Source organism: Kogia breviceps, chromosome 11, assembly GCF_026419965.1.
Source record: "Kogia breviceps isolate mKogBre1 chromosome 11, mKogBre1 haplotype 1, whole genome shotgun sequence".
NCBI classification, from domain to species: Eukaryota; Metazoa; Chordata; class Mammalia; order Artiodactyla; family Physeteridae; genus Kogia; species Kogia breviceps.
Window position 1 is genome coordinate 96,298,549 of NC_081320.1, and position 143,108 is coordinate 96,441,656.

General features: G+C 53.2%; 1 protein-coding gene across 3 annotated transcripts; it reads right to left on the reverse strand.

Annotated features, from left to right (window-relative positions):
* Positions 1 to 4,877: 4,877 nt before the first annotated feature.
* On the reverse strand, positions 4,878 to 117,069 carry HPCAL1 (hippocalcin like 1). Of its 3 annotated transcripts, none has more exons than XM_059078422.2 (5): positions 116,688 to 117,068; positions 37,619 to 37,705; positions 10,629 to 11,024; positions 8,156 to 8,261; positions 4,878 to 5,738 (listed from the first exon to the last, which is right to left on the reverse strand). In XM_059078422.2, exons 3-5 carry the CDS (start codon positions 11,004 to 11,006, stop codon positions 5,641 to 5,643), a joined length of 582 nt encoding a protein of 193 aa, XP_058934405.1. In that variant the 5' UTR covers positions 11,007 to 11,024; positions 37,619 to 37,705; positions 116,688 to 117,068; the 3' UTR covers positions 4,878 to 5,640. The 3 variants fall into 3 exon arrangements, with proteins under 3 accessions (XP_058934405.1, XP_066864256.1, XP_058934406.1); XM_067008155.1 differs by lacking the exon at positions 116,688 to 117,068 and adding an exon at positions 47,313 to 47,486; XM_059078423.2 differs by lacking the exon at positions 37,619 to 37,705 and having other exon boundaries at positions 116,688 to 117,069.
* Between the last annotated feature and the right edge of the window lie 26,039 nt (positions 117,070 to 143,108).

The following is a 143,108-nucleotide window of genomic DNA, read 5'->3' on the forward strand; positions in this document are numbered from 1 at the left end:
GGAGCACCGTGCAGTGAGCTATTCCCTGTGTAAAAGGCAAGCCAGACTTGGTGTGCGCGCGCGCGGGAGGGGTGGAGACTGACTTCATACGCACTTTTACACGTGTCTATTGCTGATCTTAAAGGAATCAAATGAAATATGCCTCCTGGGTGAGGAAAGAGGCCCAGAGAAAAAGTCCTCAGTCTAACTCCCGTGCGCACGAGCGGCTGAACCAGGGCCAGCGGGCTGGTCCGGGGCCAGGGCGGCGTTGGCCAGGGCTGCTCTGCAGGGCTGGCTCGCACCCACCCGTCTGCTGAGGCTGCCAGAGGCGGCCGAGTGATCGGGGCTGACTACTCACCCCCCACCTCTGCCCCACAGCCCCGTCACTGCCCGGGCGGGGCCGTCTGCCCTGTCAGGGCGCAGTCACCCGGGGACGGGGTCAGAGCCTGAGCCTGCACCTGGACCCGTCCGCACCCAGGGCCACGCCACCGTCCACGCCTTCCACAGCCCTCTCTAGCCTGGCTGACCAGCCTTCGTGCTGCCTCGCAGGCGGCCCACTGGCCCACGCAGGCCTCTCTCAGCCTGTCTTCTGTAGCCCTGTGCTCCCCACGGCCCACCGTGACCCCTACGATGGTCACCTTGCATCTCTGTGCAGACTCTCCTGTTTGTCAGGTTTTCCCAGGTTACTCTACCTGATGGCTGGTCAGGCCGTATTTTATGTGGCAACCCTATCAACCAGGCTTCCGAGTCCCGGGTACCAGGAGCCCGGCCTCAGCTTCTGTGTGGCCCACGGAAAATCGTGCTCCCCCGGGCCTCAGGCTCCTCATCTGTCAAATGGGACAGAGACAGAAATCTCTGAAGCTGGCCGGAGAGGCTCCGAAACCAGGCTGGGGGATCCGCGCTCCCAGGCCCGGACGGCCTCCCGGCTGAGGCCACCAGGGGGCAGCAGCACCTCGCGCTTGAGACTCCTCGGCCCGTCGGGCGCTGCGACCGAGTGGGCGGGTCCTTCAGTCCCTCAGCCAACGATGGCAGAGGCCTGACTGTGACAGGAGGGCTGTGGGGACTGGAGCGTGGCCTGGCTCAAGGGGAGAGCCAAGGGCAGCCACACCTGGGCAGCTAGGCTTTGAGGCTCCAGACAGCTCGTCCTGCACCAGGCTGCTCCCCCCGAAAATCTTCCCGAGCCCCACAGGCGAAGACTCGCCCAGCCCAGCCCTCACCCCCTGCCTCACCCGCAGGGAACAGCTGGGGGTCCCCACGGACGGCCTGCGTTCTCTGCCCCCTGCCTGTCCGGAGTGGGTGATACCCCCAGCCTGGGCTCCTGAAGTACCCACACCACACTTGGTGACCTGGCCGGCCACCCCTCGGGCGCCCCCGGGACACACCGCTCGTGCCCGTGCCCCGGCCGGGCCGTGCGGCCAGGCTCACCCTCCCCCGCCCCCCGCTGAAGCGTGGGTGGCGTGGGAAGCAGGGGGCACTGCCCTGGCACCCCACCCACTGACCAGCCCTTGAGACCCAAGTCCGGGTCCTGCTTATCCCCACACGTCGGTACCCGGGCACCTAAGGCTGCTGGTGGTGCCCCTCCCCATCTTCGCCTGGCCCGGGGCCATACTCTTCCCACAGCGGGGCCGCCGCACCCTGGGCGCCTGGTCCCAGCCCCGGCTCTGGCGCCCCCTCCTGGAGGAGCCAGGAATCATCTGCAGCCCTGGCTCTGAGCTGGAGGGGCAGAGGAGCAGATCCTGGCCCACGGGCATCCTTGCCCTCCCCAAAGGCTCTGCAGCCTGCCCCTCTGCCAGCTGACCTGCGAGATTAAGGTCAGCACCCTTGGCTCTCTGGGCCCCTGCCTTATGTGCCCAGGGTCACGTGGCTTGTCAGTGGCCAGGCTGAGACTTGTACCTCTGCCTCTGTGTCTGAGGCCCACTGGGTGCAGTTCCAGGCTATGGGGTGGACCCCACGCTGACTCCTCGTTCACTCCCTCATTCTGAGCCTCTAATTCTGCCCCCCACCCCTTGTTTTTGGCCATGCCATGCAGCTTGTGGGATTCTCAGTTCCCGGGCCAGGGATCGAACCCAGGCCGTGGCAGTGAAAGCCTGGAATCCTAACCACCAGACCACCAGGGAACTCCCTAATTCTAAGCCCGGCCTGTACTGGCTCTGGGTAGGGGAAGGGGGAGGGCGACCAGAGGAAGTGAATTACGAGGTCAATACGAGGGAAGCAACGCTGTGGGTGAGGGGAGTATGGGGGCTGTAGGCAGTATCTGGGGAGGGGTGGGGACGGCTTTCTGGAGGAAGGGCCATTTGCATGGCGTCTTGGGAAACGCAGGTGTGTGGGCGTGCATGAAGTTCATGGAGGCCATTTCAGCCCAAGCTGGGGACAGGAGTAGGGTGGGTGCCCTACTGTGAAAGCCGACTGGGCCAGCTGACAGCCAGGGCCAGGGGCTCGGGTCCCGCTCCCACCCACCTGTAAGGAGCTGCAGGGCTGCCACCCAACACAGCCTCGCACACATCCCCAGAAGCCACTCACCTGCTGATACGGGGCCAGGCCAGATGCGCCGGGAGTCTGGTGCCAAGTCTCTGCACGGGTGGTGCCTGGGTATGTGTCTATGACACTGCCTTGTAGGGCAGACACATCCCCCAAACTAGACGCCCGAGTCCCACCAAGCCCTGTCTGCAGAGACCACACCACCGCCCCTCTACGCACACGCACACGCGCACGCACGCACGCACACACGCGCGCACGCACGCACACACGCGCGCACGCACGCACACACACACACAGTGAAAGGGGCACTGTCTGGGGGGTAAGATAATCTGACTAGTTCTGATTCTGCCACTGAGTTCCTGGGACCTGAGGGGCATGGCCGGTTGCTAGCGGAGTCCCCCCGGAGTGAGTGACGGGCCTGTGGGTTGGCCCTGCCCTTCCCTGGGCCGCTTTCCTCATCGCCTAAGACTCCCTAAAGCACCACCCTGACCCCCAGATCCACATCTTCCACATTCGGGTGGAAGCACTTGGGATGGTTATTTTAGGCCAACTTGCCTGGGTCGTGGGTGTCCTGACAGTTGGTTAAACATTATTCTGGGTGTGTCTGCGAGGGCGTTTCTGGGGGAGAAGAACATTTGGCTTAGTAGACTGAGTAAAGCAGAATGCCCGCCTCCGCCCCCGGCAACATGAGCAGCCTCAACCAGAGGGTTGACTAGACAAAAGGCTGAACTGAGCAGGGAGATTCGTCCTCTGCCTGCCGGTCTTGGGCTGGGATGTCGGTCTCCTGCCTTCAGATCCAGACTGGAACTAAAGCCATCGGCTCTCCTGGGTCTCCAGCTGGTAGATCTTGGTGTTCACTCAGCCCCCATAATCTTGTGAGCCAATTCCTTGCAATGAACCTTTCTCCCTTCCTGCCCCCGCCCCACCCCAGTATACATGTGTGCATACAGAGGGAGACACCCCCTTAGCTCTGTTTCGGGGGCGAACCCCGCTACAGTGGTCATTCCCATCTGTGCCTGATTCCTGGGCAGTGTCCCCTGTTCGTAGTACTGCAGCGCTCCCCGCCTCCCCTCAACAGGCAGCAAGCACTATTGATTTAGCCTCGGCCAGTTCTCCTTACATTTTGTAAAATACAAGCCCCTCTCTGGGAGGGGAGATTCCTCCAGGCCAGGCGGAGCTGACAAGGCACCATCCTGCTTCTCTGTAGCAAGCTGGGTCCACCCCCAGGTCACCTGGCCGCCCCCTCCCACCGCCCCCTCCCCCCCGGCGCTGCCCACGAAGGTCCAGCCTCAGGCAGTGCCACTGGCTGGAAAGTCACTTGCAGAAGGGCTCACCGTTTCTATTCAGAGGCTCCGAGTGGTAAAAGGTATTAAGATTACTAAAATCAGCAAAACAGCCAGGGTCCCTGACAGCCTGCTGTGGGTCAGGCTCCGAGCTACACGCTCGGCCCACTTACCTTGATCACCTACCTGTCTGCCCGCCGCACTGCTTCCACAGGTGAGACTCAGCGAGGTCGCGTGGCCCATGGGTGGATGTGCCAGACACTGGAACCAGAGCCCCAATCCTGTTCACCCTTCCCGGCGCCATGCCCCCTGGGGGGAGGGGGCCCTCATCAGCTGGGTGCATCCTGACTGGCCAGTCATCTTCAGCTCACACTCGTGGCCAAGGCACTGAGAAGTGGTGGGCAGGGAGCACAGGAGAGTTTTGGAAAGTTCTCCTCCCCTTTAAGGAAGAACAGAGGACAGGCTGCTTCTCGTCCTGCCTGCAGAAGGCTCCCGTGTCAGCTGCACTGCCCTGCACGGTGACAGCCCTGCGGGGACCCCGAGGATTCAAGTGCGAGGACAGAAGCTGCCTGTGAGGCCGGGGGCAGGGCTGTGCGGAAGCGGAAGGAACCTGGACATCCTTAGCCACGCCCCCCGGCTGCCGCATTAGTCTCGGCACATGGTGGAAACATCCTTGTGGTGGAAGCTCCCCTCTGCTGGGTTTTCTGCTTCTGAGACCAGAAGCGTCCTGATGGCCACAGGCTGAGAAACCTGGCCCGCCCTCACGGCCCCGTGCTGACACCCCTGATCTCCGCTCTGTCCTCGCTGGGGATGTGCGGTCCTGCGACCTTGCTGATTAAACCATGGGGCTGGCGGGGGAGCCGGGGGAGGGGGCGTGGATGCAGGCAGAAGCCTGACAGTCAAACCTGCCAAGAACTGTCGTCTTTCATTTCCACAAATATTTCTTGGCATTAGGCAGATATTGAAGAACAGGCTGCACAAGATTTATAGACACAGTAACGGCTACATGGATCCCGAAGGGGCCAAGTTTACAAATAGCAGCAGGACCTGCCGAATCCACCTGTTCGGGAGAGCGCGGAGGCCACGGCAGCAGAACGCGGGGGTCTCCCGATCCCGCACAAAACTCAGACAATGTCGTTTATTTGATCATTTTAATACAGGAAATGCCAGACCAATCAACAGGGAGGACAAACCTTACAGAGATGCTGCGTTCACTGCGCGGACGGGAGGGTCTCCACGGCCCTGGGCACGCATGCATGTCCTTTTGAAAAGGGCAAGTTGAGGGCATAAATACCACAAAATAACCAGGCTCGGAGGGATCACAGGCCACGAGGGAACCACGCTTCAAAGGCAATCAAGGCATTAAATACGGGACCTACACATTACATTTCACTTCACCATACGTATAACTTATATATTAAAAGGAGACCACAGTATATATACGTGCAAGCGGCTTTGGTCAGAGAAAACGAACGAGCTGGGTGGAGCCATGCACGGGGAGGGCTTGCCCGTCTACTCTCCCTCTGTTCTTGTCCCCATTTTCCCCAGAGTCACCTGCGATCACAAAAATCAATCAGCTGGCCTTGGTGCGATCTTAGAAAGTCCCACCGGGATCCCTGGGGTGTCCTCTGGGCTCCCTGCGGGCGGGGAGGTGCCCCAGAAGCGAGGACACCGTGAGCCCTGGGAGTAACCACATGCCAGGGAGTTCGCCCTGGAGGGACTGGGGAGGGGGCGGGAGGAGGCCAGGTGAGGAGGGAGGCGTGGCCACCAAGCCGGCAGGTGCGTGTCACCTGGCCGCCCCGGGAGAGCAGGAATGATTGAAGAGGCATCCACTTTTGCAAGCAAAGCTTAAACGCCAAGACAAGCCTGTGTTTCTCTGCACTGTCCAGACGCCGACCCCTTAGAACTGACTGGCGCTGCTGGGGTCACACTGTAACAACCGGACGATGGATGGGTCGCTCTTGGCACCTTTAATGAATTCTTCCAGGGACAATTTGCCTGCAGGAGGGAGAAATGGGAGTTAGGCAGCGCTCACCGTGGATCGCCCTTAGGAGAGCACAGGGACAGCTTCTGTGTCAGCGACGTCTCCTCTGGTCTGAGTCTGGAGCCCTCCTGAAGCTCGCCGCAGCCAGGCTCCACACACTTCCAGGGCATTTCTGGAAAAAACCTCTTTTGCTTTCAGTGCTCATTGCAAAGCACAGGGCACCTCCAAGGACGTACCCAGTACGGCAGCAGGCCGTGCCCGGTGGGGCAATTCAAACCCTTTTAGAAATAGCCCCACGCCTTATTTTACAAAGATGTGCCTTGTCCAGAAAGAACATGACATCTGCCTCTAAACCATAACTAACCCAGGGTCGAGAGGGCCAGGCCTGGGTGGGGACATACTTCTTGCCTCTGCGTTTGAGGCTCTGCAGCTGTAAAATGAAATAGAGCCATTTACCCCGGAGGACAGCAGTAAAGGGAATGTAGGAGCTGGAGGCCTGGCCCGGCACGCAAAGGGCCCACGGCTCTGCCGCCATGGGCCAGCTACCAGCCTCTCCGTGTCCCAGGGCCTTCCTCTGTGTGGTGGGATTGTGGGAACGCCCATCTCAAAGGGCCACCGGGAGGGTTAACTGGGAGGATGTGTTTGAGGGGTTCAGCCCACGCCTGGCCTGCAGGATGCACGCAGTTAGCGAGCTGCTGCCAGGAAGCCAGGCAGGGACCCCCTGCTTGCCCACTGCCGAGAGGGCCACCTCCTCCTGTGGGCCCCCAGCAGCGGGGGCAGCCAGGCTGGCCCCGAGGGAGACTAAACAGCCCCAGGCTAAGGGATGGATTGGGAAGGGAGGGGGCAGCCATCCCCTCGGCAGAAGAGAAGATCTCCGGGCCCCTCTGATGACGGAGAGGGGTTACTGGGTTCTGTTACTATTCATACGGTCGGTGGGGACTTTGCTCCGACGGCTCAGGATAAGAAGCTTCCGAAAGCGCCAGCCTCTCCTCCGGGCAGAAAGCAGGGCTGGCAAGGGGCTGGGGATCCCTGAGCACAGTCTGTCCTGCAGCCATCAGGGTGTTCCTGGTGCTTAGCCAGGCTCAGGTCACAGGAGGGGGTGCTTCAATGACATCTCTGCTTTCCTAGGGGGGCAGGGAAGGTGTGGGGCAGTGCCCGGAGGACGAGGGCCTAGCTCTGGCCCACCCCTGCTTCACCCTTCTCTCCTGCAACATCGCCTCTTCCACCCCTCCCCGAGCTCCGGGGACGCACGGACCCCGGGGTTCACAGGAGAAGCTCTGTCCCGGTGGGCACAGGCCCAAGTTCACAAACACCCTGGGAAGGTGCCCAGAGCGGGCCCTGAGGGGTCGGGGCAGAGGTGGACGGAGGGAGAGCCGGACGCTGTGCTAAGAGCTCTACTGGCTCCATCTCACTGAACCGTCAAAACCACAAGAGACTGAATTATTATCCCCATTTCACAGAGGAGTAAACCGAGGTTCAGAAAAGCCAAGATTGGTTGGAGCAGGTCTGTCGAACCCAAAGCCTGTGCTGCTACAGTGGAAGGCAGAAGACATGTTTTAAATTGGCCCAAAGGCAATGCCAGGCACGAGGCCGTCTTGTTTTACATTTGATGGATCATGTTTTGAAAACTGTTTCCTTGCAGATGGTGTACCTGCAGCCACGTCGCCCCTCCCCCTGCTGGCTCAGTCCTTGGCGCCATCTGCAAACCACACTTTAGGGTTTAGGAGCACTTTTCTGTGCATTCGCTTATTTTTAATCTCCAGCACAGCCCGGGGGTATTTTCTCCTTTTCTTTTCTAAACGCTGCACTTCTTTATCCTTCCAAAGCAAATCAAACCTGACTCTGGGACTGCACTTAACGCTGGCAAGAGGTGCGGATCCATCCAGTTTCATAGCTACCCTCCCCGGCAGGGACCCTGCCGAAGCTCACGGCCAGTGCGGAGAAGAAAACACAGGGCACGTCCTCACTGTATGGTCACCACCGCCCCTCCTGGACACGCCCCTCCTGCTGCGGTGTGGGCCCAGAGACCCTGGCGGAGCTGCTGCGGGCCAGCACATCCCGACAGAGTCCCTGGGGCCACTGAGGCTTGGGGGAGGGTTGACGGGGAGCAAAGGGACCCCCACCACCTGGGAGGCTTGACCCCAACCCCTCCAGGGCCCGGGTGCCAAGGGCACAGCTGCCTCTTCTCCCCGGGACGCACCCACAGGCCTACAGTCTCCCCGTTCTAGAAGCAAGGAGACTATGGTCACGGGGCAGGCTGCCGGCCCAGTGCCCTGACTCCGAACTCTGGCTCTCCCCTCAGCGCAGCTGCACTGGCCGGGCGGGGCCAGGAGTGGGCCAGGTGAGGCCTGAGAAGGTGCAGAGAAGGAGGAGAGGGTCCCAAACACATCTCTGCTCCCAGCAGTGGGGCACAGACACACAGGGGTCCTACCGTCATTGTTGGTGTCCATCTGCCTGAAGATCTTGTCCGTCCGTTTCTCCGGCGTGGACTCATCCTCGGGCATCCTCATCACGGAGGACACCATCTTGTAAATAGCCTGCAAAGGGGGACACAGACACATGTGCTCAGGGCTTCCGGGGTGGCCCCGGGTGGATGGGGCACAGGCGTGAGCTTCCGCCCAGCCCACGGCAGGACCAGGGGTCAGGATGCTCACAGCTTCAGGACCCTTCCCCAGCTGGCATGTTCCCTGCTACGCCCAGTACCGTGGATGCATGTCACAGACAGCATGTGAGCAAAAGGAAGCCAGACTCACTTACGTGAAGTTCAAGAACAGGCAAAACAACCCACTTTGACAGCTATAAGCCGGGGGGGGGGGTCTCCGGGGGCGGGAGGTGGGGCAGCTCTGGGAATGCTACCTCACAGAGCGCGGTGGTGACACAGGTGCACACGTGCACAGCCCATCACTCGGCACACGTAGCCACAAACATTTGACTATGGGATTGCTGTACCTGAGTTAAGAGCAAAAAAGACAGCCTACAGGGAAAGCCACATAACTAGCCCCAGAAAGGCCAGCGCCAGGGCAGATGGGTCTCTCCAGCAGGACCAACAACCCCAGGACACTGCCGTCCAAGGGCTCAGCACCCTTGCCAGCCGTTTCTGTGTGTCTGTCCAAGGGGCCCGGCCCAGTGTTTTTTTTGTTGTTGTTGTTGGTGGTGGTGGTTGTGTGTGTGTGTGTGTGTGTGTGTGTGTGTGTGTGTGTCCAGGGGGCGTGATGAGGCCAGTGACCAGCAGCTTATCAGAGTAACTCGTGAGGGGGAGGGGCTGTGCCACTGTGGGTTTCTGTGCGGAGATGGCTTCACTGAGAGTCTCATTCCTGAAACAACACACCAAGGACAGCAGAGGTCTGAGAGCTGTAGCATCTTAAAAAGCAGGTTTACAAAAAACAAAACCAAAAAGGAATGATCCCAAGTGAGACTTCTGGTATCTGTTATACTCTCTCCTCCTTGGCCCCTCTCCATTTGCCGAGGAGGGTGGAGGTGGCCAGGCCTCACAACACGGCCAGTGTGTCTTTCAGGGCCTCTTGGGACAGGACCCCCTCAGCTGAGAGAGGCAGGCACTTGTGTGGAGGAGGCAGAGCCAGGACCCTTCCGGGCCTCTGGTGGGCTCTGAAGTACTTAGAACCCAGCCTGTTTTGATGAAGGTATAGCGGCCGGGCTTCCCGCTCAGCAGGCCAAGGAGCCACCTGCAGGTGCCACGGGAAGGGTCTCAGAGTTTGGGAACTTGGTCTGGGGGCCTAGCAGCCAGATCCCGTTTGGACAGGCATGGGGACCCCCGCTGTCCTGCTGTGTCTCTAAGTCTTGGCCCGGCCAGTCTGCTCGGCCAGGGACAGGGGCGCGTTCGGGCCAGCTTGTGGGCCGGGACAGATGGCTCCTGAGAAGATTTCTTCCTTCTGCCACAGCGCTTGTCACCAAGAGCCAGGAGCGACAGCTGAAGCACAGTCCCCTGAACCTGTGCTGATTTATTCTCACTGTGCGAAAACCACCCATTTAGGAAATAGGTTGGTCACTCCTCAGGCCACTTGCTGCTGGTCTAGGAGTTCGTGAGTTTGGTACCCTCTGTTTGTGGCTTAGCCCGGAAGCTCCTGCCATGCGGAGGGCATCTCCTCTGAGGAATTCTAGAGCTGAGCCTCCCAGGCTCCAGGAGTGGGAGTGCAGGGAGGCACCCCGGGGGCGGCAGCTCTGCGCCTCTCTACCCACGCACCTAGGAAGCTGGGGAGGTGAACGAAACACTGTGTCTTTCTGGAAAGCAGCTTCCCCTGCCAGAGCTGTTGGCTGGAGTCGAGGAGAAGAGGTCTCTGAAGTGCTTTCTGACCTGGAGCTTATTCTGTGACCACTAATGTTTCAGGTTTGCTTTACAACTGCACGTTCCTGGGGACATGACAAACTGTTTGTTCTCTTATTCAAAGACACGGGGACTCGAACAGGTCTTGGCAGGTGGCTTCTGCAAGTGTCAAGGGTCCTCTCAATTACTGTAATTCTCTCTGAATTACTATAGTTCAGCTCTGTTAACTCTCTGGAAATCACGGTCCCCCACCCAGCCTCAGATTTTGTGAAATGCAGAGAATGACACCTCCATCCCCCGCTCCGCCCACCCCACCCCCGCCCCACCAGGGTCGGGAAGGCCACAAGTCATCAAAGGGCTTAGGCCAGGCCTGATGGATGGCCAGTGGTCCGTAAACAATGGCTCTTTTCATCACTTTCTGCAAGGACCCGCCAGTCCAGTGACAACTGGTCACTTTCAAAAGTGCACGAGGAAGGGGCTGGCAGCCACCCAGCTGCGAAGCGCTGAAGGCGCGGGGAGAACAGGAGCGCCGTCCGAGTGGGCGGGGCCTCGGGGACCCCGCCCCCACCCCCCCCCCACCCCCCGCGGCTGCGCTCCGCCAGCCCCTCCCTCCGGGGCGCACCTGCACGATCTCCAGCATCTCGCTGCGGCTGATGTAGCCGTTGCCGTCCAGGTCGTACATGCTGAAGGCCCACTTGAGCTTCTGCTCCAGCTTGCCCCGCGAGGTCACGCTCAGCGCGATGATGAACTCCCGGAAGTCGATGGTGCCGTCGCCGTTGGTGTCGAAGGTGCGGAAGACGTGCTCTGCGAACTTGGAAGCGTCGCCGTAGGGGAAGAAGTTGGCGTAGATCTTCTTGAACTCGTCCACGGTCAGGTGGCCGGTGGGGCAGTCCTTGAGGAAGCCCTTGTACCACTCCTGCAGCTCGTGGTCCGTGAACTCCGTGTTCTCCCGCAGGTCCTGCAGCACCTCGGGCCGCAGCTTGCTGTTCTGCTTGCCCATGGCGGCCGGCGGCGACACCTGCAAGACAGGGGCCCGGGCGGGGGCCATCAGGGCCGGGGAGGGCTCCCCACAGCCTCCAACCACCGAGCGGGGCGGAGAAACGTCCCCCGCGTGTCCCTCACCAAGGGCTGGAGAGGCCCGCCCCCGGCCCTCCCCGCGATGCAATGCCTCAGCCCTCCTAGGACCCCTGCGGGGAGGCGGGCCCTGCGTCTATGTCCCACTAGGAAGGCCAGGATGCTCCCGTGGAGTCAGGACAGGCCACCTCGCGCTGCAAGGCATATCCTGACTTGCAGAATGTGGAAAGGTGGAAAAAACTGCCACTCGAAATCAATGGAATGAGGCGTCTATCAAGTGCCCAGCAGGGGCTGTACAAGACTGGAGGATGAAACCCTTACTCTCATCACCCTCAGCAGCTTCAGGCAAAACTGTCACGCTGACTGCACCCCACACCCTGTGTTCTGAGCAGTTCTTTTCTTGTTCGGGCACCATGTTCTGATTTCAGCCTTAGAACAGGCATCCAGAAGCCCTTAAGGAGTCCCTCTTGCTTGTTTTTGCCTCGGAGAAGCCCTCTGGTTGGGAGTGGGGGGCAGGGCTGGATCTAGAACTAGCACCAAGAGTACATGAATGCCTCTAAGGTTGGTAGTGACGTCTCAGGCACCTGCGGGCATGCAGAAGCGTGCCCCCCAACGAGGTTTTCCACAAGACCCATCCGCAAGACTGACCCTGGGGTGATACTCTTACTAGACATTAATACAGCTTTCACCTCGCCACCTCATTTTATCTTCTGATTTTTCACAGTAACACTAGTACATGGCTTACTCATTTTCGAAGCATATAGAATAGAAAATAAAAACAAAAGGTTTTCCACCCTCGTCCCAGAGGTAACCACCTTGAACTGCTTCTTAACATTTATGAATGCTAAACATGAAGTACTGAACCCCCATTACTAAATATCATCAATATAGTTCACATACTTTCCCTGGCACTTCCTTCTTCTTCTTTGTCTCCTCCCAGGTTTTATTAGTTTCATACATATATGTCATTGTTTTTACTTGTTATCTTTACGACTTGAAATTGTATGAAATTTAAATTGATATAAATTTAAATTATAGAGAAGTTCCTTTTCTAACCCCCAGGGAGGGGGATTTGGGAATACCTTTCAAAATTACAAACACGTTCCCTTCGACGCAGCAACCCCACTTCTAGGAACAAATCTAAAGATGCTCCCACCCATGCAAATAGCCTGTGTACACGGCCAATTCCTGCACGTTGTCTGTAATAATAAACAACCCAGGCGTCTGTCGTTACTAACTGATGTGAAATAATCATCAAGATCTATTTTTAAGTGAAAAGAAAATGTGCAGAACAGCACATAGAGTTTGCTACCGTTTGTGGAAGAAAAAAAAAAAGAAAATATATGTGCGTGTTTGTATGTTTGAAATGACTTCTTGGGAAATGATAACACTGGCTACAGAAAGAGAGACGACTGATAGACAAGGGTCGGTCAAACGGAGACTTTTTTTTTAGTTTAGTTTTCACTGAAGTATAGTTGATTTTCTTTCTTTCTTTTTTTTAAATGTTTTTTGGATCATTTATTCTTTTACAACAAACATATTCTCTTTTAATAAATATCCCTGTACCATTACTTTCTGTTTTTATTATTATATATATTTTTTATACAAACGGAGACTTTTTGGTGTAAATCTTTTTGTAATTTCAAATGTTGAACTCTTGTGTATATTTTTAATTCAAAAAAATAAACACGCAAGAATCCTCTATTTCTTGCTTGAGCAACTGGACCCGGATCTCTCTCTCCCTGTACGATCAAGCTACTGACCCCCTCTCCGCCCCTAACCTCTCCACCTCCCTTCCACATCAGCTCCTGTCGTGCGTGGGAACCACTATTTGTACATCGTCACGGTTTACAATCTCTACTTTCTGCTTCACCTACAGGTTGATCTAACGAGTGGAAACCAGCAAATCTCTAGTAACTAGGGTGTCAGTTTCCACTGGCCCCCAGCAGCCCCACTCCCCCGCCCCAGGGCTCCCAGACTTGACTTAAGACACCCCGCAGACCGCACACTTCCACCTCCGCGGTTCCTGCACTAAAAAGGCTAACCTTCAGTCGTTTACTCAGTTCAGCTGCTCTCAAGGCTTTGTATCTTCCACACGCCTCTTAATTGTGACAGTCTCCTAGCCAGTGTCTGGAGGGTGTGGAGAGGAGTGGTTTGTCTTAGGTGTCTCTCCCTCAGCTTCCCATGCTGCTTCAAAGGCAGCATCCACGGGCAGAAAGGGCTGCAACGCGCATCTGTCCCTCCCCGCTCCTCACTCCTTCAGCTGAGACCTGAGGCCCTTCTTCCAGCACCGTGTGCCCACGTGTCCGTAGGGGTGGGCGGAGCAGGCCGGCTGCTGTCATGGACCGAACTGCCCCCGCCCCAAGTTCACCCGCTGAAGTCCTAACCCTGGGACCTCAGAATGTGGCTGTATTTGGCGACAGGGCCCCCTTAAAGAGGTAATTAAGATAAATGAGGTCATACGGGTGAGGCCTAATCCAATCTGACTGGTACCCTTGAAAGAGAAGCTTGGGACGCAGACACACAGAGGGAAGGCCATGTGCGGACACGGGGAGGAGGTGGCCGTCTTCAGGCCAAGGAGAGAGGCCTCGGAAGGGGCCAAACCAGCCGACACCTTGATCTTGGACTTGCAGCCTCCAGAAGCGAGAGAGAGTAAGTTTCTGTTTTTGAAGCTGTCCAGTCTGTGGTGCTTTGATGCAGCAGCTCTGGGGCCCTAAGACAGCTGCTCCGAGAACTGACCTGATACCGTGCGGCATCGCCGTCCGTGAGGCAGAACCCCGTGCCAGGCACCGTGAGGTTCCCAAAGCTTTGACTCCTCATCTGCCAGCATCGGGGACGATCGGAAGAAGGTCCACGGACTGTGGGACACTTGTTTTCATCAGACACCTTTGCCTGTATTCGTCCCACTTCACCAGGGAGGAAACAGACCCGGAGGCTCTGGCGGCAAAGCCAGCCCTCGGACCGGGTCGTCTGGCCCCCTGTCCCACATCTTGCTGGGGGCAGCCAGGGGAGGCGGGGCCAGGGGAGGGCACCCTGGTCATGAGCGTGGCCTTCCCGGCCGCCTTCAGTAGTTAGTGATACATCCTTTTCCCGATTAGCATTCCTGCACTTTTCATTGTGGAAACAACCCGCTTTCTGTGAAGCTCTGGGCTCTGGGAGCTCAGGGCTGGTCCTTCGACATCTTCTTCATTTTTTTTTTTTTTTTTTTTTGCTGTGCCGCATGGCTTGCAGGATTTTAGTTCCCTGAGCAGGGACGGAACCCAGGCCCGGGTAGTGAAAGTGCTGAGTCCTAACCACTGGACCACCAGGGAATTCCCACGGTCGGGCCTTTTAGAATCCGTTCACCTCAGTGAAGACCAAACCACTGCTCGGAACGACGGTATCAACCGGCCTCAGAATGTGTCTGTGATCTGTGTTCTTTCTGATCCCACACAAATGCCAACTCCTAACACCTCCTCCACCCAACGTAACGAATGTTTATGGAAAGGAAGGGACCATATCAGGGAGCATGGCAAGTACGGCCAACACAACCGCTAGAAGGTGACAGCCGAGGGCTCCGAGGTCTGCCCGGGGCGCTTCGGCTTCGCCAGCCCTCCTCACGTGTCCCCGCAGGCAGGCGCGTGGGGCTGCAGGATCCCAGCGGCCCCCTGGGCCCGGCGCAGAACAGATGTCTGTGTTGGTTGAGTGGGCCTTCCCGCTGCAGTGCTCGCGCTGGCTGTGTACACACACAGGCAAAACCTGCTGACTCTGAGGCAGGGTGGTTTCTGGCAAAGCTGGCATTCCAGCAGAGCCTGGGTGTGCTCCCCTTTGGGGGATGCAATGCAAGGGGTCCTTCCTGAGAGTTCTGGGGGCTCACGGGATGGGGAGAGGGGAGAAGGTAGGACTCTGGGACAGACATATCAGGCCTGGGCCCTGCCTCTGAAGAGCTCATCAAGGCCAGAGCATGTAGGATGCGGGTGAGTCACTCACACTGGTCCATTTTAGCATCAAAACCCCCCACTGCAGCCACAATTCACCAAGCTGGGCCAGGCACTGTGCAGACCATTTCACAAATGGTGAAACTGGGGCCCGGGGGTGTCAAGTAACTTTCCCAGGGTCCCACAGCTGCTGGAGCTGGGATGTGACCAGGAGTCCATTTGAGCTTGACCACGGGGCTCTACGATTGACCCTGAACCCTGGGAGATGGGCAGGGCCGGTCTGGCATTCCCAGCTGTACAGAGAGGGAAAGGAAGGCTGGGAGAAATTGAGGGATGGGTCCAGGAAGCAGAAAAGATAAGTTTTACTTTGGGGGAAAACTATCAAGAAATCGTGGGTGGAAAAACATGTTTTCCGGCCACTGTCTTGAGGGTTGAGCTAGTAAAATCTGGGGCTGTCAAAATCAGGGCTGATGGAAGACCACATTTTTGAGAATGATGTCGCAGGAATCCATCACTGGTTTTCCAGTGTCCTTTAGGGAGACCCCACGGCTTTCAAGTAGGGTACCCACCTCTGTTGATTTCTTGACCATGCCCAGTCAGCTGAATTAAAGGACTGACTTATAGCATTGCCGTTTTAAAAGTCAGTAACATTAATTTTGCTACAGAAAGTTCAAGACAACTCCAAGGATGTTGAAGCCATCCTGGGGTACCAGGCAAGAATCCAGAGTTGGGGAGAGGGCTTATGTGTGTAGAAATTCCCTAAGAGCCCAAGCTGAATTTAGAGGAAGAGAGTTCTGGAGATTACTGGTCACACAACAGTGTGAATGTACTTAACACAACTGAACTGAACACTTACAAATGGCTAAGTTGGTCAATTTTATGTTATGTATATTTTACCACAAATTTTAAAACCGGGGGTGGGGTGGCAGGTGGTATAAGGAGCACAGTGTTCTTTGGGCCCCTCTGTGGTCTGATGGTCTAGGACCCCTGGGTCTGGAGGTCCCAGGTCGAAGAATCCTGTGTCCCTATTGAGATCCAGAAGCCTCTCATGACAAGGGCTGACTCCCCACCCCCCCCAAGAAAGGCAATGGAATCAGGGAAGGTGATACAGCGTCCTCTGAAAGAGTCCGGAAACTCGCTGCCTACAAATCCTGTGCGCCTCATCACATCCTGGCACCTGAGTAATTGTGCAAATGCTTGTGGCGCACACGTGTCCACCAGCCGGTGCTCTGCCCGCAAAACCCTCAGCCCAGGAGTGCAGGCCGCCCTCGCCCTCGGCGTGTCCTCTGGGTCTGGCTCCAGGCTGGGTGCACAGGCTGTGCGCAGTATACTCCGGTCCACGGGGTCCTCTGAATGCCTGGGGACATAGGTCCTGGTTCTCACTCCAGGCTGCTTATGGCATACGGATGGGGCATAATAAGTGACACGAAGGAGGGGGCGGGGGAAGGTCCAAGCTCCGAGGAGGAATCCTTCATTCCCACGTGGAGCGGAGGCAGTCTGCCTATAGGAAGGTGGCACGAATGACAAGGACTTTAAGAGCCACTGGAGGCTCGACTCCCACAGGCCACCTCTAGGGCGCACACGGCGGGTTCCAGGCCCTGCAGGCGGGGGTCACGACTGACCGGACCAGGAGCAGGCAAGGGCATCTCCGTCACCTGCGACTTAGAGACAAAGAACTGAGGCTTCTGCGAGGCGCGAGCTTGTCTGTGACAGGCGGGGCTTCCAGCTGGCGACCACCTCCTCTGCCTCCTCGCCATTAAACTTCTCGGCAGACAGTTTCACCCGATGGCCTTCCCACTGTGGCTCTCATGAAGCCATGAAGTGGGGCCCATGAATGGCATAAAAAGCCCCCCGGCACTCCCCATCGCCTCCCGGATCAGCCTGCGTGTGCTTTCCAAAGGCCCGGGTGAAATATTTCTAAAGAACCTCATTTCAGCACTCTGTCTCGGAGGCTCTTGGACCGAAGCAGGCAGCCTCAGGGGAACGTGGGGGACGGTGGAACGCTGCACCCCAGTGACCCCTCTGTTACTAATGAAGCCAATGGACCAATCTTATTGACGGCCAGCTGGCCGGGAAGACGGCTGACAAAACGCAAGCCTTCCTGCAAAGACAAAGCCACCACTCCCATTTCCCAGCAGAAATGGCCCCCTGGCCCTGTCGTCAGGCAAACCCCCCTGCTTTCATTTACCAGAAAATCTTACTTTCGTCTACAGTGAAAGATGGGGTGAAGAACGGATGTGCCAGGGGAGGACAACTGATTCAAGGTCAGAGCCACCTCTTACTGGGCTTAAAAAGCTTCACGACCAAGCAGGGGTTGGATCCGACAAACAACACCCTTCTGAGGGCATCGAAGACGACATTTTAATTCACAGTAATGGAAAAATGGGGGAGGGAGTTAATGTAGCGCTAACAGCCATCTCTGTGGTTCTCAGTTACTCTGTTACTGTTCTTAATGTGTTAAATTGTAAAGAACAAAAAAAGTAAACATGTAACTGGGGGCCCTATGAAAATATTTAACGCAAAGTCTGTATTGCCTGCAAATGAAAGCCTTTCTAATGGCGTCGTTCCTATCAGCTGCCCCGCGAGGCTCCTGGAGCCGAGGGCGCGGTTGTCCCATTAATCACAGCTCAACGCCTGCTGCCGGCGTGGGTAGACGTTTCATCCCATTGCTCTCCAACGCTTTCATCACCTCAGATCTCCAAAGCTTGCTGTGCCAACCAGACTCAGAAACACTTGCGGGAAGAGGATGGGAGAGGTGGGAGGAACCAACTCCCCATAAAAGGCCAAAGGCTGGAGGGGCGGCTGCAGTGAATTTGCACTTCAAGGGAGTGGAGGGCTCATTTGAGACAGTGCTTGTTCTGTCTGGCAGAACAGGACACGGTGGGTGGGGTGGGGTACGGGCGGGGGGCGGGGCGGGAGGGGCAGGAGAAAAACGGCCGGTTTGTGTTGTTTCTCATGCAGCACCAGCCCTGGGTCTTTCTCCTGATGACTCATGGACAAACGCTCCTCCTGTGGCTGAGCCCGGGGCCTAGGGGGAAAAGAGGCTGACTGCATTTGTGTCCTTCTTTCCTCCCAGTATGCAGCTGGGAAGCAAGCCGCCTGCTGCCTGGGCTTCTAGGGCAGCTTCTCTGAGGAGGGGCCAGTCCTGTCCCAAGAGCTCTGCGACAACTGCCGGGACGCGGTGCAGGGGTAGCTCCGGCTGCAGTGCGGTTGGGTGGACGCTAGAGGGCGCAGTCGGGCAGGCTCCCCAGGACCTGAGCTGGAGACCCCGCCTCCCAGCTTTCCGACCCCGCCCCTGCCACGCCCCCTCCACCTCGCGGGTGCCTCAGTTTTTCCATCTGTAAGCTGCATTTGTCCAATATAGTAACCACAGTGGCTACTGAGCACTTCAAATGTGGCCAATCTGAATTCATATAAGTGCCCTAGGCGTAAAATTCTCACTGGATTTTGAAGACTTAATACAGGGGAAAAATATTTCATTAATAATTTTTCGGGACTTCCCTGGTGGCGCAGTGGTTAAGAATGCGTCTGCCAAGGCAGGGTACACGGGTTCAAGCCCTGGTCCGGGAAGATCCCACATGCCGTGGAGAAACTAAGCCCGTGAGCCACAACTACTGAGCCTGCGTACTAGAGCCCACAAGCCACAACTACTGAACAAGCCCGCACGCCTAGAGCCCGTGCTCCACAACAAGAGAAGCCACGGCAATGAGAAGACCACACACCACAACAAAGAGTAGCCCCCGCTCGCCGCAACTAGAGAAAGCCCATGAGCAGCAACAAAGACCCAACGCAGCCAAAAATCAACTAATTAATTAATTAAAAAATAATTCTTCTATCCTGATTACATGTGAAATGATAACATTTGAGATATAGTAGATTAATCATTTTGGTAACATTAATCTCACCTGTTTCTTTTTACTTTTTTAAGGTGGTTACCAGAAAAGTTAAAATTACATATGTAGGTGACTTGCGTTGTCTATCTAGTGGTTGCTCAGCACTGGGTAGATCCTTGGGGCGCGGTTTACGGGGCTACCAAGTTCCTTAGCATCCTGTTTACAGACCCACTGCTAACTGCGACCCAGCTGGGAGAGGTGGCCTGTGTTTATTTCACTCCTTGGTGCCCTTGAAAGATAAGGGTGTTTGCATTTCATAATTACATGTGAGTCCCACAAGTTTCTATTTTCGGCAGCTTCAAGAACTTTGCCGGAGGCCAGCTGCAAGGAAGACCCAGGTCTGGCCCTGGCTAAGGTGTAAGGCCAGGGGGAGGGGCTGCAGAAAGGGGGTGCCCTTCCTCCTCTTCTGAGGGAGAACACAAAAGCCCCAGGTGAGATCTAGGGCAAGAGGGGGTTAGTAACACCTCTGGAGCCGGTGGCTACAGGGTGTACCTAGATCCAAATTCAGCCCACGGACCTCGGGGAGCCCTTTTCCAGAGGCTTCCTGAAAAACTGTTGCATCACAGCTTCCCATGCTGGATGGGCTCCAGGCAATGACCATGGTTGAGAAATCCAACTGAAAGTCCTCCTGACTTCTGTACCCACCCCAGCAGTTTAAAATCCCACAACTCCCCAAAGCTTTAAAAATATGTAAAAGAGGGGCTTCCTTGGTGGTGCAGTGGTGGAGAGTCTGCCTGCTAATGCGGGGGACACGGGTTCGGGCCCTGGTCTGGGGGGATCCCACATGCCACGGAGCGACTGGGCCCGTGAACCACAACTACTGAGCCCGCGCGTCTGGACCCTGTGCTCTGCAACAAGAGAGGCTGCAATAGTGAGAGGCCCGCGCACGGCGATGAAGAGTGGCCCCCGCTCACCGCAACTAGAGAGAGCCCTCACACAGAAACGAAGACCCAACACAGCCAAAAATAAAAACAAAGGCCTTAAAAAAAAAAAAATATATATATATATATATATATATATATATATATATATATACACACATATATAAAAGAAAGGATGGAAGGAGGGAGAGAGGGAGGAGAGGAAAAGAGAGAGGAAGGAAGAAGGAAGGAAAAGAGGCAGGCCGGCCAAGCAAGGCAGAGAAATCTCCTCCTTATCTTGAGCCATCCTCTCCTTCCACTTTCCTGAGGTTGACATGCCCTAAATGAGGCAGGGGAAAAGGAAGAGGTGGAGAAAAGGAAAGGAAAGTCCCCAAGAGGAGAGGATGTCCTTTCCCTTGCAGAAACCGCTAACACAACAGGAATAGAAACTGTGGGTAGCTTTCCCTGAATACACTGTGCCTGAAATCACCAGGTCAACCATGTGTCTGCTCCTCTCAGCCACCCAGCAAACTCCTACTCATCCACCAAAGCCCAGGTCAAATGTCACTTACTCACGGATGCATTTCCCAACCCCTCTACAGCTGCTCTTCCTTTTGCATTCCAATACCATTTTTAAACCTATTTCTATTATGACCTCAACTTTTAGTACATCGTTTACTAATGGTTTTCCCTCATTAGACTGTGAGCTCCTTTAGAAAAGAGGCTACCTCACTCATGCTAGTAGGAAAACCTGTTAGCATGTTCTAGCGCCAAGGCCTTTGCATTTGCAGTTCCCTCCACCTGGTCTGCCCTCTCCCTCAGTATGTGCAAAGTGCACTCCCTCGATGTTCACATCTTTGCTCGAGTCTTCTTGGGGGCACATCCTCCAAAGAGCCCATCTCAAGCAGCGGATGCTGCTTACCCACCCTTACCCCGCCCCCTTTTCGTGGCCACTCCTACTACCTGGCACTGTACTGACACTCGGTTGACTCCCTGCTTGTGCTCACCATTACATCCCCACACTGTGCAGAACAGGGCCTGGCACACAACTAGGCTCAGTAACAATATCTGAATAATGGTTGCGTGTCCAAGGGCTTAGCGCGGCGTCCGAGTGAACGAACAGATGAACGAGTGAATGGGTTTCTTCTAGGAGCCTCTTGTTCTGACAGTGTGTGACTCTTCCAGTAACAGGCAAGTGGGAAGCAACATCAGGGATTAGGATGACAAAGTGCTCTCTTGCTCAGGTTTGAAGCTCCATGAGGGGACATTCTGTAATCCAGACTTGGTGTTCTGGAAAGTTCCATTTATCGGCACAGGACCAGCTGCAGCAGAGTAGAGGTCCATTCACCAAACTGGTGCCATCTCCTCCCTCCAGCAGTGAACACACCCCCAATTATGTGGTCCTCCGCCACGGGGGCTTACTCTGCCCTCCAGCTGAGATCTCTCAATTGAGTGGTGCAGCCTCACCCTGGAGCCAAGGTCACTGCTACTTGAATCTTCAGGGGACGAGCGCTTTGAACTGCTTCCCCAGTGGAGGAAGGCAGGTTAGTGGATCAGACGTAAATGAGCCTCTGGGGAAAGAACAAGACAGGGAAGGGAAGGGGAAATGCCCGAGGGGATGAGCCTCCCTCGACAGACTCTGACGATGCAACAGGAAAAGGACTAGAGGCAATGCCGAAACTGCCACGCGTGTCCGGCCACAGGTGAGTCCCATGTTTCTACAGAGGGTGCCGGATGCCAGGCCAGGAGCAGGGCCCGCAGCACCTGGTGAGAGGGGGGCCTGAGCGAGCCAGGTGGGAATACAGGTGTGCAGTCCTGGCCACAGAGCCCGGGGCTTCCTCTGCCCCACCTGGAGCCTTAGTGCCTTGCTTTGAAGGCAAATTTGACGCTTACGGTGGCACAGCCCCAAATGCCAGGCTGGAGCGGGGAGGGAAATTTGTCCCCTTTGGCCCACAAATGTTCCCGAGGCCCACTCTGTGCCGGGCATGGGGATGAGCAAGACACAGAGACCCTTCCCAGGTGCCCCCAGCTCACCCACGATACGGGTAACGTGTAGAACGAGGCTGACTTACGAGGGTCCGGGAGTGCCGGAGCCGAGCCAGCCCGTCCCCCGTGAGACGGCGGGGAGGTCTGACAGCGCAGGTCTGAGCCAGGCTTAAAGGCTCAAGAGTTCTCCGGGTGGGCGGACGAAGGCGACAGCGTGTGCCAGGGCAAGGAGGCCCAGAGAGGACCCACCCAGTGCCACCGAGGCTGGGACGTGAGCACCGAGCATGACTGCGGAAGAAGGCCAAAAACGCAATGCCGATTGCAGAGGAGATGGTCAAGGGGGCAACCGGAAGGGCTGGAACCGGGGGGTGTGGGTGCCCCCCAACCCTCCCCAGAAAGAGCCCATGCCCCAGGAGAAGGCTCAGAATGAACCTGGTCCAGGACTCGAGACGCTGTCACTGCTCTACGGAACGATCAAAGCTCCCAGGTTGAAACGAACAAACCTATGAGTCACAGAGCATCACCTCAGGGACCCAGAGCCGGCCGCAGGCTGAGTGCCCTTTCGCAGGAAACCTAAGAGGCCACGGCAGGCTGGACACCGTCGGCTGAAGACAGGAAGCCGTGTGAGATTTCAGAAGCCACTCCCTCCACTCCCAGCCCCGCCATAGATCTGCTCCCCCCTCGGTCAGCCCTGGCGGGGGACAGAGCTGGCACAGGGGCCGCCCCCTCGGCCGGCTTATTGTGCACGGGGCTGTGGGACGCCGGCCCCCGCACACCTTGGAGTAAACTCCTCCCGGCCGCTCGGGGTGGCCTGTGCAGACGGAGCCCGCGTGGGAAAGGCCCTCAGAGTGAGCCTGCAATTCCGCCCTGATGCTCCCGGCCGCCCGCGAGCCGCAGTCCTTCCCCGAGGCCACGTGCCCCCAGCAGGAGAGGAACCGAGGCCCGGCCGCTGAGCCAGCGCCCAGCACGCAGCGGCTGGACAGGCGGCTCTCGGGGGGCAAGGGGCTACTCGCTGGGCTCTCGTCAGGCAGTCCCCCGTCTCAGGGCTCCAGACTAAGCCTCTGATGCTCCTCTGTAAAGGGGACCGAGTGCCAGCCTCGGGGGCTGCAGTCAGGATGCGGACTGTGTACAGGAGGGACCCCCACGGGATGCTAAACGGCCAGCCTGAGTCTCCTCCCAGGACCCGCTTCTCCACCTCTTGGTCTTGGCTGTCTGTCTCTGAGCTCCTCTGGGCCTCAGTTTCTTTGGCGGTAAAAACGGGAATAATGGTCCCAACCTGTTGGAGTCACAGTGTCATCGTGAGGAGAAAGGGAAACGCAGGCCGTGAAAGGGCTTGGACAAATTTAAGCATCAGACAAACATACGGAGGTTGCATCACAGCTTTTACGATAAAAGACATGCTTGATGCGCTCGATCACAGCACCAAACAGAGGCGGGCTGGGCGGCCGGCGGCTGCGGGCGGCCCCACGCCTTCCGGCTGACCCTCTCCCTTGCATGCCGACACAGTGGCATTAGACCCTGGGCCACACGCGGGGTGAGCAGCGGGCCTGGGATCCCAGCGGCCCAATACACCCAGCGGGGGCAGGGCCAGTGAAAAGCCGACTCCTGTTCTTCAGAGAGAAAAGGAGGGGGGAAACCCAGTCCCTCCACAGCCGCGGAGCCTTGGGCTCACATTGCCCAAGGCAGGTCCGGCTCCAGCCCGAGGCCCCGGGGATCAGCGCGACGCAGACACCACGAACCCCCACCCCGAGGAGGTGAAGGGCCCCCTCCAACAGCGAGGCGTCTCCTGTGGCTTCTAACTGGTTCAGGTCCACTTGAACGGGCAGGAGGATCCCGTTTACCGCGGGACAGGCTCCCCGAAGGACAGGGAGCTTCGCAGATACTGAAGGAGAAGGAGCCCAGAGCAGCCCCTGCGCTCCCGGGAGGCCGGCCGCTCAGATCTGTGCTGGACGGAGCGGCCCTCGGTGGACCTGTGACACACCACACACACACACACACACACACACACACACCCTACTGCACGCACCACACGCACCTCACACACACACACACCTCACACACACACGCACCTCACACGCACACACACCTCACACCCACACGCACACACACACCTCTCACACACACACCTCACACGCACACGCACACACACCTCACACGCACACGCACACGCACCACACGCACACACACACCTCTCTCTCACACACACACACCTCACACGCAATACCCACAGACACGCACATACATGTACACCACACCCATCACACACACACCACAGCAGACCACGTATCACGCCCTACGCACACACCCCACACACCGTACCCATCGCACGCACAGCACGCCCCTTTCCTCCACACTGGTGTGGCCCCCACCACTGACTGTCTGAAAGCCTTGGTCTGCGCTCTGGCTCCTGGTACTGGGACGGAAATCAGACGCAGGCCTGGCGGTGCAGCGGGCGGTGCTCTCGGGGTGAAGGCCCTTCCTGCACACCGGCGTACGCGATGAGCAGCATTTCACTCCTGGGAATTCAGTTATCGCAGAGAAAATAGTATGGGCCGTGCTTATCATTCCTGCCCTCGTGCCGCCTGTATTTTATACACCTGCTAAACTCGCAGATATTTTAGGCACCAGCAGGACCTGAAGACGGGACATGGGAGCCGTGCCGGAGCCAGGCTCTGCGGGGGCGGAGGGCCGAGTGGGCCTCCAAGCTGCCATCCGGGGAACGTCCACCCAGTGGAGAAGGGTCGGAGCAGCGTTCCAGGAGAGAAGTCAGCGTTCCGGGCAGCGTGAGGGTGTGAACGTGTGTGGTGTGGCTGGAAGAACAGGGCCGGGCGGGTGGGCGGGGAGCCCAGGCGGCACCTCCACTTCAAACACTCACAGGCCCGAGCTTCTGGGGAGACCACCGCCAGCAAGTGCCCGTCCGGGCCGCACAGCTGGGCCTGCTACCTCTCCAGGCACCTTCCTGGGCAATGACTGGCCTAGCAATGCAACAGTAGTGAACAGCGTAGAACAGCGTGGAACAGTACAGAGTAGTAGAGGGCACGGAGGAACAAAAGGGCAAATGCAGGGTGGGGGCTCCCCTGGTGGCGCAGTGGTTGAGAGTCCGCCTGCCGATGCAGGGGACACTGGTTCGTGCCCCGGTCCGGGAGGATCCCATATGCGGTGGAGCGGCTGGGCCCGTGAGCTATGGCCGCTGAGCCTGCGTGTCCAGAGCCTGTGCTCCGCCACGGGAGAGGCCACAACAGTGAGAGGCCCGCGTACCAAAAAAAAAAAAAAAAAAAAAAAATGCAGGGTGGGGAGGGGAGAGGCAGCTGGGGAAAGAAGGAAAAAACACCATCAAAGGCTAGGAATTCAGGCTAATTACAAATTTGAACTGCCCTTCGGGTAGTCTGAGTCCAAAAATACCTGAAAAAATGCCTCTGAGTTCTTTTTCAGGCAAAGGGTAAAGACTGGAACGTCAGAGAGCTGTGAGGTAGATGACAGGCGTCTGCAGTGAGCGGAAAGGAATCCGTTGTTATTAGCACAGCCGCCCCGACGAGAGGCCTGGGCGAGCTTGGGTAAGTCACGGGTCTCACGGCTTCACTTTCCTCACCTAAAGAATAAGAGTTTGGCCAATGCGGTCCCCGGGCACGTGCCACTCTAAAAGCCGTCCTGCAGTCTGTCCCCAGTGGAGGAGGCCTCCGCAGCACCGGAGAAGCTTGCCCACTTGGCTGGAGTGTGTGTGTCCGTCTTCCCGGGATCCCTGGGAAAAGACCCGGTCCCTTTTTTCCCAGCAGGTGGTAGAAAGCTAATTTCTGCCAGGTTCCTGCCTGAGTGATGACTCAATGCTCAATCCACGGGCCCTGAACGAACCCTTTGCAAATGTTGAATTCCTGTGCCCCAGACGACTGAGGTTTGGTCACATTCTATGATGTCTTGGGTAGAAACAGAAGAAATGTCATTATGAACATTAGACTTGAGGTGTCTTCGAGAACCACGGGGCCCCCCTGGGGTTTTGTGCCGGTTGACACAGGGCTCCGACCTCAGGGCAGGGTCCACTCTGCGAGGTGCTGCCCACGGCTGAGCCCCTGGAGGGCTGGCTTCCGCCGAACGCCGCCTGGCTTCACTTAAGTGCGGTTCAGCACACCAATCCTCATCTTTTGTGTGTGTTTTTTGAAACTTGGAAGAAAACTTCCAGGGAATCATCTCATCTGCTATTTGATTCATGTTTAATGTCTTTGGAGAGAAATAAAAACAGTTAAGTCCTTCTTCCTAAAAGTGGCATCAGCCCGGCCAAGACACGCAAATGGTGAGGTGCCAGCTGCCCCTTGGTGGGCCCAGGGCTACGGTCTTGAGCTGTCATCGGAGACGGTATTTATAATCAGAGTGAAGGCAGCTCATGAACGTTGCCCTTTGCCATTTTTAGTCTTTAAATCACAGCACCAGAAGCACAAACTCACACGGAAAGTGCCAATCAACACAGATGAACTGAGCACCTACTGAGTGGGAACCACTGGGATACACAAAAGTGCAAGGTGCCCCCAAAGCTCCTCCGGTCTAGCTGGGAAGGAAGGAAGGCGTGGAAGGCGTGAATTCCTCCTTCCTTTTCTACTCCGAGTTAGTTCCTACTCTAGCTTAACTCAGAGACAGCACGGTGCTGGAGGTGTGTGGGGAGGGAGGGAGGCCGCGGAAGGGGTGCAGAAGGGGAAGGAAGGAAGGTGTCATTCCAGGCCAGGGCCCAGGGGTCCTTCCCCGACCCTCTTCCCCAAAGACATAGAGCTGAGTTCCAGTTACTCAGGGCGCGGCTAGGAATAATCCACAGCCAGTTAGCACAGCACCTCGCGCGCACACACACACACACACCACGGACGCATAATTGGTGAGAGGAAGCAAGGAAGAGGAAGAGAGGCCGGCGACGAGGGCGCCCCTGGCGGGCAGCCCCAGCTCCCCCGCGGGCCCAGCAGTTCAGTGCACCTGTAGCTGCGGAGCGCCGTCCAGCTTGCCCGAGAGCCCGCCTTCCTGGCTCTCCGGGTATCCAAATTGTCCGTCAGAGGCCTTCTCACCCAGATGTTCTGCGACATCAGTGGAAGAGCCAGTTTCCTGGAGACCCTCTGAGGTCCTAGGAACAGCCACCAGAGCTATGGTAAGCATGCCCCAGGGGTATTTCTAATCTAAAAGTGTGCACCTGGGGTCTGACAAACCCAAGAAAATTTGAGGGGTCCACAGGAGAGAAAAATGTGAAATCTGGGCTGTCTCAGAAATCACGGCCATGGGCCTGGGACCGTGCCGGGTGCCTTGGGAGGTGAAGTGAGGAGGAGGGCATGGGCTCGACGGGAGAGGTGGGCGACTGGGGGGGAAGAGCCGAGTGGGCTCAGACCTGGCTCAGGGGCCCCACCAGGGGCCAACAGGCAGCGAGACCTCGGCGACACTGCTTGATCCTTCATTTGTTCCTTATGAAGCCTCCCTCTCTGTCCCACGCCTTGGGCGCTGAGCAAAGACTGGCCAGCAGGTGCCCTTCCTTTTGCCCCGCCTTTCTTCTCATGCAGAAACCTACCCAGGGCAGAAGCTCAGGGAGGCCGAAGACGGCGATTCCCTTGCCTGGGGCTGGCCGTCCTGCAGACAGGCCAGGACAACGGCCCCCACCCCTCCACTGACTGCGCGGCGGGTGAGAATGCTGAGCCAAGTGGTACGTACCACCGTGTGTGCGTGTGGGCGCGCACGTGTGAGCACGCGTTAGCCCACGACGCTCGTCTTGCAGGACCTGCCCCTGCGGTTGAGGATGGAAGGAGATGCCCACAGGAAGTGATACTGCCAAGTCATGGCTAGTTACTCTACAAATAACCCTCAATTCCTTTCGTGGTGCCCCGCCTCAAAACCACAGCAGTTTCCATTCTGCAGGCCACTTCGGGGCGGGCAGGGGGACAGCACCCAGAGGAGAGGTTAGCCTGGGGTCATGTCTCTCCTGGCCCCCGCAGAAGCCCTGGTCTCCATGTCCCTGTTCATCTACCATCTTACACAGCCATGGTTAAATCTCTATGAGCAACAAGTATCTCTGAAGTGTGGGCAGAGGTCCACCATGCAGTGCGATTTCGGCTGCACTGAGATGCTTCTCCTTGTTGGATTACGGTTGTGAGTGTCCCACCCCTCAGGCATGATCTACACCCTCCCGCCTGGCCCCCCACCTGTGCATCCCCTCCAGTGACACTGATCTCCTTGCCGCTCCTGAACACCTCAGACATGCTACTGCCACAGGCCCTTTGCACCGGCTCTTCCTCTGATATCACATTGCTCCCTCACCTCCATCAGGTCTTGGCTCAGGCCACTTCTCAGTGAAGCCCTCTCTAAGTCCTGTGTCCAAAACCGAAGCCCCAACAAACATTCTTATCCCCTTGCCTACTTTATTTTTTCTCTTTATTTTACTGAATTGTCTCTCTCCCCCGTACTAGAATACAGGGTCCCTGGGGCCAGGTTTTATTCGAGTCGGTTCTCCATGGGAAGTCCAGAGCCTGGAAGCTCTAGTGTGTGTGATCGGTACACGTTTGTCGAGGGAATGAATGCATGTTTACTGGAGGGTCGGGGGGGGTGGTGCTGGGACCCGCAGCCATAGCATGCAGGTGCCTCTTCTCCAGTGCCTGGAGCAGCTGGGCCGAGATGGAGGATGCAGGGGACACACTGGCTTGTCCATCACCAAGGCAGAGGGACAGAGAGAAGGGGTCCTCTCATTTCCCATCACTGGCCCAGCACATCCTGACCAAGGGTGTCCCTGCGCCAGAGGTGCCATCTGCCCCCCAGAGCTTCTGATCTCTTGGTGGTAGGGGTGGAGGAGTTACTGAATATTTGCTGTGTGTGCACTGAAATACCCGGGGCCCCGGGATGGGAAGAGACACCAGGGACCAGCTCCTCTGCCCCCTTTGGACCCCTGCGCCTGCTCCAGTTCCTGACGCCTCGCTAGTAGCCTCAGCAGGACTCAACCTGGCCAGGAACCACCCTCACCCCGTGCACCTGTGCCCACCCGCCAGCCTCCAGCTGGGCATCTGTATGCAGGTGATGTCCAGGTAAGGAGACCCAGACCCAGCTCCAACAGGGCTGGTGAAAGGAGATTGGACTAATGAAAGCAGCACCTTCCACATGAAGCTGTGTCTGTTTTCTTTGGGGAGAAAAGCCCAGAGACCCTCTCACTAATCTGTCTCCTGAGGCAGAGGGCCCCGCCTGGGTCTCTTGTTCCACCCCAGTGAATGCTTCCACTGGGTGAACAGGGAAGATGAGAGAAGGAAGGATGGGGCAGTGGGCGTTAACACCCCTCCGTCAGGAAGTCCACACCCCAGTGTCCAAACAAGAGAGGCAGGAAAGCCCCACCCACGGGATGCGGGAAGGAGAGAGAGTGCCCGGCTGGTGCCGCGGCATCTGTGCCGCCCGGCGTGAAAGCAGCTACACCCGGGGTCTGCGGGGGCCTGTGGGTCTGAGCTGCCAGCTCACATCTGGTGGGAGCCCCCAGAGGGAACCGGCAACCTGGCATCTGCCCTCAGACACGCCGGTCGCCATGCCGGGCACCCAGCGACCTCGGAAATTAGGGTGGTGACACTTCAGCAGGTTTGGGGTCCAGATCTTAGCCTGATAGTCGAGTGCTAAAGGCGATGCCTTCTGGGTGGGAAGATGAGAATTACAAAGCAGCATCCTCTGCTTCTGAGGGCGAGAAAATTCCAGACGTCCTGGGAGGGCTCTGAGGCTGGCTCTCTGGGGCTGGGCATGGCCAGGCAGGGCTGAGCCTCCAACAGCCGCTGCCCCAAGCCCTCCCCCCACTTCGGGAACGGAGCCCACATCCCTGGCCTCAGCAGACGCTCACAGCACCGGGGACGGGCAGGCCAGGGCTGAGGACGAAGAGCAGTCACTGTACCAACTACTGGACCGCTGGGCGGGAAGGCGGAGGAGCTAAGGGGCCCCTGAGCCTCCTTCTTACCCCCACGGCACCCGGACCCAGCACCGCCCGGGACGCTACTCTTAGCTCTAATCTTGTAACCACCCCCAGGGAGGCAGGTGTGATTAACCACCTGATGGGTGAGACTGGGGGAGGCTAAGTGGCCTAGAGGGATCCGAGTGCACAGATCCAAGGTCAGAGGCCTTTGTCCCACCCACTGGCTGGTCCCTTCCTTTGGGACAGGACTGAACACTCAGCTCGAGAGGAGCAACACAGCAGAGCGGCTGGCTTCTCAGCGCCGCAGCCGGCGGGCTCAGTGCAGCCCGTAGGGCAATAGGGATCCCAAGGGAGCCGTACAGAGTGCCTCTGGGCACAGGTGACAGGCAGCAGCTCTGCCCAGGGTCAGGAAGGCCTGGGAAGGGATGGGATGTGTGAAACGGATACAAGGGGAAAGGTGGTGCAGGCAGAGGGCAAGGCTGAGCAAAGGCCCGGGGGCTGGATGCCACCTTCAGACGGTGCAGGTGCCCCGCTTTCACGGAGCCTCCCTCACACCCAAAGCTTGAGATGAGGCCAAGAGGGTAGCAGATTCAAACAGACGAAGGGCTCACAGGTCATGCTAATTACCTTGCGCTTTGCCCCTTGCTGACAGGAGGGCAGGCGGGGTTCAGCGCTCCAGGTTTGGGGTTCGGACCCGGTTAGGGCCTTGCCATGCAGGAGGACAGGGGGGCTCTGGGCGAGGAAGACATTCCTGTGATCAGTCTGGGGAGATGGGAAGGGCAGCAAAGGGGTGGGGGGGCGGCTGGAGAGAGACGACTGGGAAGAGGGAGGTGGGTGGGAAAAGGGGGCGTTTGAACCCAAGCTGTCAGAGGTAAACGATGTGGCTGAGGTCCTGGTGTGGCCCTGGGAGGGAGCTGGGTTGACAGGGTGCAAAGGGAGGGGAGGGGAGGATCAGCACTGGGACCCTGTGCCTCTGGGAGGATGGGGTCCGGGTGGAGGATGACAGGAGATGTGGGTGGAGAGGGAATAGCTCAGCGGCAAGAGCCTCAGCAACCAGGGGCCTCCTCTTAGTTAGAGGAGGGAGGACTCTATACCCATTTCCCAGGGTGACAGCTGGAGCCAGCTGCAGGGTGCTGCATCCTTGCAGACCCTGGTTTGGGGATGGAGCGAAGTCTGTTGCAGACCCTGGTTTGGGGATGGAGCGAAGTCTGTTCACCTGGGAGAGGGGCACCAAGCGTCCTGTGGGACGTGGGCTGGGAGCACTGAGGGCCCTGACCACACTCACCCCTGCCCTGCTCCGGAGTGTCCTCTTCCAAGTCTGCCCCTTGCCCTCAGGGAGGAGCGGGAGAGGAGTGGAGGGCGAATCCCCTGCCCACTCAGGCACTGGGAGGCTGCTGAGCTCCCAGGGTGATCCCCCGCCCTCCAAACCCCCCCTCCAGGCCACATGGGTCCTCGGGGGCATAGGAGGGAGGCCAGGGAGATTAGGAGAGGCAGGCAGGAGGGGCCCTCCCAGACCCCAGACCAGAGGAGCAGGAGAGGAGAGGAGGGAGTTTGCCCCGCCCACTCAAGCCCAGGAAGCCTGCTGGGCCCCCAGGTGAGGTCCTCTGCCCTCTGAGACTGGGGTTGGGGGCACGCCTGGGCCCCTTCCTTCTGTTCTTTGAGCCTAAGCCCCACCCCTCACAGCCCCCAGGGCCTTTTCCAGCCCTGGGGGTCCTGAGCATTGGCCCCGCCCACCCCCAAACCTCACCCTTGCTTAGGCCCCACCCTCCACAGCCAAGGTCTTTCCATTCCCCGCCCCCTTTTTTTCCCTTTCCCCCCTCCTCTATTTTACTACTGTGGTACTGATGTACCTTCTGGTTGTTGATTCATCTATACTTTTGTTTTTACATTCTTTCTAACATACTTGTTAGTTTCCTAGTCAAATTTTATTTTTTACTTTGTTATTTTTCTTTTTTTTTGCCACCCCACGCAGCTTGAGGGATCTTGATTTGCAAGCCCAGGGTTGGGGAGAAGCTCCTGATGTGGGAGCTCCAAGTCCAAACCACTGGACGAACAGAGAACCTCAGACCCCAGGGACTATTCATTGGACTGAGCTCTCACAGAGTTCCTCATCTCAGCACCAAGACCCAGCTCTGCCCAACAGCCTACAAACTCCAGTGTTGGAAGCCTCAGGTCAAACAACCAGTAAAACAGGAACACAGTCCCCCTCATAAAAAGAAAATAAAATGAGACAGCAAAAAAAATATGTCACAGATGAAGGAGCAAAGTAAAAACCTACAAGATCAAATAAATGAAGAGGAAATAGGCAATCTACCTGAAAAAGAATTCAGAGTAACGATAGTAAAGATGATCAAGAATCTCGGAAATAGAATGGAAGCACAGATTGAGAAAATACAAGAAATGTTTAACAAAGATCTAGAATAACTAAAGAACAAACAGAGATGAACAACACAATAACTGAAATGAAAATACAATAGAAGGAATCAATAACAGAATAACTGAGGCAGAAGAACAAATAAGTGAGCTGGAAGACAGAATGGTGGAAATAACTGCCGAGGAGCAGAATAAAGAAAAAAGAATGAAAAGAATTGAAGACAATCTCGGAGACCTCTGGGGCAACACTAAACGCACCAGGATTAGAATTATAGGGATCCCAGAGGAAGAAGAGAAAAAGAAAAGGTCTGAGAAAATACTTGAAGAGATTATAGTGGAAAAATTCCCTAACATGGGAAAGGAAATAGTCACTCAAGTCCAGGAAGCACAAAGAGTTCCATACAGGATAAACCCTAGGAAAAACATACCAAGACACATATTAATCAAACTAACAAAAATAAATTCAAAGAAACAGCAAGGGAAAAACAAAAAATAACATACAAAGGAATCTCCATAAGGTTATCAGCTGATTTTTCAGTGGAAACTCTGCAGGCCAGAAGGGAGTGGCAGGATATACTTAAAGTGATGAAAGAGAAAAACCTACAACCAAGATTACTCTACCCAGCCAGGATCTCATTCAGATTCAATGGAAAAGTAAAAAGCTTTTCAGACAAACAAAAGCTAAGAGAATTCACATCACCAAACCAGCTTTACAACAAATGCTAAAGAAACTTCTCTAATCAGGAAACACAAGAGAAGAAAAAGACTCACAAAAACAAACTCAAAACAATTAAGAAAATGGTAATAGGAACATACATATTGATAATAACCTTGAATGTAAATGGATTAAATGTCCCAACCAAAAGACACAGACTGGCTGAATGGATACAAAAACAAGACCCATATATATCCTGTCTACAAGAGACCCACTTCAGACCTAGGGACACATGCAGCCTGAAAGTGAAGGGATGGAAAAAGATATTCCATGCAAATGGAAATCAAAAGAAAGCTAGAGTAACAATACTTGTATCAGATAAAATAGACTTTAAAATAGACTGTTACAAGAGATAAGGAGGGACACTACATAATGATCAAAGGATCAATCTAAGAAGATATAACAATTATAAATGTTTATGCACCCAACATAGGAGCACCCCAATACATAAGGCAAATGTTAACAACCATGAAAGGAGAAATTGACACTGCACTTACATCAATGGACAGATCATCCAAACAGAAAATAAATAAGGAAACCCAAACTTTAAATGACACAATAGACCAGGTAAATCTAATTGATATTTATAGAACATTCCACCCCAAACTGGCAGAATACACACTTTCTTCTCAAGTGCACATGGAACATTCTCCAGGATAGATCACATCTTGGGTCACAAATCAAGCCTCTGAAAATTTAAGAAAATTGAAATCATATCAAGCATCTTTTCTGACCACAATGCTATGAGATTGGAAATCAATTACAGGAAAAAAACTAAAAAACATAAATACATGGAGGCTAAACAGTGCACTGCTAAATAACCAAGAGATCACTGAAGAAATCAAAGAAGAAATTAAAAAATACATAGAAACAAATGACAACGAAATCACGACAACCCAAAACCTATGGGACTCGGCAAAAGCAGTTCTAAGAGGGAAGTTTATAGCAATTCAATCTCACCTCAAGAAACAAGAAAAATCTCAAATAAACAATCTAACCCTACACTGAAAACAACTAGAGAAAGAAGAACAAAGAAAACCCAAAGTCAGTAGAAGGAAAGAAATCATAAAGATCAGAGCAGAAATAAATGAAATAGAAATGAAGAAAACAATAGCAAAGATCAATAAAACTGAAAGCTGGTTCTTTGAGAAGACAAACAAAACTGATAAACCCTAGCCAGACTCATCAGGAAAAAAAGGGAGAGGACACAAATCAATAAAATTAGAAACGAAAAAGGAGAAATCACAACTGACACTGCAGGAATACAAAGGATTATAAGAGACTACTACAAACAACTATATGCCAATAAAATGGACAACCATGAAGAAATGGACAAATTCTTGGAAAGGCACAATTTTCCAAGACTGAATCAGGAAGAATTAGAAAATATAAACAGACCTATCACAAGAAATGAAATTGAAACCATAATTAAAAATCTTCCAACAGGGCTTCCCTGGTGGCGCAGTGGTTGAGAGTCCACCTGCCGATGCAGGGGACACAGGTTCATGCCTCGGTCCGGGAAGATCCCACGTGCCGTGGAGCGGCTAGGTCCGTGAGCCATGCCTGCTGAGCCTGTGTGTCTGGAGCCTGTGCTCCGCAACAGGAGAGGCCACAACAGTGAGAGGCCCACGTACCACAAAAAAAAAAAAAAAAAAAAAATTCCAACAAACAAAAGTCCAGGACCAGATGGCTTCACAGGTGAATTCTATCAAAACATTTAGAGAAGAGCTAACACTGATCCTTCTCAAATGCTTCCAAAAAATTGCAGAGGGAGGAAACACTCCCGTATTCATTCTATGAAGCCACCATCACCTTGATACCAAAACCAGAAAAAGATATCACAAAAAAAGGAAAATTATAGACCAGTATCACTGATGAACATAGATGCAAAAATCCTGAACAGAACCAAACAGCACATTAAAAGGATCATACACTATGATCAAGTGGGATTTATCCCAGGGATGCAAAGATTCTTCAATATATGCAAATCAATCAATGTGATACACCACATTAACAAATTAAAGAATAAAAACCATATGATCATCTCAACAGATGCAGAAAAAGCTTTTGACAAAATTCAAAACTCTCAAGAAAATGGGCATAGAGGGAAACTACCTCAACATAATAAAGGCCATATATGACAAACCCACAGCAAGCATCATACTCAATGGTGAAAAATTGAAAGCATTTCCACTAGGATCAGGAACAAAACAAGGATGTGCACTCTCGCCACTCTTATTCAACAGTTTTGGAAGTCCTAGCCACAGCAATCAGAGAAGAAAAAGAAATAAAAGGAATACAGATTGGAAAAGAAGTAAAACTGTCACTATCGGCCAATGACATGATACTATACATAGAAAATCCTAAAGATGCCACCAGAAAACTACTAGAACTAATCAATGAATTTGGTAAGGCTGCAGCATACCAAATTAATGCACAGAAATCTCTGGTATTCCTATACACCAATAACGAAAAATCAGAAAGAGAAATTAAGGAAACACTCCCATTTACCATTGCAATAAAAAGAATAAAATACCTAGGAATAACCCTGCCTGAAGAGCCGAAAGACTTGTACTCAGGAAACCATAGAACACTGATGAAAGAAATCAAAGATGACATAAACAAATGGAGAAATATATACCATGTTCTTGGATTGGAAGAATCAATATTGTGAAAATGACTATACTACCCAAAGCAATCTACAGATTGAATGCAATCCCTATCAAACTACCAATGGCATTCTTCACAGAATTAGAACAAAAAAATGTTACAATTCGTATGGAAACACAAAAGACCCCAAATAGCCAAAGCAATCTTGAGAAAGAAAAATGGAGCTGAAGGAATCAGGCTCCCTGACTTCAAACTATACCACAAAGTTTCAGTAATCAAGACAGTGTGGTACTGGCACAAAAACAGAAATATAGATCAGTGGTACAGGATAGAATGCCCAGAGATAAACCCACGTACGTATGGTCACCTAATTTATAACAAAGGATGTAAGAACGTACAATGGAGAAAAGACAGCCTCTTCAATAAATGGTGCTGGGAAAACTGGACGGCTACATGTAAAAGAATGAAATTAGAACACTACCTAACACCACACACAAAAATAAACTCCAAATGGATTAAAGACTTAAATGTAAGACCAGACACTGTAAAACCTTTAGAAGAAAACATAGGAAAAACACTATTTGACATAAACCACAGCAAGATCTTTTTTGACCCACCTCCTAGAGTAACAGAAATAAAACCAAAAATAACCAAATGGGACTTAATTAAACTTAAAAGCTTTTGCACAGCAAAGGAAACTATAAACAAGACAAAAAGACAACCCTCAGAATGGGAGTAAATATTTGCAAATGAAACAACAAAGGATTAATCTCCAAAATATGCAGATAGCTCATGGAGCTCAATATCAAAAAACCAAACAATCCAGTTAAAAAATGGGCAGAAGACCTAAATAGACATTTCACCAAGGAAGACATACAGATGGACAAGAGGCACATGAAAAGATGCTCATCATCACTAATTATTAGAGAAATGCAAATCAAAACTATAATGAGGTATCACTTCACGCCAGTCAGAATGGCCATTATCAAAAAAGCTGGAAACAATAAATGCTGGAAAGGGTGTGGTGAAAAGGGAACCCTCCTACACTGTTGGTAGGAATGTGAATTGATACAACCACTATGGAAAACAGTATGGAGGTTCCTTAAAAAACTAAAAATAGAACTACCATACGACCCAGCAATCCCACTGCTGGGCATATACCCTGAGAAAACCATAATTCAAAAAGAGTCACGTACCACAATGTTCACTGCACCTCTATTTACAGTAGCCAGGACATGGAAGCAACCTAACTGTCCATCGACAGATGAATGGATAAAGAAGATGTGGCACATATATACAATGGAATATTACTTGGCCATAAAAAGGAACTAAATTGAGTTATTTGTAGTGAGGTGGATGGACCTAGAGTGAAGTAAGTGAGAAAGAAAAACAAATACCATATGCTAATGCATATATATGGAATTTTTTTAAAAAAGTTACTGATGAACCTAGTTGTTGCAGGGCAGGAATAAAGAGGTAGACACAGAGAATGGACTTGAGGACACGGGGTGGGAGGGCGAAGCTGAGGCGAAGTGGGAGTAGCATCGACATATACACACTACCGACCCTAAAATAGTTGGCTGGTGGGAAGCAGCAGCACAGCACGGGGAGATCGGCTCGGTGCTTTGCGAGGACCCAGAGGGGTGGGGCAGGGAGGGTGGGAGGGAGGGGATACGGGGACATGTGTATCCATATGGCTGATTTGCTTTGTTGTGCAACAGAAACTAACATGGTATTGTGAAGCAATTATACTCCAGTAAAGGTCTATTAAAAATAAATAAATAAAATAAAGTTTAAAAAGAAAGTCTGCCCCTTACTTTCCTTTTTTTTTTTTTTTGGCCCTGCTGCATAGCTTGCAGGATCTTAGTTCCCTGACCAGGGATCAAACCAGGGCCCTCAGCAGTGAAAGTGACGAGTCCTAACCACTGGACCGCCAGGGAATTCCCTGCCCCTTATATTCTGATTCACTAATTCTCCTCAATGGACGCATCCCACAACCAAAGCACCCAGGCCAAATGACTTACCCACAAAAACCCGGCCAATTTAGGACAAGAGACCTAGATTACTGTAGGACCTGGGTGGTTCTTTTTGTCTCCAGGCCCCAGTTTCCTGACCCATCTCATGGGAGTGCTGGGCAGGCTGTCCCCCCAGAGCCCGATCTTCCCTGTTCGTTGCACTGAGCTGGGTCAAGTCCGTGCACACCGGCCCGTGGTCAGGAGCCCATAGAGTGGCAGAGGCCCCTCAGCTCCCCAGCCCCACCTGCCCCCAGGCCCGTCTGCTCTTCAGGAACACTTACCCAAGGCCAAGTAGAGGCGGAGAGAGAACAGGGATCAGAAGCTCGGAGGCCGGTTCCACGTCCTGGCCCGGGCTGCTAGACCATGCCCTGGAAGAGAGGACGGACCGTCATGTGGGGTGGGGACGCCCCAGCTCAGAGCAACTGACTTTCTCTCCGGTCAGTTCCATGCAATCTACGCACATTTCCCCGTTATCTTCTTGTAATACAAGGTTCTCTCCCTCCGCAGCAATGATAGTGGTTTATACGCACTGACTGGAGTGGTCCTGAGGACAGGAACAGAGGAGCTCCCCCACCTGGAAAGCCCAGTCCCCCACAGTGTAAGGGCCCCTGGGGCTCCCCTTGCTCCCGCAGAGTGAGGGGCTGCAGCTCCCCCGAACTGACTGTGAGCTCCACAAGGGCAGGGAGGAGGCGTCTTCGTTTCTGTGCAGCTGGCTCCCGGCCCAGAGCCTGCATGCAGCAGGTGCTCAATAAATAATCCATGTTTGACAAACGAGTGCCCCAAAATGCATCACACGGACGTTACTGCAGGCAGAGTGCACTCTGCTCAGAGTTGAAATTCGACCCTGCTTCACCAGTACAGAGCTTCACATGCCAGTTACATTATTTAAACTCACTGCTAGGATTCCAGATGTGGAGCAGAAAAGCCACACATCTTCCCACCAGAAATTCTCACTGGAGGTCACTTACAGATTTTATATATATACATACACACATATATGTATCTATATGTAACTTTTTGTTTGTTTGTTTGTTTTTTGCGGTACGCGGGCCTCTCACTGCTGTGGCCTCTCCCGCTGTGGAGCACAGGCTCCGGACGCGCAGGCTCAGCGGCCACGGCTCACGGGCCCAGCCGCTCCGCGGCACGTGGGATCTTCCCGGACCGGGGCACGAACCCGCGCCCCCTGCATCGGCAGGCGGACCCTCAACCACTGCGCCGCCAGGGAAGCCCTATATGTAACATTTTTAATAGACTTTATTTTTTAGGGCAGTTTTATGCTCACAGCAAAACAGAGCAGAAAACACAGAGTTCCCACAGACCTCCTGTCCCCCAGACACAACTTTCCGCGTTCAGCATCCCCTCCACACACCGGGGTATATGTGTTACCATCAGAGGACCTACACTGATACATATTATCACCCCAAATCCACAGTTCACATGAGACTTCATTCTTGGTGTTTTACATTCTGTGGGTTTGGAAAAATGTATAATGTCCTGTATCCACCATAATAGTATCACACAGAGCAGTTTCACTGCCCTAAAATTCTTCTGTGCTCGCTTCGTCTCATATTTTTAAAAGGCGCTTTCATGTCAATGATCTCAGCGAATTCATCTCGCGACTCTGTGATCCCTGCTTTGACACTCAGGGAAATCAAGGTCCAGACAGGGTCAAGGGCCCTCCACAAGGTCACCCTTGTGAAAACCAGTAACAAGAGTCGGTGGCAGAATGTGCTAGAAGCATTGTGTCTGGTGGTCCTTTTACCATCCCGCCCTCCTAACAGCCCTGGCGGGGAAGGTTCATTCTAACCCCCGGTTTACAGAGGAGCAAACAGACTTGGGGACACTTGCCAAGGTCACACGTGGCTAAGTGGGACGCTCAAAATGCAAATCCCTAAACCCACTTCTGCTCTTTCCAGATGCACTTGTTAGTTACAGGGGCTTATAGGAGGCATGAGAATGCAGGGGGCAGGCACCGACTCGGGTTAGGGGGGCTTTTGCTTTCCCGGAGCTGGAGCAGGTGGGTCCCAAGGCTGCAGTCCTCCTGGGGGGACCCCGCCCTCCAGCCACACTGCACAATTAATACCTAGGGGCCTCGCCTGGCTGCAGGTCAGTCGACATCCGGCCACAGAGGCCCCGCCATTCCCAGCCTCGTGGGGGCAGCCCTGCAGGAACATCAAGCTCAGGGATCAGCTCAGGAACGGATGAAAGCATCCCTAGTCCACATGGACACCGTCCTGTCTCACCAGACACACACCCCAGCTCTCACGGGGCAAGCTCTGTGCAGTGGGGAGAGCGGAGAGGTGCGCCTGTGCTGAGCGGCCCTGTGATCTCTGCCGTCCTCAGTTTCCCCACCTGTGACAAAGCGGAAGGGCTGGGTCCCTGGGAGGCTGGGCCAGCTCTCACACCAGGTTTCCTAGCAGGAGGGGCCATCATTCCAGAGGCTTCTGGCTCCCAGGCTGCTTGGGAACACTCCATTAACTCAAAGTGCAAATTTCCTCCTGGCTCTATCGCTAAGCCACAGGGGCTCCCCCACCCCCCAACGGCCACCAGCTTTCCTGTGACAGATAAAGATTACAGTCATTGCTCGAGATGGAATAAAGGAGCAGAAGTCATTATGCAGAAATAATTATGTTGAGTTATGTCTGGTTGCTCCTCATTTCTGTCTCACGATTGTCTTACAAATGGTCCTGCCTCTTCCCCTCCAGGACAGCAAACTACAGAAGGCGGGGTGATTCAGACAGACCTCCTGGGCCCAATTCTACAGCTCACAATTCCTCCTGCTGGGCGGGCCATCAGCATCCTAGGGCACAGTTCTCTGTGACACCCTTTCCTTTCTCTGAGCGCTCGGGAGAGAGGAGAGGTAGAGACAAAAGCCCCGGGGAGGGGGCACGCTCACTGACTCACCCACATGCCCCAGTGCATTGAACCCTCCTTCAAGGCCCTCTTCACCCATCACTTTCTCCTGGGGCCCTGCCTGACCTCTCAGCCCTTTGTTCACGTTAGGCCTAAGGCACCTCCCTCTCTTAGGTCTGGGGCCTCTGAGGAGCGTCTCAGGCAGTGACCAGGACTGACTCGCTCTTGTACTCCCAGCTCCTAGCACGGAGCAAGGCCTCGGGAGAACAGAGAGGGCTGTGTGGCTGGACTGCTTGGGCTCAAATCCTAGCTCTCCTATGCCTTAGCCGTGTGACCCTGACCCATTCTTTAACTTCTCTCTGCCTCAGTTTTCCAGGATGTAAAATGGAGATGATAATAATCCTACCTAGTTCATCAAGCTCTTATAAAGATTAAATGAGCTAACGTACACACACACAAAATACTTGCTCGTAGGAAGAACGCGCTAAATGTCAACAATGACTAAAAGAGCACAGAGAGGTCTTGAAAACATGCTTGTAAGACTCTAAGCCAACTAGAAAGACACAAACTATCGAAACTGGCTCAAGAAGAAATATGTCTGAAATACCTATAACAAGGCAAGAGATTGAATTAATAATCAAAAAATTACTCACAAAGAAAAGCCCAGATGGTTTCACTGCTGAGTTCTGTAAACACTTAAAGAATTCATAACAATTCTTCACAAACTCTTCCAAAAAATAGAAGAGGAGGGAACACTTCCCAACTGGTTCTATGAGGCTAGTACTACCCTGATACCAAAACCAGACAAAGTCTTCACAAGCGAAGAAAGCTACAGATCAATGTCCTAATGGGAGTGGATGAAAAGAAAAACAAACCAACCCTCAACAAAATACTAGCAGACCAAACCCAGCAACATAAAGAATAAAAAGAATTATACGTCACACCAAGTGGGATTTATTTCAGGAATGCAAGGTTGGTTTACCATCTGAAAATCAATGAATGTAGTATATCATACAATAAAATAAAAAGAAAAAAATCACATACTCGTCTCAATTGATGCAGAAAAAGTATTTGACAGATCCAACATCCCTTCATGAGAAAAACACTCAAACTAGGCATAGACGGAAACTTCTTTAGTCTGACAAAGGGTATTTGTGAAAAACTCACAGCCAACATCATACTTACTGGTGAAAAGACCAGACGCTTTTTCCCTAAGATCAGGAATGAGACAAGGATGCCCACTCTTGCCACTTCTATTCAACATTATACTAGAGGTTCTAACCAGGACAACTAGGTAAGAAAAAGAGTACAAGCCATCTGAATTGGAAAGAAGAAGTAAAATTATTTCTATTTGCAGATGACATGATCTTATATATAGAAAATCCTAAGGAATCCACCCAAAAAAACCCACAAAAAACCAACTTAACAGAATTAATAACATAAGTTAAGCAAGGTTGCTGGATATAAGATCAACATACAAAAATTAATTGTATTTCTGTACACTTGCAATGAAAAATCCGAACACGAAATTAAGAAAACAATTCCATTAGCAACAGCATCACATATAGTTGTAAATGTACTAAAAATCATTGCGCTTTCTAAGGGTGAATTGTATGGAACGTGGATTATATCTCAATAAAGCTGTTTAAAAAAAAAAACAGAATCCAGGTCAGTGCTCTGGTACTTCTCTACCTCAGAGGACAGAACGGCAAAGAGCAGGCTCACAGGACCAGGGAGACAAACGTCAGGGCTTCCCAGTGCTACAGCCCGGGGGGCCCAATGGGGCTCAGAGCTCGTCAACGGGGCCGACCTTGAGAACCTGGCAGACTCCAGGCTGAGCTGCAAAACTGCCTTGAAACACCCCCCTCTCCCCACAGCATGCACTCCAGAGACATGCCGAGTGCCTGCAACGCTTATTAGGTGCAGGGACACTGGCCCAACTTTTGAGGAGCCCACAGCCCAGTGGGGTCCCCGCAGCCCTGTGCCAGATGCCAGGGGTGGGCAGCCAAACCCAAGCTCTAAGGATGGCTCTGCATTCACGGAGGTGATCTGGTCCACTGGTGGGCAGGGAGCGAGGAGTCCCTCAGGGTACACCCTTGGTCCAGGCTGAAAGAGCTCAGCTCCTGAAACCACACAGGCTGCCCCGCAGGGCACACGCTATGAATCACCACCTAAGAAGCAACAGTTCTAGGGCCATTTCTGGGGCCAGCTCCTCCTCTAGTTGCCCAGGCCTGGAGGGCTCAGTGCCCATCGTCCTGGCTGGCCAGCCCTTGGGAAAGGCAGCTACACAAGCTTTTCCCTGCCAGGGCTCGACGCCTCCTCTCGCCCAGACACAGGCCTCCTGGGCTCTGCCTCTGACCTGCCCGCTCACACCGGGGTGGGATGTGCGCTGCAGAGATGACAAATTATTTTAATATATCCTGAAGTCCAACTTAATTCAGCAGCAAAGTCCCGGTGGGAGAAAAATATAGTGGGTCTGGAGTCAAAGACAGACTGATTTTGGATTATGACTATTTCCGAGGTGACAGTGGTTTTAGGATGCGTGATCCCCCCACGGTCCCCAGGTAATCAGAATACTTTCACACAGACGTTTGGCACACAACAGAGACATCTTCTTCTACTGCTCAATTCAAGAACGGAGTTAGAGGGGCTGCATGTCCTGCGGATGTCCCCGGGGGCGGGAGAGACCACAGAACAGACCCTGGAAGCCAAGACGCGCTGGTGAGACCACACAGGATGCAAGCTTCACAAAGGGGGCAGGACTGGAAAGGACATCAACGCGACAGTGAGCTAAACCCTGAGCCCTGCGTGGCCACGACCAGTACCCAGCACTAGCCCTCTGGTCACCTGAGGCCCTGGCGGCTGGCCAGCTGCATCCCCAACTTCCAGTGGGCGCTCACAACGTCTTGTCGGAGCTCCTGTGTCCACTCCCATTACTTGGGTATTTGAGCTCCCGTCACGAAACAAAAGGAACCTTACAATCTCCAGCCATTCTGAAAAACTGTCATATTTACTAAAGATGACTGAACACACTCCATGAACCAGAAATTCAACTTCTTGATGGATTCCCGACAGAAAGTTGGACCTACGTCCACCGAGAAGGCTCACAGCTGCGCGACTTGTAAATGTCCCTGGTGGAAACCGTCCCTGTGTCTACCCGCCATCAAAGAATAAGAAACTGTAATGCGTTGGTACAGCGGAGGACCACAGAGCAATCAAAATGAACCTCAGTGACACATGACACATAGATGAAGCTCTAAGCATGACGCCGAGTGAAACGGGAAGACACAGACGAGTACATGCTGTGTGAGTCCGTTTACAAAATGGACGCGTGGTGATTAGCATCAAGCTAGCGGCTGTCCTCGGTGGGGGGCAGTGACCAGAAATGGTCATGAGGGGGCTTCTGGGTGCTGGTGACACAGATCTGTTCATTTTGTGAAAACTGACCAAGCTGTCCACTTAATGCACACAAGTTAAATTTCAGTAAAAAGTTAAAGAAAGGAAGCGAGGCACCCGCTGTCATTCCTGCATCCATCCCAGCCCACCCAGCAGATCTGGGGGCTTCCCGGGAGCCCCACCCAGGCTGAGGACTGGTGGTAACTGTTCTCATAGCCCATGGACATCTCCCAAGACAGGTCCACTTATGAAATGGTGGGAAGAGAGAGTCTGAAGTCGGGCAGGCTGGGTTCAGGCCCTGACCTCCTCCAGGGGCCCCAGTTTCCCCCCACATCTGTCCAGGGAGGCTGCTAGAGATGTGAGTTTTCACAGAGTGAGACCCCTGTGGACCCAGCGCCCAGCCTGCACTTCCTGAAATGTCAGCCACCCATTTATTGGACAGAAATTTACTGACGAACTACTGTATGTGCCAGGCATCAGGGATACTGAGTACTGACCAGCACCCCACTTCTCAAAGGGCTGGCTTTCCAGTAACAAGACACCAAAAGAGAAAGTAAGCGCAGATCACAAACTGCTAGGAAACAAATAAAATGAAGTGATTTGACAAAGATTACCAGGGGGCTAGGGGTCAGGGCGATACTCTAGCTTGGATGCTCAGGGAAATCCTGAGTCAGGGACACACATGAGGAGGAAGGGACAGACTTAGGAAGACAGCTCTGAGCAGAGTGAACAGCAAGTGCAAAGGCCCTGAGGTAGGAGTGTGCTTGGCATCGTCAAGGAGCAGCAAGAAGGTGAGTGTGGCCAAAGCACAGCAAACAAGGCCAGGGGAGGGGGGTAAGAGATGGGGTCAGCAGTGAGCAGGGGCTCAGAGGAGGGGGCAGGGAGTTCACATTTTTATTTTAAGCACAATTGTTGTAGAAGAGCTCTGAAAAACCAGAGTGCTACAAAACTACCAGGCACTGGGGAATGGGATTATAAGATTCCCCGGAACTGAGGGCGGCAAAAAGTGGGACCTCCTTGCGACCCTCCAGGCCTCCCCCAGTGGTGGGGGATTGGGGGTAGGGGCAGGTTACCTCTAAAGGTGCTGCGTTTCCTTGAGACGTAAAATTCAAGTCTGCTCACTCTTGATCCTCCGTGGGCAGGAAAGAACGTAAGATGGCTCATTGCCCACTAATGAATTCCTAGAGCCTCCAGAGGCCCGGCCACGGCTCCCACACCCCCACAGGCTCCTGATGCCAAAGAGCCCAGGACCAGGGGCCATGAAAACCCTGCCTGGCGTGCTTCTCAGGCGGCGTCTGAGGCACCTCCTGTTCCCGACAGAGGAGGAAAAAGCAAACCTTTGCCAACAGAGAACAATGAGGCAGCCACAGGGGAAACACCGGTAGGCCCGGGGAAGGGGGAGCAAGAAGTCCAAACCCGATCTGGCAATTTCTATTTGGGGGGCACATTCTGCCCACAGACACACCCCCTGTCAGCTGTCAGTCTCGGCCAGAGAACGAGCCCCCACGCTTTTGCAGTTGAGGGGACCCTAGAGACCCCAGGCTGGTGCCGGGAAGTGGCCAGGCCTCCCCCACCCCCCGTGGGGCCACCTCACCTGCCGTGTACATGCACCTCCACCATGACTTCACTTGGGAGGAAGAGGCTGAGCTGCAAAGGATAACAACAAAGAAAAACCACCCACGTTGTCCCACCCTTTCTCTCACTGTGCAGTTGAGCAAACAAACATCCCCGAGAGAAGGGTCTCAGCCGGGATCACCGAGCCGGGTCCAAGCCCGACACACTCCTGCAGGGAGGCAGGCGCTTTCAATCTGCTGGGCGGAGATGCGAAGATTCAGGCCCCTTCCAGGTCCTCAGACTGACTGTCACCTGTCCCCGGCTGGTCACTTGTCCCATGAGCTGGGCCACAGGCCTCTCTCTTAAATGTTCTGAGAATTTTATGAGTAACGAAGTTGGAGAAGAGAGGGGAAGGGTTTCGCACGAGCTGTCAACATTGCTCTTTTCCTTGAAAGCCCCTGGGCAGGAGAGGACAGGAATTACGCACCCCGTGAACGGCCGCAAGGGCCACACCCGTGACCCCATTTGACTTCATGAGCGCGGGGAGACACACTGGATTGAGTCTCACGCCCACTGCATGGAGGAGGACACTGAGGCCCAGAGGTTCAGGGTCTCTCCTGGAGCCACAGGGCCAGAGAAGGGAAGAGACTGTGGGCTTCTGACTCCAACTCAGGTCACTCAGGGGAGGTGTCACCACTCGCAAGGGGGCTACTTGATGTCCAAGCAGTTCTTGCCCCTCAGAACAGCTGTCGCTTAGAGGAAGGAGGCTCTGCCGGCCCAGGATGTGCCCGGTCTGGTTCCAGGCCTGAGGTGGGGGCCGGCTCTGGCCAGTTCACATGCTTCTCTGCCCTGTGTTCCTCCATCCACCGGCCCAACGGCCCGTGAGTCGGCCGACCGTCCAGACACAGATGGCACACAGACCCAGAGCCCTGCCCTCTCGGGGCTTAAGTTCTGGTTACTTACGGTTCATGCCACACGTTACAAGTCCTGAGGGGGGAGGGGGAGGGGTGGGTAATTCTAAACAGGAGCCAAGGAAGGGGTCATCAGGTGACAGTGGCCATGCCCTGTGGACAGGCGCCCCTTGGCCTCTGTTCTCTGGCTGCGGGCCCAGGTGGGGTCCCTCACCTTGGACGTCTTGAGTAAGTAACCAGGGGGAGGGGGAGCACGGGGGCGCCCTTACTGCACCTGCCATCCCAAAGTCCCCTCCCTTCACAACCAGGGAGGCCACAGCTGGGCCGCGAAGGACAGGAAGGCTGCTCCTCGTATCCGTATACGGCTGCTGCCGTACCCGTGATGAAGGGATAAGTCCTCTGAAAACACAAATAAATTATTCATTCCCCGCAAACGAGCAGCCTCTGGGCTCCCGCGGCAGCTGAAAGGCTCTGCCAACAATATTAGCGACAGCGCTCAGCGGCCGCCGGGTGGAGGCGGCTCCAGCCGGGAGCTGCCCACGCAGCGGTCCGATCCGCGTCCGCGGGTGAAAGAAGCCCGGCGCCACGCGGAGAATCACAGCCCTGCCGGCCTGGCCCGGGCGGCACGGGGCTCCTGCGCAGAGCATGTGCACCGGAGGACCGGGTCCCAAGGAGCTGCCTTCCACCCAGAGCCTCCCCAGGCCCCCACTCCGGGGTCTGCATCGCTCTACCACCACCCATCAGGACCCAAGCCTGGGGCCGGCCCGCTTGCTCGAATGCAGAGTCCCAGGCCCTGCCCCAGACACCCTCTGCGGCTCAGCCCGCAGCACCGCATTTCCCACACACGCTGGAGCTGAGGCCACCGGGAGGAAGTGCTGGAGTCCCCGAGTCACCCCCCGATCGACTGCAGCTCGGCCGGCCTCGCAGCCCCGGGCAGCCCTAGGTCAGGTTCTGGGCCTCTCAGGGCCCCAGGTGCTCTGGGGGGCTCTTGGGAGGATGACAAGAAAGAACCTTTGCAAAGCAACTGTCACGCGCGAGCGCTCCGACTCGCAGCTGGGTGTCTGCCCTCTGCGTGTTTGTGTCTTTGATTCCAGCCTCTCAGCTCACTTCACAGCCAGGAAGAAAAGCCTCAGGGCTTTTGACTGCCAAGGCAGGCTCGGCGCCACTATTTCCTCCGCCTAGAACACGCCCTCCGTCCCCACGGCCCCTTCCTCGGCGAGGCCTCCCACCTCCCCCAACGCCCGCCTCACTTTGAACACACTTTTGCCGGGGCTGCCGTTCAGCGTCTGCAGCACAGGGGAGGGGCTGGGGACGGAACGCGGCCCGACCGCGGGGCCCACAGGCGGGCACAGCGCCGCGGGCCAGCGTGGCAGTGAAGCAGTGACCGCGTGAGAGGGGCGCCCCGCGGCCCACGGCGCTCGTTCAGCTGAGAGCCGTCTCTCTGCAGACTTGTCCCGCGTGATGCGAGCGTGCGGGCTCTGTCCCTCCATCCCTGTCCTTGCAACGAGGGGTCTTCTGCAAGAGCGATACTTCTCACCTCTCTCCTTGGCGGCGAGGAAGGAGGGGGCTTATCTGACCTGGCTAAAGAAACGACCTTCCAACCTCATTCCCCCGGCCCCGCTCCCATCTCCCCTACTCTGCCCGGAGCGGACCCTGGCAGTGGCTCTGCTGCCTGCCTACGACTGGGGAACATTTTTAAGGATGAGGGCAAGTAGCAGGAAGCCGATTCTGGCCACAGAGCAAGCTTGCCAATGCAGAACTACCAGCAAAACTAGGGTGTGTGTATGTGTAGACATTTCTGGTCATTATAACTGGGGGAGGGGGGTTGGCAGCGGGGGAGTCATCTACTGGCACCTGATGGGTAAAGGCAAGCATGCTCCTAACACCTCACAGTGCACAGGTCGCCCCACCACAAACAGTCATGCAGCCCAAGCTGTCCACAGGGCCGAGGGTGAGACCCTGACATAAACGCTGTCCCCCGTTGCTCATCACTTGGGTCCACCTCTCCACTGGTTTCAGAATCTAGTGGCCAGGGGTGTGCTGATGGAACCACACCCTCATCCCCAAATGCCAGGTCAAAGGTCCTGCAGGGCGCAGAGACACTGCTCTGCCCGCACCCACTGCTCTGGAATCGTGGCGGCCACAGCCACGTTGTACACTCACCCCACTCGGGGCCAGCGGGCAATGTTTTAGGAAGCCCGGCCCTCGGGGTAGTGTGAGCCCCCATGAAGACCTGGGGGCTGCCTCTGTCCTGCACCAGCAGTGACCCAGGCCAACGGAGAGGCCCAGGGGTTCCCACATTTGACCCTTCTCACAGGAGTGATGGGCTGGTCTCTGAGATGGAACAGAAGTCTCATTTATGCATCCTTTCACTCAATTCAAAACACATTTAACTGAACACCTACTATGTGCCAGGCACTTTCCCAGGTGTTACCGATGCAGCAGGGAACATGCGCAATTCTTGCTTTCAAGGAGCAAGTGTCCCAGGAGATTATGGGGCAAAGTGACAAGTGCCATGAGGATAGTGAGTATAGCATTCGAGGGGGGGCTGTGGTGAGACCTACAGCCCTATCTAAACATCTGGGAAGGCTTCTTGGAGGAGGTGACATCTAAATGGCAACCTGAAGGATGACTAAGAGTTAGCCATGCAGAGAGAGAGGAAATGCAGAGGGGTGGGGTCTAGGGAGAAGCTTTTCCAAGGATTCCCAAGATGCTCCCTCACCCAGGCAGGGGCAGTTGACACACCACAGGGTGGTGGGCGGCTGCAGTCAGGACCCCCAGCTCCCAGGTTAAAGGGACCTGAGAGGATCACGTGGGGAAGCCCTTGCCAGGAACCCACAGGCTTGTGTCCAGCAGGGCTGGCCCGGGTGGAAGAAGCCCAGCGGCCAGTCATATCGAAGACACAAACAGCAGACACACATCCACCCCCGCCCAGCCCACAGCAGTGCCCCTGCGTAAATACTCTCTGGCCCCCCGAGGAGGCAGGCTGACCCCTGCCGGCCTGCCCACCACCTTCTCACCATCCCCAGGGCGCAGGACCCTGGTGTCCCTAGACCAAGCCAGCCCGGTGCACTTCCTGACTGAGAGCTGGATTTTTTTTTTTTAATTATAAATTTACTTTGGCAAAGGGAAACGCAGCCCACAGTTTCACAACCAGCTCTGCCTACACCTCTTCGGTGCTGTAGACATTTGTGCAGTTAAAATCGTGCCGAGGTTTTCTGCAGTGATGACGATTCCCGTCTGGACCTCCAGGTAGACCCGGCGCAGGGAGCCCATCTTCCCTTACAAGAGGGCCCCCTGGCTCCCGGAAGCTCCGCCCAGAGGACGCACAGCCGGGCCTGCTCCGGACTCCAGCTCGGAGGCTGCAGTGCAGCCCGCGTGGACCAACCGGGAAGAGTCAGGATCCGCGTGTGCGCAGAAGCCTCCCACGTCTTTCCATTTTTTCTCAAACCTGCACGCTCATGAATGAATGAATCTGTACTAAACCAAAGTGCACAGCTTGCCTTTAACCCTGTTAAATTCAGCTTATGTTCCGCTCGTCCTTTCAACCTACCGGAGCTTCTGGAATTTCATAGCTCTCCAGTTTTGTACCCTCAGCCAATCTGATACACATGCCACATCTTAGAAAGCGGTGCCTGAAAATGCAGATGCGGTCGGCAACCAGCATCCCATCACTCAAGGCGTCTGGGGGTCGCGGGTCGTTCGGCTGTGAGGCCACCTAACCACTGATATTCAGCGCCCGTCACCAGAGGCCCAGCTGCACCCTGCTTGAAGGGCTGAGCCCACAGCTGTCCTCTGATAGCCCAGCCCATCAAAAAGCAGGCGGGGTTGCGTGTCCTCACGTACGGCCGCCTCAGACCTGCCTCCCAGAGCCATCGACACCTCCCCTTCAAATTAACTCCCGCTGGGAAGCTGGGACTTCAGGTCTCAACTCTAGAATGGCTCGTTTGCTCGGGTGGACAATCGCAGGCCTGTGGGCTGGAGACCCAAACACGCTTCCAGTGGAGGGAAGCAGAGTGGTACGGGGGGCAGGTCACAGGGTCGCATCCAGTGCCAACTCCCCACTCCGTCCTGATGCCCCCGGGAGGGTGCCAGGGCCACGAGGACCACCTTCCGTGGAATGAGAAGACTGGGCTGAACCATGTCCAAGTCCAAAACGTCGTGACTCTCCATTAAAAGTTTACAAAAACTTTTGCTGTAGTTGTTGTTGTTTCATTTTGTTTTGTTTGTGGCCGCGCCGCATGGCATGCGGGATCTTAGTTCCCTGACCAGAGATCAAACCCTCGCCCCCTGCGGTGGAAGCGTGGAGTCTCAACCACTGGACCGCCAGGGAAGTCCCTACAAAAACTTTATTTTTTTTTTTTATTTTTTATTTTTCCGATACGCGGGCCTCTGACTGCTGTGGCCTCTCCCGTTGCGGAGCACAGGCTCCGGACGCGCAGGCTCAGCGGCCACGGCTCATGGGCCCAACCTCTCCGCGGCACGTGGGATCCTCCCGGACCGGGGCACAAACCTGTGTCCCCTGCATCGCCAGGTGGGCTCTCAACCACTGCGCCACCAGGGAAGCCCCCTACAAAAACTTTTTAATGATACAGGAAAATGGGCTGAAGTGAGAGTAAATGGAAAAGGTGGGACGTGACACAAATGTTACATGACGTCAAGGACAACATACCGCTGTGTCTCTTCACCTCTCTGTAAATAAATACTGACCAGAAGAGATGGCCCCAAATGTTAGCTGTGAGTATCTCTGAACTGTTGGCCTGCGGATTATATTTGCTTTCTTCTTTTGTTCATTTCTCGCCTTTTTTACAATGAGCATTTAATATATATACCCAGAGCAAAACTATTTTGAAGGACATGCTTCTCCATGACAGATGCCCAAAGGACAGCAAGCTCGCCCTGGCCCTGCACCCTGCACCGTGCAGCACTCTCCTCTGGGGACAGGAGGTAAAGCTGACAGCTGCAACCACATGTCTCTGCCCCCCCCCGCCCCCACCCGTTGGGCCTCAGAAATGTTAATGCTTCATGCAAACGAGTGCCACACCTCCCTTCAAGGCAGCCTTTTAAAAAAACCTGGTTCAGTCTCGGCAGGTTGTGATGCATGGATAAAGAAGATGCGGCACATATATACAGTGGAATATTACTCAGCCATAAAAAGAAATGAAACTGAGTTATTTGTAGTGAGGTGGATGGACCTGGAGTCTGTCATACAGAGTGAAGTAAGTCAGAAGGAGCAAAACAAATACCGTATGCTAACACATATATATGGAATCTAAGAAAAAAAAATGTCATGAAGAGCCTAGGGGTAGGAAGGGGATAAAACACAGACCTACTAGAGCATGGACTTGAGGATACGGGGAGGGGGAAGGGTAAGCTGTGACAAAGTGAGAGTGGCAGGGACATATATACACTACCAACCGTAGGGTGGATAGCTAGTGGGAAGCAGCCGCATAGCACAGGGAGATCAGCTCGGTGCTTTGTGACCACCTAGAGGGGTGGGATAGGGAGGGTGGGAGGGAGGGAGACGCAAGAGGGAGGAGATATGGGGATATGCGTATACGTATAACTGATTCACTTGTTGTAAAGCAGAAACTAACACACCATTGTAAAGCAATCATACTCCCATAAAGATGTTAAAAAAAAAAAAAAAAACCAAGCGTGAGACTATCCCTTCCTCCATTTTGCCTTGGGCAAGGCAGCTGCAGAGTCTTGACACCAGAACATGCCAGAGAATTCAGACAGCTGAAGGCGTCCTCAAGATCCTACTATGTCAGAAATGCCATCGAGAGCCCGAATCCAAACAAGTTACCCAAAAGGGCCAGTGTCATCCGGTCCTCTAACACCCATGCTGACGGGAAGACAAAAGCCTGGAAATTACCACCTTGCCTCAACTAAGGCCTTCAGTGCAAAGGCAAGAGGCCTTCCCAGCCCCGTACCTTCTGGCTCTGGCAGCCCTCCCTTCTCTGTACCTGCTTCCACGCCCCCTCCCGTGCTGCCTTCCCTGCCCCTCGGCGGCTCGTGCCCCCGGGACGGCTCTGAATGTTCATGTATGTTTACACGTTTACTCTTCCACACGGGGCCGACAGTTCTTCAGAACAGAACTCCCTTAGAACCTCTGTGTCTCAGTGCCAAACCCAGCACTGGGGTTGAATGGAAGACAGGAGAGAAGGAGAAAGCAGGTGGTTCTGTGTTTTGGTGAATAACCTTGGCCCCGGGCACCGCCCGGGGAGTTGCTCATCTGCTGGGGAGACACTCAATGTGAGCAGGGAGGAAGGGAAGCTTCCAGAAGGGAGGACCTACGGGTGGGCTTGGAGGCAGCCCGGGAGGAGTGGAGGGAACCGCGCCCAGGTGGGAGGGGGTCCTACGGGGCCAGGCACCCGGGTGCCAGCCAGGCAGTGGGTGAGGCCACTTAACTATCCCGGAGTCCACAGACTGGGAGACAAACTTATCAGCAGGCAGTATGGCAGTGACCATCCACACACCTGTCCGGGTGACGCACCTCTACATCTAAAGCAATGGAGAGACAGAATAAGTCCAGAGCATCCAGCTACTCTGGACCCACAATGCACTTTTAGTACCTTTAGTACCAAGGGCTTTAGCCGGGGCTCAGTTCGGCCACCTCCCACTCGGCCATTCAGGGTGCACTCGGGCCCCGCTGCCCACCTTCCCTCATGCCTCTCAGCGGCGCCTTCTAGAAGGACCAGGCACTGAACAGCAGGCTGTTAGTTTAACAAATCGCAGGGCATGCCAAGGAATGAAATAGTAACAAAGCCTGCAAAGTCCAGCCACACAGGATGATTTGAATAGACAGAGTAACATTTTTCAGTAAGTTATAACGTTAGGTCACAACATAGTATGTAAAAAATAGAGTCCCATTATGGTAAACTTGAATGAAACATGCATTTTGTGACATTCACGGGAGTAGGATCTCTAAGACAGTGTGGTCCGGGGCGGCCCTGCCCGGTGAGGAGGGTTTATTTCCTCACTCAGACTTTTAAGGTTGCCCCAAATTGCTCTCCACCCTCCCCCACGGGCTCTGGCACCGGCTCGGCCTGGACCACCCTCCCCAGCAGTGCTCCCCATACTTTGCTCACCTATCACCTTCTTAATGAGGTCTGCCGTCACGGCTTTACCGAAAACTGCAAGACCCCTGCCGGCTCGTCTCCACGCCCCATCCCCCTGCTCAATCAATGCCTTCCCGGGGCGTGTGGCGCCTGACACGCGATACGATTCACTCACCACGTGTGTTACTGGTCCCCCCCAAGCAATGTGCGCCTCTTGAGGTAGGAAGCTTGTCATTTTATTTTGCAGGCGGATCCCCAGAGCCTATAACAGTACCTGGCACATAGCAGGCACTCAATAAACACCTGTTGAATGAGGAACGAACATGTACAACTTTTGTAACAAGGAAAAAAATAACAGCATATTGAAATCCTTTTTCTTCTTCATCTAGGTCAGTCATTTTTCTCCTTAATGCTAGACCTGGGTATTTTCGTATGCTTTGCTGGCATTAAGAATGGGGTCTTTTTTTTTTTTTTAAGTCAAGCCCTTTAAGGTATAATTCACATACTGTAAAATTCACTCATTTTAGGTATACGGTTCAGTGGGTTTTACAAATGTGTACGGCTGTATAACCACCGACATAATATTTTCAGCACAAGAATGGGATCTTTGAATTTTATATGATAATAAATGGTCGTGGCAGATATGAATATTTATCATCTCTCCAACTACTCTTCTGATTATTGTACTAATTGATAGTTTTCCAGTTGATTCCTTCATATTTTACCAGATACAAAAAAGGGCAGAGAGGCAGCCAGCACATGCTCAGCGCCCCGTGTGCATAAGGGGTTGTTGCAGAGACTTTGTTTAGGTTTCATTTTCTCCTCCAACCCTCAGAGGGAGGCACTGTTCCCACCGTACGTGGGGCAGCTAACTCGTCCAAGGTCACCCGGTTGCTAAGAAGACGATCTGGGGCTTAAATCCAGGTCAATTCTGATTTCAGAATTCACGTTTGTCCCAACAAGTAACGGTACAGTTAATGTAATCACCACCACCAAGGATGTAGCTGTAATTCGTGTTCTTACTTCTGCGTCTTGTCTGACAGCTTTGTCTTGAGCTTCCGAAATGATATGAAATAGGAGTGGGGGTCATTCCCATCCTCTCTGCCATTGTGCTCTACCCGGACGGCTGTGACACACATCTCTGGGCCTAAGAAAAGCCCCCAAGACCCCCTAAGACCAGCCCCAAGATGAGTAACAGGGTGTCCGGGCAGGAGAGGCTTCTTGTCGATACGGTGCTGCCTGGTGAATTCGACAGAGAACGGAACGTCGCTAAGTGAAAAAAACAGGCTTTCCAACAGTAGATGCGGGATGATCGCATGTATGAAATCATACCTGTAGGATTACGGGATCTGTGCAAGAGCATCCCGGGGCAGGATGTACACCAAAGTGTTGCCTCTGTGCTGGGATTAAGGGTAGGAATTCTCTCCCCTCCCCACACTGCTTTGTTCGTCTATGATTTTCTCATTTTTCCTCTCCAAAGACAGCTAACTAGGGAAGAGACCCCAGACCCCCTCTGGGCTCAGATCCCCCTGCAAAGACCACCCTTCGGCGACCAGCCCGTGGATTCTTCCATTGTACAGACATCAGCCTGCCATCCCTCCCCCTCCCATCCCTCCAGTCAGTACTTTAAGGCGTCTATTCTGTGTGGCGGGTAGGCCAACGAAGCCCTGTCCCTTGGACGTTCCCCCCAACCCATCCCGCCACACAAGGTAACGGCAGACTGGTCCTCACCGGGGATGACGGGGTTAGGACGCCATCTCTACGCCGCTTGGTGGTGGGGGAAGGTCTGTCTGCCTCCTCTCTGTCCCAGCTCAGCTCCCAGGCCTTTCCAAGAGGCCGTCAGAGAACCTCTCAGTCCAAAGCACTCTCTCCTTTCCACCCAACACCCCCCTCTCCAGACCCCGCTCCCGCCTCACTTGGATCCCGTCACACGTTTCATCTTCGAACTAGACGCACCCAATGTCTGTCTCCCTGCATGCTCCTAGGAGCCAGGCCACAGCCGCTCCCAGCACGGGCCTGGCGGTCACGGGGCCCTGGGAAGGCCAGCTCAGTTCAAACCGTGCCCCCGGTCTAGAGGGTCAGCCCCTCCGCGGGCAGGACAGGTCCCATCTCTGCATCCTGTGCTCTATAAGAACTTGAAGAGACAGCAGTACATGAAGAGCAAGGGTACAAATGAACTTATTTACAAAACTGAAGTAGAGTCACAGATGTAGAAAACAAACTTATGGTTACCAAGGGATAAGGGGTGGGGGGAGGGATAAACTGGGAGACTGGGATTGACATTTACACACTGCTATACATAAAATAGATAACTAATAAGAACCCACTGTATAGCACAGGGAACTCTACTCAATACTCTGTAATGGCCTATATGGGAAAAGAATCTTAAAAAAAAAAAAAAGAGTGGATATATGTATATGTATAACTGATTCACTTTGCTGTATACCTAAAACTAACACAACATTGTAAAAAAAAAAAAAATTAAAAAGGTGAAGAGAAACAGCCCCCCAGGACAATCTACAAAGACCACAAGAACTATCAGATAGGGGTCAACAGGCAACCCTGGAGGGTACGTGCTGATATTGCAATGAAAACAAAGACCAGAAAGGGGATGCACAGAGGAGAGCCTGCTTTGGGAAGCCACCATCCGTGATTTCTTTTTTTTTTTTGCCCTGTACTCTACCAACTATCTGATAGATTGTTACATAACTCTTCTAATTAAAGTAAGTGTGTTACACGGTCCTCTGTCCCCTGGGCTCTGGCGTTCTGCCCCAGTGACCTGAAGGTCGTGGCCCAGTGGCTCAGGGGAGGACCTAGGACACCCAGAAGGAAGGAAGGGAGGCGCAGGACCGTGGGGACGGGGACGGGGTGGGGGGCTGCTAGCTAAGCCAGCCACGTCACCACGAGCCCCGGGCAGGGAAGCAAGGATGCAGCCAGCTGGATTCTCCTAGAGGCCCAGGGGGAAAACAGACTAAAATGCATCAGAAAGGCAGCCATGCCGGAGCCCAGGTGAGGCAGGGTGGGAGGTCTGGATTAGGAGTCCCCAGGGCCCTCTGGTTAGGAATGGGAACATCTGAATCTACCAGGGTCGGGGCACCACTGGGCCACGCCAGGGCGCCCGGCTTCCCAAGGGCCTGTGTCTGCCCGGCCCGGGGGCCTCCCTGCTTCCAGAGGCTGGGGGCCGGGTGGGAGGAGAGTCTGCTTCCCAAGGCTGGTGGGAGATCTGAATGAGAAGGAGCCCTCAGATCCGAGGGGGTCAGCTCTGGTCCCCTGCAGGAAGGAACCAGCCCAGGACCGCAGAGGCTGCACCCAGAAACAAAGCTGTGATATGTGACTCAGCCTGAGCCCGGGACTCAGAGCGCTGAAGACGGGGGACACCCTCCAGCCGCCCCGGAATCAAGGGAACTTTCGTCCTTGCCTTAGGATTCTGAAACATTAAAAACCCGCCAAATCCAGGGGCTTTTGTGTCTGATATCATCTGTCCTGAGATCTGCTCTGCCATCCAATCTCCGGTTTCTAGGAACATTCCTGTCACTTGTCACTTTGGATCACTTTAAATTTTAATTTTTCTATTATCAGGTCAAATGATGACGATGCCACGTCGAGGTCTCCACCCACCTCGTGTCTTATTCACGGAGAAGCAGCGGTGTCTTCAGGGAGAACGTGCGTTCCGCCCCTCCCAGGACGAGCCCCGCTGCTCTGGGCCTCGGTTTCCCGCCTGCCGCCCTCCCATCCAGTCCGGGAATCTTGCCCACCCGCCTCCCCGGGCCCACAGGCCATTCTTTTTCCTGGAGCCTCCTCGGCCCTCGGACCTGCGAGAGCCTCACTGGCCTAGAACATGCCTGTGGCTCTGAGCCCCCGATGTCACACCTGTTCGCCACCGTCCCACCTGTGGGGTAAGGCCAGCGCGGGGAACAGTGAGGCAGGGGGGCCCCTGGGTGCCGATCCACTCAGTCGGGAGGGCGCTGAAGGATGAGAGGTGGGGAGAGGGGTCCAGGGAGCTTCCAGAGGCCACAGGGGGCTGGCCGCCTTCTCCAGGATCAGCCTCAGCTTCCGGGCCAGGGAGTGTGGGCCCCGCTGCCCCAGTGGCAGTGCCCGTGACACTGTGTCACATCTATGCTCCCCTGCCCGTCTCCCCAGCCAACTGGGGGCTCCCGGGCATCAAGCCTCACCCAGCGGGTACTGCCCGCATGGAACACAGTGTCTGGAACACAACAGGGGCTTAAAAATTGAAGGAGGGTGCGAAGTGGGCGCTCGACACACTCAGGTAGAACCAAACTGTACCCCGAAGAAGCACCTCTCGGGAGATCTGCTCCCTCACCTGAGCCGCGCAACCCACGGCGCCACCCGGCCCCCTTACGCGCTCATGCCACAGAAAGGCAACCTTTCAGATCTTTAGCCCCAGTTGAAGAATGATCAGAAACAGAGATGAAGCCGAAGTGAGAGCAGAACCAGCGGGTGAAACTAGACTGACCTCTGTTCACCCAACACCCAACACCCAACAGTTAAGCAACGCAGTTCTCGGGCTTTTACGTAAGAGAAGGAAGGCCCTCGAGGTGTATTCTGGCATCTTCAAACTCATCAGGCAGAGGAAACGAGGGATGTGAAGCCGCCTTCTGAGGACGAGAGAGCCGTCCAAAGTGCCGCAGACCCAGTCACGGCCCGAGGAGAGGGCGGCCAGGCCTGCGGGCCGTAGTCTCCCCGCCACCCACAATGGCTTCCTGAACAGGACCTGGGCCAGCCCGGCCCGGAGCCCCGGGACAGCTAAGTGTGCGGGACCCCGCTCGGCTCAGACGCGATCCAACCCGCCCCGAGGCTAGCACTTCCTCTTCCTGCCAGCATCCATCTAACTGTTCCTCAGAGAGACAGTCCGGTTCTGCACACAAAGGCCTAGCTAGAGCTTCCCCAGCTGGGGACAAACTCACAAAACAGCCCCAAATCCTAACCCCAAAGTCCCCTGCGCGCGCGCGCGTACACACACACACACACACACACACACACACACACACCCCAAATTCCGTGCGTGCAGCCATGGACACAACGGGGGCACACGCACACATGCTGCTTCTCGGTCCTCTACCCCGTGCCGCACTCCCTCTAGGACTGCTGGGAACTGAGCTGGAAGAAAATTAAGCTGGAGGCGCTGGGATGGGGAAGTAGTGGCTACTAAGGGAAAGGGGAGATTCAAGAGAGAAAGAAGAAAAGGGCTCCCAGATTTATTTAGCCACCTCCACTGGGGCCCCGCCAAGGACAAGCTTGCGCTGCCCTGGGCAGGATGCCAAACACAATATCTGAGTTCCCAGCAGCCCTGGGGCCTAACCCAGTCATTTCTTGAAGGTAAGTGGACCAGGTACGGCCTGCACGTAGAGATAAGGGCTGTATACAGAAGGAGAAAGTTGTTTTTTCCTGAATGTTAAGAAGAATATTTCAAGGGGTGGAAAGGGTTCAAGGACACACTGGGAGTCGCCTAGTGAGGCCAGAGCCTTTCCCTTTTTCAAAATCCTAAGCTGAACTTCTTAAAGTATAACTAATTCCGGTCTGATTGAATTCACGCTGCTTTTTAGCTCATGTGCAGCTTTCCCTGTTGGATCCAAACACAACGTATATTATTTGATTAAGAGGGAATCAAGGGGGGCTTCCCTGGTGGCGCAGTGGCTGAGAGTCCGCCTGCCGATGCAGGGGACACGGGTTCGTGCCCCGGTCCGGGAAGATCCCACATGCCGCGGAGCGGCTGGGCCCGTGAGCCGTGGCCGCTGAGCCTGCGCGTCCGGAGCCTGTGCTCCGCAGCGGGAGAGGCCACAGCAGTGAGAGGCCCGCGTAACGCAAAAAAAAAAAAAAAAAAAAAAAAAAGAGGGAATCAAGGGACTTCCCTGGCAGTCCAGTGGTTAAGATTCCACGTGCTCCCACTGCAGGGGGCACAGGTTTGATTCCCGGTCGGGGAACAAAGATCCCGCAAGCTACACAGCGCAGCCAAAACAAAAACCAAAACAACAATAACAAAAGAGGGGATGAAATAGGTGACAGTTGCCAATAAAGTTGCTGGCGTAACTGCCACCTCCTCCAGGGATCCCCTCCCAGCACTCCCATGGCACCCACTGTCATGGGAGCTGTATCAGGGCCACCGTGAGAACACCTCCCGCTGTCCAGAGAGCCCCTGGGGGCAGGAGCAGGTCCTGCAGTGCCTGAACTTGCTCCTCATCAAAAGGAGCTTATGGGCTTCCCTGGTGGCGCAGTGGTTGAGAGTCCGCCTGCCGATGCAGGGGACGCGGGTTCGTGACCCGGTCCGGGAGGATCCCACGTGCCGCGGAGCGGCTGGGCCCGTGAGCCGTGGCCGCTGAGCCTGCGCGTCCGGAGCCTGTGCTCCGCAACGGGAGAGGCCGCAGCAGTGAGAGGCCCGCGTACCAGGAAAAAAAAAAGGAGCTGAACCAGAAAGCATCAGGAGGCCCACAGGCACTGCTGGTTAAAACGACCATAACAAAACATGTTTTCTCAACCAGCTCCCTGCCTGGCGCTGGCCCTGTTCTCATTTCTTGGGCAGGGCTCGGTTACATTCCCTCGGGCCTACTCCCGGCACTGGGCCCGGGGCCCTACGTGGGAGATGAAAATCCAGCCATGGGCCTGGATCCCGTGCAGCCTGACCCTACACCCAAGATCACCCGAGCAAGAGGGCCCAGCTGACGTCCACACATCAACAGCACGGAGAGAAGGACCATGTCAGAGCAGAGGGGAAGGAGGGGACGGGAGCTGGCAGCAGGCTGAGGGCTGTCCTTTCTGGATCGGAGACTCTCTGCTCTGAAGTTCCTTAGGAAAGCTCACTTCTTCCTAGGCACACCAGGGTCTAACTCTGCCTCCTGTCTCACTGCTGGGAGGACCTCCACAGCTCCCACCTCTCTGCAGCAGCAGACACCTCTGGACTCACACCCTGGATGCGGGCCGGCCAGGGGCCCAGCTCAGCTCCACGCAGAACCCAGACAGGCGCACGGGGCAAGTGTCTGCACTCGCCCGGCCCCCAGACTCCCGGCCAGAAGGCAGGAAGGCAGATGCCCCTGCAGGGCCAAGAAGGGCACCCCGAGACCTCTACAGGGTCTCCTGATACCGTGAGGCTGGAAAACCCCAGAGAGAATTTCCCAAGGGGTGAAGGAAGGAACAGCCAGCCACAAGGGCTGCCGGGGCCCGTGGGACGTGTGACCCCGAGGAAACAACCCCAAAGAGGCAAGATGGGGCACAGAAACGAGGCCGCAGGTATTCGGTGACTCTCCAGGGCACAGGGGGACGTCTCCCTCTCCCTGATCCCACAGAGCTGGCGGGACATCCCTCTGCTGTAGCCGCCACCCTGAAGCGGCATCCGTAGCTGGTTGGGTGCTAAGCAAGTTCGGCCACGTGGGCCAGGCGGGGCAGCCGGGCGCCGGGCGGCACACAGGGAGGGTCTGGGTCCTGCCTGGAGGCGGCCTCACGCTTTCCCCAACCCCCAGAAAAGGCCACAGGCCACCACCAGCTTTGGGGAGACCTGCTTTGGGGAACATGCAGTGCTTGTGGCATTCCTCTGCTGTCTCTCCCCACTCGGGATAGATGACGGCTAAGAAAACGAAGCCAGTTGTGGCAATGACTTCCAACAGATGTAATCAAATTATCTGTTCCTGGATTCTGCAAGTACTGAAACGTCGTAATTCAATTCCTGAAGTGTCATTTGGAGCTGCCGGTGCAGGTGACGGGGAAGTTCGGGAATCACGCATCGTTCAGGCCCAAACACACCTCCGTGACCCGGAGCCCCGGTGCCCGGCGCCTGTGCTGGGGGCCGGCGGGCAGGTGGCGGTGACTGAGAGTCTGGGAGGTGTGCACCAGAGCAACGAGGGCGTGACACACCGAGCTTAAGGACAGATGCACCCGCCGCACCGGCGGAGTTGGAGGGCTCCCGAGGGAGGTCCCCGGGGGTCAGCAAAGCTCCACTGACCGCAGGATTAAATGCCAGGCCGGCACTGGGGACAGAGAGGAGAGGGACCTGCCCTGCCCTCAGGGGCCTCCCGTCCAGTGACTGCGGATGCACGCCTGTGGGCCCACACACGCTGACACCCGCGCACACACATGCACTCGCCAAGTCCCAGGGCAGGCAGTAAGGACCCCATGACAAAATGAGGACCCCAGCCAGCACAGGGGTCCAGGGCAGACCTACCCCCAGCACCAGGCTCACTGTGACAATTCCAAAGGTTTCCATGGGGGCTGTGGACTGTGGGATGGCACGAGAGTTTTTCCGGCCCTTTGACAAACTTATGCTGAGAAGCCTAAAAAATATATATCTAAACCAACATGCGGGATTATACTGATTATTATTTCACGTATTTACTGGTTTCCTTCTAAAGTTTATGAATTTTCCACAAGAGGGTATTAACATTTTAGTTTAAAAAATGCCAACAAAGTGCCCCCAGATACAACGTCACTATCTGCCCACCTCCACAGATTAAATATCTCATATATAAGTGCCAGCACGTGCAGGGACAAAGTTCTCCTCGAGGACCAGGCAGGTGACAAGAAACTGGAGAAACAACTGGAAATAGCAAGACAGAAACATCTCCTTCCACCCAACGCGACTCGGGGCCGTGCTCCTGATGGGCTCCCCTCCCAAGAGGCACGACTGCGCGTGGCTCCAGGCCCCTCTCGCCTGGTAAAAGCCCCCATCCTCACCCTGAGGGTCCAGCGTCTGCCCTGCGGCATTGTCCCCCAGGAAGGCCTGACTCCGTCCCCTGCGTGAGATCCGCTGGGGCTCCTGCAGCTCTAGCATCCTTGATCTAACAGCCAAACCACTGGGGCTTTCACCGAGTGCCGAGGGCTCCCTGTACGCCTGGCTAGAGGCTCGGAGATGCACAGGCAGAGTGTCTACACCAGGGGGTAGAAAGCAGGACAGCACACAGTTTGGTGGGCGGGCGGGGCGGGCCTCAGAGGCTTCCAGAGGTAATGGTGAGCCACTGAGGGGGGAGGCTGAGGCTACAGATGGGCCGGGGAGGCGGGAGGCGTCAGACCAGGAGGGGCCAGGTGCCATGAGCTAGGGATGCTGGTTCCCCGGGTGCCAGACAGATGTGCTCTGGGAAAAGCAGCTCTTTAACTGAACTTGAGATTTTGCTATTTATAGGAACGCAGCAGTGAGCCCCTCTGGTGCACAGAGCATCCCTCTGTGGTTGACATTCCAGTCCGCATGCAGCTCAGTGGGAGGGCCCGCAGGGGCCCTCGCATCCAGCAGGCGAGGCACTTCCTCCGAAAGACGGTGAGAGGAGAGGGTTCCAGAAAGCAGAAGACCCGGGTCTGATCCAGACCGACAGCGAGGTGTACTGCTCACCCTCCATCTTCTCAGGGCCTCGTGAGGTCAGGACAATCAACGCCTCACGCAGATGAGCGTGTGTGAGCTGCAGGCCCGGCATCTGTTAGTGGCCCTCGTGACCGTCCCACCCCCGCAGCTAAGGCAGGCAGAGGCGAGTGTGGGGTTGCAACGGGCACGTGATGACGCGGGGGGGCGGGGGGAGCCGTCCCAGACCAGGCGGGAAGGCAAGCAACGGTTCCTGGTTGCAGCCTCCAGAAACAGCCATCCCTGGGGAAGACCTGCTGTCCCTCCCAGGCCGGAGTCCAGTTCCACTCCGCCCGCTTCCAACTCCGGGCTGGCGGTCCACACGGCAGACACGCTAGCCACCCGTCTCGCCGCTGGAAGGTGCACTTGTTTCCAAGGACACGTCTGCAGTTGGGGCTCCGGCTCTGGAAAGCACCCTCAACACACACGCACGCGCGCGCGCACGCACGCGAGCCCGGAGCACGAGCACGGGGAGGGTGTCCACTGAAATAACCCAGACCTTACTGTCCTAGAACATCATTCCAGAAGAGCAAAAGCAGGGTCAGAGGATCGGAGTTCTAGCCCCAAAGGCCACTCTCCTCCAGGAGGCCCATCACGACCAGGTACCTTCCCTGCGGGGATGGCCCGCCCGCCCAGCGCCTGCACCCCCTCTGCACCCCAAATCACCCTGCCCTGCTCACCACTTAGCAGGCCCACTGAAGGCCACCACTCTCCCTGGGCGCTGAACCAGCCTTCTATGCGGCAGGCAATCGTGACCTAGAATGGCGGTGTGGTATCTCCGCCTCACAGAATAAACCCCAAGGCTCAGGAATGGGGAATAGCTGACCCAAGGCACAGCCACATCTGAACCACATCCTGGCTCCGGGCCAGGGGCGCTCACACCTTGGCTCACCTAAGAGCCACCTAAGGAGCTGGTTTAACATGTGGATTCCTGGCCCCGCCCTGGAGATTCTGATCAGTAGCTCTGGGAGGACCCAGGAGTTTCACCTTCCCCTGCCAGCTCCCAGGTGGTTCTGAGGGAAAGTGGGTCACGCCTTCCAGAAACTCAGCGGTGGCCCAGAACCTCCCATAGAACTGAAATGCCACACATAAAACTTACGGGAGTGAGTGCGTATCAACACGGGCAAGTTTGGGGGCAGCAGAACTGGAGGTGGTGGAGGGGAAGCCTCCGCCCACCCGCACTGGAGGGAGCATCTGCTCGCTTCACATCGCCAAGCTCTCTGAGTCAAATGCTCTCCCTCCTTGCCATGGTGTCGCGGCGACCTCAGAAAAATGGCTTCCTGCTGCTCTGCTCTTTACTGCATTTGTTTAAAAGCAACAAACAAACAAACCCCCTCATCTTCAAGTCCATTTCAAAAAAAAAAAAAAAGAATCAGACAGCATGGGCTAGAGAGAACAGTGCTGCAAGGCTGTGTGACTCTGGGAAAACCGCTTTCCCTCTCTGGGCTGGAGATTCCCAGCCATACAGGAATCCCTAAGATCCCTAAAGATCCGTCTCTGCTCAGGAATCCCCTGACCTCATCCCTTCTGTAATACAGGCCAGGGTTGTCCTAAAGCCACCATTCAAAGGAGCCCCTTTATAGGGTGCTGCTATCTGACAGAGGACAAGTGTAGGCGGCGTCCCCCTTCAGCATGGGCGCTGGGGAAAGGCCGGGGCAGGTGCCATGTGGGTCCCCCCCACCCCCCACCGCCCGGCATAAACAGGCACAGCCTCGGGGCCTGCAGCAGCAGAATGGGATCCCGTGTCTGCGGATACGCACAGGGCCTGCTACGTCCCCCCGACAGGCTGTCAACTAGCAGAAGCCTACAACAGCACATTGTGAAGGCCTGGGCCTCCTTCCATCTCGGCGGCTCACCTTTCTTTCCAGAGGGAATGAAGGCTCATCTAAATAAGGAAGTAGAGAGACGAGCAGCAGTGTTCCTTCCCTGTGTTCTCGCCACACTCCCCGGATGTCTCTCTGCAGAAATAAACTCCCAAGAATGCCTGCCTGACCCATCACGGGAGCAGGACCCGGAGGCATTTGGAGTTCCGCCTGCTGTTACACTAGCCTCCCACAGGTACTGTCCCCACCTGACGCCCAGGTGCCACCCGTATACACCTGTCCCGGGCTCTTCCCCCCTCCCGAGGCTGCCCCAGCCTGAGACTGTCACCCTCCCCCAAGGCCAGCGCTCAAGCTCTGACCGCTCCTGCCAGCTCCTGCCTGTGTTTCACTCTCCCCCATAATACTGCATACAGCAGGTGCTCAGTAAAGATTGGCTGGTTGAGAAACCCGTATTCAAGGGCAGCAGAGTCAAGTCGAACCAGCACCAAGGGCCCGCTCGACCACACGTTAGCTGTGTGACCTTGGGCACATCACTGAACCTCTCTGGGTCTCAGTTTCCTCATTAGGAAAGAGAGATGATACAACTCCAGTTCCTAGTACTACTGTGAGAATCAAATGAGCTGATGTATATGAAAGCACTCAGCAAGCTTTCAAGAGCCACGGAAACGTTGGTATCAAAAGACACAGGGCTTCCCTGGTGGCGCAGCGGTTGAGAGTCCACCTGCCGATGCGGGGGACGCAGGTTTGTGCCCCGGTCTGGGAGGATCCCACACACCGCGGAGCGGCTGGGCCCGTGAGCCGTGGCCGCTGAGCCCGAGCGTCCGGAGCCTGTGCTCCGCAACGGGAGAAGCCACAACAGTGAGAGAGGCCCACGTACCGCAAAAAAAAAGAAGACACAGTCACCATAACAGAGCCCAACCTTCTGATGTAAAAGAGTAACATTTACAACATAAGAAGGGCTGTAAGCATAATGTTAAACGTTACTGTTCACAGCTCAGGCCATCAGCTACAAAGTAATCGACGAATCGACCATCTCCAGTCCCTAAATGTGACTGGTTTCACAAAACCAAATGAGGAGAGAGAAGTAAGATCCATTTATAAAGTGGGACCAGAGTCACCGCAAGCAGGGCCACGTCTAGCCAGAAAGGCTCTTCCTTCTCCCAGCAATTCACAAAGGCTCCTGGGCCACGTGAAAGGAAGCAGGCTGGGAGGAACGTGACAGGCAGGTGGTCAGAGCTAGCAGCCCGCAGGGGCGGCAGCCCTGGGAGGTGGGGGCACCTGGGGGGGGGTGGCCGCCCCCCCCCAGCCCCCACTGCTCCTTATGATTTCTCTTCCCAGGTAAGAAAAGGTCCTTTCTGCCCAAAGAAGTTGCTGCGATTTCATCACAGGATGACAGTTTCCTTACTGCTGCTGTCAGGGATGGGATTGTGCGGGGGAGAGAAACATGAGTTCTTGATTTTCTTCTCCAAACTGCAAATGGGGAAAACAACCAGGAGTAAATAACATTGTTCTGAAAACACCTCGTGGGGAGGGAAGGTCGTGACGTTTAAAAGAACATTCTGGTTCGATGCTCAGTTTAGGGAAATCTAATCATGATGCAAGTGGCATTTCTGCTCTTTCTAATACACTCCCCTTGGGGGAAACGCATCACCGGCGATGCTGGGCAACCAACCAGGGTAGAATTCTGCCGGGGCCAAGCCCCACAAGGGCCCGCTCCCTCCCGCATTTCATCTGGGGTCATTCACCCGCGTCCTGCTGCCGCCTCTCTGCCCACATCAGCGCCACGGAAGGTATGAGACTTGGGCCTTGCATCACACAGCTCACGCCACCGGGTGAAGGAGTAAGATAAGGAAGCGCTGCGAATTAATAAGGAAGATGCTCACATGGGAAGGAAGGAAACCTGAGATGGGGTACGCAGGACTCCGGGCTAGGCCAGGGTGTGGGAACTTCGTCACGCGGCCGTCACCTGCGCGGCCCTCCCTCCTCCCCACCCCCGGCACCCCCCAACTGCGTGTACCTGGCGTGTACCCAGCACTCCTCCTCTATCCCACTCGGCCATCCGGACCTTTTACAAGAGGATGCAGTTGCCTGAATGGACAGTGTGGGCTCGTGGTAGGAACAGGAGGCCCACATCCCACAGGTAGAGAGCGTGGCCGTTTCAAACTGCTTTTTTGTCTGGCCGCGTCACGCAGTTTGTAGGATCTTAGTTCCCCAACCAGGGACTGAACCCAGGCCACGGCAGCGAAAGCACCAAGTCCGAACTGCTGGACCGCCGGGGAATTCCCTTAAACAGCTTCAAAGATGGGGATTTACAGCTAGGATTTGGGGGATGGGTAGCCAGTGAAGGTGTGAGCCCCCAAACACGGTCAGGCCTGAGGAGCTCACGGGAGCCCAGGGCAGGAGCTGGACCTGGGGGAGGCCGGGGGCAGGGCCCAGGACCCCACAGGAGGTGCCTGGAGAATTAAGCTGAGGGCTTCTCAGTACATCGGCCGCTCACTTAGTGCCACCAACGCTGGAATGCTAAGTAGGGTGCTCTTTCCTGCCAGCCAAGCCCTGGGTGGTGGGGTGACGGGGGCACGGGCTTGCTGTGAGGCCAGCCAGATCTGGGTCCCCATCCTGCCCAATTACTTAGCCTTTCTGCGTGGCTGCAGGACGAAGGGGACGGTGTGTGTGACACCCGCACTGGGGCGCCCAGCACCGAGCAGCCTGTCTCCACCCCCTCTCCCAGTGTCTGCACCACCTGTCCCACCTAGAGCTTCCCCCTCAGCCTGTCCTTCCAGGTCTAATTCAAAGCCACCTCCCAGAGCCTCAGGCTAGAAGGGTTCTCTGCCCTGGACTTGGGAGCTGTGTGTCCTTAAGCAGGTTACCTAACCTTGCTGGGTATCCGTTTATGGATAAAACAGAGACAATAAAAATACCTGGCTCACAGGGTTATTGCTGGAATCAGAAGACAAATGATCTGAATGAGTGAGTGAATACGCACAACAAACAAGCATGGGGAGTGGGGGGTGCGTATCCCCACCAGGCTCCTCCCACGGGAGGCTCTGTCCCCTCACAGGCACGAGGCGATCGGGGGGCACCAGGCAGCTCAGAAACCATGCTTCCCAAGGAGGCGAAAGGCCAGGGCATGAATGAACCCAACGACACCGGCCTCTCCCCACCGTCCTTCTCTGGACCTGCATCTCCACGTGTCTCTCCCCTGACGTTGTCTCTGCATGTCTTCCTCTGTGCTTATCTTTCTCTCCCTATCTCTCCATCTCTGCCCAGCATGTCTCTGCACCTCTCTCCCAGCCTGTTCCCCCTTCTTGTGTCTTTCTCCATCTCCCTGTCTCCCTGCCCCGTGTCTCTCTCCCACCGTGCACGACTCCTTCTTTCTTTCATTCCGCGTGTCTGTGTGTGTGTCTCTCTCCATCTCTCCTCTCCTCTTGCTTGGTCTCCTTGCCTCCTTCTCACTGCTGATCTGTGTGTGTGTGTGTCTGTCTGTCTGTGTCTGTCTGTCTGTCTCTCTGCACCTCACCCCCATCATCTCTCTCTCTCCACCTGTCTCCCCCCACGTGTGGAGAGCAGGGCAGGACCTCATCTGTGACCATGGACTCAGGCTTTGCACGGCATGTCTTCAGGCTGGTCTCTTGCCAGATATGAACAAGTATGTTTTCCCAAAAGGCTCACAAATCAGTACCATCCCACTCTGCACAAGTCCTGGGGCAAATTACTGTTACATGACTAATGTTCCCAGGGACAAGAACACACGTTCCAAGACAGAGCCCATTGTCTCAGCCAGGGACCCCCATGTCCAAATAAGAGAAAATAGGTACTGATTTCTGAGATTCTCATGGCAAGGTCTTATGGGCCCCCTACACAGAGCCAAAAGAAACCTTAATAAGGTCTTTCTTTATCTACCTAGAAAAAAGTGTGTGTGTCTACATGGAGTTTTTTCTTCCAATGCCTTTGTAAAACTACCTTCTCACTCTCCTTGACCCCTGGGCAGTAGCAGATAAAGGAGGTCAGTTATTTATCTTCCCAGCTATTTCTAGGGTGTCCCTGCAAAAACCAACACAGACAGTCTCCAGGAAAGGTTGTCGGGACTGAACACCACTGTTGCTCCTCACTTAACTGTTTAGCAATCAGTTGATTATGTGGCCGTCCTGGAAAACTCTTATGCACCCTTCAAAGCCCAATTCAAAAGTTCCCTCTCTTTGCCGCCACTGCTCAGCCCAGGAACGTCCCACTCATTGCTCCCAGGGAGCCTTCAGAAGGCTGGGTGCACGTGCCCCCTTTGCCTCCTCACCTTCTGCTAATCTGTGAGCTCCCAGGCACAAGGTCACCATCTCCCTCATCGTCTCCCCAGCAGCTAACACAGGGCCTGGCACCTGGAGGAAGCTCAGTGGACCTGTTAAGCGAAGGACCTATGAGGAGGTGACCATAGTTTGCAAAACAAAGTTTGCTCCACAAGTTTTCACGGTAGACCCTCCCGTGGGGCTGCATATTTAGGATCAGATGCTTTTGGAAAAGCTGGGGCACTTGTACAATAAGCCCCCATCCATATCTTCCATCCCTGGAGCTTCTGGAAGAACCCAGAAAGAAGCAAAAAGGAGTCTTAAGTAGTTAGAACCCTGGTCCCTGACTTGACGGTGTGGCACGATGGAAAGAATGTGAGATTCAAAGCCAAGAGATCTGGCCTTGAGTTCACGCCTCGGCCTTGGGCTGAGCAATGAGCCTGGGAGCCTGGGAGCCTGGTTTACGCCTCCGTACAAGGACAAGAGTGCTTGTGGGACGCCTGGGAAGCGAACGTGTAAGGTAGCTGGCCCTGACCCTGACCCTGGCCAGGCGGGCCCTGATTTCAGCGCAGAATTTCTAAGAAGAGATGGGAGGTTCTGTTTAAGTGAGCCACGGAGCAAAGTGGCCTCTTACCGTGACAGGGAAAACGAAGGCACGGCACGGGAGGACTGGGGAGTGGCTCCCAGAGGCCTTTTGGCTGCCTGACAGGCAGGAGGTCCTCAGAAACATTTGTGGAATGAAGAGAAGCGGGAGTGGACATAGGGAACCTCATAAATGGGAGGGAAGTTCCAAAGGGAAGGGATCTCTGTATGCGTATGGCTGATTCATTCCGCTGTGCAGTGGAGGCTGACACAACATTGTAAAGCAACCGTACTCCAATGACAATTAAGCAAAAAAAAAAGTGGAAGTGCCGGGCTGGAGGGCTGTGCACAGGAAGGAGGGAGCCGACCCCCGCTGGGCCCGGAGGGGCTGCAAATGAAGATCTGTGAGTCAGACAAAGACAAATATTATATGATATCACTTATATGGGGAATCTAAAAAATAATACACATGAACTTATTTACAAAACAGAAACAGACTCACAGACATAGAAAGCAAACTTAGGGTTACCAAAGGGGGAGAGGGCGGGGAGGGATAAAATAGGAACCTGGGATTAACAGATACACACTGCTATACATAAAATAAACAACAAGGTCCTACTGTATAGCACAGGGAACCATATTCAATTTATCTATCTATCTATCTATATATTATCTATATATATAATATATATATTATCTATCTATAATAACCTATAATGGAAAACAATCTGAAAATATATATATATTATGTATATGTATATATAAAACTGAATCACTTTGCTGTACACCCAAAACTAACACAGTATTGTAAATCAACAATACTTCAATAAAAATAAATAAGGAAATAAAGAATAAAATAAAATACAATGCCCCTTCTATTATCAAAGAATAATAACAGTAGTTGAGAATGTTTTATGTTCTTATTTGACAAAATTTAAAGTTAGAAACCCTACCTTGGCCTTAACTTAAAAAAAAAATTTTTTTTTTAACCAGTTCCTAGAATCCTAAAGTCTGGGAGCCACTGCCCCTTCCTTGGGTCCTAAAAACTGACTTTCCCTCAGGCTTCTCTTGACCCCCAGAGCCTCACCTCTCCAAGACCCAAGTGAAGCACCTGTGTGACGCCCTGACCCCCTGCCAGCGCTGAGGGCAAAGCTGAGGTGGCTGCAGCCTCAGGCAGACAGTGGCAGAGGCTGTACAGGGGACCCGCCTCACCGGGGATGTCGCCCTGACCTCATGGTCCCAGGTCCCACACGCCTGCATGGACCCTTTTGCTGCTTCTCAAATCAATCTTCGAGGCCAACAGGGCAGACATACTCCCCATGTGACAGATGAGGAAACTGAGGTGCAGAAAGGCCAAGTGACCTCTCCAGGTGCCCCAGCAAATGAACGGCAAGTCCTCACTGACTGACCACCAGCCCAGTGCAGTGGGGATTATCTCTGCCCTCATCTTAACCTGGCCAAGCAAACAACCTCCAACCACCCTGTCTCTGCAGAACTAACAAAGCATAATTTTCACGAAAAGTCTTCGTTTTCAGTGACCAATTCAAATGAAAAAGCATTAGGTGTCTAACCTGCTCAGAATTTTTTAATGTCAAGAATGGAACCCGCCTACAAGAAAGAGTCTTGCAGTCTTTCTGACCAACTAGTAAGCTCTTTAAAGGCGGGTTCCATTCTTGACATTAAAAAAATCCCCACGCCTCCTTCCCCACCTCTCCCTGGAGGCCTGTGCTGGATGCTATGAACTCTCCTGACCCCTTGGCAGGAGACTAGACCAGATCCCAGATGTCCCCAGAGGGCTACAGAGGAGGAGACAAGCCTGGATCTTGCCTCAGCACACATGACCTGTGCCAGTGGAACCAAGTGATGGGGGATGAAGTCAACTGCTTCCCGGATAATTAATTTAGGTCCAGACAGCCCATTAAGAGAAAAAGAGATTCAAGACTAGAGTGGAAAAGTTTCAGCTAACATGTGCGTGGGGATAAAGGTATATTCTACCTTCTAAGAAGGGGCTTAAAGGGATTACGGAGGGGAAGGAGGAGGGTCCCCATACCTCAAAAGGAACAGGATGCAGAAGAACCTCCCTCTGCTAGAAATCTGAGATGGGGAGGGGTCAGGCAGGGGTGGCTATGGCTAGGCAGCAAGTGCTCCTGGTGTTTTGTTTTGTTTTTAAAATAACAGCTTGTTGAGATATCATCTACATACCATACAACTCACAAATTTCAAGCATATAATTTAACAGCCGCACAGAGTCGTGCAACCATCACTACAATCAATTTTAGAACATTTTAAGAAATCCCTTACCTGTTAGCAGTCACGCCCCATTTCCCCCCAACCTCCCAACCCCAGCCCTAGGCAACCATGAATCTACTTTCTGTCTCCATATATTTGCCATTCTGGATATTTCACATAAATGAAATCACACGATATGCGGTCTTGCGTGACTCACCTCATTCACTCAGCAGACTGTTTTCAAACTCCGTCTGTGTTGTAGCATGAGTAGTACTTCACTCCTTTTTATTGCCAAATAATGTTCCATTGTATGGACACAACACTTTTGTTTCTCAGTTGATGGACATTTGAGTTCTTTCCACATTTATGTACAAGTTTTTGTGTGTAGATAAGTTTTCACTTCTTTGGGGTATATACCTAGGAGCAGAATTGCTGCATCCTATAGCAACTCTCTGTTTAACCTTGTGAGGAACCACCCGACTGTCTTCCAAAGCAGCTGCACCATTTTCATTCCGACCAGCAGTGTGCGAGGGGACCAATTTCTCCAAATCCTTACCAACACTTGTATTGATCTGAGTTTTTGATTCTAGAAATCTTAGTGGGTGTGAAGTGGAATCTCACTGTGGTATTTTTCTGTTGTTGTTGTTTTAAATTTATTTATTGTTGGCTGAGTTGGGTCTTCGTTGCCATGTGCGGGCTTTCTCTAGTTGCAGTGAGTGGGGGTTACTCTTCGTTGCGGCATGCAGGCTTCTCATTGCGGTGGCTTCTCTTGTTGCGGAGCACGGGCTCTAGGCTCGGGGCCTTCAGTAGTTGTGGCATGTGGCCTTCAGTAGTTGTGGTTCGCGGGCTCCAGAGTGCAGGCTCGGTAGTTGTGGCGCACGGGCTTAGTTGCTCCGCAGCATGTGGGATCTTCCTGGACCAGAGCTGGAACCTATGTCCCCTGCATTGGCAGACAGATTCTTAACCACCGCGCCACCAGGGAATTCCTCACTGTGGTTTTGATTTTGCATTTCCCTGATGACTAATGATGTTGAGCATCTTTTCACACACTTATTAGCCCCTTGCATATCTTTGGAGAAATGTCTAGTCAAAGTCTTTGCCCATTTTTAAATAGGTTTATCTTTTATTATTGAGTTGTAAGAGTTCTTTATATATTCTAGATAAAATTCTAATATATATATATGATTTGCAAATATTTTGTTTCATTTTGTGCGTTTTTTCACTTAATGGTGTCCTTTGAAGCATAAAAGTTTTTAATTTTGATGAAGTCCAATTTACCTAAAGCTTATGCTTTTGGTATCATGTTCAAGAAATAATTGCCTAGTTCAAGGTCAAGAAGGTTTAGACCTATTTTTCTTCTAAGAGTTTTATAGTTTTAGCTCTTACATTTAGCTCTTTGATCCATTTTGAGTTAATATTTATAAAGGGGTGGGGTAGAGGTCCAACTTCATTCTTTTACATGCAGCTATCCAGTTGTACCAGCACCATTTATTGAAAATACTATTCTTTCCCTATTGAATTATCTGCTATCTTGAAAATCAATTGACTGTAAATGTGAGGATTTATTTCCGGACTTTCAATTCCATTCCATTGATCTATATGTCTATCCTTGTGCCAGTACCACCCCATCTTGATTACTCTTGCTTTGTAATAAGTTTTGAAATCAGGAAGTGTAAGCCCTTCTCCTTAGTTCTTCTTTTACAAGACTGTTTTGGCTATTTTGAGTCTCTTAAGTTTCCATATGAATTTTAGAATAGACTTGTCAATTTCTGCAAAGAGTCCAGCTGGAATTTTCATAGGGGGTTGTGTTGAGTTTGTAGATTAAATTAGGAAGCAATGCCATCTTAACAATATTAAGTCTTCCAATCCATGAACATGGAATGTCTTTCCACTTAATTAGGTCTTCACTTTGTTTCAAAATATTTTCTCATTTCCAGAGTGTAAGTCTTGCACTTTTTTGGTTAAATTTATTCCTAAGCAGTCTATTCTCTTTGATGCTACTGTAAAAGAAATTATTTTCTTAATTTAACTTTCAGGTTGTTCACTGCAAGTGTATAGAAATGCAATTCATTTTTCTATATTGGTCTTATATCCCACAACTTTGCTGAACTCATTAATAAGCTCTGATAGCTTTTTAGTGGATTCCTTATACAAAATCATCTCACCTGCAAATAGTTTTACTTCTTATTTCCCTATCTAGATGTCTTTTATTTCTTTTTCTTGCCTAACTGCTGTGGCTAGAACCTCCAATACACTGTCGAATAGAAGTGGACATCCTTGTCTTGTTCCTGATCTTAGAGAGAAAGCTTTCAGTCTTTTACCACAAGCAAGATGTTACCTGTTGTGTGTTTAAGTTTAAACACTTCAGCCTGGAATTGATAACATTATGAGACTTCTCCAAGTTGAGGGGAAAGCACACAAAATGTTCCATATATAAAAATGAGCATAGGGGACTTCCCTGGCGGTGCAGTGGTTAAGAATCCACCTGCCAACGCAGGGGACACAGGTTCACTCCCTGGTCCGGGAAGATCCCACATGCAGTGGAGCAACTAAGCCCGTGCGCCACAACTACTGAGCCTGTGCTCTAGAGCCCACAAGCCACAACTACTGAGCCCGCAAGCCACAACTACCAAGCCCGTGCGCCACAGCTACTGAAGCCTGCGTGCCCTAGAGCCCGTGCTCCGCAACAAGAGAAGCCACCGCAATGAGAAGCCTGCGCACCGCAATGAAGAGTAGCCCTGCTCGCCACAACTAGAGAAAGCCCGCGCGCAACAACAAAGACCCAACGCAGCCAAAAACAAATAAATAAACTTATTATTTTTTTTAAAAAGAGCATAGATAGAAAAAAAGACCAGAAAAAAAAAAGAGCTTCGTTAACTTCGTCCCCTGAGCTGCCCCTGGATTGTGGGAAGTGCTCAGCTCCCTCTGTGAGGCACAGGGCCTGTCGGACCCTCTCAGGTGGGCTGCACTCTGAGCTCGCCAAGACTCAGCTGTGTCTGTCCTCAAACCTGCTTATTCCAGTTGTACTTATTACGTTACTTAATTAAATTTTACATAAACCATTGGAATAGGCGTTAAAAAGGAATTATTTTCATGAAATAAGAGTTGAATATTTGGGGAAGATTGCTGTTAAGTCAGGCACAGACAAAATAGCTGTATAATATTAGGGGTGTATAAAAATCTGCAAGTATTGGGCACTTAGTTCCTACTTCACTTGATAGAAACCAAGAATCACAGAAAATGTATTAAAGGATACTACAAAAACGATAATGTGGACATCATCCAGTGGTAATCCAAGAAAGGCCTGGGCCTTAAATCAGATGATGGCAGAAGGAACGCACGTTTTATGTTAAAATGAAATGTTTTACATTAAAATACAATGCTCAAGGTATGCCTGTATTTTTTTTCATTTTTATGATCGCCTCTTTAATACTCTTTTTAATTAAGCAACTTGTTGCCAGCGCTGATGGTAGCAGAAGAGGGCTTTTTCGGGACACAAATATACAATGGTTACCTGGGCAGGTGTGAGAAGATGTCATTTTTCCCTCTCTCCTTTTTGTCATCTAGTATTTTCAAGATGTTCTAATGATAATGAGTATGTATTGCTTTTGCAGTAGAGAAAAATGTGTGATGAATTTTCCTTTTCAAGATTCCGATTCTAGTACTTCCGGCTAGCAATGGGGAGAAATTCGGGACGGCCACACTCTCCGGGCCAGCATTGTCCCCGGAGGTGCCAACAAAGTGCCCCGGGGCTGCACAGGTAAAGAAGGAGGAGAAACAGAAAGGGAACAGCATGGAACCAACCAGGACTCCCTGACGGGAGCGTGCTGCTACTTTCACTGAGAGGTAATAAACACCGAAATAGATTCCTTACTTCGGTGGAAACTAAGATAGGCCCCTCCGCTAAGCATTTTGGGTCAGCGGTTGGAGAGGCAGGCTAGCTTTTGGAAATGAGACAAGGCTGCCAGATCAAACAGGTTTGAGTAACATCACGCCGTGCAAATCTGGATTTCCTGGGAGAAGGCCAGAATTCAGAGTATTTCTAAAGAAACACAAGGCTTCTGCTTTGATACATGCAAAATAAGTCAGTTAAGAGGGCCGTCTCACTGTACCTCAACTCCTCCACTGCCGATCTGGCTTCTGCGTCCCCAGCACCATGCTGGGTTTACGGCAGGCATCTAACAATGGAATGAAAGAATGCATGATGGGGCTTCCCTGGTGGCGCAGTGGTTGAGAATCCACCTGCCGATGCAGGAGACACGGGTTCGTGCCCTGGTCCGGGAAGATCCCACATGCCGCGGAGCAACTAAGCCCGTGAGCCGTGGCCGCTGAGCCTGCGCGTCCGGAGCCTGTGCTCCACAACGGGAGAGGCCACAACAGTGAGAGGCCCGCGTACCGCAAAAAAAAAAAAAAAAAAAGAATGCATGATGCAGTGAAGAGCGCCTTATCAGGACGCTGATCCTGCTGCACGGCAGGGCTTCTGAAATGGCAGGGACCATTGAAACATGTCTTCCAGCCTTCCGGTGCACAGCCACTCCTCACATCCTCATAACTACGCTTTCTGATGTTTGAAATACAGTCTGCCAAGCCAGGACCCCGACTGAATCCACGAAGACATGGAACTGAAGGCAAGCCGACTCGGCCGTGCTCTGCGCCAGGCGCAGAGTGGGTCCCAGGGGTATGAGGGAGGCCTCCGGGAATTCCCACCCCCACCCGGAGAGAGGCGATAACCCACGGGTGTTTAAATCCGAAGGGGACCAGGGGCCGGCAGAAGGTCCCAGAGTCTCCGAGCTGGACCTGAAGGAAGGGACTGACACCCCCAAATCAGATCCCGGAACCCCAGGGGAGCAAGAGGCACTTCCGAACGAGGAGTGGAAAGTGTGGCCACTTGAAACCTGTTTTCCTCCCCCCACCCCCACCCCCACCCCGTCCCCACTGCCCCCCTACAGGTCACTTCACCCGTGACTGGAGCTCAGCCGGGACGACCATTATCGGGCACCGGGAGGCACATTCTTTACCGAACATGAAACCACCGTGATCCAAGTCGGCCACCAGCTCGGGAGGACGCCTCCCCTGGATGCGCTGGATCCCGGACCCCGTGAGGTTCGGCCTGGCACCGAGGAGCTGCTCAGACGGGAAGGCTAGTGGGTCAAAGGCCAAACCAGTGACCGTGTGAGCAAGTCCTCCTAAAGATCGGGGCCCACCGCTCGGACCCCAGAGGCCACATGGTCAGACACACTCCCTCTCGTGAGGTTGGCCCGCGTGGCAGGCTGAACTCACGTGACCCGCTTCCACCACCAGCCAGCACCTGGGGCAGGTGTTCCAGAGATGACTTCTGAAAGTGAATTCCAGTCATACGACACTCGGACTCGTCTGTGAGCGCCATGTCCCTTTGAGGATAAGAATGGTTCGCAGCACCCCCTTCCCCCCGCCCCCCTCGCCCCCAGCAACTAAATACAAATCCCTCAGAAACTAGTCTGGGCAGTAGACACGGGGTGTCGAGAGGGCGAGAGAAGGGGGAGGGCGGGGGAGGGCCAGCGTCCGTGCAGGGGGATATGGGGGCTTTAACAGACACGGAAAACAAAAGGGGAGGGAGAGAGAGAGTGACGGACTGGGTCATGTTCCCATTTTTACACCGTCATCCTGCAGATACAGAGCTTCTAGTTCTGCCTGATGGTGACCATGCTGAATGCTCTCCCGGCGCCTAATCAATGTAACTAAACACCTGTCTCGGGTCTGGGGTCCTCGGTTCACTTGCCCAGTCAATGGGGGCCGGGGGGACACTCAACTGATCGTTTACACCACCTGGCTTGCGATTAAGACACAAACACCCTCAAGGGTACCTGGAGATGTGTTTTGCTTAACTGTCCCTAGAAGACAGAACTGCTTCCCTACCCAAAGAGGAAAGAAGCCTCTTGGTGGAGCAGGGTGGCAAACCAGGCAGACACAGCGAGCACGGGGGGCTCCAAAGGCCGGTCCTAAATGAGGCACGAGGGCTGGGATGGGGTCGAGGACCGGTCGGGTGGGGCACCCCGGGACCAGGATTCCTCTGCCACATCCCAGAGCTTCCCGGCCCGGCCTCTGCGGGGCCGGACCAGCTCCTCGGCAGCGCTGCTGGAAACAAACACAGAGGAGGCCAGCAGTGCCCCTTCATCCCCCGTGCCACCAGCACCCCGCCTCCTCTCGGAGAAACGCACCCATGCAACGGAGCTGGTGCCCCACCAGGGGACCTGTGTGCCCCTGCTCAGACCAAGACAGGCCCAAAGACCCCAAGGCATCGCGCACACGTGCGCACACGCTCGCACATACGCACACACATCCACTGCCCCTTGGGGGCACACTCAGACGTGCCCAGAGACTCACACTCCATTTATAAACTCAGTTACTCCCCCCGGTTTGCGTACACATCCGTGTGCTCGAGCTACTTAGAAAACCTTCCCCCAAATGGCCAAATGTTCCCACAGGCTGCCCCTTTGCAGGGAAGGGTATTACACATTATTATTTTGTTTTCTAGTTTCTTTATATTTTCTGAATATTCTACAGTGAACACGCACGTACCACATTTATATTCAGAAAAAGTTCAAGTATACAATTTTTAAAAGTCTTTCTAAGGCAAGTAGTAAGTAGCATCAAAGTAGGACACACTCAGATATCTCCTTTTGATTCACATGACAGCACTCAGCGTTTCCATGTTACAAAGGAACAAACCAAGGATGGGAAAATGGACAGAGCTGCCCAAGGTCACCCAGCTAGTAGATGGTATCTTACCGCTGGGAACAGGCTTCTCTGGTGTTTCCCAAAGACAGCTCAGTGAGCGAGCGAGACCGAGAGACAGAGACAGACAAAGAGAAAGAGAGAGAGAGAGAGAGAGAGGCAGGGAGAGACAGCGCACGGAGAGGGGAGGGTGGAGGGTGGAGGGGACCGTGGCATGCAAGAAACCCGTCTTACTCATTTGATTATAAAATATTTCTGAGCCACCAGATGGTATAATAGAGGCTGCAGATGCCCGATCGCTTTTCTTCATTTCTCTGCACCAGGCTCCATTTCAGGGACCTGCAGAGTGATATCCAAGAAGTGATTCTGGACGCCATAAAGACAATAACTGTACAATTTAAGAAACACTGTTCAATGCATCCGAGTAACAGATGTGCCTTCATTCCTGCTTCCCAGATAAACGGGCCTTTGGCTATACGCCTAAGGCACCTGGGGGCGCTCGGGCAGGGGTGGCCCCTTCGTGGCATGGCCGCCCGCCCAGGGACCTGGGCTCTGTTACATAATTAATCCTTGGCTCAGAGCAGCCCAGCCTTCACAGACAGCTCGACTCAGCAGTGAGAGCCTGGGGGAGAGCGCACATCAAAGGCCACATCTTCCTCGTCCTCCAAGATCAAAGCAGGGTTGATGCGGTCACCATAGCATTCAGTCTTCTGAGTGGCTTGTTCTGCCTTTCTTGTTTAGTTTTTCATAAGGGACCCTGCATCCCTGGTCCTTCAATAGCTCAAGAACCTAGTTTAAAAGCAACAGGTCAGGGCCCCACGCAGAGGGCTACACAGCCCTATGCGCTGCTTCGTCTGCACTTCGGAGAGCCAGTGCGCTAAGGTTCTCAATAAACCAGGAGAAGCGTGATCCTCCTGGGGCGCGGGCCTGCCCGAGGCTCGCTCCCGAACTGCTAGCCTAGGAAGAGCTCGGCCGTGGGCCGTCTGTCCAGCCTCCAGGCTGAGCCCTCCGTCTTTCTTCTCTGGTCACTCTTTACTGCGCAGCCCCACCCCGAACAAGAGGACGGCAGAAGGCCTTTATATGCCGTCGGCGGCCCATCTAAACACCCCTCTGCAGGGCTGTGCTTTGCGTCTGCCCTTCAAACTCAGTTTTAGTCGGTTCCAGCGGGGTCACTCTGAGCCGCCCTTGGCCACGCGCAATCCAAGGTCTGCAGTCAAAGGCAGCCGCGGCTTTGCAAACCCACGTACCAGAGGCCCCACCCTAAGCCCCTCCTCACCCTGAAAATGCTGCAGACTTCAAGGAGCCTCCAAATTCAGAAACGAAAAGGAAGGCTGACTCACCTGCCCGCCCCCTCAGCATGGCCCACCATCCAAACACCCCCTACACACACACACACACACACACACCCCCAGGAGTCCCGGGGGCGATATGGTGCCATCAGCCCTTCACACCCTAGTGTGAATTACCAGCAGGTTGCATTCATCCTGCCCCAGAAGGGAGCCACTGCTCAGAGCACGGACCGTCTTAGCAGAGGGGTAGGGGAAGAGGGGATCAGTAATGAGTGAGGTGTGCTTTAAGGGCATGGGACGGGCCTCTGCGGTTGCCTTAGGGGAGAACAGGGGCAGGATGGGCACAGGAGGGGAAGGGGGTGCAAAGAGGAATGGAAAGGACCGAATGTTTCCCTTGTTTTAAAACTCTGCCAACCTCAACTTGACTTTAGCTAGGAGAAGGAAACAGTCCTCCTCCTCCCTCCGGTCCCACGCAAGGCCCTGATCAGGAGCTGGCAGCCTCCAAAGCCTGTGTTTCCACCGCTCGGCTCAGCCATGCCCTGGCTGGTGCGTCGGCCTCCCCGTGAGGGGGACAGGGGACACTGCGGGGAGAGATGCAAACAGCCCCTTGCACGCCACAGCCTTGGATTCAGGCCACAGGACAGACGGACGGAGAGAATCCTCAAAGGCCAGGCTGGAACATTCTGGCCAGCCTGGAGGGCAGCCAGCCCACCCGAGGAACAGATTGTGCCTCTCTTTGCCCTGAGACAGAACCAAGCTCAACCAGAGAGAGAACTGGAGGCACAGAAAGAGCCTAAACACATCTGGCTCTTCATGGCCCAGATGACCTAGCACGCGCTGTTCCTGGTGCCTGGAATGCACTCGCCCCCAAATTCCTGCCAAGCCAAAGTCTAGCAACCCTAAAAGCCCAGGCTAGCAAATCAGGCCCCCCCTCCCACCTCTCCCAACCGCTACCCCCTGCAGGCTTAATCCGTCCGTCCTGGAGCTCTCCGGGCACTCGGTCCCCGTGGGCTGTATTATTTGTGTTCATCCTCCGCATCAGGCTGGAGGCCAGGGGACTGCAGCGCTTTATCACGGTATCCCAGGAGCCGGAGCTGCCCGGCCTTGCACTCCAGGCGCCTGCGCAGAGAAGGCGGGGTGCCCCTTGGAGCCGAGCAGTGCAGCTCCCCACCCCCAAGCTCATTCAATGACGAGTCACTGATTACTCTCCAGCGATAAAAAAAAAATCTGCCTTAAATCCTATAAAATCCCTATCCAAATGAAACAGCGCAACTCTGCAAGGAAGGACCCCTGAAACTCCAAACTCCTGGATCTTTTCAAAATATGTGAATTTTCCCCAGGGTAATCAAAAAGGCGTCGCTTTAACACAGTCACATTCTTGCGGAAGCACTGGGCCATACCAGCTTCTGCTCTGTCTGCGCTTCTCCCATGTCCCCCGTGGGGGGGGTGGGGGGGGGGCGGGTCTTACAACACAGTCTGAGCAGCCCTGGAATCACTTCCCGATTTTGTAAGGGCCAACAGCTCCCCGTTAGGTTTCCCAAGTCTATGGGCGGCTTCCATGACTCTAGGGGAGAGTTTTGCTTAAAGACCCAGCCCACACCCTGCGGTCACAGCTGAACCTGAGAGAGAAGCACCCCTGTAGTTCAGTTTCTGCCACAATTTCCATTTTACATCTAGACCCTTGGGTTCAGCCTAGGCTTTAAGAAACTTTGCCCGGGACAGCCGATTTAAAGCACAGCTCCGTGGAAAACCTCCCTCTAGATGCATTATATGGAGCATAGGTTAGTGGGCCGTCACGTATTTTATTTGGAATTTACTGCACATCCAATACAGTATCTGGAATTTATAACAGATGTTCTGAGGGGAGGGGGGGGATGGGATGATTTAGCCCAGAGAAGAGAAGTCTGAGGGTTAATTGAATGAAAACATCTTGATTCTAAGAGCTCTTTCTTACCCAGAGGAAAGTCAACAGGACAGGGACGCAGGGACAGGAGAGGAGGGGTGCTCTGGGCACTGAAGCCAGCCAGGGACAGACACCTGCAGGGCCTGTAGGCTGCAGAGTGTCTTCTCAGAGGCTCTTCAGAGATCAGACTAAGTCCCAAAGGAAACTCCCCTGGTATCCAAAGTGACAGCAGAAAAGCAAAGCTTTGGGAGTGACACGCTTGGGGCTGGAACCCAGCTCTGCCACTTACAGACCTGGTGGCCCAGCCAGTTCAGCCCCCTGTGAGCCTGCATCCCCGTGGGACACACGATGTCACCCCTCCGGGGGCATTCCCACACCCCCTTACAGGTGGCCTCGCAGAGTCACCACCTCTACTGTTGTAAGTGACATTCTGAAATTATCCAACGTTAAAGAAACATTAATAACTAGAACATTTCTCTGCCAACCCTTAGCAGGATTGTGGTGCAGTTTTTAGCAACAGGCCCTATAACATAATCGCCCCTATAACATAATCGCTGTGCCTTAAGTGGTCAAAGCAGCCTGGACACCCACAGGAGGAGCTCCAGGAATCAGTAACGGAAGCATTAACAGCCATCCTGTTCAGGTGAAGCAACTGGGCTCAGAGAGGTTAAGCCACTTCTCCAAGGCCACACAGCTGGTTGGAGGGCTACATTTCACACTCAGGTCTGTGTCTTGTTTCTGCTCTGGGGGTGGCAAGGTGGGGATGGGGCCAGAAAGCAGGACAGGCGCACACGCCCCACCCCTCACCATTTGATTCCCAAATTTCTGAGAGGTCACAGTATGAGAAACAAAGTGATGTCCGTGCCCACAGACTTTACCAGATCAACATAATCAAGAGAAACAACTTCATCCCAATGTCACGAAGCCCAGATTATCCAAGAATCCCCTGCATTTAGGGGCAGAAGGAAAATGTCTTCCTTCTTTAATCCCCAGCCTTTAATCTCCCACCTGTCAAGTATGGATGCCTCGGGACAAGGAAAGGGGAGGGTATCAGCCAGGGTTGGGCGACGCAGGAGCCCCAGGCCCTCGACAGCTCTGGCAGTAGGAAGAACTGGTGTCAAGTAACCCCGGGAGGCCCACTGGCCCAGGGGACCTGTTGGCCAGTCTGGTTGCTAAGCCCCAGCATCCAGAAGGCTGTAGTGAGCTGTCTCTGAGTCTCGCAATGCAAACTTGTACGCTCTGTACCACGATTTCCCTATCTGTACAACACAGATAATAGCGCCTGTCTCACGGTGTTATTGGTCTGTAAACGTTTTATTGTTAAAAAAAGAATTCCAGTATATACAAGACAGAGAGACTAGTGTAATGAATGGTGGGTACCCATCACCCAGCTTCAGATGCCCAACTCGCGGCACATCTTGTCCCCTCTGTGCCACCCCCCGCCCCCGGTGCTTCCTGGGAAACAACCGTGCCCATCGCTAGCTATCTCAGTAGGCCACAGGGGTGCTCTGAGAACGAAAGAGATGGTACAAGTACAGCACTCAGACACAGGGAGGGGGCTCATTGTTAAGAACTCAATAAACATTAGCTTGCACTTCTCCCCGTTATTATATCGGTGAGCCCACGTGACCGCACCGCCACTGCTGGCACACTGAGCCGGGCACAGAGAAGGTGGCCAAACAATCACAGCCACCACTCTGTGAGCACCTGCCAGTGCCAAGCGAGACAAACATCACCTTGCTGAGTCTGCCCTTCGGCCCTACGAAGTGGGAATTATCCCCACTTTACAGCTGGGGAGACTGAGGCTCAAAAAGATTAAGCCATCTGTTTTTTAAAATCACACAACTAACATCCAGGCCTGTCTGGTTCAAAAGTTCACACTCTGTTCCCTTATATTGCCTCCCAGTAATTTGTCAAAATACTGTCCATTAATATTTGCTTGATTTTGTTTTTTTGTTTTTTTTTGTTGTTGTTTTTTGTTTTTTTTTTGCGGTATGCGGGCCTCTCACTGTTGTGGCCTCTCCCGTTGCGGAGCACAGGCTCCGGACGCACAGGCCCAGCGGCCATGGCTCACGGGCTTAGCCGCTCCGCGGCATGTGGGATCCTCCCGGACCAGGGCACGAACCCGTGTCCCCTGCATCGGCAGGCGGACTCTCAACCACTGCGCCACCAGGGAAGCCCTTGATTTTGTTTTTAAAGTATACAATTCAGTGATTTCTAGCATCTTCATAAGGCTGACAGCCTTATGACAGCCATCACCACCATCTAGTTCAGCACATTTCCATCGCCCCTTAAAAGAAACCCTACACTCCGGCAGTCACTTCCTAAGCCTCCTCACTCCTAGCCCTAGCAACCACTAATCTATTTTCTGTCTCTTTAGATTTGCCTATTCTGGCCATTTCATATAAAGAGAGTCGTATAATAATTGGCCTTTTGTGTCTGGCTTCCTTCACTGAGCATAATGTTTTCACGGTTCATCCATGTTGAAGCATGTGTCAATACTTCATTCCTTTTTATGACTGAATAATATTCCACTGCATGGATATATCATGTTCTGTTTATCCATTCATCAGTTGAGGGACCTTTGAGTTGTTTCCACATCCGGGCTATTATGAATAATGCTGCTATGAACATTTGCATACACGTTTTTGTGTGAACATGTGTTTTCTGTCCTCTGAGAATGGAACTGCTATGTCATATGGTAACTCTACGTCTAATTGTTTGAGGAATGCCACATTGTTTTTCCAAAGCGCTACACCATTTTATACCCCCTACTGGCAACGTTTCTGTTTCTCCACAGCTTCACCAACACTTGTTATTGTCCAGCTTTTTGATTCGCCCCATCGCGGCAGAGGCATCCATTTATATATATGCATTTACAGTTCGTCCTAAACTTCTGTGAAATCTCACGGGCTCCTCAAGGCAACCACACAAAGTAGGCAGAGAAGCCTTTGACATCTTACAGATGAGTAAACTGTAGGCTCAGAGGAAATGAATAACCAACTGCAAGATGATAGAAGGTCACCTCCATCTCAAAGAAATATGAAGTATGATTCTGAGCTCAGTTTCTCCTCTGCTCTAGAGACCGGCCAGACACTGTCAGCTCCACGAGGAGGAAGGACTCCCGCCGTCTATTGTAACCGCACTGTGAGGTTTACATAGATTTCAGCACCTCAACATCACTCAAACCAGTCCCCTTGGTCTAAAGCGCACCACTCCTAAGAGAAAGCCACCCTCCCCAATAAAGAATCATGTCTCTTCGGTTCTGCCCACTAAAAGGATTTATAATGCTCCTTTAACTTTTTCTAAAAATAGTAAATCCCCTCCCCAAATCCAAAGATGGTCAGCGATACAGATTAAGCCAGTGCAGCAGGAGCGGCTCGTCCTCAGAGGGCAGGCTCTACAGCGTCACCAGGGACGCCACCAGGGCCTTCCTAAGCCCGAGTCTGGCCCAGGTGCTTCCTTCCCAGGGGACTGCACACCCAGCCACTGAGCGCGATTGGAAAGGGAGGTGGGGAGGTGGGGAGGTGAAGGCAGGTTGTGGGGAGGGAGGGAGCAAGGGGATGGGTGGCAAGATTCTAGTCACAGCTTCCAAAGGCCATGATGGCAGAGAAAGAGCCCAAGACGGGGCTGGAATCAGGGCCTCTCCTTATTACCAGCTGTGCAGCCCTGAGCACATTTCTCAACCTCTCTGAACCTCAGGCATCTCGTCTGTAAATAGCGATGAAACAGCTGTAACACCAAACCTCCCAAGGCGGCTGTGAGAAGTAAATAAAATATGAAAGCAATCTGACGACCATCAAGCTAGATGAGTTGTTATAGTCATGGAGGGGAGGGGTGCACTGAAGTATTTCCATGTATTGCTTTCTTCTAAAAATGGTCATCAGGGGACTTCCCTGGTGGTCCAGTGGGTAAGACTGCACTCCCAATGCAGGGGGCCCGGGTTCGATCCCTGGTCGGGGAACTAGATCCCACACGCCGCAACTAAGAGTCTGCATGCTGCAACGAAGATCCCATGGGCCACACCTAAGACCCAGTGCAGCCTAAATAAATAAATAAATATGGTGTATTTTTTTAAATAAATAAATTTCAAAAAATAAAAATGGTCATCAGAACTGATGATTACTTATAATTTCACAGCAGACATTCAGCAACAGATGAAACCTGGTAAGCATAATAAATAGCAAAATCTTTACAAATGTGCATATTTCTAACCTAGCAACTTCACTTCTGAGAATCTGTGCTCAGGCATAAACACACAAATTGGGGGAGGGGGGTACAGGAATGATCGTTATACTGTGTGGTAAATTGTAATGTTCAAAATGCTCACTGTCCCTCCCCCACAGCGAGGGGAGGGGGTTCGGTGAGGTGGCCACCCCACTGGCATCAGGCCTGGCCATATGGTTTGCTTTAGCCAATGAGGTGTGACGGGGACTGATACGTGGTACACGTCAATTCTCGATTCTGAGCAGAAGCGTAAAGAACCATCGTGTTCCACCACCTTTTCTTCTTTGCCATGAGACCAGCAATGTCTCATGTGAGGCTGCCCTGTCTGCCTGGGTCCCAGAGGGACCAGGGCATCAAGCAGAGCCATAGCCAACAGGGATAGTCATGTAACTTGAACAAGAAAGAAACCTATGATGCTGTAAACCATGGAGATTAGGCGGTGGGGGGGGGGTGTCATTTGTTACCAGAACATAACTTAGCTGACTGATACACAGCCCTGTTCCTATTAATACAGAACTGCAAACAACCTAAATGGCCAGCTAAACAAATTCTATCTATCTATCTATCTGTCTATCTATCTCCACAATGGAAGGTCAATAAAATGATGAAGACATTGGCATGGAAAAACGTTCTCAATATGTTAACTTTAAAAAAACAGAATTTTAAAAAAAGCAGAATATAAAATAACACTACTGACAAAGGATTAGTCTCTGAAATACAAAAATATCTATAAATCAATATGAAAAAGATAATTACCCCCAAAAAAAACTGAGCAAAGGAAATGAACACAGAATTCACAGCAAAGGAAACCAAAAAGGAAAATAAACATACTGAAGTGTTCAGCCTCGCTAGAACTCAAGAACATACAATTTAAAACAACCGTGTGATACTGTTTTACGCCCACCTGTCATGTTTACAGGTCTTTACAGAGCCATCAATCAAAATAAGTGAAAATACGATCTTATTTTTGCTAAAGATATACATTTCTATTACAAGTATATACAGGGCATCTATAAAGTCTGGGCACAGAAGACATTCTTTTGTTCCCTCACAGGTTGAAAATGTTCTTGACGATGCTGTGTCTACCTGCCAATGTTTCCAGACCTCAGGGACTCCTCTATGTAAACAGGAATAACTCTTGAGGGGGACACGACGGCATGCTAGCAAGAGTTGTGGGGGACTTTTTTCTTTCTTCTTTGCTTTTCTGTGTTTCCCAATCTTACCCAGGAATTTTTGTGTGAAAAAAACAATTTCTTCAAAAATCAAGTCAAGCTCAAAAGCAAAACGGCCACAGGTGAACTCTGGACGTGTCAGCTTCAGGAGCACGAAGGAATTCCAGTTTACAGGGAAGGTCTGGGGCAGAGGAAGGAATACACCCGCCTCCCTGAGAACACAAACTCTAGAAGCTCGTCCTAGGCGGTGCCCCGCCCCTGGGCGTGGCCAGGTGAAGGCGCACCAGATGTCAGGACCCTGGGGGCCTGCCTGGGAGGCTGCAGCGGCTCCCAGCCCCGGAGGGAAGGCTTCCCGTTGCCCGTGCTGAGGCCAGGAGGCTACTGAGACTATTGCGCTGGCTCCCCTGACCTCCAAGGCAGAACCCTTCCCCCAGAGGGTTCACAGAGAGTGGGGTCAGAAGGAGAAACGCCAAAGCCCCAAGCACAGGCACAAGTGTCTGCGAGTAATTATGATCACCTGATTTACGCTCCGCTCTGCTTCCCGAGCCTCAACAGTAAAAACACATTGCTTGTATCAGAGGGGAAAAAATAATCTTTAAAAAGAGAAGTAGCTTTGTCTGCATCCGCCCAAGAGGCTGATTCAAGACCAAGCCCACCACGACCCGGCTCATACCTGGACCTCGGCACCCCACCTCGCCACCCGCAATTCACACCCCACCCGGCCCCTCCTGGCTTCCCCTGCCCGGCCCAGTCAGCTTAAGGAGAATCCCCCCACCCTTGATATGGGACCCCCCCCCCCAATCCCTGATCGCGTTCCTCATCCCCCACCTTTGAGGTCCAAGTCCTCGACCTGCCTGGAGCAACAATCGTGTTAGGCCAGCTTAGCAAGACCCCCCGACACTTGATGTGACCTCTTAGTAATTTTCCACCCACTGACCCCTCGACCCTGCGCCTTGGCTATGAATTCCCACTTGTCATGGCTCTATTCTCCCCCGGGTCAACCCGTTTTCACTGGTCCTGAATACAGTCTCCCTACCGTTTAGCAAATGTCAGGATAACTTGTAACAGCCCCCGTCCTGGCAGGGAGTACAGGGCCACCCTGGGCAGAAGCTGCCCAAAGAAGGGGCGGCGGGGTCAAAAAGGGACTTGCAGAGAACCATGGGATGGTGGCAACGGGACAGTGGCTGGTGGGAAGGAGGGCTGTTCCAGAGAAAATAGAAACCTGCCGGGTACAGGGACTTAAACACACGTTAAAGAAAAAGTCCGGGGCTTCCCTGGTGGCGCAGTGGTGGAGAGTCCGCCTGCCGATGCAGGGGACGCGGGTTCGTGCCCCGGTCCGGGAGGATCCCACGTGCCGCGGAGCGGCTGGGCCCGTGAGCCGTGGCCGCTGGGCCTGCGCGTCCGGAGCCTGTGCTCCGCAACGGGAGAGGCCACAACAGTGAGAGGCCCGCGTACCGCAAAAAAAAAAAAAAAATCTAAAAAAAAGTCAGAGAACATGAAGAACATGATGAACTTCACGGTCCTGTAACGGAGTCTTTACTGGATTGAGACGGTAGATGCTTAGGAGGCCAGAGGAAATGAGAAGGGAAGGGAGGTGGGCTGGGGATGCAATGAGAGGACGCGGGCTCTGGTCCAGCACTGCCTCCAAACGGGTGACCTTGGGCAAGTCACTTCCCCCTGGAACCACCCTCTGTCAGCTTCCACAGAAGTAAGAAGGGAGGCAGATGAGATAAGCAAACGAGTGTTTAGGAACCATGTCTCTGGGAGTCCGCAAAACAAGGGATTCTGCTCTCACGTCAGGGAGGAGGGGCATCAGCCCCGGGGTGGGGGGGGGGGACGGACCCGCTCCAGTTTGATGCCAGTGGCAGGACAGGGAAAATCCTCAGACGGCAGCCCGTCCCCACGCACCGCGATGCAAACCAACACTCAGAGCTACGCGGAGTCCAACGAGGCTAAAAGCCCCGAGGCCCTTCTTTAGAGAGCCCGTTACGGCTCATCGGCGCGCTGCCACCTCTCAGGTCTTGCGACGGGGTGGCACCTGTGTCCTTCTCTCCCGCCCGGTTAGCTGGGAACCCTGCTCCCGAAAGCGGTGCTCAGCCCCCTAAAGTGCAGGCCACACCCACCAGGCTGCGGGGGCGGGGACAGCTGCGGCTCAAGGGTCGGTTAGGCGGCCGGGAGCACGGCCATGAGGTGGCCGGCGGGGGGTGCCGTGGGCGCTGAAGGCCGGGACAGACGCTCACACGCGGGGGTCCCAGCGGCCACATCCCAAGCTGCCTTTCCTCTCGGCCATCCTCACTCACCCGCAGCCACGACAGTTCACGGGAACAGTGGGGACAGGCGCCCTGAGCTCAGTGACCTCCAGTGAACGTACCTACAGTTTCTGACGGGATATGCTTTGCGAGCCGAAGCAGGTGAACACTGGGAAGGCCTTGGAGCTTGCCTAGGTTAGTGTTTTCAAACATTCTGGCTGAGGATTTAAAAATGAAATCTTACCCAGAACCTCGATCAAATGCAGGTGCGGGGTGAGTGGGGGTGGCAGGGCAGGCGGGGCGCTCACCAGGGCTCAGGCCCTCCCGTCCTGCACCCCCAGCTGCAGAGCAGGTAACTGCGACGGCTCAGGCCAACCCCCTACCTGGTGCTGCGAGCGCAGGTGTGCACCAGGTTACAGCTCAGCCAGCAGTCGCAGGGCATGACATGACAACAGGTGACACGGGGCTCCCCCCGAGATGACAACAGGCGACACGGCCTCCCAAGGGAAATGACCACAGGTGACACGAGTCCCCCCAAGGGAAATGACAACAGGTGACAAGAGCCTTCCCAGTGAAAGGACAACAGGTGGCACAGGGCTCCAGGGAAACAATGCAGATGACACAGGACTCCTAGTGAGATGATGACAGGTACACACAGCTCCCAGTGAGATGACAGCAGGTGACACAAGCCCTGCCAAGGGCACGTCACCAGCACAGGCAGTAGCTCAGCCAGGGGCCACCACGGCATGGCCAATGTGGCCGGAGCAAGTGATGGCGGCTTATTTATTTCCAAGTCCAAGAAGATCAGAAACACCACGCCAGGTGGGGAGGAAGGAGCAGACGGAGAGGGCACAGAGCCTGGAACAGCGAGGAGACGGGCAAGGCACAAAAGAGGCAAACTCACAAGGTGAACGGTCTCCCGCTCCCCGAGAACACAGCTAACGAGGAAGGACGTCCAGCCCAGCCTTGAAAAAGTTCCCGGGAGTTCACTTTCTACCCTGGAAAATCACTTCCTGCATCCATGTGGCCAACAAAGATTTCTTGAGTGTCCCTGGGTTTGGGACAGTGCTCGGTGCCCCAAAGGCCACGAAGGAGGCCTAGCCCAGTGCTCGAGGACTTGGACGGGAGGAAACGCAGGAGGAGGGTGAAGGGCGGGTTCCCCGGACCGCAAGAAGGGCACATGCAAAGCCTAGGAAGCAGGAGCGGCTGCCGGTTCCGCAGACGGCAGCCGCTCCTGAAGGCTGGGGCCAGGGGCACCTGGGGAGTTGCGGAGGGGTGGGCAGGCGCCCAGGAAGGACGAACCTGGACGCCAGGCAGTCCCCAGAGCCGGAGCTGCTCTCTGCACATGGCTGGCATGTCCCCAAAGTGCAAATCAAGAGGGCGGAGCAGTCGTGTGTGGCTTCTTCTCTGTCACTACTGCAGCTGGCAGACGAGGCGAGAGGCATGGATGGACGTGGAGGCGACCGGGGAAGTGGAACCGCCTGGCCCGCGGGAGGGACGAGGGACAGGCCAAGACAGCGGACTAGAGGGCGTGGACGGAACGTGCTAGTGAGGCAGAATCCACAGGTCTTCGAGCGGTGGCTCTCAAACTGCAGTTCCTGTATTGAAAACGCAGATTCGCAGGCCCGACGGAGCAGCTTCAGACTCCAAAAGGCTGGCGTGGGGCCCACAGATCTGCATCCTCAGGTAGAGGGTCTGGGTCCGCGCTTTGAGGAACAGGCGTGGAAAGCGGCTGCTCGGTACATCAGCAAGAGAAGAGGGTCCAGCCAGAACCTAGACCTGGCCTATAAGAGGCACTAAAGAAAGAGTCCTTTTCCTTTTCCTTAGTTAGCCCTGGCCACCACCTGCTGAGTGTGCTAAGCCCTTAAATGCATCACCCTTGAGATTAATCCCTTACCAAGGGTATTAGGTGAACACTATCATTCCCATGTGCTATGGGCTCAGTTATGTCCCCCAAATTCATACGCTGACAACGTCACCCCCAGGACCTCAGAAAGTGACTGTAGCCGGAGACAGGCTCTTTAAGGAGGTGATGAAGTTAGAAAGAGGTCATACGGGTGGACGTAATCCAATCTGACTAGTGTCCTTAGAAGAAGAGGTGATCAGGACGCAGACACGCACAGAGGGGTGACCACGTGAGGACACAGTACGGAGGTGGTTGTCCGCAAGCCAAGGAGAGACCCTCAGATGGGATCAACCCTGCTGACACCCTGATCTCAGACTTCCAGCCTCCCGAACTGTGAGACCGTCAATCTCTGTTATTTAAGCTTCCCACTCAGAGGAAATACTGAGAGGGCCGTGGTCAAGACACTGACCCAGGACTTCCCAGGCCGTCCAGAGGTTAAGACTGGCGCTTCCACCGCAGCGGGGCGTGGGCTCAATCCCTGGCCGGGGAACACTTATCATCTTCCCTCCTCAGCAGAGGATCTACACTGGGACCATCCAGTCCTCACCGAGTCCCATTACAAGGCCCTCGTCACACACTCAAAGATCACGGGACCACTTTGAACAGGAAAACACCTCTGGCTCTCCACAGAAACTGCACAGTCTTTAGTTTAAAAAGCAAAAGATGGGCTTCCCTGGTGGCGCAGTGGTTGAGAGTCCGCCTGCCGATGCAGGGGACACGGGTTCGTGCCCCGGTCCGGGAGGATCCCACATGCCACGGAGCAACTAAGCCCATGAGCCATGGCCGCTGGGCCTGCGCGTCCGGAGCCTGTGCTCCGCAACGGGAGAGGCCACAACAGTGAGAGGCCCGCATACCGCAAAAATAAAAATAAAAATAAAAATAAATAAATAAATAAATAAATAAAAATAAAAAGCAAAAGAACCGAGATTTAAATAACAGGAAATGTTCTGAGGGTGGGAGACCCTGCATGGCTCGGCTAATCCTGGAGCCAGACTCTTGGAACCGTCCACCCATCCGTGCAGCCACAGCCTGTGCCCCCATGCAGACCAGGGGGGCAGGACCTATTGCTGCTGCTTTATCAGAAAAAGCGTGGCAAATCTGAGGCCTAGCTGATGGGGCCGGCATCACCTCAAACACACTTTGTTAGAGGAATCTTCATCTCGGAGGAACTTCATGGTTCCTGCAGCTGGGAACCACGCCAGCCCAGCACCTACCCGGAGGCCAGGAATCTGGGCCTGGGTGGGTAAGGGTTGGGTGGGTAGTGGGGGGCGTGGAACCAGTGGGCCAGGATGGTGGGGCAGGGGCTATGCTGGGGGGAAAGTGTGAAGTGACGCAGGGGAGACGGGTCTCACTGAGAGGCAGGTGTCGCCGGGCCACATCCGTTCTGGAGGCTCTAAGGGAGAATCTGTTTCCTTGCCTTTTCCAGCTTCTACCAGCCACCCACATCTCTTGGCTCTTGGCCCCTTCCTCCATCTGCAAAGCCAGCAGCGGCGCTGCACTGCATCGCTGCCCATTCTTAAGTCACACTGCCGTGGGACTGAGTACAGCTGGGAAAGGCGCCTCCCCTTTAAGAGCTCGCCCCTGCTGGCACCGGGTCCACCCTGGTCACATCCAGAACCCTCTCCCCGCGTCAAGAAACTCCACCTTAACCACGTCGCAAAGCCCTTTAGCACGTAAGGTAGCATGTAAGGTGACACATTTTAATCCAGGGATTAAAATGTGGGCTCCTTTCAGGGCCTTTATCCTGCTGACCACAGGACCGCCAAGGAGCTGGATTCCACAGAGCTGGAGCCAAGGGTTTCTAACTTCTGGGTGCATGAATCCCCCAGGGCATCTCACAGGCATTCTGAGGCTCACCCCCGGTGCCCCTGATGCAGGGGAGGTGAGGTGAGGCCAGGAAGCTGCATTTAGTAATCTTCCCTGACAACCCCTCCCAGGCCAGAACATCTGTAAGCAGTCAGTATTCAGGTGGGAGAGTAACCCAGAAGGTGGTAGACAAATCTTACCGAGCACCTGCTCCAGCCTGGAGTCAGACACCCCTGAGTTCCCATGCAGAGCTGTGACCCCTCGGAGAAGTTACTTAACCTCTCTGGGCCTCTCTGTGAAATGGGAGCCTCCCCAGCACCCGCCTACTGCAGAGGGTGCCTGAGGAGACAAAGGAGGCCACGCGTGGAGGCAAGTGCGGGCGCCCCTGGGCCGTCCGGCCCATCACGCCAGGCCGGGCTGCCTCAGAACCACACGGACAAACGGCCTGAGGACAGAAACGGCCGCCACTGAAGTCTTTTTACACTTACTAAATGCAACAGGCCATTACAAATGAAGCTTCTGCTACATCAGTCAGGAGATGAAAGTTACGGGTCTGGTGTAACCATATAAATCACCCACTTGTGAATACATATATAGTAAGTCGTTAGCATTAATGCCATCTGCAGAGAACGCTACCTAGAGAACCAAGTGCCGCGCAGTTCGGCTCTGAAGAACACCGTTCTCTCCCGGAATAAGACAGAGCTCGGGGCCAAAATTAAGTCCTGGCTGAAGGTGACAGTACTCACACCCACAGATGACTCTGGTAAATTGGTTGCCGTCCAGTCCCCAAAACAAAAAAGAAATCAGAAAAAAACTACTTGAGCCCCAACACTACCAAAATGCCCGACAAGAATACAATCGCACTTTAATGAACACTAGCTCATAGAACCCTCGTGACAGCCTTCCCCGGTCAGGATAACTTACACGTGAGGAAACGGAGGCTCAGAGCAGTTAAGGGACTTGCTTGGGGCTCACGGCGCCAAGAAGCAAAGAGCCGGCATCGAACCCGTCACTGGCCGTTGCGTGGGCTCGAGAGAAGCAACTGACCCGGTCCCCCCACCACCGGTGAGCTGCTTTACACGTTTTGCGGTAACAGAACGGCTGTGCACGAAACGCACATTTGGAAATTCTGTCTCACACGATCTAGAAGAAGACCAAAGTGTTTCCCCAACTCTTAGGCATGGTTGCCAATCCCAGGAGTGGTGGGGGAGGTGAGGCCAGATTCCAGGTGCACGCAGGGGACAGGAGCCATTCCACAAGCTGCAGGGGGCTCTGGACCACAGGGAAGAATGGCCCCGGCTCACATCCCAGATGGGCTCATCTCCTTGGAGGATGCTGCGGTGGAGAGGCTCTCGCTCTCTCTGCCTCTAAGATGTGGGGTCCACACGTCGAAGCAGGGGCCAGCCCCGTGTGCTTTGGCCACCCAGCCAGAGAGCTGGCTCCAGCCTGGGGAAGGAGGGCTTCCCAGAGGAGCTGACACCTGCCGTTCAGCCAAAGGGACAGCAAAGCCAAACAGCCGGAGGCCGGGAGGGGGTGCGTCTGGGGGACTGGGATGGTCCGATGCAGCTGGACCCCAGGGTGGATCTGGGGCGAGAGGCCTCGTAGCCAGCAGCCCAGGCTGGAAGCCGGGAGCATCGGTCAGGAAGCCCCGGCCAACCTCAAGGTGCGTGGGGAGAGGGGAAGAGGGGACAAGGGCTCTGTAAAAGACAGAAGACGTCCAGTGACACCACCCCAAGTCCTCCAAAGGGAGAAACCACACGTCTCATAAATTTATCAGCGCTGCCGCTGAGAAGGAAAGTGAGTCCCTCACGCAGGGCTCCAAAGGCTTCAAGCCAGCCTCTCTCACGCTCTCCCCTCTGATTCTCACCCTGACAGCGAGCCGGCCAGGCGGGTGGCCTTACCTAACCTCACGGGTGGGGACACTGAGGCTCGGGAGGCAGGGAGGCCGCACGCACCGGGCCGCTGACTCCCGGACCAAGCGTCCCGCCAGCACGACCTGACCCCCACCTCCACCCCCAAAGAGTGGCCGGTCAAGGTTTTGTTTGTTTGTTTGTTTAAATTTATTTATTTATTTATTTATTTATTTTTGGCTGCGTTGGGTCTTCGTTGCTGCGCGCGGGCTTTCTCTAGTGGCGGCAAGCGGGGCCTACTCTTCGTTGCGGTGCGCGGGCTTCTCATTGCGGTGGCTTCTCTTGTTGTGGAGCACGGGCTCTAGGCACACGGGCTTCAGTAGTTGTGGCACGTGGACTCACTAGTTGTGGCTCATGGGCTCTAGCGCGCAGGCTCAGTAGTTGTGGCACGTGGGCTCAGTAGTTGTGGCTCATGGGCTCTAGGCACGCAGGCTTCAGTAGTTGTGGCACGTGGGCTCAGTAGTCGTGGCTCATGGGCTCTAGCGCGCAGGCTCAGTAGTTGTGGCACGTGGGCTCAGTAGTTGTGGCTCATGGGCTCTAGCGCGCAGGCTCAGTAGTTGTGGCGCGTGGGCTTAGCTGCTCCGCAGCATGGGGGATCTTCCCAGACCAGGGCTCAAACCCATGTCCCCTGCATCGTCAGGAGGATTCTTAACCACTGCACCACCAGGGAAGTCCCCAGACAAGGTTTTGAAAGCAGGACGAACCACAGGGCTCCCACCATCTGCTTTAAGAGACCAAGGATGCCAGACGGGGATGACGTGCCAGCCTCCTTCAACCCACATTGAAACTAGCACCCTCCCTTCCCACTGACGTGCTGGGGCCGGCTGGGCAGCATTCGCTCAGGCCCCACGGCCAGCAGCCCGGGAGGCAGGGAGACCCCCGCTGCACTTTGAGACCTCCAAAGCAGCCCCAAGATTACATGGCTACGTTAACGCACCCATACACCCCCCGACAGGCCCGGGAGCGAGGCTGTCCAGTGCCCCTGCTGCCTCTGTGCTTGTTCTGTCCAGGATGCATTTGGGGAGCTCCCAGCCGGCAATGGGTGCGCGCACCGAGGTGAAGTCCGGCCACCGCAGGCCCGTGGCAAAAGCCCAGTCTCACCCCCTCTGAGTTCTCTGGGTCCTCACCTCACTTTCAGGCGGCTCTGCAGCAGGTTTAAACGTTAGTGCAACAACCTGTCTCCTGCACAGAGTTTTAAAAAACCCCAACTGCAGACGTAGAGAACAAACGTATGGATACCAAGGGGGAAGCGGGGGGTGAATTGGGAAATTGGGATTGACTTATATATACGATTGATACTATGTATAAATAGGTAACTATGAGAACCTACCGTATAGCACAGGGAACTCTACCCAATGCTCTGTGGTGACCTGAACAAGAAGGAAAGCCAAAAAAGAGGGGATATATGGATACGTGTAGCTGATTCACTTTGCTGTACGGTAGAAACTAACACAACATCGTAAAGCAACTGCACTCCAATAAAAAAACAAACCCAACTGCTTCATCATTTCCCAACAACCGCCCCCCAAGAGTGGGAAAAGGCCAGTCGGATCTCATTCAACAAGGACCCGGAGTGCAGCCCCAAGAAGGCACAATTAGCCCTGATTTAGCCAGAGAGCAGGACCGCAGGGCGGGGCCCGTGAGTCGGGCCAGCGGCACCTGAGCAATGGCTCCTGGGCCCTCCTCCAGCCAGGAGAGCGGATCTTGAATGCGCACGTCCTAAAACCACGCAGCACGAGGAAGCTCCTCTGCAGGACACCCCAAAAGAAACATCACGGCAGCTCTGGGCCTGGAGCGGGGGACTGAGGCCTGGTCAGCCTGGTGCTGACGAGGGAGGCTCCTTGGGACCCACTCCGAGCCGCTCTCTGCAGAAACGGGTGCAGGGAAAGGCCGAGTAGCCAGGCCCAGCCACCTGGAGCCTGGAAGCTCGGACAAGCCACCCACCGAGTCCCGACATCCTCATCTTGAAAACAACGGTGGCCCCAGGGAAAAACCCCCGAGAAAATGTGATTATCGCAGGCGATGGGTTAAAAGTACACTGGCCACGATGAGAAAGAACTCCATTTTCACCAAAGGTCAGACAGGTGAGGCCGGAGCGGCAACGGTTTTTCACCTTCCCTCGCCTCTGTTGTTCACATTTCCCCAAAAGGGAGGCTGAAAACCAGCAGGGCCAACGAGAAATCCCAGAACTTAACGCGGTGGTTTCTGAGAAGCGCTGAATGGCTGTGTTACACTCAAAGCTGTGGAGGGGCCGTCCCTACAGCGAGGAAACTGAAGCAGAGAGATGGTGACTTTCTTCCCAAGGTCAGGAAACAGGTAGCCTGGCTGAACCCACCCAGACCTGCAGGAAGCTCCAGCCCTGCCCGGAGGCACGCAGTCACTGCCAGAGCCCGAACCTGAAAACCAGACCAGGAGAGACCGAGTGCTGTCGTCATGGCAACCAAAGTCTTAACAACTTTGGCATTTCCACAACCTTTGATTGAGCCAGCTCTCAAAATTAACATTACAATGAAACCGTATTTGCATTTATTTTAATTGGCTTTTACATAACTAAACGTCTCGGTTTCACCCTTAATGACAACTGGGTGAAGGAGTTCTTAATAGTGGGACCCTTAAAACAGCAAGATGAAAGCTCATAATTTAAAATTTTCGTGTTTGGAAAAATTCTTCACTGACATGCTGAAAGCACCTTTTTGCTTAATTCTCCTCTTTTTTTCTGAGAAGACAGCAGGACCTTTTGCATGTTGAAATTCATCAACTGAAATTCACGGACTTCCTGCATCGCACTTAAAAATTAGTAATTAGAATGCTTTTGGTGCTTTAGTTCAAGGCGTGTGACGTAGCAACAGTGGAGGTATATGTGAGTTCCGTGAGGACACAGGGGAGGTTTTTTCTTTTTGAGGGGAGCTCTTTTTTTTCCCCATTGATGTGTCCCTTGTGCCTAGAAGAATCCCTGGTAGGCCCTCGATAGCCATTTGTTGAATGAGTAAAGGTGGACCACTTCTCCTTACCTGCGATAAAGCATGTACAACACTTAGAATGGTGCCCAGTTACTCGAGCTTCTACTATTTTCATTATCATTATAAGTGAGGTGAGGCTCCTGCCTGGAGAAGGCACTTCTGGGCCTGTAAGGATATGGGTGCAGGTGAGAGGGAAGGGACCTCACCTGGGGGCCAACACCTGTAACTGCCTCAGTCACCCACCACCCCCAGCAATTCCAACATAACATCCATCTACCGCCAAGTGCCGCTCACAGGCCTGATGCAAAGCCCAACACAGGCTGGAGTCTCTAGACCACACGTGTTTGGTCTCTGTTCTCCAGGGAATTCTGTCTACTGGGAGGAAAGACGGATTTTTTTAAATGCCATTTCGCCCCCTCCAAGAGGTGCTCTAACACGGACAAGAGAGTCAGGTGCACAGGAAAAGGGATCAACTGGTATGGAAAGCCCTGCTCGATTCTTGAAGGACCTGTGGGTGCTTGTTGGCGGGGGGGGGGGGGGGGGGGGGGAGGGGGGGGGCCGTGCAGTCAGGGATTCCCAGAAGGAACAGCACGTGCAAAGGCCCAGAGGAGTGAATGGGTGATAAGGAACTGCCAGTCAATGGAATTCAAGACATCACATAGGGGATGAAGGGTTGGTCGAGAGGTCAGGCAGGGTCGAGGGTCACAAGGAGGGCTTTTCAGGCCACGCTTAGCATTTGGACTTTGCTCTGCAAGCAAGGATCTGAGAGCATGAGGCAACGCAACCTACATTAGAGAAGTCTCACGCAGGGCTGGGGCTGGGGCTGGGGCTGGGGCTGGGGCTGGGGCAGGGCTGGGGCTGTGTGTGGGCGATCGGTCTGGTGGGTGTGGGGAGAGGCGGGGTCAGGAAACCGGCTAGAAACACAATCACACAAAAAGGTGTCGTGACTGCAGCACAGGAGCGGTGAAGTTGGAGAGACTGGGATGGATCTGGGGGATCTAGATCTTGATGACTAACTTAAGAGACCAGCTTGATAGGATGAAGGGAAAGAAAAGCTGAGAAGGGGCTAGAAGGTCTCCTGGGCCTGCCTCCATATCTGAGCAGGCAGTGGTCTACCTGGGGGACTTTGGAATAGCAGGTTCTGTTTCAGACACTCCATCAAACAACCTAAAACCCAGCAAACCATGGCTTTGACAAGAAAGGGTTTTCTTTGTGTCCAGGGCTTGGGCAGCGGTTCAAGAATGCCATCAAGGACCTAGCGTCTTTTTCTGTTCTACCATCCTTAGCACATGGATCTCAGCCTCGTGATCATAGAATGGCTGCCCTATTTCCACAAATTGCATCTGCTTTCCAGGCAGGAGAAGATGGATGGGTCAAAATCTTTCTGTCTTGGGACTCTGGTTTTTTATTCAGGAAGGGAGCAGGGATAGGAGAGCATGCCAGCAGCCTTGAACTGACTTCTCACTGGCCAAAACTCACCGGGTTCTCCAGGCTGGAAGGTTGCGCCTTTAGTTGTCCAGCCTCTGAGCAGAGGGGCCCTCGCACTTGCTGTTCCCTGTGCCGCCGTCCTGCCCGGCTCCTTCATTTTTTCTAGTCTTTGCTCAAATATCACCTTCTAATGAGGCCTTCTCTGACCACTCTATTTAAAATTTAATTTCTCACTCACCCCCCTATCCAATAACTCAGGACCTTCACTAACATTTTTTTCACAGCTTCTTTTTTTTTTTTTGGCTACGCCTTGCAGCTTGGAATCTTAGTTCCCCGACCAGGGATCGAACCCAGGTCCTCAGCAGCGCAAGCCTGGAGTCCTAGCCACTGGACCACCAGGGAATTCCCTTTTTTTTCCCCCCCACATCTTCTAAGTATTACTGTATTATACTACAAATTGACAAATTTAGTTTATTGCTTGTTGCTCCCAGCTAGAAACATCAGCTCTGAGAGGGCAGGATTTCTGCTGGATATTCTCCTAGAGCAGAATCTGGCACACAGTGGAAGCTATGTGAATGAATGAATGAATGGAGGGAGGGCCGGCTCATGAGAGAGCAGCTTTCCTACCTAGGGATCCTTCCCAAGCCCGGTCTCTACTTAAAGGGAGACTACTCAGTACATGGTCCCTGCCCTTAGGAGCCCCTGGCCTGGAGGAAAGATGAGACCCACGTTTGGAGGTGACTGGCCAGGACCAGAGCCCTGCAGATGGCAGGGCCCCAGGAAGAGCAGGGCGGGCACCTGAGCAGGTGTGCCTGGACAGGCCCAGAAGGCTTCCTGGAAGAGGCAGCCCCTGAGAAGGCTGGGAGTTGTGAGAGTGATTTGGGAGGGTGCAAGAGGCGAGCAGAAGGGTGTAGCAAATGTTCCTCTCCTCAAATCATGGCGCGCTAAGAATCATTACCCAAACCCAAGGCCCTGATGGGGGGTCCCCAGGACCAGCTCCCTGAGCAAGGAGAAGGTCAGATGTGAAAGAAGTCCCTTAAAAAAATAAAAATTAAAAATAAAGAAAAAAGTCCCTGAGAGTTTCACAGCAAGTCCCCACCCCATCCTGGCCCTCTGTTCCCGCAAAAGGTGACCACACAGCTGGCTGTAATCCAGGAGCAGGTTTAAGGGGAGCTGCTTGCTCAATACATGATCTGATCTGAGCCAAGCTGACTGCCCTTATTTCAACAGATGTCTTTAATCTGAGTAGTAAATTCCCAGGCTGCCCAGCACACAAACAGCCAGTCACTCCCTGCCTGGCAGATCCGACGTTCCAGGAAGATGGAGGAACAGACACAAACCTCCACATCCTCTGTGAGGCTCAGACAGCGCACTCCCCGGACCTCTTCTGTGGGCTAACGTCTTGCAGGAGGAAAATGAAAACCACAGGCTGACTCCAGACCAGAGAAAGGAAGAGGGCGGAAGACTGGGAACTCAAATTCCACAAAGGAAACCAGAAAGACCCTGCTGTTGTAGGCAATGATGTGTCAGGGGCAGCAGGATGTGAATAAAAAGACTGGTGATGGTGATGGCCCTTACAGCCAGATAGCACTTTAGAGTGCTATTCAAGAGGTCTAATGGCTACTTTTACAACAATCCTGGGAGCTTCTATGGTTCCCATTTCACAGACGGGGAAACTGATGCTCCAGGGCGGTGCCTGGCAGACCCAAGGGACTTGCTTGGAGAAGGTGGGAGGTGTTTGAGCCTCGGGGAGGAAAGCAGGATCCGGACAAAGCGATAGAGGTGACTTTTTTTCCTTTAAAAAGAATGGTGTTAGGGTGGGGGAAGGAGCTGGGAGACTGGGATTGCCATATATATACTACCAGGTATAAAACAGATAACTAATGAGAACCTACTCAGTGCTCTGGGGTGACCTAAATGGGAAGGAAATCCAAAATGGAGGGGATATATGGATACATATAGCTGATTCACTTTGCTTTACAACAGAAACTAACACAATACTGTAAAGCAACTATACTCCTATAAAAATTATTTCAAGAAGAAAAAAAAAAAAAAAGAAAGGTCTGTTCCCTATCCATTAGACGGTAAGGAAGTCAGGGCAGCATCAGGAAGAGATATCTCCAGTGCGCAGTTACCTCCAAACTGGAATCCAACCAGGCGGGATGTCCCTAAGCCCGGGCCACTTGGGGTCTGAAGGTTGTTTTCTTGCTTAGATCGCAGCATCCTCTGCAGATACGAGACCAAGCTCTCCTCCGGTCAAATCACAGAGCACACAGAGGCCGGTGTCTGCCACTTTCTCAACATCGCTGAAAGTCAACTCAGCCCCCAACTCTGTTCCACGCCCACGCACAGCCTCTGCAGGCCGTGACGAGCCCCCTCCTCGAGGTCCCCACCAGTTAACGAGTTCGTGCAAAACGGGCCGTCCAGAGGAGGGGCCGAAGGAGGCCTTTGCTCATGGCCACCAACCCGCAGAAGAGGAAGGAAAAGAGTGGATGTGCCTTTGCTGGTGACGTGACTGCAAAGAAGCCGGGGGCGGGGCAGGGGTGCCCACCGCGGGCCTCCAGCCGCTAATGCCGCCGGTGGGGGAGGCGGTCTGTTTGCATGGGGTTGAGGAGGCTGAAGCCGAACTGGACGAAGGGAGAAAGAAAACTAACTGCCAGGTGTGCAACAAGACGCGGGCAGCGCAAAGAGCTTTCTACACGGTTAACCATCAAGGGGTTGCCTTTAGAAACTATTAGATGGAGAGGGACCCAAGCACAGGCATGAGTAGGATTGTTTCCGTGTATAACATCATAAGCAGACTGATAGAGCATACTTCTACACTCTGGAAAACGCCTGTGAGTAAGAACAGCTCAAACGAATCAGTGGCTGTGTCATCCCCCCAACAGGGCCGGGGGGCCCTCACGCCACGGGACAGTGAGAGGGGTTCAAGGCCCCCTTGCGTGGCAGTGGCCGGCAGCGTAAGGGGAGGTCAGCCCAGGGTCCCTCCTCGGCTTCCCGCTGTCTTGGGTCACAATCACAATATAAGCTCCACAAGGGCAGGTCCCCCAGCATCTTGTACATCGCTGTATCCCCGGGCCCAGAGCCAGACTTGGCATATATACCGTATAGAATTATTGAACTAATCTGTTGAACCGTACAAGGTAATCATCGTTCACGCTAGAGAGAGCATTCCTGGCTTTATTCAAAGATTTTGTTCCCGTTGTTGTTTTGGGGTAGGTGTTCCTTCGATTCATTTTAAGCATTTTGGCAGGAAAGGTAGGGTTATGTGTGTTAAAAATTAAGCAAACAGAACGGAGGGCAAAATTATGTCAGAAATCGCCGTGTAAGTCAATAAAACAGAGGACCTTTGTTTAGAAAAATTTAATTCACATACCCAGTTTCAGAAATATCACGGAAAGTGAGGTTTATTCCTTCTCCAGGACAACTGGGATACCCAGGAAACCAGTGGGACACACCCGGTCTCCATGGTAACCTACCTGTTTCCAGTGACAGGAGAGCTTAGGAGAGCTTCCTTCCCGCCTCCATGTGGAATCCCGCAAAAAGCTAAGGACCCAGCTTCAAAAATAACGATTTCTGAACACAGGGGCCATACTAATTTTTTAAAAATATGGTTTCCTCATAGTGAAGATCCTGAAATAATTAACCAGATGTGTATGTAATTTTGCTGACAGTTATATTTTCTGTCACAAGATCATAAATACAGACACTAGACTATAAAGATATGATTTTTTAAAATTTCGAATTCAAGAAACTATGAGCAGGCACTGAGCTAGTAGCAAAGGCAACCTCTGATTTATCACATTTTCTAGCAATATTATTTGCCTGCAGAGACAGCCCAACCCCCAAGCGTCCCTCTCCTTCATTCACTCTGAAATTAATCTTTCCTATTAGCCAATTTCTCTTATGGCTGGCTTTGCCTTCATAACTTTCCACTGCTGACTCAATATCCTGGACTCAGACAGATTAAACCTCTGCAAAACGACAGGAATAACAGCCTAAGAAGCCTTTGGAGGGATGCCACCAACAGTCAGGCACGGCCCTAACAAGGTCTGAGATGGCCCTGCTCGCCAGCCAGTAAATAAAGACAGGCAACCCGACATAAGCCCAAGGTCAACCCTAGGTCAACCCAAGTCAACCCAACAGCCACCCAAGTTCAAGGCAGGAGCAGCACAGGCAGCGGGGAAGGATCACCCTCAGAAGTCCTTCCACTTACAGGAGCTGAAGACCCGCAGTTCCACTCTGGGGGAGTCAGGAAGGAAGGGCTGGGATGGGATGGGAAACCAAAAAAGTTATTTTCAAAAAGGGAGCTAAAAAACGTCAGCCTGAGAGACAAACAGTAAGGAGATGATTCCTGGAAGAGGGCCACTGCGCGATCACTCAGTGATGAGAATACAGAAGGAAAAGCAGGGATAGGTGGTGCGAGGACATCAAATCACCTCATTAAAAGACCCAATGTCAACACAGCAGGAGCCGCAAAGCCTCCTTCCAGGTCAAGAAACAAAGCGAACGTCCAAATTGAAGCAAACAACACAGAAGAAGCACATCCTAGATCATAAACAAACTCTACCCCTGCCATGTTGAAATGGCGAACTTCTTGGAAGACTTGGAACATTTTTTTTTTATATTCAAGTTAATAGAGTTACTCAGTATTGAATTTAGATGAGATTAACAAATTCTAACAATGTAGTATGATGAATTTCCATTAATTCAAATCATCACAAATATGGAATTTACGGGTTCCAGCCAGTCTGACTATAAAAAGAAAGTTTGCAAAGCAAATTAAGAGGATAAACAAGGTTATCAGAGGAATGCTTTCCTGGGGTTCCTTTTTAAAACCTTCTTTTTTTCCTAATTGCAAAATTAATACATTCCCGTGGGTGAAAATTTAGAATGTAGAGCAATATAGAGAAGCAGAAAAGAGAGACCACTCATGACCCCATCAGACTCAACTGCTAACATTTCGGTATATTTCCTTCCCATCTATTTTCTCTGACCCTTTCTTCCCTCCCTATCTAGTTCTACATCTTGCTTTTCAGCCCCATATTTAAGAGACACGTTTAAATTGCTTATTTTCAACCCCTTTAGCCAATACTTACTAGCTTACTACCAGAAATATGTTCATTTCAAAGAATTCTTAGTAACTCATTAAAAAGACCAATTTGAGGTGAAAGCTGGTCAGGAGTTTGCATCCATACATATCCTTTTGTCTGAAAATAATACAATTACTTATCTTCTACAATACTCCCTAATTCTGACTTTCCTCTGGTTCACAATTAGTCAAAACAAGAAGTTCAGTCCACCAGTTTCTTAGATCCTGAGCAGCATGACCTCCCAGAAAAAACAGAAGTGCCCCATTACACAGAGGAGGGCAACATTTACATCCTCTACACTGGCTTTTCTTGCCAGATTGTCCTCTTACAGGAACTGTAAACATGGGACTTCCCTGGCAGCACAGTGGCTAAGACTCCGCGCTTCCAATGCGGGGGGCCCGGGTTCGATCCCTGGTCAGGGAACTAGATCCCACATGCATGCCGCAACTAAGCGTTCACATGCCACAACTAAGGAGCCCACGTGCTGTGACTAACGAGATGGCGAGCCGCAACTAAGGATCCCGCCTGCCGCAACTAAGACCCAGTGCAACCAAATAAATATATAAATAATTTTTTTAAAAAAGGAATCGTAAACAGCTTCTAAGTAAGGCTCTCAGATCTAGAGCCTACGATCTCAGCTCAACTGCCAACCTGCTTCCGTGCTCCCACAGCAAATACCCCAATGAAATCATACTCTTCCTTGGTACCAGGAGTCCCTGTCTTCTTAATCTCAGCTTCCTTAAGACATAGCACCATCCCTGGCACAGGAAGTTATAAGAAGGCACTGAATGGACGGATGGGTGGATAAAACACAGAAAGGTCATCTTCCTAAGTTCAGTACCCTCTGCCCTACCCCTTCCTTCTAGCCTGTGCTCCACAAATGTGTTCCTCAATATTATCACCCTCTTCTGAATTGTGATGTCAGCTCTATCAGATGGCAGTTGCATCTGTGTTTCTTAAGAGGTTCATTTTTTGGTTGCAGTCAGTTTAGCTATGAAAATTCTCTCTATGCTTTATGCTGGATGTGCTCTACAACTCAAATTTACTTTTTTTTATTTTTTTTGGCCACTCCATGCGGCATGTGGGATCTTAGTTCCCCAACCAGGGATCAAACCTGCACCCCCTGCAGTGGAGGCGCAGAGTCTTAACCACTGGACCGCCAGGGAAGCCCCTCAAGTTTACAATTTTAAGCATTTTTCCTGGCTTGTAGAGCTGACAGAGCATTTACAGGTTATCTAGCCCCGAGCTGCATTTGACAACTGAGGAAACTGAGATCTGGGGAGGAAAAGCCGCCCATGCCAAGTGAAACCAGACATTCCTAACAGGAGGGCGGCCACTCCACCAGCCCATAAGGTCGTGATGCTTTCCAGGCCGCTGTCCTGCAATTTTCATGAGCACGCAAGACACCACCAGCGACAGCACAGGAAACAGCCTTAGTGCACCGAACCGCACGGTCAGTCATACATTCAGGCCTGCAAAGCAAGCCCCTTAGCTGAGGTGCTAAGTTTTAAATAATTCAATTCACTCACCATCCCACAGCTGAGAGGAGAGGATGGTGGCTTGGCCACACGTCTGGACATCCCCTGAGTCCCAGGCTCAGTGCCGGGAATGCGGGGCCATGGAGGAGAAATCCACAGGGGCCCCGTATGCAAAGAGGCCCACTGCCCTGGGGGAGGCAGAGAAACTCAGTCCCCACCTGCTAGGTCAGGCCCTAGAGAGGCGCATCAGCAAAAGGCCTGGAGAATACGGCCAGGAGCCCAATCTGTCCTCCCGGGGGGGACAAAGGTGACAGTGGCTCCCCCCTGGGCCTGAAAGAATGGGTGGTGAATGAGCCAGGGTTCTCTAGATAAACAGACATATGCAAATACAGGATATGCATATATCTTATATCATGTGTGTGTGTCTACACACACACACACACACACACACACACACACACACACACACACACACATACAGTAGTCCCCCCTTATCTGAGAGGGATACATTCCAAGACCCCCAGTGGATGCCTAAAACCACCGACAGTACTAAACCCTATATTGCTATTTTTTTTCCTGTACATACCTACCTATGATAAAGTTTAAACTATAAATTAGGCACAGTAAGAGATTAACAACAACAATAATAAAATGGAACAATTGTAACAATTTACTGTAATAAAAGTTATGTGAATATGGTCTCTCTCTCCAAAGAGCATCCTTCTTGTGACGGCATGAGATGATAAAATGCCTACATGAGGAGATACAGTGAGGTGAAGGACGGATGCACTGCGATGTTATGTTAGGCTTCTACTGACCTTCGGATGAGACGTCGGGAGGATCGTCTGCTTCGGGGATCCTGGATCCCTTGAGCCATCGAGATGCTGATGGCTGGGTGTCAGGAGCAGGTGACGTTGACGGCTGGGGGTCCCAGGGGGGTGAAGCGGGACAGTGTGATGTTCCGTTATGCTACTCAGCACATCACAACGTTTTATTTATTTTTTAACATCTTTATTGGAGTATCATTGCTTTACAGTGGTGTGTTAGTTTCTGCCGTATAACAGAGTGAATCAGCTATACGTATACGTATGTCCCCGTATCCCCGCCATCTTGCGTCTCCCTCCCTCCCACCCTCCCTATCCCACCCCTCTAGGTGGTCACAGAGCCCGGAGCTGATCGCCCTGTGCTATGCGGCTGCTTCCCGCTAGCTATCTGTTTTACATTTGGTAGTGTACATATATATGGCCATGCCACTCTCTCCCTTCGTCCCGGCTTACCCTTCTCCCTCCCCGTGTCCTCAAGTCCATTCTCTACGTCTGCGTCTTTATTCCTGTCCTGCCCCTAGGTTCTTCAGAACCTTTTTTCTTTTTCTTAAGATTCCATATATATGTGTTAGCATTCGGTATTTGTTTTTCTCTTGCTGACTTACTTCACTCTGACAGTCTCTAGGTCCATCCACCTCACTACAAATAACTCAATTTCATTTCTTTTTACGGCTGAGGAATATTCCATTATACGTATGTGCCACATCCTCTATCCATTCATCTGTTGATGGACCCTTAGGTTGCTTCCATGTCCTGGCTATTGTAAATAGAGCTGCAGTGAACATTGTGGTACATGCTTCTTTTTGAATTATGGTTTTCTCAGGGTATATGCCCAGTAATGGGATTGCTGGGTCGTACGGTGGTTCTATTTTCAGTTTTTTGAGGAATCTCCATACTGTTCACCCATCACAAAATTTTAAGCTTAGGAATTATTTCTAGAATTTTCCATTTAACATTTTTGGACCACAGTTGAGCACAGGTAATTGAATTTCCAAGGTTTCAACCTTGGAAAGTGAAACCACTGATATGGGGGAACTACTGTATATACATATACAGATAGATTTATTACAGAAATTGGCTCAATTTGAGGCCAAGAAGTCCTACAATCTGCCATGTACGAGCTGGAGAACCAAGAAAGCCAGTGGTGTAAGTCCCAGTTCACATCCAGAGGCCCAAGAACCAGGAACACTGAAGTCCAAGGACAGGAGAAGATACATGTCTTAGCTCAAGAGAAAGAGCCAATTTCTCCTTCCTCGGCCTTTCTGTTCTACTCAGGGCCTCAGTGGATTAGATGACACCCACCCACAATGGTGATGGCAATCTTCTTTACTCTGTCTATTGAACCAAATGCTAATTTCTTTCAGAGACACCCTCACAGACATACCTATACATCCCATACATAGTGGTTTACCAGCTGCCTGGGCATCCCTTAGCCCTGTCACATAACATTAAAAAATAAAATGTAATCTGACACATAAAATTAATCATCACAGGTGAGATTTTTCCAAGAATCTTACAGATTAGTTATTCTCATGAGGCCACTTGCACCCACTCGGGTCCTCTGTGCCTACCACTATCCCCTCGTAACTCCCCTCACTACCCCCCTAACACTAGGGGGCGTCCCCCCAAAGAACAGCTAATTCAGCAGACATGGGCTATGTGATGCAGTAGCCAAAGTTTGGGAAGCAATGCTGAGACTGAATGGTGATGACACAGTGATGCCAGTGACGGTGACGGGCGACGAGGCGGACAGTGACGGGGTTCCAGTGACGGGCGACGAGGAGGAGGATGTGGCTGTACTGCGAAGCCAGCAACTGGCCCAGGACAACACCCAGGGGGACGGAGTTACAGTGCAAGGAGCACAGTGAGACCTTTACACTGCTTGAGGGTCCCTGGCCCCGAGGACGCGGAGTCCCTTACCTGTGCCCCACCTCCACCACCCACGTTGAAAATAATGCCCAAACGCACAAGCTTTCCCTTTACAGCTATAGCTCTGAGAACGATCAGCCAGGCCGTATTGTCTCGAGGTCGGGGGAAAGCACATCACCAGGAACGCAGGCTAATAAAAGCAGTAATCCTTTATCCTCCTGTCTTTAGAGAGAAAGACGAGAAAAAAAGCCATCCCCCGAGAATAAGACTGCCAAAGTTCTGGCACGAAGGAAAGCCGGGACTTAGCGTCTGTCCGAGGCCTGTTTGTACCTTTCCTCACCGGGAAGGAGAAACACACCCAAACGAGCCGCAGCGGCCAGCACGGGCGGGCTCCCAGCCCGGGACGCTGAGCCCGGCCGTCCAGGCTGCGTCACAAAGCGTGTCACTGGCAGCGCACGACTGAGGGATTTTTAATAAAGCCTCAGCCCTGCCGCCGCCGCCGCCGCCCGCTCCGGCCAGGGCTGAGAGCGAGAGAGGGGGTGAGCCCGCCACCAGGCCCGCCCCTCAGGGGACCCCCCACCGGCTCACTCAGCCACGCCCGTCAACACACGCAACGGCACGACACTGGAAACGACTGTCTTTAAACCCGGGTGATTGATTTGGAGAGGTTCTCACTTCCCTCCAAAAGTGGATTACAGCGCCGCAGAGAGAAAGGACGGCAGGGACAGGGAAGGGTGGGGAGCTGTCGTCAATTCTGTTTTCTGGAAACGTCTGTCACATGCACAGGAAGGAAGCAGAGACCTGAGCATTTTGCTGCTGGAGGGAAAACAGCTCTGTGATCCACACCTACGGCTGCTCAGAATCATAACTCTGCCAATGGCGCCAGGAGTGCCCCCCTTCAGCCCACTGGCACCCACGCATCCAAACTAATACATGCTTTCCAAGTGCCCAAGGGGGCAGGGGAGTAGGGGGTCTGGGCCTCCTAATGTCGGAGGAATAACCCACAGGTCTCTCTCTAGGCGCCGCCCTCCCCCCCAAGTTCAAGGTCACTGTGGCTGCATCAGGGACCCCGAGCGACGCTTTGCGGGAGACGCGAGCTGGGACAATCCAACATGGCAGCTCCCCAAACTCCACATCATGACCCTCCCGGCTCCCTTCCAGGACCCTTGGCGCACACATTCACAGGCTCTCATGTCATGTGCCTTTTGCTGCTACAGTCTGGGTCAAAATACGCCTAATAAACCTGAATTTGGAAAGAAACATTTATTGCTGAGGAAGCCCTGCAGCAGCCTCCATTTCCCAGACATGTGACCAGCCAGACTCAACTGGGTCTTCTACATCCAGGTTTCATGAGATTGTCTGATGGGGGCCCAGAACCCCTTTTCTCACATGAGCAAACTCAGAAAGGGTCACTCAGCCAATAAACAACAGAGCAGAGACTGACTAGAACCCCGGTCTGCCTGGTCTTTCCCCTGGGATATTCTGAAAAATAGGGTCTAACAGCCCCCATCCTTCAGGAAGAAACAAGACACTCTCAGCGTCCACGGTGAAAGGTCTCTGCATCAGTGAGTGGTAGAGACCATTTGTGACCTGGTGATCTACACACCAGACCCAGATCGACCTATATACACTGGGTACACAATTTCTGTGTCTAAGGCTGCACGTTTGTAAAATGGGATCTCCTCCCCTGCTACTTTCCTCAAAGAACAAAACTGACACAAGAGGGGGCTTCCCTGGCGGCGCAGGGGTTAGGAATCCACCTGCCAGTGCAGGAGACACAGGTTCGAGCCCTGGTCTGGGAAGATCCCACATGCCGCAGAGCAACTAAGCCCGAGCGCCACAACTACTGAACCTGTGAACCACAACTACTGAAACCCACGCCCCTAGAGCCCGTGCTCCGCAGCAAGAGAAGCCACTGCAATGAGAGGCCCGCACACCGCGACGAAGAGTAGCCCCCGCTCGCCACAAGTAGAGAAATCCTGTGCGCAGCAACGAAGACCCAACGCAGCCAAAATTAATTAATTTTTTAAAAAATGACACAGGAAGAGACTTCTGAAACGCACAATGTATGGAGGCGCATGCACCCCCTCCCTCCCTTCAGGGCCTTCTTCCACATCTATTGACCAAGAAACTTCTCTGCACGTCTACACACTTAAACTGAGTCACTCCTACCCGGCCAAGTACTGGGGCAAAGGAAGCTGCGTCCTGTACCACTCATGCCCTCGAAGGAAATTACATTGCCTGGGAGGTGATGGCAGGAAAAGCCACAGAAGGGCATCTCCTTACTACCTAATAGGCATGGAAGAGAAGGTTTAATTCTTGCTGCTTCTACCAATGGCTTCGGGCTACTTATTATGCCCTGGGCATCCTCCACATTTTCATTTTAAAAAATGGGTTTGATCCCATTTGCCTCACATGTTCCTGCTGCAACAAGATAAGGTAGCAGGGCCTCACAACACAATTGCACACCCTGTACTTGACATTCCAACACTTTGCTGGATACTCAGGAGTTCACAAAAGAAACGTGAGGGAGGCAACTTCAGTTAGTCCAGCCAACATGCTCTGGGCATCCCAGGTGCCCGGCGCTGTGCTAGGTGACAGATGAGGGGCCAAGTAAGACCTGAGGCTCCTTCAAAGAGCTCCCCGACCCACAGGGAGACAGCACTGGCTACTTCAGCAGCCTGACGGAGAAGCCAATTCTAACTGGAAGACTCCTGGAAGGCGTCCCAGAGGGGACCCTTGAGCCAAATCTATAAAAGGAACCATAGGAAGAAAAGGCAAATCTAGAGACAGAAAGCCGGAGGGTAGGTGCCCGGGGCCAGGAGTGGGAACACGGAGTGACAGCTAATGGGCACAAGGGAGCCTTCCGGGGCCGAGGGAAACGCTCTAAAACTGGATTGCGGTGACAGTTGCACAACTCTGTAAGTTTACTGAAAAGTATCGAATAATACTTTTTTTTGGGGGGGGGGGGGCCACGCTGTGCAGCATGCGGGATCCCCATCAGAGATAGAACCTTCACCCGCGGCAGTGAAAGCTCAGAGTCCTAACCACTGGACCACCAGGGAAGTCCCATCTAACAATACACTTTTTTTTTTTTTTTTTGGCTGCGTTGGGTCTTCGTTGCTGCGCGCGGGCATTCTCTAGTTGCGGCGAGCTGGGGCTACTCTTCGTTGCGGTGCGCAGGCTTCTCTTGTTGCGGAACACGGGCTCTAGGTGCACAGGCTTCAGCAGTTGTGGCACACTAGCTCAGTAGTCGTGGCTCGCGGGCTCTAGAGCGCAGGCTCAGGAGTTGTGGCACACGGGCTTAGTTGCTCCGCGGCATGTGGGATCTTCCCGGACCGGGGCGCGAACCCGCGTCCCCTGCATTGGCAGGCGGATTCTCAACCACTGAGCCAACAGGGAAGTCCTACTAATACACTTTAAATGGGTACACTCTGTGGTATATAAATTACACCTCAATAAAGCGGTTAATTGAAAAAGAAATTTTTTAAGATCGAGTAGGAGTTTAGTGGATCAAGTCTGGCTGGGAGAGAAGAAAGACGCTGTGCCCACCTGCCTGGCCTCACCCTCACTGTCCCACCTCCAGCCGCTCCACTCCCCCACCTCCCTCCAGACACCTCCTCCCGAGGCTTTTCCCCAGGCCCGGGCCAGGGCAGGAGCTGCCCTCCCAGCACCTGTCAATTCCACCAAGCTCACTAGATGTTCTCCCCACCCCCAGCCCAAGACCAAGCTCTCAGGGCCAGGGATGAAGCCCGTGCCCCGCTTTCGGAGCCCAGCTTGAAGCAAGGCCACAGTAGGTGTTCAGAAGAAGTCAGTGCGGAAGAGACTGAACCGGGGGGTTGGGGGTGGTGGTGGAAAGGGACAGGATGAAATGGAAGCCGAGCTCCAGCCTAAGGGACGAGGCTTTGCCGGGCGTGGGGATGGGGAGGAGGGCTGGGCAGCAGAGGTCTGACCCATTAGATGGGTGGGGAAATGGGGGAAGGGCAGGGGGCGGTGGGCTCCGGGCTCTGCTTTGACATGTCGTAGCACAGAGCACACACACAGCACTGGGTCAGGGCGGTGGGAGAGCTCACTGTCAGTGCACAGACGTGACCGCAGGTGCCTGACCAAGGGGACACTTCCCTTGCTGAAGGGGACACACAGCAAGGGAGGACGTCGGCTAGGGCAACAGTGTATTCAATCAGGGAAGACTTTCAAGAGGGGAACTGCATACCTCCAAAAGCTTTTTTCCTGTGTCCAGAACCATGGCTACTTTATCCAAAGAGTCAGAATTTAACAATGCTGAGTCTTTCTTAACCAAGGGTCAGAAACACATCACTAGCTCCTCAAAGAAGACTTCTCGTCTAATGAGGCCAGTGAGGCTGATGCCAGCACCCCTACTCCAGTCTTCTGGCTTCCTGCCAGCCTGGGTTGTACTAAGACTCTAAAAAGAAACAAATATCCAGAAAACGCAGCTACTGGATTAGCAAGCAGGGGTCTAGGGGCAGGGTACACTAGGCTTATAAAGGAAAATGAAAAGGTAAAAGAAGGCATCGTTGCAGCCCTGATGCGGGCAGGGGAGGGAGCCTGAGGCCTCTCCGAAAGTGTCTTTAGTTAGTCACGTGTCATGAACGCAAAGATATGAAGCATTGCCTCTGAAATTCAATTAGACTTGAAACGACATGGCCAGGCAAGGCTCTCTTAGAGGATTCACTGAGCTTTTCAGATGATTTTTTTCTTTTTAATTCTTTAGACTTGCACCTTGCTCAGTGCCTAAGAAATGTTCCACCTGTCAAACTGTATTGATTACCTGAAGTTACATTAAACCCACACCAGTAGATTCCAACGGATTTTTTTTCTTTCTGGTGGAAAGTGATTTGAAAGAAAGAGCTTTTTCTTTCCATGGGGCAAGTGGCACCGAGAGGCCCTAAAAAACCTGCTCTGCTATCTCCATATACAATTACCCTCTGTCATCCCCTGATTAGAAACTCAACCCAAAGGGAAGAGGACAGGAGCCACGTGAGGTGCACAGATGCGCAGACTTGCGTGTGGGCATGAAAACATGAAAGGAACCCAATGAGACTGTGGGATAATGGCGAGTCCTAAAGTAGAGCATGATTAAGTCTCCAAGTGCCCTCCTTTCCCAAGCACGACGACATCAGGGGCTGACAAACCAGCAAAACACACATAATCCCCCATCAAGCCTGGGCTGGCAACTCATAAATTGGAAGCATTATCCTGCAACAAACAAGCATGGTTTAGGGCTTGCTGGAATGCTAAATTCTAATACAAACCCAATCCCCAACCCAGATAAAATTTTGGCTATCAAGCAGCTTGCTATGTGATGCCAAATAAACTCTGGGGCTCCTTATTAGTACCCTGGATTATCTGACCTTGGCACTCTACCACTTCCAAGTGGCAATGCAAGGTCTTAGAGTAAGTCTGGGGGAGGCCTGTGGGAATAAGGGGAATACAGACTAACCCTGAGAGACGAACACTCACTATGGTGTTTTTTGTTTTGTTTTGTTTTTAAAGACTTTTTTTTTTTTTTTTTTTTGATGTGGACCATTTTTAAAGTCTTCATTAAATTTGTTGCAATACTGCTGCTGTTTTATGTTTTGGTTTTCTGGCCACGAGAAAACCACGGGATTACCGCGGGATCTTAGCTCCCCGACCGGGGATCAAACCCGCACCCCCTGCATTGGAAGGCGAGGTCTTAACCACTGGACCGCCAGGGAAGTCCCTCACCATGCCGTTTTATGTGAATGGTGACCTTGGAATTGTGCACACAGAGCCCTGAAAAGAGGGGTGTGCCAGCCCCAGATGATAACACACCGCCTCTTTACCAGATGAACCTCCACAGCAGCTCCAAGTAGAAATGGGGCTTGGTGAGTGCAAGGCCCAGGCTGGGGCCAACGGGGGCCCCACTCCTTGCCCTTCTGTCACTTGGATTTCTAATTCTGCACAGCCCTGAGGCCAGAAAGGGACATTAGGACAAATTGTGAAGGAATTCGTCCAAGCTTTTTACTCCTCTAGAGTCTCTCTCTAGAAGGGCTTATTGGAAATGAATGGGTCATTGGCTAGAGTCGGGGCAAATCTTTGTTCTTCTGGGGTTTTGACTTATTCTTGTTTCTCCACAAGAATATGACCTTCCGGACATCTGATTCCCAAAGCCAGGTCTCCCAAATTATTATCGCACGTTGACATCTATTTTCCAACTTACGAAAATCGGAATGCAAATGGAGCAGGCAAGGCGAGAGACCCACTGCCCACGGCAAGCAGGAGGCAGAGCCCCTGGCCCTTCCCTCTGGCACATTATCCAATAAAACCTCAAGAGCTCGGTAATTACAGGCGCTTTCAAAAGTGAAACAGAAATAGATCGAGGGCCAAAACACTGGTTTCCTTAAGGCAAAGGGCTGGTTTTAACTAAGGGGAAAAAAATCCCAGCTTTTGGTCTGTCTTCTGAGCAGAGAAAATCAGGCTGATTTTTTATTATTATTATTGAATTGGATTTTGGGGAAGAGAATAGGATTCAGATCAAGAGCCTTCTCTCCTCTAGGATATAAAATCATTTTATGAAGCACAAAAAGCAGGTTCCATTCTAAGTACGCTCCTGACACCAAATCAGGATAACAAATTAGCTTATTCGTTCCCCTGACCTGCAATCACTGTTGAGATCTCAGGGCTTCGGTCCTGGTGGAAGACAAACCAGAGGTTTCTGCCACTGTGTCATAAAAGCCTGAACAAGCTTCCTTGAGAACACCAACCGGGAGCACCTGATACTTGGAAAGGCACCCAGACCCAAACGCAGGCCCTGCCCACTCCGTGCCGGCACTTCATTTTAACAACCTCATGTACCATGAGGTCAGCTGCTCCCTTGGCGAAGTGGGTTTTTTTTCCCTACCGGGAAGGGTCCTCCTGAGGGAAAGAAACCAGAGATGGAGGGAAGGAATCACTGGCTGCGGCAGAAAGCGGCAGAGCAGCCCTGGCCAGCTCACCCTGCTGGGTCTGACTGAGCAAGCGCTGTGTTGCTGGCAGGACTCCGCCAGAGAGAGAACCGTGCTTAGAGCTGTGTGCACATCCACTGCAGTTCAATGAGTAGTAGGTGTGAAACTAAACAATTTAAAAATTAAGGCGTGGGACTAGGATGCAGACCCTCAGACTCCTAAGTAAGGCTGATCAAAGGGAGAGGGACTGCCGTTGACGGGGCGGGGGCGGGGGGCGGTATCCAGAGGGTGTTCAATGCCAGGGCCTAAGGCAGGACTCGCCGATCCGGCAATCATGCTCCTCTAGGGGGAATCGGTGTTGGAGGGGAGGAAAAGGGGGCAGCCTTCGGCGTGACCAGGCCTGGCCAGGGTACCCTGGGAGCCCGAGATCCGTCTCTGCGGGGAGCGCCACTTCACACCGGGGCTCTCAGATTGCAGATGTGCACGCCCCGGGGACTAGGCACTTGTTGAACAAAAGGGCTCCAGACTTCCGCAGCCTCTGCCTTCGGCCAGGAGAGGGACCCCCGCTCGGGCGCCGGAGCCTTCGCAGCTGGAGAAGAGCCGGCGCCCCGCGCTGCGCGCTACCGCACCTTCGAGGCGGCGCCGCCCGGGAGCTGCGGCGGGGAAGCGGCGCAGCACGCAGCCTAAACTTTCTCGAATCTCGGAGCTTCATGGTTAAGTTAGGACGGCGAGTGAGGCACAAACACACGCGGGGTGGCGGGGGGGGGGTGTGTGAGAGTCCCACCCACGATAAAGAAAACAAAAGGTTTTTTTAAAGAGAGACGCTAATCCAATTAACATTAACACCTACTATGTGCCAGGCACTGGGCCGAGAGCTATCTTTAGTGGTTCTCATTTTAACCGTCACGACAGACCCCGAGGGAGGAACTGTCCCCATTTGATAAGAACACCGCGACCCGGGAAGGTGGCGTGTCGGGCCCAGGTCGCAGCGCGATGCCAGGGCTCCTAACTCCGCAGCAGGGCTCTGTACGTCGCCCTCCGCCTGGGGAAGGGGGAGCAGATGGCCGCCGCCAGGGCCCCCTCCCCTCGCCAGAGCACACAGGAGCCTCACGTGGGCCGCGCGGACCTGTCCCCGGGCAGGGCTAGCCCGGGCTGCCCCCTCGGATCCCAGCTATCCTCCGGGGCTCTGTACTCCGTCCGCACTGGGCCGGCCGGCCGGGACCCCGGGCTCCGCGCTCGGGGTGGACCGCCCACTCCCACCCTGCCACACGCGCCTCACGCACAGCCGCTCACACACGACACGCTCCCCGCCCCGGTCCCCACCAGCAACTGCGCCCCGACACACAATTCCACAAACGCAGCCCCAAATGTGCACATCCAACTGCACACACGGATCCCCACGAGGACACGCCATTCCAGGGATACACCACCGTACTCAGTCACCCACAACTCCACCGCGCAGAGAAACACAATCACCCCTCAACACACACACGCACACACACACGCAGAGAGCCCGATGGCAGCGCACGCCGGTGCACACGCCCGTACTCCCTGCAGCCCGCCCCTTTCCTACCTGCTCCGTCGCAGGACGCGATCCTCCGGCTCCCCGAGCCCAAGTTCCGAGCCACCGGCGCTGGGGCGGGCGCGGGCCGCTGCGAGGGGCGAGCGCGCCGAGGCCGGAAAGGGTGCCTAGGAGCGTGGGCCTCCGTGCGCCCGCAGCCGCCGCGCCGGCCCTGCGCTCATCTCCTCCCAGAAAGACAAAAGGAAGCCGGCAGTGAGGGAGAGAGCGAAGTGGAGGTGCCCGCCAGTCCTCCGATCCGCCAGTCCGCCGTCTGCAGTCGCCGCGGCCCGCCTGCCAGACCCGGGAAGGAAGGGACGCGAAGGCGGGGCGCGGAGGCGGGGCGGGAGCTCAAGTTTCCTGTGGACCCGCCCCCGCCTCGACCACGCCCCGATTTAGCCACGCCCACCAACCCACTCAGGTCACGCCCCCGTCCCTAACCACGCCCCCTGATGGCCCTGCAGCGCCCGGCCTCCGCTCTTCCAACGCCGGCCCCTTGCTCCTCTCTAGCGCACTCTCTGCCCGGCTGAGACCTTGACCCGGTCTCAGCCCCGCGTGGATCTCGGAGCAGGGGCGGAGCCAAGCACCGGCTCCGCCTCCCTAACCTTTGGCCTCTGGCCTGAGGGTGTGGGAGAGGCCTGGAGGCGGCACCCGGGAGGGACCGACCCCGGGCCCTCTTCCGGAAGTGCGGCCCGGGTGGCCCAGTAGGGGAAAAGGCTTCAGTCGTCCCAGGCTGCCTGCCAGGCTCCTCTGGTCCCCTTCACCACCCGTCCCGTGAGCAGATGCCACAAGCATTCCCGCGCCTCGTTCAGGGAAGGAGCCCGGGGCCAAGAGAACCGAGGCCTGGGTTCCAGTTCTGGTTGCCTTTGCTGACTCTAGGCCATTTTGACAAATCCCTTGGACTCCCTCGGCCTCGGTTTCCCCACCCATAAAATGGATGGGACAAGGAACGGGCTTCTTCGGGCCCTTCCCTCCTTGACACGCTGTGGGTCTTCAGTCTCTGCTAAGGAAGGGGCTTGGTTGCCATCTTAGTCCCAGGGACTCAGAGTCCCTGGGTCTTGGAGAGGTGGACAGGTGTCTCCTGCAAACTTTCCTGTCTGCCTGCCATGGCACTGGCGTCAGCAGCTAGCAGGAAAACATCAGGGTCTGTGCTACCCAAGACCCCTTGCCAGCAGTCCCAGAAAATCTGGGTCATAGAAGAGCAAATATGTCCACACCCTCAACCACTACCATCACCACCACCACCACCTCTACCATCACCACCACCCCCTCCACTACCATCACCACCACCCCCACCTCTACCATCACCACCACCACCACCTCTACCATCACCACCACCCCCACCACCACCACCACTACCATCACCACCACCCCCTCCACTACCATCACCACCACCACCACCTCTACCATCACCACCACCACCACCTCTACCATCACCACCACCACCACCTCTACGTAGCATCACCACCACCACCACCACTACCACCCCCACCACCACCACCCCCACCTCTACCACCACCACCACCACTACCACCACCACCACCACTACCACCACCACCACCACTACCATCACCACCACCCCCTCCACTACCATCACCACCACCACCACCTCTACCATCACCACCACCACCACCACTACCACCACCACCAACACCAACTCTACCATCACCACCACCCCCACCTCTACCAACACCACCACCCCCACCACCACCATCACCACCACCCCTACCGTCAACACCACCCCCATCAGTACCATCACCACCCACCCCAAACATCCCCAAAGAAAGGTAACCACAGAAACAGCCATAAATGTGGAGCTGAGAGTTAGTGTTAGGCTGAGACAAACTGTCTTTCTAGCGTCTCCAGGGGAGAACTCAAATCCTCCCTCAAATCCTCCTCCACAAAAGCACAGTAAGTGAATTCCCACTACACAGGAGGCTGCACAGAGAAATGCTGACGGGCAGCTTTGTGGGGAACTGGCTGGGGGCTGGCAGAGAAGGTGGTCTGAGCCCAGACCTCTCTCTCTGCAGACGGATGATAGAACTAAACCTGGAGGGAGTTCGTTTCCTAGGGCCCTGCTGCCAGCGTTAAATGCTGTAGTGGCCGTCAGCAGGAGCAGTGCCAGGCTGTGGCGACGTCATCGGGACCCAGCTCTGGCACCCAAGGGCTCCATCTTTCCTTCTCAGCAAAGACCAGTGGCCAAGGTCATTGCCTAGGCTTCTGGTAGCATACCCACGCAGAGGGTAGGGTTACAACTGAGGTGCCCTGACTCAGATGCCCAGCCCAGGCCTATCAGCCTGGGGTAGTGGGGGCAGGTTATGTTCTTCTGTGGTCACACTCATGACCCTACTTCTCACTCAGGGTGTGGTTCAGTGCAGGTCGGGGGGCATGGAGAAGAGTCCATACAAGCACTCCGGAACCCTAGCCCTTCCATCTAGAGAGTCCACCACCCTCCTTCAGGGCTTCTGAGGCCTCCACTGGCCCCTCGGCTACCAGCCAGCAATGAGGGAAGAGAGAGGGGGGCTCAGGGTTCCTTAGGAGCCAGCCCCGGAGGAGGCACACATCACATCCGCCTCATTCACTGATCGGAATTAACCACCTGGTCCCACCTGAATGCACAGGGTCTGGGAATTACAGTCTCCTGTGTGCCCAGAAGAAAACAGTCCCTTTGGTGAGCTCATTGCAAAGTCTCTGCTACGAGATCGGAACACAATTTGAAGCTCAGTTACAGGGCCACAGATGTCCACCAGAGCATCGGAATCACAGTCATCAAGGTCTGAGCTGTGACCACCTATGACGACACACAAAACCCGCCCAGAAGAGGCTCACAGAGCAGGTGACGTTCTTGCTGGGCCTAGAAAGATGAGGAGGGGAGACATAGACACAGGAGAGAAGCAGGGTGGAGGATGAGAAAGCCCTGGAAAAGCACAGAAGCAGACGGGGCACGTTCCTGGACCTCACCGCCTTTGCCCGGGCTCTTCTCTCCCCCGGCATGGCTTCCCCTTTTCTCCCCACCAATCCGGCACCTATCCGTCCCCTTGAGACTCAGTTCAGCTCCCACCTGGCCCTCCATCCCTCAGCTCAGATGTACTTCCACCTTCTCTGAACTTCTAAGGAAGGCATGTTCTCCCTCAGGTGAGATACAACCGAGAATCTTCCTTTCTGTGTCTGCAGCTCCTTCAATACCCCTTATGAAGCTTCGTGGAGAGCATGCAGTGGTCACTCAATAAGTACATGTGGATTTAATCAATAGAGCAAGAAAGCAAGCAAATTCAGAGTAGTGTGTTACATTAGTTTCCTGGGGCTTCGGTAGCAAAGTACCACAAACTGGGTGGCTTAAACTACAGATATTAAAAAAAAAAAAAAAAAAAAAAAAAAAACTACAGATATTTATTGTCTCATAGTCTGGAGGCTGAGTGTCCAAGATCAAGGTGTCGCAGGGGCAGGGTCGGTTCCTTCTGCGGGCTGTGAGGGAGGGTGTTTTCAGGCCACTCCCCTAGCTTCTGTAGCCTCGGGTGTTTCTTGGCTCACAGGTGGCTGTCTTCTTGTATCTTCATGTCAGCTTTCCTCTGTGTGTCTGTCTCTTTGTCCAAATTCCCCCTTTTCATAACGACGCCAGTCATTGAATTCGAGCCCACCTTCATGACCCCACTTTAATTTAATCAACTGCAAAGACCCTATTTCCAAATAAGGTCACATTCAGAGGTACCAGCCGTTAGGAGGACATCAGCATCTTTACAGGAAAACAATTCAACGCATAACGGGTGTCATATGACTTGTTTTCCATATGATAGCTGTGAAAACTTAAAGGCAGGAATGACTCTGATTATTCTTAATAATATCTGACTTTTATGATTATTTTTAATTGAAGGGCAGTTGATTTACAATGCTGTGTTTCAGGTGCACAGGATAGTGATTCAGATATAAATACATATTCTTCTTCAGATTCTTTTCCCTTATAGGTTATTACAAAATACCTGCCTTTTTGTTATCATTTCTAAAATCCCCTTGGAGATGAAATTACCATTCACCTTCTGCATGAGACAGATGTTAAATAGTTTCATCTATTTGATTTTTTACGTACAATTTTGTTTTTAGAGTCTGTCTTCTTTTTTATTTATTTAATTTATTGGAGTATGGTTGATATACAATGTTTCAGGTGTACAGCAAAGTGATTGTTATATATATATATATATATATATATATATATATATATATATATATATATTCTTTTTCATATTCTTTTCCCTTATAGGTTATTACAAAATATTGAGTAGAGCTCCCTTTCGGTAACCATCAGCTTGTCTTCTAGGTCTGGGGTACGATGTTGTTTTTGAAGCACTTTTACGTATACCACATCTAACATTCTTGAGCTTATTTCCCCCCATTTTGCAGATGAGGACACTTCTGCTTGGAGAAATGGGGTATGTAAGGTCGCATATTAGAATCCGTGACAGCCAGGTTTAAAGCCAGACTCAGCGTCACTGTGCTGGGCCCACACAGGCATCAGAAAAAATACTGTTTAAAAGAACTATCTGTACTACTTTGCTGAACTTGAGTGTGTGTATCTTACTGGGGAGGTCCTTTCAAATAAATGAAGTTCTAGCTCACAAACCCCTGCTCCGGCATGTCTGAGAAGGTGGAGGCCCGCTTGTTGCCAGGTCCTCTTTTTATTCTGTCACTGTTTCGTTTGTAATTACAGTGTGGCTGCCGGGAATAGAGGGGGTGACGGTGGCTCCTCTGGCTGCCCGCCCTTCCTCTGACCCCAGAAGCTCGAGGCAAAGGAAACAGGCAGAGAAATCACTGGCGGCACCAGCAGTAAGAACCACTGGACCTGCCTCCGGTCAGTGGACGGTCAGACGTGGGGAAATTGAACCATCAGAGCGCCTTGCTTATCCCTGAGGCCCACCAGTGTTTGTGGCGGCCGCCAAAGAAGATGCTGTGGTCTGTGGGTCGCCCAGGGCACGTGGCTCAGGGGCACGTTCTGATGAATCCCGCTTTCCCCTTCATCCTCGCAAGCTCCGGGGGGTCGAGATAAACCAGGTTTCTGATTTCCTAATTTGTAAAATGTGGATATTAACGTCTCCCCTGGGCTAAGAGAGGCAAACGCATGTGCAGGGCCTATGGTATGAGAGGAACTCAGTGAATGTTCAGTCCGTTACTTTCATCAGCACCAGCGTCATCATCGCATCAAAGGCTAGCTGACTCAGAACAAAGGTATAAATAAAATCATCGCAGTGAATCTGTCAGGAGACCTGGGGTCTGGTCCCAGCTCCGACAGGTTTTAGCTGTGCTGCTTGGACAACAACAGCTACCCTCTCTGAGCTGTTTCCTCACGAGTGCTCTGCCTTCAGGTGGCTACAGGGAGAGGCGCGTTCAGATGCGCCTCGGAATGGGAAATGCCTTTGTCCCCTGTTGCAGTGCAGGCCAAGGACCGAGTGCGCTGATCTTAAAGCAGTGGCTCCACAAGGATAGGGGCGTGGGTTGCTCTAGAGCCCCCAGGGCAGATGCATGTTGTTGATTTGCAGAGCAGGATGGGCCGGGGCGTGTGTCCGCGTACAACACGGCTGTGGATAACGTGGTTACCCAGTGCAGGACGGGGCATCGGGGCAGCAGCCTGCCTGTCCCCGCAAGCCAAAGCCCCCAGCCCAGGGCTCTGCCCGCCAGGCCTGACATCTTTTCCACGTCAGTGAATGAGGTGAGGAGCAGCCCAGAGTCTGTTTGGCTGCATAAGGCTCCCTCGAAAGCACAAGACCCAAAGCCAAACACAAACAGTGGCTTTGACCACTGTTTCGAACCAGTTCGTACTGGAAAAGGCTGCTTGCCTTTCCAGCTCTGCTCCTGATGGCTTCTTCTCTGGGAAATAGAGCTTCTGGTGCCTGAGAAATTGGTACATGCCCCGAGCAGGCCCATAGGCATGTGCCTGCAACAGTTCCGCAACTACTGTGGGGTGCAAGGAGCAGCCTGCGGTCCTGTGCCTTCTTCCAGCCACCAGTGTCCAAATTCCAACAGAAAGAGGGTACAGCCCACATATGCAGGCACAATTTTAAAAGTAAAACCACACAGATGAAATTAAGTTTAATGATACATTTCATTTAATCCAATCTATAAAAACTATTACTTCAACATGTAATCAATCTAAAAATTATGAATGAGATATTTTGCATTCTTTTTATTTCATACTAAGTCTTTGAAATTCAGCGTGTGTTCTGTACTTACAGCACATCTCAGTTCGGATTAGACGCGATTCCAGAGCTTAATAGTCTTTCTGACAAATTGTACTGGAACAACTAGATAGTCCCTTGAAAAAGAATGAAGTTGGGCCCCTACCTCACACCGTTTACAAAAATTCGACGCAGAATGAATCAAAGACCTAAATGTAAGAGCTAAAACTATAAAACTCTTAGAAGGAAACGTAAGCATGACTCTTTTTGACTGTGGATCAGGCAATGGTTTCTTAGCTATGACCCCAAAACACAGGCAACCAAAGAAAAAACTGACAAGTTAGACATCAAACTTAAAAACTTTTGTGCTTCACTGGTGAGCCGCAACTAAGGAGTCCACCTGCCACAACTAAGACCCGGTACAACCAACCAAACAAACAAATAAATAAAACTTGTGCTTCAAAGGACACTCTCAATAACGTGAAAAGACAACCCACAAAATACAACAAGATATTTGAAAATTAAATAACTAAGGAACTTTTATTTAGGATATATAAAGAACACTTACAACTCAACAATAAAAAGACGACTCAATTTAAAAATGGAAAAAGACCTGAATGGACATTTCTCCAAGGAAGATAGATGCAGGGCCAATAAGCACACACCAGGAAAAGATGATCAAGGGATTTCCCTGGTGGTCCAGTGGCTAAGACTCCACGATCCCAATGCAGGGGAACCGGGTTCGATCCCTGGTCAGGGAACTAGATCCCACAAGCCGTGCAGTGCAGCATGGTCAAAAAAAGGAAAAAAGGAAAATGTGGTCTATCCATAATAGTGGAATATTATTCAGCCCTAAAGAGAGATGAAGTACTGATACATGCTACAGCGTATTGAACCTTGAAAACATCGTGCTGAGTGAAAGGAGCCATACAAAATGTCCAGAATAAGCAAAGCCATAGAGCCTGACAGTAGATTAGTGGTTGCCAGGGTCTGAGGATTGAGGGAAATGGAGGAAGAGTGACTGCTAGTGGGAGTGGGGTTTCTTTCTGGAATTAGACAGGGAAGAAGGCTGTGCATATACTTATAACAACCACTGAATTGTACACTTGAAAAATAAACTTTCAAAATCAGAGAGGAAGATATTTGTCCCAAATCATATAGATAATAACATCGGGGTGGGAGCTAGACCCTGCCCTGGACTCCTACATAAGATTCTTTCCCTGCAGCTTCACATGACCTGTGGGGCTACATTTTTTTTTTTTTTTTTTTTAGTATTGCAAGAACATGACATTAAAAGAAACTTGAAGGGCAAAATCCTTTCATAAAGTGAAAAGGGAATTGCACAGAAGAAATAATCCGAGTAGCCAATCAGCATGAAAGATGTCCAGCTTCCTCAGCAGCTGAGACAAAATAAAGCAACCACGAGAGAGGTTTACTCCTTGCCAGTACCAAGTAGTGAAGAGGATGTGAGTAAGTAAGGGGACTCGAGTACATGGAAGGGAAATTGCGACAATCGCTTTGGAGGGCAATTTGGCAACATCTAGTAAAGCACAGTCAAATACCCTTCCGTCCAGCAATTGCCACCCCCTCTGGCTATACACCCCAAGAAAACCTCTGTGCGGAAGCCAGAAGGCCATTTGCAAGAACATGACTGCAACAAAGGAGGAGTGAACATTGAAAGCAGCCTCCGTGTCCAGCATTCAGCGAATGAGTAAATAAATCACGTTATAGTCACACGATGGGCTCCTATAAACCGCAGTTAAAATCAACTAACTAGATGTATCTGAATTAACATAGACAGATCTAAAACACAGCGCTGAATTTTTTAAAGAGGCAAGGAACGGAAACTGTATGGTATGTTACTGTTTAGGTTTATTTAAAACATACAATGCAATGTGTATCTGTGTAAATATATACAAATATAGCAAAAGTATCAAAATGGACTGAAAAAGAATGCTACTGATTCATGTTAAGCATTGTTTCTGGAACAAGGCAGGGTGGGAAAAAGACTGGAGTGATGGAAGGGGGCTTCACTGGTACCTGACATACATTATTTCTAAAAATATGAAGGGAATCCTCTGGTGGTCCAGTGGTTAGGGCTCTGCACTTCCACTGAAGGGGCCACGGTTTGATCTTAGTCAGGGAACTAAGATCCCTCAGGCTTTGCAGCATGGCCAAAAAAAAAAAAAAAAAAAAAGAAGCCACTCTGTCCTGACAGCCAGATGCATATGTGTCTGATATTCTCTGTACTTACCTGTATTTTATTGCATTTTATTTATTTGTTTATTTTTTTTGCCATGCCACGTGGCATGCGGGATCTTAGTTGAACCTGTGGCCCCCTGCAGCAGAAGCGTGGACTCTTAACCACTGGACCACCAGGGAAGTCCCAGTACTTACCTGTATTTTAAATAGTTCTCTTTATAAAGTAACATGAATAGTATCCCTTGACTCACATTTTATTTGATGTTAAGTCTCCAGTTCTGATTTATGGTAATGTCCGACTAATCTAAAAGTCAAAGTGCCAGGAACCTCAACTTTTTGGAATGCAGCCCTCAAACCAAGGGAAGGGCCCTTGGCATGGAGGAGACAGTTGTTATGAAGCCCAGGTACCGAATTCTATAGAAGCTTCAGCCTTAGTTGGTAAAATAAAGCAGGATATTAGAAACAATTCTCACAACCGAGGAATGTGAGTAGCTCAGAAGGATGTTAAAATTTCATGCCTTTCGAGCAGGGTCAAAGGCACCGTAAAGCTCAAAATTAAGGAGGGGCCGGGACAGGAGGAGACAGCGGGCAGAGAAGGAGCCATATTCTCCCCAAGTCAGGACAGGATGCTGCCCAGTCAGCCTGGGTTTGCCCATCAGCAGGACCAATTTTAGAACAAGTGCCAAAGTCAGGGTATGCAAAGACAGCCCCTATGAGGGGAAGCTTAAGAGACAGTGAGAGAAGGCGTCTGATGCCACAGCCTCCCCGGTGAGGGGGCGTAGGAGGGGCTGTCCAGAGGGGATCCAGGAGGAGAAGCGCACAGAAGGTCCAGCAGAAGCAGAGCAGACAGCTTCTTTGACAACTCATGGCCCTGCCCACAAGATCGGGCCTCTGCTGTTCTGAGAGCTTCAGGGCCCACAGAGCCAGGCATCTGCCCCAAGACGGACGTAAGATCTTGCCAGGCAAGTGCAAGCCGCTCCCACGCCCCTGAGTTGCCCTGAGGATACCACCGAGAACTCGCGGTATCGTGGCTGCTGTGATGCTCCTCCCAGACGCCCCATCAGACCCAAGACACGCACACCTCAGCTGCTGGGAGTGTTGGCTACTAATGGCTCTCGGCTCATCCTTCCCTGGGAACTGCCTTGAGTGAAAAGAGCTGCCTGGCCTAAGGTTCACCGCTCCCAGGGACAGCCCACATCCAGTAACTGTTAGCTTGGGGACCCAGCTCAGGACGTCTCTGAAGGCCTCCCCAGCCTCAGAGCTCCCTGTGAGGATGGCTGAGGCTCTGTTGTAGCTGCCTCATTCTGTGTCTCTTACTTACTGCAGAGGTGTGTCCCCAAGGGCACTCCCTAATAAACCTCCTGTCTGAAAATCTCACCTCCAAATCTGTTTCCCAGGGAACAATCAAAGACACAGGATCTCTAACAATGGTCTGAAGTTATCAAAAACATGTTACATACCATGTGTTTAGGAGCCTCTATTTGAGACTGTAATATATCTATATTCAATTCTGCATTAGAATCAGCTGCAAATAACAAAGGCCCAAGAAATACTGGCTTCAGCAAAATAAACATTTCGTTTTTTCTCATATAAAAGTAGACCAGGGCAAAACGAATCTATAGGACAGAAAGGAGATAGAGTAGGTATATGGAGGAAGGGGTGGGGATTGACTACAGAAAGGTACAAGGAAACTTTTGGGGGTAACAGGGATATTCTATATCTTGATTGGGATGGTGCTTGCATGGGTATACACATACATCAAACCTCATTGAACTGTACACTTAAAATGGGTGCAATTTATTTTATGTAAATTATAACTCAATAAAGTTGAGAAACCCAGAGACAGGAAATAGCCCAAAGACAGGAAGTCTGGGATTAAAATTGTCCAGGTGACTGGGACTTGCTCTTCTATTTTTGTTTTTTTCCTCCTTGCATCATCTTTAGTCTCAAAGTCCCCTCGTGGCCCAGAATGGCTGCAAAAGCTCCAACACTTACATACTTTTTCTAGGCAGAAGGATGAAAACAGGGAAAAGAGCCATCTCCCTCCATTCTAAAGAGAAAGTAAGTGCCACACAACACTTCTGCTCACATCTCATTGTCCAGAACTTTGTTATATAGCTACACCTTCCAATAAGGAAGCTGGAAAATGTGTAGTCCTTAGATGAGATCTTTGAAGCTCCAAATAAATTTGGGATCCTGTTGTTAAGCAACAGGAAGAGAATGACTGTTGGGGCAATTCTCACAATGTCTTAGAAAGATTTCCATGAAAAAGTAGTTGAAATAAAAAATACTTTGGATACTTTAAAGGGAGAGTGTCAAGATGGAATATTGACTGGGGGCAGGGGGTGGGGGTCTTAGGGATTTTCCAGTGAAAGGAAATGTCAAAGAAAATAAAGAAAGAAAGAAAGAAAGGAAATGTCAATGTCAGCACAGGGAACTCCCTGGTGGTCCAGTGGTTCGGACTCTGCACTCTCACTGCCGAGGACCCGGGTTCAACCCCTGGTCAAGGAACTAAGTTCCCACAAGCCGTGCAGCGTGGCAGAAAAAAAGGAACAAGAGAAAGAAAAAGTCAGCATACATTCGGATCTACACTGTTAAGACAGGTTTAGGATCTGCAAAGATCTAACCTCCAATGTAAAAGCATTTTATTTTCTTGGTAGATTCGTGGTTTCCTAGGGCTGGAGGCTGTGTTGGAGTGAAATGGGCAGGTGTCTGCTAAAGGGTTTCTTTTCGGGGTGATAAAAATGTTCTAATATTGGTCCTGGTGTTGGGCTAAACCAGGCTGACTGGACAGCATCCTGTCCTGACTTGGAGAAAATAGGGCTCCTTCTCTGCCCGCTGTCTCTGGAGTTCAGACCAGCTGCCAACAGAACCGCCAGCATCATCCCCAGCCTCTCAGGCGCATGGTCTAGAGGCTCATGGGAGGCTCCAGGAGGACAGGGTCTGAAATAATCCCCCCACAAACGCCCCCGTGTGTCAGTTAGGCGAAGGCAGGCCTGGGCCGTGCCCTGAGCCTCTGGCAGCTCCAGAACCTGGGTCTCCGGACCCACCCAGCCCTCCGTTGGTCCGACATGCACTGCGCCTCCCACTCCCAGGGCAGAAGCTCTCAGCATCCCTGTGTTCAGGTGGAGGGTGGCCGGCACATCAGAGAGAAAAGGAAGCTGAAAGCTCTTTGCAGACAGTAAAGCACCTGATTTTGTTGTTTCTCTTTTCAGGGTTGAGGCTGCAGTGGTGGCATTGCTTTGGGAGGAGGGGATTTGCTGGATTGCTTCAGGGGCTCTTTTCACCTCCTCCACCTGCCCGGCAGGCTGTCCAGATTTGCCAGAAAAGACCGTCAGCTCAGAGGGAGCGGGGCACTGAGCTCACCGGCCCTCTGCAGCCCCGGCCGAGGGCTCGAGGCAAGCGAGGGCCAGGCCTGCCCGTGCGGAAGCCAGGGGAGGCCCCGACAGGCCTGCTCTCCGCAAGGGACTCCCCGTCCGAGATGTGCGTTTGGGTAAGAATATACAGGGTAGGGACCTTCCCCACAGGGTTTGTGTCCAAGACCGCTATCTTCTGAGCTCAGTGAAGACATGAGACACTGAGCCCTTCAAGCCGTCCTCACCACCGGCTGCTGCTGAGGCAGGACCCCTCGGCCTGCCCGGACAGCCTTCTCTGCCCAAGAGCCCACCCAGCACCTGATCGAAGCGGAGACTGCCGAGAAATCAGGGCCCACCGCGAGTCGGTGGCTCACCCAGGAGGACCTGGGTCCCGGGGCTGCCGCGGGCGAGTCTACCAGGAGCGCAGGTTGGGAGGGAGGCTGCACAGCCCCCCAGGGAGCCGGGGGAGGCGTCACCCGCAGGGTGCCAGGTCCCCTCGGAGCTGCGCCTGCTTTCAGCTGGCTGCTTAGGGTCAGTTAACGTCCGCCAGGGGCCACGGTGCGTCTTTGCGCTCAGCCTGGCATCTGCACCAGCCTCTGACGGAGAGACGGAGAGACGTCACAGGCCTCGGGTCCCCACACCCTAATGGCAGAGGGCCTGGAGCATTGGGTGGGGAGCCTCCACTCAGCCCCCTGTGTCTCAGAGCTCCAGAGGTATGGGAGCCCTGGGGCTTCCTGAAGGAGCTGCCTCGGGGCATCGTCTATCTCCAAGCTCCCCCTTTTCCCTGGAGCGCTGAGCCACGGCCCCTCCTGTGCCTCAACACCTGGGTGATGGAGAGGTGCCTCGGGACCCTTCCCCCTTCTCTGCAGGGCCAGCTGCCACCCCTGCCCTGGAGTCACTGGGGCCCTGAGCACCCTTCTAGCCAGCACCGCCTCTGCTCTGTGACTTGGGTCTTTTGCTCAGACGACCCCACAGGGAGTGCTGAGGGCAGGAGCCAGCTTATTCCCCGCTGCATCCCAGGCTTATTTTGGGGGCCCAGACAGCAAATGTCTGCGTGACGTGAGACAGGAAATAAACGTACAGCTTGGTTTGAAATGGAAACTACAATTTTTTTCCTCTTAGTTTTCTTTGTTGCTTAAGAAGGATCTAGCGTTAAACGCACCTCCCAGGAGAAAAATGCAAATATTTTCCTTTACATCCAGGAAGTATGTGGAAGGTAAGCTAGCCTGGCCTTTGCAGAAAGGACCTAACATGAAAGAAAAAGAGAGAGCACTTTGGGGGTAGAAGAATAAAGAGGGTGAGGGTGAAAGAGGAGAGAAGGAGTGCCGTGCCGTGCCCCCAGCTTCTCAGGCTGGGAGCTGGTCCTACCGGGGAGGTTCCATTTCGGAGGGGTGAGTAAGGACCAGCAGCTGCTCGGGAGGGGCTGTGAGGGGGCCTTGGGAAAGGCCACCTGGGGGGCAAAACGGGGGGCGGGGGGTCCCGCAGCTGGCCACGGAGTGAGCCCTCAGTGAACAAACCCCTCCCCACCGGCTGGTACTTCCCCGTGCTGCCCAGAACACCAGCAGCCAAAGGGCAGGCCTAGGGGCCAGCAGGGCTGGGCCCATGATTGGAAGCCTCTGAGCTGGGTGGTGCTTGGTGACACCCTTTAACAACTGAATCAATGGGGAAAGGGCGGATTCCCTGGCAGTCCAGAGGTTAGGGATCCGCGTTCTCACTGCCGTGGCCCGGTTGGGGGACTAAGATGCTGTCAGCAACACAGCGTGGCAAAAAAAAAAAAAAAAAAAAAAAAGTGGGGAAAGGGTAGAGCAGAGAGTTGGACATGCAAGCCCTTGGGAGGCAGCCCAAGGCTCTCTTTGCTTCAAGGTCACGGCCGTGACACCCCGTCTTCCCCTACCTTTCCCAGCTCCTCTGCCAGACCCATCTGGGCCCGAGGCCCCCCCCCCCCCGCACCGGGTGTCAGGCTGAGAACCCGCAGAGAGAGGGGGCCACGAGCCCTCACTGCCCTCACTGTACACGGATGGCTCCCTCCCTCCCTGCTGCCCCATCCCTGCGGGAGGCTGCGGCCCTTGACTCACTCGTGCCCTCCTGGGGATGCTTTACACTGTGGGCTTCGGGGCCGGGCACCCAGCCAGCGGCTGTGCAGGAAGCAGAGGTGAATTCGGCTTGTTGCTCGTCGTTTGGGGCAACAAACCTGGCCTGTTAGTCTGCGCTCACTGCATCTGGGAAAAACTCCTGTGTTCTTTCTACTCACAGAATATTCTGAACTCCGCATATGTTGGTTTTCCCATCAAGTAACTCTACAACCCCAACTGGGTGCCCTACAACCCAGTTCTGACGCTATCCTCCTGAAGAGAGGGACAGATCCCACAGGCTGAGGGCTCAGTCTAACGAGGCCACCCGCACCCTCTTCCAATGCCAATCGCAAGTCCAAGCTGTCATCTGTGCTTCTGGGCCGACTGGCTGTAGATTGGAGGTTCCCATGACCCCTCCTCAGCTTTGATTAATGCGCTAGAGTGGCTCACAGATCTCAGGAAAACAGGTTCCTTACTAGATTACCAGTTCATTCGCAGAGGATGTAACTCCGGAGCAGCCAGGGCAGGCTGGGGTTCGGGGAGGAGTTTCCCTGCCCTCCAGAGGCGCCACCCTCTGGAAGCTCCACCAGGAAGCTCTCCAAACCCTGTACTTTGGGGATTTTTATGGAGCTTCATGATTGATTAAATCATTGGCCATTGGTGATTGAACTCACCCTCCAGCCCCGCCCCCCTCAGGTCTCCCCTGGGGGCTTTCCAAAGTCACCTCATTAACATAAACTCTGCTGTGGTGGAAAGGGGCTCGTTATGAATAACAAAAGATACCTTTATCTCTCACACGTTTAGGAAATTCCAAGGGTTTTAGGAGCTCTGTGGCAGGAACTGGGAGGCGGGGCAGAAGATCAAATATATATTTCTTACTAACAATCACAAAGTCACAAGTTGCCATAACAAAATACCACCGACTGGGTGACTTAAACAACAGACATTAATTTCTCACAGTTCTGGGGCCTGGAAGTCTGAGATCAGGGTGCTGGGAGATCTGGTTTCAGTGAGGAAGTTCTCCCTAAACTTCCCAAGGGCCCAGAGCGTGCACCCTGGGTCAGGGGAGCTCCCTGCTGGGTGATCTGCACCAATGGGAGGTGAGGGGCTTAGCAGATGCATCGCCTTCCCTTGTCTCCGGGCTCTGCCCGGCACCTGAGGAGCCACCGCTGTCTCCTGACTACCCCTTGGGGAAGAACGGTCGCCTCATTTCTGGTGTTTCCTCACCCTCACAGCCCTGGGCTTTCACTTTCCAGATAAAGAGGCAGCTCTTGAATCTTTGCCCCCCCCCCACCCCGTGCCCTGATTTCCAGAGCCTGTGGCTAAGGCACGTGCTGCCCCTGTTCCGACATCCGAGGGCAGCAGGGAATCGGGAGGTGGTGATGATATTGAGCTGTGTGTGTGAGGCACAGAAAGTGCCCAGGAGGCTTTCCCGGCAGGAGGGCAGACGCGAGGGGGTCGCTGTCACTCCCACCCTGGATGGCCGACCTCGAAACTTTCCTGACAGAACAATCACACCCTGTGGTCGGTGTCAGAAGTAGTCAGCTTGGGCTGCTGTCACAAAATACCACGGCATGGGTGGCTTACACCACTGACATCTGTTCCTCACACTTCTGGAAGCTGGGAAGTCCAAGGTCGTTATGTCAGCAGGTTTGGCCCTTAGTGAGAGCCCTCTTCCTGGCTTGCAGATGGCCACCTTCTCCCTGTGTCCTCACATGGTGGAGGGAGAGAGGATGGGAGAGGAGAAGGGAGAGGGAGAGGAAGAGACTTGGGTCTCTCTTCCTCTTCTTATAAGGGCACTAAATCCCTTCTTGAGGGCTCCACCCTCGTGACCTAATCAACTCCCAACCCCTTTCCGCCTGACCCCCCAGGTACCATCACAGTGGAGACTGAGGCTTCAACCTGTGAAGTTCAGGGGACCAGGCATTCAGTCCATAACAAGCTCACAGCAAACCCAATTGTAATGGATCAGCACCCTCAACTATCCCCAATCTGAAAATAAAACAATAACAACAGATCCTTTCTAGAATTCCATGCTCCTCTCCATTTACTGCCCTCCTTCTCTTTCATTTCTGTTTCAGTTGTGTTGTAATTTGAAAGGACTCATGGTCTCCACCCATGCACTCATGCATCTCTGTTTCCTTTTGCTCCTTGTTCAAGGTGGCCTTGACCTTCACCTGAGGCCTCATGCCCAAACGTGGCCGTCATCTGTGATCCATCCCCCTCTCTTACCTCCTCTATCCAGTCCACCACCAAGTCCCCACGGTCCAGCTTCCAGAATATTCCTCGCATCTGTCTGCCTCTCTCCATCCCCATGACTACTGCCAGCATCTCACACTTGGCCTTCGGGAAGAGCTTCTCTCAGGACTTCCCTGGCGGTCCAGCAGTTAAGACTCCGCACTTCCAACTCAGGAAGAGCCTCTCTCTGGTTCTGGTGTCCACTCCACCCTGCGGAACAGATCGGCTCCCAGATCATGAAGAGATCGCATTGCTCCCCTGGGTAAAACCCCTCAAAGCCTCTCATTTCTCTTAGGAATACGGCCCCCAAGGTGTCGCCTAAATGCCCACTGTGACCTCACGAACCTCATCTCCCCACTCTGACAAAGCAGAGCCCTCGTCGCCCTCTTCCTGTTCCTCCAACATGGTCTCTGCTGAAATGCTCTGGCCCCCGAGGCCCCTCCTTGCCTGACCCCTGCTCCTTCTTCAGGTCCCAACTTAGATGTCACTTGTCAAGCAGCCTGCCAGAGCCTCCCGCCAGTAGGTAAGAGTCCCACCCTTTTACATGTCAATAGCACCCCTTGTAAGTGTGACCAATAAACCAGGTATGCGATTATCTGATGAACATACACCTCCTCCGCCACCTGGTGTGAACTTCCTCGGGTGGGAACATTTCCTAGAACAATGTCGCCACACCGGTGTTTGCTGAAGCGTGAAGACATGAAAGCATTCTTAAATGCGGGGACATTGAGGGTCCGGAGAGGGGAAGCCGTCAGCCTGAGGTCCCACCGCGGGTGTCCAGCAGAGCAGGGCCTGGCACCCAGGCCTCCTGGCTCCAAGGCAGCCACTCTTGGTGGGTCCTCCAGCCGTGAGAGCAGAGAGAGAGAGAGGAGAGGGCGGATGGGGGCTCAGAAGGGCTCTGCCCCGGATTGGAGGTAAGGGGAGCCGGGGAGAGAAGAGGCGAGAAGTCCAGGCTCCTGGCTCAGGTGTGGGCAGGGGGCACCACTTGCAAGGAGAGGGCACTGGAGCGGGAGGGCTGGGGAAGGGAGAGAAGGTCGTGGTGAGCTGTGGGGGCACCCACAAGATGCCCGCAGGTGGCCGGATGTACAAGAATGGGGCGCAGGCGACAGTCAAGAGGAGGTGCCTGAGCCTGATGCGGGGGGAGTACCGGGGAATATGCCAGAGGAAAGCAGGGATGGAACCCCAAGCCTGTGAAACCAGCAACGGCCGCCCTGCCGGGCGGGGTGGGGGGAGCTGCTCAGCCTCTTCTCAAGCTCTTTTCAGTGCGTGAAAACTCAAGGGAAGAAACGCAATTCTCTTCAAGCCAACGGCTGAGCCGAAGGGCAGCCGGGCCGCAGCACCGACAGCTCTCTGTGGGAACGCTCTTATTTCTGGTCTGGTCCACCTGTGCTATGAGTTTACCCATTCTAGCCGTTTTAGGACCTGAACCCAGATTATGTCAAAGAACCTATTATGAGCCCCCCCTTTTTTAAGTTAAAGCTATCTAATCAGATATTTAAACTATAACAAATGTTTTAATGTTTGATTGACATTCGAGGTCATTGCACAAAGGGCCATCCACTTGTATATATCGAATCCCATAGAAACACTCTCTCTCCAAGCTTTCTGGAGCAGTGTTGGTTTAGTTAATCAAAAAGTGGGCTCAAGGGGACTTCCCTGGTGGTACAGTGGTTAAGAATCTGCCTGCCCATGCAGGGGACACGGGTTTGAGCCCTGGTCCCGGAGGATCCCGCATTCCGCGGAGCAACTAAGCCCGTGCGCCACTACTACCGAGCCTGTGCTAGAGCCCGTGAGCCACAACTACTGGGCCTGAGTGCCACAGGTCCTGAAGCTCACGCGCCTAGAGCCTGTGCTCCGCAACAAGAGAAGAAACTGCAATGGGAAGCCCGTGCACAGAAACGAAGAGTAGCCCCTGCTCGCCACAACTAGAGAAAGCCTGCGCGTAGCAACGAAGACCCAATGTAGCCAAAAAATAAAAATAAACAAAGTTTTTAAAAGTGGGTTCAAGTGGAAAATTATATTTATTTATTTATTTATTTTGGCAGCGTGGCCTGTGGGATCTTAGTTCCCCGACCAGGGATTGAACCTGGGCCCTTGGCAGTGAAAGTGTGGAGTCCTAACCAAGCTTAGGGATTCCCTGGAAAATTATTTTAAAAAATTCAAACATATCTTGATATGGATTTTAGGCCTCAAATCTCTGCTCTTGGCCCTTTGTATATTTTTTATTTTCATTATTATTGTGACAAACCAAAGCTGAGCATTTGTTCTTGGGTTCAGTGTATCTGTAGGCATTTGAGACCTACCTTCATGAACACATGGGTGTAGAGACTTAATCACTCAATGTCCCTTCTTTAATGTAACAGTTTAACCACCACACACATAGCTATTTCAGTAAACTCCTTTATCTGAGAAATATGGTTAAGTGCTTATGCTCTTAAGATAATAGTAATGAATATCTGCTATGTTTTTCTTCCTAGAATCTACCCTATTCAACTGGCAAAGGTATCTGAAATGTTCTTGGGGGAAATGAATCCTTTATAAATCAGCAGCGTGGTTACTGTGGGACGGGACCCTGCCCAGGTTCGAAGCATCACACTTTCCCCGCCCAGAGAGACTGGTTCCGAGCTTGGTGCCTGAACCGGATCAGTCCAATTAGTCAAGGTACTGGCACCCTTCAGAAAGAGAAGCTGTTTGTCTCAGAGTTACTGCTGGTAGGATTTAAACTTCGAGCTGCTGAATGCCACTTTTATTACCACGTGTGGAGAGTCTGTATGAAAGTGAACCCTAGAGGGGAGGGAGATAGACCGAGGGATGGAAGGAGGCGGAATCCTGACCGCATCATCTGAGTCTTGGAATCTAGCCATGCTTGGGCTTTTCAGTTATGTGTATCAGTCAGTACTAATCCATTTTCTTCATACATTATTAGTTCTTGATTATTTTCATTATTATATATTACGTCTTATTCAGTCTTAATAAATAAAAGTTGTTCTTCAGCCTAAAAACAAAATTCAAACATATCTTAACATTTTTAACTTAAATCATATAGAAGTACATTCATCAGTCAACTGTGATGACGGGGCAAAGCCTCCTCTGAGCCTGGGTCACGGGGTTGGAGCACGAGTGGCTCTTCTCACACCAGCAGCCCCCACGCCGCACTACTCATGACTCCTACTTCCTGCTTCTTTAAAATCTGAAAAACACTGAAAACCATTTGTGAAACAACCTGAGTGCAGGCTCCGTTTAGATTGTCCCTCTTTTTTCTGCGGCTCTTTTCCCTGTGTGTCCTGGTTATCTACTGCTATGTAAAAAATCCCTTCGGTACTTAGTGCTTGGAAGCAATGAGAATCGTTCATTCTGTCTCAGTGTCTGCGACCAGCAATTCAGGAGCAACTGGATTATTCACGTGTTGACTGGGAAAAAAAAGAAAAAACCCTAAAAGTTTCAAGTTATGTTTTATTTGGGGAACTTACTAACGACCATAGCCCAGGAGACAGCCTCTCAGAGAATTCTGAAGGACGGTGCCAAAGACGTAAGGAAGGAGCCAGGACATGTAAGAGATTTTTACTGTAAAAAAAATAAAGAAAAAGGTAATCAAAAGATTACTGCTAATTGCCAAAAGAACAGACATCTCGCATTAATGATTGTAGTGCTTTTCTATGTATGGGCACATGCAAGAGTCAGGGCTCATTGAAATTATTCCTTTCCTATGTATCTTAACTGTCTAGGGCCAGTATCCTTTTTTTCTCCATCCCGAGTTCCCACCAGGGTGCACCGGCGGCTGATGGCTTGATGGACGGTAATGTTCTTTTTTAAAAAATTAATTAATTAATTAATTTATTTATTTATTCATTTATGGCTGCATTGGGTCTTCGTTGCTGCGCGCGGGCTTTCTCTGGTTGCGGCGAAGGGGGGTTACTCTTTGTTGCGGTGTGTGGGCTTCTCATTGTCATGGCTTCTCTTGCTGCAGAGCACGGGCTCTAGGCACGTGGGCTTCAGTAGTTGTGGCACGCTGGCTCAGTAGTTGTGGCACACGGGCTTAGTTTCTCCGTGGCATGTGGGATCTTCCCGGACCGGGGCACGAACCCGTGTCCCCTGCATCGGCAGGCGGTCTCTCAACCACTGCGCCACCCGGGAAGCCCGGTAACGTTCTTTTTTAACTGAAATGGCAGGCAACATGTTTTTCATCCACTCAGGTCTGCTCAAGTTTTCTCATGAGGCTGCTTCCAGACGGTGTCCAGGGCAGCCCTCATGAGAAGGTTCGGGGTGCTGCAGGGTCCACGTCCGTAACTGCTCCCTCATGGGGCTGGTGCCGGCCAGTGGTGGGAGGCCTCAGCTCCTCTCTGTGTGGGCCTCTCCAAGAGGCTTGCATGTCCTTATGGTGTGACGGCTTCCTCCGGAGCAACTGACCCAAGGGAACCAGGCAGAAGCTGCAATACCTTCTGTGACCTCACCTCAGAAGGCACTGAGTGTCACACCACCGTAGTCTCTTGGCCTCACGCAGCAGTCTGGATTCAGTGTGGGAGAGGATTACACAAGGTGTGAACACCAAGGGGGCCCTCCTGGAGACTGGCTATGGCACCAAGCTTAATTCAACAGCAATCTATTTAAAGCAACTCACCTAGAATTAGTCTTTTTCAAAGCATTTAATTTAGCATTCAGAGAAACAACTCTTTAAATCCACATTTTATCATTTTATGTATGTTTAATAACAAGCATAACTGACATAAGTGGATTTGGGGATGTAACAGACTGACAGGGGGACAGGTACAAGCAGCCGTAGCGGCCTGATGACGCCGGCACACCAGGGAGGCGCTGCAGTCAAGAACTGGCAGCACCAGTGGGCATCACCTGGAGCTGCAGAGCATCAGTTAAATGGAGCCTAGTGTACTGTCAGGTGCCCCCGGAACCTTCGAGAGGGTTGAAGAGTCCGTGTGCCCAGGCCCACTATTCATTTCTTGCATGAACCTGGGAGCTGTAGAAAGTGTGTGTTTGGTTTAAGAAAAGTTTAGTTCCCTCCAATAAGCATTCCCTGAATACCTAGACATCCAGGCACTGATGGAGAGATGAATTCCTCTCCAGGGAAGTCGCCATCCAGAGCAGGAGACGTCAAGGTAAAGAAAGCATTTCAACGTGGTGCTCGCTGGCACGGAGGGAATCGGTGGGGCGGGAGAGCATAGCGGGTATATTTGTCTCCTGGGGCTGCCAATCAACAGCAATGGAGGCCAGGAGTCAGAGAGGAAGGTGTCGGCGGGGGTGCGTTCTCCTGAGTGTCCCTCTTTGGCTTGCAGTTGGCCGTCTTCTCCCCGTGTCCTCATGGCGTCGTCCCTCTGTCTGAGTTCTCTGTGACCTCATCTCCTCTTCTTATAAAGACACCGATCATGTTGGATTGGGGCCCATTCACACAACCTCATTTCACCCTAATTACCTCTTTCAGGCCCTTTCTCCAAATACAGTCGTGTTCTGAGTTACTGGGGGTTAGGACTTGACAGTATGAATTTGGAAGGGACACGATTCAACCCTACCAGGGAGGGAAGGGCGTCCACCCCAAACTGGGAGCCTCAAATGGGCTTTGAGGGCAGGCACTGCCTCAGCTGTGTCCTGACAGACGAGTAGAGGTTTTCCTGGCACAGAGGGGGCGGGCTGGGGACATGAGCTCTGCGTGGACAGTAGGAGGGGAGGGGGGCCACAGCCATTCAGTGGGGAGTGTGGGGTTGAGCAGGAGAAGCCCCCCCCTTATTTTATTTTGTTTTTTTTAATATTATTTTTTGGGGCCGCACCCCGTGGCACGCGGAACTTCCCCGACCAGGGATCGAACCCACGGCCCCTGCAGTGGAAGCACGGAGTCTTAATCACTGGACCGCCAGGGAAGTCTGTTTTTGTTGTTGTTGTTGTTGTTGTTGTTTTTAAGCCCTCCTTATTTTAGACCGGGTCCCTGGGCCCCCTTCCCCCAGCCCTACCTTCTCCTTCTCGGGGCTCAGCTCTGGGGAAAGAGGCCTGGGGGTCCCCCACTCAGAGCCCAGCCTGAACCAGTGTTGCCACTGTGGCCTGGAGGGAGTCTGGTGTGTAATGTGGCCTTGAGCGTGGAAAGTTAAATCAGCTGGAAAGAGTAAAAGGAAGTTGGAAAAACAAATTGTAACTCAACCACAGGCATGATAAAGAGATGGTGAGGTCACCAAAGCTTTTGGAAAATATGAATCGGCCAGACAGTCTGAAGGAAAAAGAGCAAAGCAGGGCCAGGCGAGTCCCTCCCCTGCCGGTGTGTGCAGCCCAGGGGGCGTGTGTGTGGTCTGGACCTGCGGGACGCTGTCTTCCTTGGAAAGAACCTTCCCCATCCGGCTGTGGTCTCCTCGGGCCAGCTTTGCTGCAGTTGGGCGTTTGACTCCAATTCCTGGGAAAGAGGAGGCGGGTCATACGTGATCCTCTGACCTAAGCCTCACAACGGAAGGAAGTGCTCACAGGAAGCAGAGGGAGTGTAGGTACACACACACACACACACACACACACACACACACACACACACGCGCGCGCGCGCGCGCTTCCCACTCAGCCTGGGATACCAGGTTTGCAATATCTGGTTTCGGGTGTCTTGGGCGGGGCTGGCCCGAAAAGGCTCCTGGCTGGCCTGAGGAAGGGGAGTGGTACCAGGTGTCGCCAGGCAGCCTCGAGGGCTTGGTCCCTGGGCACCTTCCTCAGGCAGAAGCCCTTAGAAGCCTGGGTGAGGTGCCCCCGTGGGAGGCTTCAGACCCCACAGCAGACTCCAGCCCTCTCATTTCACAGCTGGTGGACTGAGGCCCTGGAAGAAGAAAGGACGTGCCCAAGGTCACCCAGCCGGTCAGCCACAGCGCCTTCCATCCTCGGCCCTCCGTGCCCGTGTGTCCAGCCCCGCGTGCCCAAGGACCCTGGGGGTACAGAGTGGCTGGCACGGGCTGAGCTCAACCACCCCAGGAGCTCACGGGGTGGGGTCCTCCTCGCCGCCAGACCTGACGCAACTGCACCTGCTTGGGAACAGGACTGAAGGCCAGCAGAGAGGACCCCACCCCTGGCCTGCCCTCCGCCCTCACTCCCTCTCCACCTTTCAAAGTCAGAAAACGTGGCTCATCTGACTTATGCCGGAGCTGGGGGCCAGAAAGAGGCCGGCACCTGAGCGCTTCCCGCAATAGGCGTGCGTGTGCGGGGGCATAAGAAACCACTCCCTGCCTGCCAGTGACACAGCTTCTGTAGTTTTGGCTTCTTGTTGGTGACACGCCCCTGATGCCCGGGGAGCATCATGAAAGGTGACGAAGCCGGTATTTGCACAGTGCTTGCAGCTCCGAAGCTACGCTCCCCTCCCCACATTTAGCCTCCTCTTGGGTCCTGCTGCCTCTGGAGCAGGCTGGATTTACCTTTCCCCCCAGTAGGGCGGGGAGATGGGAGTCCAGACGAGCCATGTGATTTGCCCAGAGCCACGTGGGCCTGGTGCTGCAGAGCCTCTGCCACGAGCCCTGTCTCCTGCTCCAAGTTCAGAGCTGTCTGCAGCATCCCCACCTGACACCTCAGTAGCTTCCATGCTTGGCAGGCAAGGCTGGCTCTAGACCAGCATCCTCAAACCTTGTGGTCTCAGGACGCCTTCCACTCTTAAAAATTATTAAGGACACCAGAGATGCTCTGTGTATGGGGGTTATATTTATCAATATATTGTATTCAAAATTAAAACGTCCACATTTCAGAGATATTTTTATTAATGAACTTAAAAATAATAAGTCCTTTACATCATAACATTTTACATGAAAAAAAAACCCCTATATTTTCTAAAATAAAACAAATTTAGTGAGAACAGTGGCTGGCATTCTTTTACATTGTTTGCAAATATCTTTAATGTCTGGATTGATAGAGGATTTACATACCTGCTTCTGCATTTATTGTAATAGTGCCCACATCTGGAAAACTCCACTGTACCTTCAGGAGCGAACTAGACCAATGAAAGCAAAGAATGTCTTACTATGATTATGGAAATAGTATTGATCTGCAGATCCTTTGAAAGGGTCTTGGGGAACCCCTGGGGTGCCCTTGGGTCACACTTTGAGAACCGCTGCACTGCACACTCTGAGGTACGGTTTGCCTCATGTGTCATCTTCATTCACTACATCTCCTTGATTCTAAGCTGCCCCCCAACCCCCAGCCACACACACACACACACACACACACACACACACACACACACACACACACACGATAGTATGTGTGAAATTCTAATGAATCTTGTAATTGCATCTGGTCTATCCCCTCCCCTCAGGCTCTTTTGCAATTGCAGGTACATCTTTTAGCAGGTGGTCTCTTAGATCAGGGGCACGGATTATAATAATCGTTGGCGGGAGACTCTGCAGACTATCCTCAGCACAAGGGCTGGCACACTTAGCTGGAACGTAAACGGAGCCAAGGCGGGGGTGCAGGCACTGGGGCAGAGGTGGAGGTGGACCCCTGACCCGGTCAGCATGCACCCCTGCAGGAGGAGCAGTCCAGCCCCAGCCTGGCTTCACCGCCTCCCCAGGACGCCTCTGCCCCTACCGCCCCTCCAGGGTGTGTGTTCTGTCCGGGGACAAAGCTGCTGTACTAAGGGTCTAGGAGTCTGCCTTCCCACCTGGCTGGGGGCATCTGGAGGGAGGCGGAGTATCTTTTCCATCCTTAGAGCTCAGGTCCTGGCACCGAGCCTCCTCTCAGACGTAGGAGAAAGGAGGCTGCCAGGTTCCGCCCTGACAGCTAAGGAAACTTTTGTTCCCAAAGACCCATGCCCGGAGCAGATGGAGAGCAGGGGCAGGAGAAGGACTGGTTCACGCAGGGCAGCTGTTAAGTGGCAAAGCCAGGGTGTAACTCGACACAGAGGGGAGCTCTCTTCTGGCAGCTCCTCCAGCCTCTAAAGATAAGCTGATGGTGCCAGCAGGCAGGGAGCCTCGCCCCACACAGAGGTGCTGCTTGGAAATCCTGTTGAGTCTAGCCAAGTCAGGAAGATGACGGCTCCAGGGACGTGCAGGGGTGTCCTCCGCCAGGGGAGTCCCCTTGGGTCGCGCTGAACGGGCCCCTCCCTGCCCTGGACGCAGCCCCTGCCTTCTCAGTTACTGGGGAGTTTTTCTCATGCGTGTGGTCTCCGGGGCCCCAGTTCGGTGCCCAACACAGCGCTTGGCACCTAATAAAGGTTTGTGGAACTGAGTATTTCAAATGCACCAGGAGACGTGTATTGAAAGGATCTGCAAGGTGACTTAGCTGCCAAGGAATGTTTCATCTGGACCAGGAATGGCGGCAAGGGTGCTGACACGCGTGGGGTTTTCTATCCTGGGTTTTCCTAAAATGGAGCCCACTGGGTACTTGTAGCCGAGGCAGCTACAATGTTCAGGGATTCTCGGCAAGTCTGAGCTGATTTCTTCCTACAGAGGAGGTGACCGAGTGAGGAAGGCCCTGAAAGCCCAGAGGGCCGAGTCCTGGGCAAGGCCGGCACCTCTAGTGTGTGTATGTGCAGGGGGTGGGGGGACTTGGGGCAACCCCGGGTCTTCTGAGCCTATCAGGCTTTTGTGTGGCCCAGGACCCCGCAAGCATCCGTGTCCTAATCCCTGAAACCTACAGACGTTCCCTTCTATGAAGAAACGGTTCTGCGTAGGTCACCCCTCCGCTCAGAGATCTGCCATGGCTCCTCACTGTCCCCAGAATAAAGGTCACATTCTCTGGACTTGAAATCTCAGACTCCTGTACAAAGTGTCTCCTCTGTTCAGAGACTCCTGAGAGGTTTGTCACCTCTGCTCTTTGTACCACTAATGGCCTCAACTCTCGCCAATGCATCCACGTAGACACATGCTTAGATGTCCCTAAGGCCGCCCAAGACCACCCCTCCACACATCTCCTCCCCCTTCAGTCTTCCCTGCCTGGGTCCCCCCAAGCCCCAAACCTGGTGTCGGACAGGCTGAACACCAAGTCTGCTGCCTCTTCTTCCCGGACACACAGTTTGGACTGTGTTTCCCAGGCTCCCTTGCAGCTAGGTGTGGACATGCGATGGAGACGGAGCCTGAGGAACTTGGGTGGAAGTGATGTGTGGATCTTCTAGTCCTGGTCCATAAAACCCTCCCCCTCCTCTTCCTCCTTTTCTTCTAGTGGGTAGAGGGGAGGGCAAGCCCCAGGGTGACCTTGGGGGCCCATGTGTCATACAGGGTGGCTCTACAAGAGGGAAGAAGCCTGGATCCCTAAGTCTCTGCTTGCAGCTAGCTGCCTAGGACACCCAGATTGAACCCCCTGCTTGAGCGGGAAATAAGCTCTGCTGTGTTGAGCTGCTGAGATGTGTGAGTTGACTTTCCTCATCTGGGCACCTGGCTTCCTTCTGGACACTCCCTCTCCCTCATCTCTGATCAGAGAGAAACCAATCCTTATCCTTTTAAAGTGCTA

Coding starts and splice junctions, on each gene's coding strand:
- HPCAL1 (XM_059078423.2), bottom strand. CDS start 11,006: ATGGGCAAGCAGAACAGCAAGCTGCGGCCCGAGGTGCTGCAGGACCTG. Junction 8,262..10,628: donor AGATGCTGGAGATCGTGCAG/GTGCGCCCCGGA, acceptor CCCCCTTTGCAG/GCTATTTACAAGATGGTGTC. Junction 5,739..8,155: donor GATGGACACCAACAATGACG/GTAGGACCCCTG, acceptor TCCCTCCTGCAG/GCAAATTGTCCCTGGAAGAA.